The sequence below is a fragment of the Aptenodytes patagonicus genome, chromosome 5 (genome assembly GCF_965638725.1).
Source record: "Aptenodytes patagonicus chromosome 5, bAptPat1.pri.cur, whole genome shotgun sequence".
Classification (NCBI taxonomy): Eukaryota; Metazoa; Chordata; class Aves; order Sphenisciformes; family Spheniscidae; genus Aptenodytes; species Aptenodytes patagonicus.
Window position 1 is genome coordinate 53,163,476 of NC_134953.1, and position 142,749 is coordinate 53,306,224.

At 46.7% G+C, this 142,749-nt stretch overlaps 2 protein-coding genes across 2 annotated transcripts; both read left to right on the plus strand.

Moving 5' to 3' along the window:
- The first annotated feature begins 285 nt into the window (after nucleotides 1–285).
- CRIP1 (cysteine rich protein 1) lies at nucleotides 286–4,527 on the plus strand. Its single transcript, XM_076339833.1, has 5 exons — nucleotides 286–389; nucleotides 3,359–3,453; nucleotides 3,574–3,631; nucleotides 3,764–3,811; nucleotides 4,167–4,527. The coding sequence occupies exons 1-4, from the start codon at nucleotides 350–352 to the stop codon at nucleotides 3,802–3,804; spliced, it is 234 nt and encodes a 77-aa protein (XP_076195948.1). The 5' UTR covers nucleotides 286–349; the 3' UTR covers nucleotides 3,805–3,811; nucleotides 4,167–4,527.
- A 7,555-nt stretch (nucleotides 4,528–12,082) lies between these two features.
- On the plus strand, nucleotides 12,083–92,388 carry TEDC1 (tubulin epsilon and delta complex 1). The gene is made up of 9 exons (XM_076338037.1): nucleotides 12,083–12,131; nucleotides 13,407–13,690; nucleotides 14,683–14,761; nucleotides 21,702–21,904; nucleotides 35,827–35,997; nucleotides 42,901–42,999; nucleotides 65,206–65,292; nucleotides 68,250–68,462; nucleotides 91,140–92,388. Exons 1-9 carry the CDS (start codon nucleotides 12,083–12,085, stop codon nucleotides 91,497–91,499), a joined length of 1,545 nt encoding a protein of 514 aa, XP_076194152.1. The 3' UTR covers nucleotides 91,500–92,388.
- Nucleotides 92,389–142,749: the final 50,361 nt, after the last annotated feature.

Genomic DNA, 142,749 nt, shown 5'->3' on the forward strand with positions numbered 1-142,749 from the left:
GGGTGCAAGGGGTGTAGGGTGCAAGGGTGCAACTGGTGTAGGCTGCAGGATGCAAAGGGCACAGGGGTGCAAAAGGTAAAGGGGGTGCAAAAGATGAAAGGGGTGTGGTGTGCAGGTGGAGGGACTGCAGGAGCAAGGGGTGCAGGATGCAAGGGGGAGAGGGCCCCGCCCTGAGAGCCCCTGCAGGGCTGTGCCCCGGGCGGGTGCCTCCAGCTGCGGGCGGGGCCGCACATCTGGGCGGGGCGGGGTGGGGCGGGGCGGCCGGGCAGTGACTCCAGCGGGGCCGGCGCGGAGCGTCCCACAGCCGGTGCGAGTGGCGAGCCGAGCCGAGCCGAGCCGAGCCGAGAGCATGCCCAAGTGCCCCCGCTGCCAGAAGGAGGTCTACTTCGGTAAGGGCTTCCTGCTCCCTCCCCGGCCGCCTCCACCCCGCGGGGACCGCAGGGCTGTCGGGCTGCTTAAGCCGAGGTGTCCCGATGCTGCACCCCGCCGGGCTTCGAGTCCCCGGGCACCCCAGTGCTGCATACCCCGGTGCTGTGGGTCCCCGGGGCACCCTGGTGCTTGCAGGTCCCTGTGCACCCCAGCGCCGTGGGTTCTGGGTGCCCTGATGTTTTGCGCCCCAGCACTGCAAATTCTTGGGGTGCCCCAAAGTTGCACACCCCTGCTGCTGTGGGTCCCCGGGGTTCCCCGGGTGGGTGGCCCTGTAAATCCACCCAAGGAGAAGGTGCCTCACTGCACGGTGTAGGGTGCAGTGAGTACCCCCAGCCTGCAGACGGGGCTGCGGCACGGTGTGGGAGCTCAGCCCTGTTTCCTTCCCAGCATCGCCCGTGCCCTGTGCTGAGGCAGGCAGCTGGGCCAGCCCTGAAGACTGCTCAGTTTGGAGCCCAAAGGCCCGGCTGATGCAGCCCGCTGCTCTGAAAGCCTGGGCGGGCAAGCCAGCACCTTCCCAAGGGCAAATCCTGCCCTCAGGCACGTTCCTGGGTCAGTGGGTTGCCCACATGTTGTCCTGTGTGGTTTAGCACAGCGAGATGACAGCCCTGGGGCATTATTTTTAAGCCACTGTTGCAGGCTAGCTGTGAGCTTTGTTGGGCTTCTGTCTGCTGCTGGGCTTCAGGCAGATGTCCTCCCTCCAAACTGGGGCCCCAAAGCTCCAGGCTCCTGCCCCTTCTGGTGCTGTGGTCCCGCTGTCCTGCCTGAGGGTATCTGGGGCATTTGAGCCTCTCGCCCTCCTGGCAGCAACTGCTGGAACAGGCAGGCTCTGTCTGCCAGACCTCCCCTCTTTCCTGGTTTAGCTGAAGTTGAGGGGGTTTGTTGGGAGCAGCTTGTACGCACTCCCTGCTTTTTAATTTACTAGAGATGAGGGATCTGCAACCTGAGTGCTGTCCCTGACTTCTGCTCTCTCTGCCTTATTTCTGCTCTGCTTGTGCGTGTGCCCCATCGTCCACTTACGCTCTGCCAAAGAATTTGGAGGCTCAAACACAGGGGCTGCTCTCCCTGCCGAACAGCCGTGTCCGTTAGTGATGCCCACCCTGGTTGTTGTGCTGTGGCTGGCATGGGCGCTGCCTGGAGGGCTGCTGGGGACGTGGCTCCTGCGGTTGGGGAACATCTCTGCCTAAACTTGAACTCACCACTTGCAGCCAGGCTTTGAGGTTGGGTTTCAGCAGGGTACAGTTCATGGCTCCCTCCTGTGACCAAGGGTCCTGGGGCACCTCATTTACCCGCGTGGTTTGATGACAGGAGCTACCAAGGTGCTGGTGTCAGTGTCTGCTCTTCCCGTGTCCCTGTGGATCTGCTTTGATGCCAGTCCAGACAAGCTGGGTTTGCCATGCCTGTAGGTGCAGCCGCGGAGGTGCCAGGACGGGGCCGTTTGACCAAGGAGGGGTTTGGACCTGCGCTTATCAGGCTGCTCTTACGAAACCATCTCTATTGATGCAGAGGCTGAGGAGGGTTCAAAAGCTCCTGGAGGACTGAGCTCGCCGCCTGATTTCTGTGCCTGGAGATAAGGAATGCTGGCGGAGGCAGAGCGAGCCCTGCTCCGGGGCACCCCGGGGCTCTCGGAGCCTGGCGGTCCTGCTTGGGTGTGCCTTGGGCTGCTTTCGGACAAATCGTGTCTGTAGAGAAGGGGGCTGAGCGGGAGATGATGCCGAGAGGACTGGAGATGGGGTTTGCAGGGCCACCACCAGCTTTCCAGGGGAATCTTGCCTGCGTGGCTGAGAGCCGGGGGGGCCCCTCTGCTGTGAGCCTTGGCAGACCTCCTGCCTGAGTGTTGGTGCAAATGCTTGTGCGAGAGGTGGGGAGTCTGAGCTCTGTCCAGAAACCCTGTGATGGTGGGCCAGGCTCAGGCTCCTGGGGCTGCCAGAGGGAGGACACTGTGGGCCCCACTGGGCTGCGGGCACAGGAGGCTCTTTGTGCTGCTGGGGGATGGCAGCAGGGCTGCCTGGTGACATTTGGGCACTGCCCCCACTCCCACCTCTGCAGCTGCCGGCTTGCTCCTTGTGTAAGCTGTTGTGGGCATATTTGGACTCCAAAGAAGAGGTGCTTCAGGCTGCCAAGGGCCCCCCTGGGGCGTGCACTGCCAGCAGCGGCTCGGTCCCATTGCTCGACCTCCTTTTGCAGGCATGGGGAGAGTGCTCGAACCTCACTCTGATGGGGTTCCTGTGTAAAGCTCTGCTTTATCACTTAATAAATCCCCAGGAATGCAGCTGCCAATAGGACAAGCACATGCATCTGCAAAAAATACCCTCCTCCCCCACTGTGCCGCAATTAAAAGCCACCCTGTGTTCCCCGCTCTCTCCATAAACACATCCTGGCCCCAGCAAACAGCACATTATCCCTCCTGCAGCCGCCTGAGCCCCGGCCAAGCTCCAGCCCCGCTCTGGTTTGCCATGGTGTGTGCAAGATCGAAGCTGTGGCCAGAGCACCAGCGGCTGGAGGGGACTGGTTTGTGTCGGGGCAGGGCACGGCGATGGCTTTGCCTCCCCAGTCCTCTCCAGCATCCCCCCTTCGCCCCTGCCAACTCTAGTGATTGCTTGGGCTCCAGCTGGCCAGGGAGAAATTCATGCCCTTGATGGCTGATGTTGGAAGGTGGGAGGTTCCCAAATCTTGGGAAGATGGCTGGAAATTGGTCTGTCTGCATGGATGCGGTGGTATTCACCCTAGGCATGGCACTGTGGTTTTGGTCTGGGTGCCTGGATGTGCACAGCAATGTGTGTGCACAGCAAGCACTTGGGTTTGAAATATGGTTCTGGACAAAGAGACTTGAGAAAATGCCCAAAAATGTTCTCCGTAGGGTTGGTGGCAGGGAGGCCAACCTGCCAAAACTGATCAGTGCCTCAACTAACCCATCTCCTTTCCGTGGCAGCCGAGAAGGTGACTTCTCTGGGGAAGGACTGGCACCGGCCCTGCTTGAGATGTGAGAAGTGTAACAAGACCCTGACATCTGGAGGCCATGCAGAGGTGAGGTTTGCTGCCCAGGAGGTCCCTGTCCCCTGCAGCTAGGGGCTGCAGGAGGGGTGGGATGGGCAGAGATGGAGCTGAAGGGCGGTTGGGGTTGATGCTCTTTCTCTCTACCTGCAGCATGACGGCAAGCCGTACTGCAACCACCCCTGCTATGCTGCCTTGTTTGGGCCCAAAGGTAGAGTTGCTGTGGCTGGGGTTGTGGGAGGGAGGGGAAGGGGGCTCAGGGCTCCCATCTCTCGGCGAGGTGCATCCCTCGGTGCACTCGTCATCCCGCGGCAAGGCTGACCCTGCTCTGGCTCTCTTGCAGGGTTCGGCCGTGGAGGAGCTGAGAGCCACACGTTCAAGTAAACCGCAGGTTGGTGCCTCCCCTCGGAGCTCCCCTCCTGCCTCAGGCTGGGCGGGCTGGCTGGGGCTGTCCCCCCCCAGGCAAGCGGGGAAGGCAGGCTCGCCGCGGCATCTCTCCGGGCTGGCTGTGACTCCCAGCCTTTGCGCCGGTGCTTGGGAGCAACCTGCTGGGTGCCAGATCCTCCTCTCCGCCAGCCCCAAGCGACCGTCAGCACCCGCTTAGCTCCGGCAGCGGACACCAAAGGCTTTTGCTTTGGGGCCTGTCGGCAAAGTCGGGGTCTCTCCCAGAGCACCGTTGTCCCTGGGATTTCTCCACTCCCAGCCCAGCTTGACTTCATCCGCCCCTCTCTTCCATCCCTCTCCAGGTCTGACAGCCAGGGTTCCCAGCACAGCCTGAAGACAGCGCAAAAGCACCGTGGCAGACATGCATTTTTATTTTTAATTCACTCTGTACTAGACTAGCACGTTAAAAGCAATAAGTAACCAAGGCTGGTGCTGGTGTGGAGAGGGGCTCCGCTCCAGATGGAGTGCTGCCGGGGTGGGGGCGTTGGGACGCCCTGCCGGATAGGAAATTTGGCCGGTATTGCTGAAGGCCGCCTGGAGAGGAGACCGCACCCTTCCAGCCAAAACCCAGCCCTGCTTCTGGCACCCAGCTCTCGTGGCTGGGCCCACAGTTGTATTCTCAGTCTTTAATAAACCCAGACCAAAAGATGCTTCCCCCACGTAGCAGCTGTGCTCTCTGTAACTCGCTTGTGAAGTGCTTGCCACTTGCTTAAGGACTCCACGTGGCCTCTGGATCGAGCCTCACACCATGTGATGGCTCCATGTACTTTTGCTCCTGGTGTGCGCGGGCTCCTGTCCTTGGTTGCCCACCCCAGGGGCTGCCTGAGCCCTGGGGAGTCAGAGCAGCCCCCGGGTGCTGTGGACACTGGGGCTGAACACTCCCCAAGGGAAGGGGTGGTGGGTGTTGTGCCGGTGCTTGTCCAGGGTTGGGGTCTCCCTGCGCTTGGGGGGGAGGTCCTACCCCACCCATGGCCTCACTGGGTCTGTGTTGTGACATTTGCAGAAGTCTAGAGTGTGGTGGCTCCCACCGTGAGCCACCTCTTGCTGCCTGTGGCTGTCACGGGGTTAAAGCAGAGGCATGCAGTGCTGCTGGACAAGGGTCTGAGACTGCTGACCCACGATCCCTCTGGCACTCAACAGCCTCCTGGCCATGTCCCAGCCCCTGGCAGTGTCTGCGGGAAAGCCATGCCTGCGGGCGGCCCCCAGCTCTTCACTCCTGGATCTGAGATGGCACTTTGCAGCCCTCAGTTGGGGCAGGGAAGTGTCTTGCTGGGAGGTGGTTAACTGTCACATCAGGCAAACCTGGTGTTTGCTGCTTTTGCTCTGAGCAGCCATATGAAAAGGCCAAATAAGGCAGGAGGTTACCTGCAAGGCAGAGCCAGCCTCCCTGGGTAGGGAAGGCAAAGGTGCAGTATTACAAAGCGAGAGCTGGCTCACAAGTGCTTTGCTCTTTCGTATTTCAGCCTCTTTGCCCCGCTGGAAGAACAGCACTGACAGATGTAAAAGATATCGACTTGAGGGATATTTCTAAAATGGTTTCTTAACCGTGTATTTCCCTAACCTGAACCACCCCATTTACATATTCAGAGATACTTCACAACACACTGGGATATTTTTGTCTACGGTTTATGCATGCATTTCCTTAGAGACTGCTCTGCATCTTACTGTCACGCCGGCCTTACTGGGACTTGGCCAAAACCCTCAGGGGTTGGAGGTACATGTCTAATGTCAAAATCTTCGGTGTCAAAAGCAGCCCGATCTGATAAGCATCTTAAAACTTCCCGTGTGCTTGATGCCAAAAGGCTCTGCACCCACCAGGCATGCTTCAGTGGGACAAACTTGACCAGCTGGCGCTGCCTTGCCTCCCACCCAGTTAGCACAACAAACGCAGGCGTCTGTGTCAAAGGCAAACCCTGGCTATTGCTGTGCGGCCACCACCACGCCTCCCAGCCAGCCAGGCCTCATAGGGTCCCCTGCCCTCCTGCTCCCACCGCTGCTCTCGCCAGCAGCCTCCCGTGGGTGCCAGCACCCACGGCTCCCAGCCAGCGAGACACAGTCCTGCTCTCCTCCTCTGCTGGCACCCAGCCCTCCCCTGGGGCACTGGGGACGTGGCTTTCCTCTGCAAACCGGGCTTCAAAGCAAACTAGTGATATAATCTCAGCAGCCTTGAGCGTTCCAGTGAGATAGCGTTTACCCTTAGCATTAAAAATAACGGCAAACACAAGCCTTGTCATCCTCTGGGCTTGCATAAGTGTGTCCAGCTGGGAAAAGGACCCATGAATTGGGCTCTTGGTCTTTCCCAAGAATGCCCGGCACCAAAACTTTTCAGGAGCAGCTAATTCCAGGTGCAAGGGGCCAGGCTAGAAGGGACGAGCAGGGAACCAGCAAGAGATACAGAAAAGCAAGCGCTGCCTGGGGAGAGGCTGGGGTGATCCAGCCCTTCAGCTGAAAGCCCTTTCTGTGGGCAGTGGCCACAGCTGGGGCAGGAGGCAGTGTGTTGCCGTTTGCAGTGTGCTGCCTGGTGCTGCCGTTTGCTTCGGTCCCTGGCACTGATTTGCAGTGCAGGGGTGGTGGATGCGGATGGCTTTCCCTGCCCTGGGTGCATGGAGGGTTGTAGGAACTGTGCAAGGTCTCTGCAGCCTCAGGAAACCTGCAAAGAAGCTAAATCCGACCCTGCAGCTGCCTCCCTGGAGGGGGGGGCAAAAACTGGGGGTCCCTCCAGCAGGCTCTGGGAATAAGCCCTTGGGTATTGATTCCCAGTGCAAAAAGCTCCTTCAGGCTGTCCTATCTCTCTGCTAGCCCTGCAACAGGCACTCCCACTGAGATGGCGTTTAGCCCCAGGACTTGCTGTCAGGATACTCCCCTCCGAGTGCTATGCTTATACAAGTCACGCTCTCTGCTTGCTCCAGCCTTGATGCTGTGAGGTTGGGCAGTTCAGGAGCGGGTGACATCTGCAAGGAGCCTTGGTTAAAGAAAATACATGATAAATTGATTTTTTAAAACTCGCTTCAGTCTTTGGAGAGGAAGCAGAAACAGCTGTATCACATTTGGATAGGAAATCCGCGCCCAAGCCAGGCACTCCCCTCCAATGCACAGTGAGGCTCGGCAGCGGCCGGCACGCCGGGGAGGTGGGCTGTCAGCAGACACAACCTTTTCTCCATTGAACAGTAAATCTCCATGGTCTGGAACATGAGCTGCGCAGACAGGCAGCAGCGTGGCTTCCAGCACAGCTCGTCTGCAATGCTCTCGGCTCTGAGCCCCAGCGGGAGCTGGGGACGGGTGGGGACGGTCCCTTCCCTCCCAGTGTGGCGATGCCCTGGCTGTGCTGCTCCTGCAACAGGGGAGATGGTGAGAGCAGGATGCTCAGGGCAAATCCCAGCTTTCTGGGGGGAGCAGCCGAGGGATGCTGGCTCAGTGTGCCCTACCAGCTGCTCCCACCGCTTGAGGCAGAGAGGAGACCCTCAGGAGGTGGCTGGCAGTCCCCACGTCCTTCCTGGTCACCAGCCAGCAGCCACGGGGATATCGCTGCCATTGCAGGTGGGGTCAGGGCATGGCCCCAGCCCCGAGGTGTCTGTCTGAGACAGCAAAAGGCGTCAGATGATTTCCAGCATGGTGATGCCCAGCACGAAGGTCCCCTGCTTCAGTGACCTGAAACACCACCATTGCTGACTCTGGAGGAAGGGGCTGTGCTTCCTCTGCCATTATTTCATAAGCTTGGGCTGAGATCAGTGAAGTTTGTGGATTGCTGAGCCTTGGTTGCTATAAACACTTCGTCACTGTGACAAAAAAAACAAACATCACCTCTTCCTCTGACAGCTGGGTGCGGGCAAGCCCCAACGCTGTGGGTAGGGAAGCAGAAGAGGTTTTGGCAAAGGACAGGAAACAGGATGGGTTCAGAAACTAAACTGCTGCTGTTCCCCACCCCGCCTCTGCGGTTTTCCATACAGAAGAAAAAAGGAGAGTGGGGCAGAAAGGGGGCTGGGGGGTCCTTTAGCTGATCTATAAGAGATGGGGGTGTTGCTTCAGCCCTCGTTGGAGGCAGAGTGCAGGCAGGAGGGGCTGGTGTGGGTTGCCCGGCCCTGCATCTTCCTCCTAGTGCAGATGGGACAGACCTTAATCTGAAGCAGGGGACAGCTGGCAAGGGGGACGGCTTACGCTGGTAGCCTTACATCAGGGTGCTGCCCTCAGCATTGCTCCCTAGGGCTGTCCTTAGTGAAAGCAGCAGCCTGGGGGCAGGGCTGTGTCCTGCCAGCGTGGCCGCGGGAGTGGGCTGCAGCTCACGTCTGGGCTAATGCATGCTGGGGAGCCGGGGGGTCTGGTTCAGTGCTGCCCTGCTGAGATGCCAGCGGGGCCACTGAGCCTCCCCTGCTAGCTCTGATGGGGACACTGATGTGATACCTCCAGCACTTCCCTTGCGGTGATTGTCTCATCCATGCAGTCTCCAGCACCTCAGGGCCACGGCAGCCCTTGTGGCATCAGTGGAGCCAGGCACCTGCCGTGGGGCGAGCAGTTTGTTTCCCTGCCAGTGTGTTTCTGCAAATAAAGCTGTGTCCCCTTCAGGGACAGACAAGGTGGAGGCAGGGTCGGGGGAGTGTGGCATGGGGGCTGCGGCTGCAGGGGTTCCTGCTCTTTGCTGCACGGGGCTCATGGGGATGAAGCCGGTCTGTAACTAGGTGGTACCCACCACCGCTTCAGGTATTTTTAAGGCTGATTTGTGTTAAGTTCAAAAAGCTCTGATATCTTGTGGGAGAGCAGTCGAGAAAGTGTCTGCCCATCTCCTAACACCTCAGAAATCTGCCTTCTTATCTGGGCAATGGTAAGAGGGACCATGCAGCTGACGTTGGGCAGCAGGAGCTCTGCAAGCTCATGCAGCAAGGTGGGACTTCCCGGCCCAGCTCTGCAAAGCAGCGGGTTGTGGAAGCCCTGTCCCACTAGCGGAAACAGCTTTGCAGAGGTGGCAAAAAGGAGGTCAAACCTCATTCCTGATGAGGAACAACATCCCCAGCAAATACTGAAGCAGCTGAAGATACTGAAGGCAGAGGGGCTCTGGGTAAGGGAGACGGCCAGGGGTGTATTGAGAAGCGGACAAGACCATGAATCATGGTACTGGAGACTGAGGTCTAATCAGGGAGCAAGGAGAGGAGGGGACGGGCTATTGCACCATCACCCAGTCCCCGGTGCTGACGATCCAGTGTTAGAGAGGAGCTGAGTGCGAAGAGCCCTGGGGACGTTTGCCAGGTCCTGGGTGGCTTTCCCCAGCAAGGACCCTGAGAAGACAAGTTGGCATCAGGCACTAGGGCTGCTTTTTACTTTCATGGAACATCAACTTGGCTATTTAAGTAAAAATGAAACTCCTGAGAACAGAGAATTGTGAGATCTTAGATCTTTTTTTTCTAATCCTTTCCAATTCATTCATCATACTGAAAGTGCAGACCCTGCACCAGGGGGCCTGAAACGCCAACACCTACCGTAAGCATCCAACTGCCGGGAGCCGACCTTGAATTTTGGTGCTACAGCCCACACACAGGCCTGTTGCAGACTAATTCACTATGTCCAGGAAAACCTGCACTAGAATATTTGTGTAGCTGTTACCGTCCCTCCTGGGGACCCAGTGATCTGTAACTGTTACATGATGCGACTCAGCGTGCTAAATGTGTCCTGGCCATCCCAGCAATATCAGCATGTCTTGCACCCACCAGCGAGGACAGTACCAGGAGGCAGCTCATTGCTCTCTGGCAAGGAGATGCCTATTTGCGACCTGACGTGGCTGCTCTGAGCGTGCTGATGGCTGAACTACAACAGCAGAGATCCCAGGGTGGCCGGTCTGGAAGGCTCCATCATCTCCCCAGCCAGGGAGGGCTGCTCAGCTGATGGAGACATGAGCCCACAACGGACCATCAGCAGCAGATGCTGGGGCTGCTCCGTGCCCGGTGGGAGCTGTGATCCCTGGTCCTTCCCCAGGTGGTGCGGGGCCGGGCATCGCTGCAGGCCTGCCCCGCTACGCAGGCGCTCTACATTCACAGCCCCTGTGCTGCTCTGCTCCTTCCTGCCGGCATAATGTTCGCCCTGCTGGCAGGCCGTGCCTTTTCCTGCTCAGGTTAACCCAGCATCCTGGCGAGGGGAGAGAGTGTGGGTATAAAAGAGCCGGGAGGGTGTTGGGAAGGAGCTGGAAACGTTTGCAATAGGAAGCGGTGCAGCCTGCCATGATCTGCTCAGGGTGTGAAATGCTACGGCCTCCCTCGCACGGGCAGGGAGCGCAGCTGCGCTCTGCTCTGATGTCTGCTCAGCCGCCACTGCTGCTGTGGGGAGGAGAGAGGAGAGGAGCGAGAAGCTCCGGCTGCCCCAAGCTGGCGACGGAGCGTGGGAAGCACCGAGGCATGGCCTGGGGGCCTGGCCGGGACACAGGCTGGCTCCTGCCTGCGCCTTCATGGGGATAAAAGTATTAAAAAAAAAAAAAAAAAAAGAGCAAAGGGGTTGTTTTCCCCTCACACCTTCCCTTTGGCAGGGCTGGGCCGAGGTGACATCAGGAAGCCGTGCTGCTGCCGGAGTAAGCAGAGATCACCGTTATCACATACAATCTGCATGAGGCAATGGGACGTGGCCGTCATCTCTGGCAACGGCCGCCAACAGTGGGGCCGTCTGTGGTGGCGGGTTGCCATGGCGCGGGAGCAAACAGGCGCCCTTGGCCCTGGCTGAGTCACCTGGGGCGGAAATGACCCCAGCTGACACACTGTGCCGAAAACGGCCGGCTGCGCGGCTGCGTGGCATCACACGAGCCCTGGAAACCGAGAGAGGGCGAAGCCCAGTGACCTCTCCCCAGGAGGAGCATCCCCTGGCCTCTCAGTACATGCCTGGACCTTCCCTTCCCATTGTGGTCCCCACCGCTGCGTTTGCTGCTGAGGCAACCCACAGCTTGGCTCCTCCTGAAACTGCCTCGGTGCCTGGGCAGAGCTGGGGGGGCCGGAGGAGCAGCTGGGCAGGTAGAGCCGATGAGCCAGTTCTGTCCTGCTTCCCCCTGCCCTACCGAGGATCCTAGAGGCTTCCACCGGTCTCCTGTGACCTCACAGGTGCACACGGATCAGAGTGGTGTGCTGACATCAGCCAGTCATTGCTCGTTTGCATCTGTCAGTCCCGGCAGGACCAGGGCTTGGGCAGGGGAGGTGAGGGTGGCCTGGATGCAGCGGGGCAGGGGCTCTGCTGCCGGTGGGGTGGCATCACCATCCCTGCTGGGACAGCACGCTGGGGGCTGTCACACCGTCCACCTCCTTCGTCTGTCTACAGCACAAGGTCCATCTCTGCAGCAGGAAACCATCGCCTTCCCATTGGCTTCTCCCACCCTGGGAAAACCGCCCAGGCAGCCGGCAGAGCAGATAAGTGGGGCCTCGCGTGCCGGGACTGAGCCCCTGCTGCGCCGAGCCGTGCTGGAGAGGCTGGGATTTGCCGCCTGGCGTCCGACTCGCCCGTGGCCGGGTGCCAACCCTCCGCAGCGCCAGGCGTCTTGTGTCAGCTGCACCCATGGGGCTGTGTGCTGGGGGAGCCATGGGGCCGGGGACCAGGGGATGCTGGCCGGGAAGGCAGCCAGCCCAGCTCCGGGGTGCCGCGGGGCTGGGCCGGCCAGTGAGATGGAGAGGTGGCACGGGGGCTCTCAGCGTGCCGGGATGGCGTGCATCCCAGCTGCCGCTACTGTGCTGGGTGATGATGCTCGCTGGCCAGGGGACTGGTGTGTTGGCTAGGGGACAGAAGCCCAGAGGGGGGGTGATGGGCAGGACCACCCACCGGTGCGTGCACTGGGTGCTGCAGGAGAGCCCTCGTCTTGGCAGCAGTAAAGCAGGCAGCTGCCCTGGGGAGAAAAGGCCTAGACAGAGGAATGTGTGTGGGGACAGGGATGGCTTTGAGCAGGGTTTATGGAGTGGTCAAGAAAACACAGGAAATTGGCTCCAGCTGAAGGTCCTCCTGCCCAGAGACTGCAGCGGGGATGGGAAAATAGACAAGTGATGTGTCACGGAGGGGACCAGACAGCACTCGATAGCAGCAAGGTATGGAAAGCCAAGAAGGATGCCAAAGACAGCAGAGGATTATCCAGGTCCGATAAGCCTCTGGGCAATACAAAAGGACTTTATGGGCTGTTGGGAACCAAAGGCAAGGAACCTTATGGAGATGCCAAACCTGTTGGGAAGGAGAGCAAAGAAGTGGATAGAGATTGCTAAGCTAGAGCTGGATGAGGGATAAGGAAAATGCTTTCCAGGCCATTAGGAACGAAGGAGGATGTGAGACAACAGCTGCTAGAGAAGATATTTTAAAAATCCTTAAGCCTGGATAACTCACACCCAGGGGTCCTTTCAGGGCTGGCTGGAGCAGCAGCCAGGATTCGCAGGACTGGGCGAGCACTAATGCAGCACTCGGTGTTGGAAAGGACCATGCTCCCCAGCACAGGGGTGGGAGGCAGGAGAGGCAGCAACCAGAGGGAAAGAGTGCAAACGCAGTTCATGGTAGCAAGCAGGGAGTTGCTGAAGGTGTTGTTGGACAAATGCAATTTCTCTCCCCATTGTGAGCAGCCGTTTGGCTGCTAGAGGCCATTCCATAGCTGGAAGGAATTTCACGTGTTGTCTCATGGTGTTCAGATGTTGGGAAAAAAAAGGGAAAAGCATCGTGCTAGATCCATAGATAGTGTGTTAAATGGGTTATGAACTGGGTAATTGGCCAAGAAACCATCAGTGGGGGTTTTAAGCAGGCCTTATGTATAGGCACAGGCAGGATCCCCGCTGTGCTGGTGGCGCAGACCAGTGTCCCTGGCACGCACAGGCCCGCAGCGGGAATCCACCTCAGGGCCAGGTTTCAGCCATGTAAACCCCAGCCAAGAGGTGGACTTTTCATCTCGGTGGCTCAGGCTATCTCCCAAACGGCAGAACCATTTCTCTCCTGCCACCCCCCCAAGGATTAATCTCTGGGATTGCTTCAATTAAGAGCTTATACACCTGGGGACCCGAGCTGCCTGCATCACACCTCATTGAACTGAGAGGAAGGTGTGAAGCTGGGGACTGGAGTTGAGCCCCTGCTACCAAAACCACGCACTCTCCCACCGGCCGAGAAACGATTTCTTGGTCTGACAGCAGCAGAGTTGTATTTTCAGAAAAGCCGAAGCTGGGGTTTTGCGGAAACTCTTTCAGCCAGGAAGGGTGGGGGAAGCCTGCAGCCTCGCTCAGGGTTTTCGGCTGGGCGGGAGACGTGGCCGTGGCTCAGGGTGAGCCTGCCTTGCCTCTCATGGGCGGCAAGACGTGACCCGCACGTGTGCCGTCCCCTGGGCGCTTCCCAGACGGTTCACTTCCCAGGGGAGGCAAGAAGCGAGTTCTCTGCCCTAAGGCTTGAGCACAGGGAGAATAAATAATGGGAAGATCAGTGAGCTATAAGAAGCCAGGGAGAAAGGCCTGGGGAGGCCCCGCCGGGCGGCCCCGCGCAGCTCCGGCGCACCCCCCCTCGGGACGCGGCCCAGGCGTGCCGCCCCCGCGCGGGGCGGGGGTCGGCGCTGCAGTGCTCCCTCCCAGCGGCCAGGGGGCGCCGCAGCGGGCGGGCCCAGCGGAAGGGCGGGGCCGCCCCGCTGCACTGCGCATGCGCCCGCCGCGCGCCGGCAGAGGGCGGGAAGCGGGGGCGGAGCTCGATGTGGCGGCGGCGGCAGGAGCAGCAGCAGCAGCAGCAGCAGCAGCAGCAGCGGCGGCAGCGGGGCCGGGCGCTGCCGGGCGCTGTCGGGGCGCTGTGCCGGGCCCTGCCGCCCCGCGCCCGGCCTGCCCCCGACACCCTGCGCCGCGCCAGGTTCGACCGGCCGCAGGCGGTGAGCGCGGGCCGCCCCGGGACACCCTCCGCCGGCGGCCCCCGCTGTTGCCTAGTGACATCCGCCCCCCCCTCCGCGCCCTCCTGGGGCCACAGGGACAGGGACGGCCGCTCGGGGCGGGCCCCGGGTGGGGGGACGTCTCTGTGGGCGGGCAGGGATCCCCGTGCGGGGCCGGGCCCCGCCCCGCGTGGAGGGGGGGACGGGGACAGGGACGCCTGGGTGGGGAGACTTATGTGTGGGCCCCGGCCAGCACTGCGTTGTGTGATTCTCTGCAAACTCGCTGCTCTTGAAAGGGCTTAACTTAAAGCTCGATATTTCACCGTGGTCTGCAACACCTTTTCTAGTGTCACCTGAGGTTTGCTTCCCTTTACCGTACACCGGCTTGAGTCTCTCTGCTTCGGGGCTTTACAGAGCGATGCTTGCGAGGCGTCCATCTCGCACACAGGGTGCTCCACTTGCTCAGTTAGCTATTTTAAGCATTTTATGAGTGTTGACTGAAATTCCAGCTGTAAGAATCACTATTTCAGTTTGTCAGCATGCTGTCCTTGTGTGGCCAAGAAATGATTTCCAGTTCCAACTCACTGTGTGCTGCCTCTTGTTTGTGAGTTTTTAATACTATCACGGTCAGATCTTTTCAGCCTCTTCAGATGCTTGTTTGACTATGGGCGAGTTGTGCCATATGTGGTTATATCAGAGCAGACACTTTGGAAGCCGCACTCCTGTATGCCTGTGCCTCAAAGTAGAAGTGCTGGGTCTTGCTGTACAGCCAGCATTAGTAGCCCTTCTCTTTTTGAGTGCACCTTACTGTAGGTAGCGTTCATAAGACAGCTAATACATGAACCTGCCTGATTTGACGGTGTTGGCAGGAGGCAGGTGTGCTCTTCCGTGTAACAACTGATACTCAGGTATGGGTTTAATTGCCTAATTAAGGCTAAATATGTGGCAGATCTTTTGCCCACTGATCTCCCCCCACCCCTGTCTTTCTTTTGCAGAGCCTGGATTTCTGGAGGCTGCTCTACGCTCTTCTGAAACAAATCCACGGAGGCAAGTGGACCGAGTCTGATGCCATAGGTAATCTAGTCAGTCTGGCTGACTGTGTGATTTCCATCCGTACCAGGGAACTACTGGGATTGGTTTTGTAGCATCTTTTCTTGGACTCATTGCTCCCTGTCAGAAATGCTCCATTTTGAATACCTTAGTTTATGCCACCGACTCTTACTGTTGCATGACAGGTGTGCAGGCAGGTTTACTCCTCTTTGGCTTGCTTTGTCCGGGAAACTGGGATGTTTTTGTGTCTGCTAGGCGCTCTTGCTTCCCTTGGACATTTCACTGCAGGTAAATCTCTGCAATGATCTTATGCATTCTCAGCATCTACAGAGATAATCACAGAAATAGATTTAGTTTTCCTTTGATCCCTTCTTTCCCCATTCCACATATGATGTGTGATTCTGTGGTTAATTTTCTATCAAGTCCTATGTCAGGACCATGGATTATATGAACCATAAAGGCAGTGGTTTGGATTGAAGTTCTAGACAAAACAAAAAGTGAAGTGTGTGTGAATATTTTAGAGGGACCATGAATATCTCTATGTACAGGGCCACTACACCAGAGAGAAGCTGAATGCGGGTTGGCTTCTCACAAAGACAGAGCACTATTTACTACTTAAATGTATGTTATTCCAAGTATGATACTACTCCCCAGACTTCTCTCATGAAAGATGTCTATCTAGAGCCCTTTCATCTTTAGAGGAAGTTTTGAGAATGGGATTGTCTGTGATGGTCTCCTCAGACCGAAACCACTTAAAATCCATTTTTGCCCTTGAAAGCAAAAAAACCCACAAACCCTAAACAACATTGTTTAAGCCTCTGAAGAGCTGGGAATCTGATGGCTCTGTAAACAGAGTTAAAAAAGGCTAAGCATTGTGGACAATATCTCTCAAGGAGTGTGGAGCAAAACCAGCATAGTTTTTCTGGTAGCTCAGCAGGAAATCAGCATGGTTCTGCGTTACTCACAGGACTGCTATTTTTCATTCGGCTATTTTTGCTTTTCTACTCATCCACAATCTGCTGTGTATGGTAAATCAATTTATTGGCTGTCCCCTACAGCTTTGTGGAGGTGGTCCTGCACAAGTGCAGCCTCCTTGAGTCCTGGCTGCTCCCATACTAATGGCTTGTAGCATTTGGAGACAGGATTTCCATGTGTATGTGGCAGGCTGCTGGCTCTAGAGAGAGCAAACTCAGTCTCTTCTGGTAGATTGCAAGGTAGGAACGTGTGGTTCTGCTCAGAACTGCTGAGCTGATCTTTAAGAAACTTGTTTAGTCACAACTTGGTGATTAAAGCTGAAACTTAGGTTGGATAGCCGTACTGTTTTTCACGTTACGCTAATTACCTTTGCTTGGCCACATGACTGAGTTGTCTGCTGTGAACACAATCAATATTTTACTGCCTTTCTTCTCTGTCCCTGCTCTGGAGCACTTGTGGTCTTTCATGTATTTATTTCATGGAAATGAAGTAGAAGTCTTGGGCATAGGGGCTAAATAACTTTCTCAGGTTTGCACAAGATCCTGTAACACAACAAAGAATTGAAATGGATTCCTCTAATCCATGTCTAGGGCTTTAGTCCATGGATCAGGCATTCCTTTCTTTGCTGTTTTTGTACAACCTCTTAATTATCTTAGCTAAAACAAGGAAAGCAGCAGTTGCCAGATCCCAGAGGAAGGCTGTGAGCTACGAGGGTTACCGTGTGCACAGGCATAGGAACAGCTTTCTGGAAAAGAGAAGCTAGGGTCTTGTACCCTTTCTTTTTTTTAGGCTAAAAGTTTTTTGCAAAGGAAACACTGAGCTTTGGCCTGTAGTGTGCGTGTGTTGTTGGGATCGCAGTGGTTCTTCTCACTACTCTGTAGAGTGAGACCTGCATTTCAAGGACTGTGTTCCAGATGTTGGGCTGTTTGCAGTTGTGAGGTGCTAGAAGAAAGCAGTGCGTTGCAAGGACAGAATGCTCTTACAGATGTTGCCCATGGAAAAGGACAGATTCCTCTAGAAAATTTTTCCTTGATCTGGGAAGTCCGTTTTATCAAGTGACTTTCGAAGTTGCACCACAGTATGTATTTCTGTTTCGAGTTAGTAGTTTTCATTAGTCAATTTTTGATCTGATCTTGTCATATAGGTGAATTTCAGAGGAGATTAAGATTTGCTTTGAATAAAATGGCTACTAGTCATTCCCTTGTTATGGCTGTGATGTGATATTTTTTAGAAAAACTTTCTGCATCATGTTTTTAAATGGTTGATGTATTTTATTGCCTAGCTAGCAGAAAATAAAATATTTGAAATATCACATATAAAAAAAATCCACACAGTTTGATGTTTTAAAATGTAGGAACTATTGCGTTCTTGCAAAAAGAAGCCAGAAACCTCACTGAAGCCTGCCAGGCAGCGGTTATAAAATTCTGCAAATGGCTCTTTTGGTTTCTCATTTTGGAAGAATTTTTTCTTCACATAGTAAAAAACACTTACTGTAAACTTTGGTGGGAAGCCATTAATACGCTCCAGCCCCTTAAACATGTCAGAACAATGGGTCTCTCGACAGTGGAGTACGAGTCAAAGTAAGCTGTGTAATAGTACTCCAGGCATAACCTTACTGATGAAGCCATGATTAGTGGTTTTATGCTGCTCTTTCTTCACAGAGGCTGAGAGCTGATAGACCTGGTTAACAACCTAACAACCACACCAGGTAGCAGTGCAATATGCATTTAGATAGTTGGAGGAAATGTTTCTTTTCTGGAGTCACAATTCATTTTTTATAGTATGGGAAAGAGGTCTGGAGCTGCAGTATATCTTTGTTTGTTTGACAAATAAAGCAGAAAATGTTCTTCTGCAGCAGTAGTTTCCCATAATACCACTATCTATGCAGGTGTTTCTTGCCTGAGTGCATGAAGTAATGTATCTGTGTCTGTTCTTGTACTTGATTTATTCCTTTCCATCTTAGCCAGGCTAATGCATAACCCTTATTTGAATATTATGTTATAATTCACTGAAAATATTCTGCAGGATTCATAAAGTGGAAGAGCACAGCTTGAGTATAGTTTCAAGAGAGCTGAATCCTGAGGTTCATCCACAGCTTGGTCTTACTTGCTGAATGTACTTTCATAAATAATGTGCATGCAGAAGGGGATTAGTTGGAAGGACTGTGTGGGTCTTTCTATATAAATTGCCTAATTCTAATGAAATGCCGTAAGAAGATGTTGTCAAAGAGGAGGTGTTTGAGTGACTGGTGTTATCTGCTATCTGAGTGATGGTTTTTCCTCTCTCTTGGCCTCTACTGCCATTTATCTGAGCACTGTTTCCTTGTAAGCAGAGCACTGTAGAGATGAGGAAAACTAAGTGACTTGTCTGTGGTCATGGAAAGGCTCTTTGAGCCCCAGTTCCAGATGCATGCTTTGACTGCTCACCTGCAATTCCTGCCTCATACTCACTCCAATCGTACCCTCTCATGTGAGAGCGATGTGTTACAGAGGAAGAGATGAAATAGGGGGAGATAAAGGACCAGAGCAACACAGAAATTCAGGTGGTGAATTGCCTTGGTGGATCTGGTCCTGAGTGGTATATCAGAACAGGGAAACGGTGATAAAGGAAAAAAACACCTGGCTTGCTCTCTATTCCTTCTTTTTGATATGTGATTTCTTGGGGAGTTCCCTGAACTGCAGATGGCAGCATGTGATGCTTGTTTGCTTTGAAAAAGGAGGAAAGTATGTACTGATCTTCCTTCCTTTTGGAGTATTTCTGCCTTTACCTGTTATGGCAGTTCCTTTCTTGACAAATGCACAAGGAAAAGGAAAGGGCAACATGAAAACCTAGCTCATGTGAGAATGTTCAAGAGTGATCAAAATAAAATTTCTAGTATCTGAGTGCTCCCTCTGTGCATGAGGGATTGGAATGCATATCTACAGCAAGATTTTTAGCAAACCATAGGCATTTCTGGCACCCTAGCATCGTGAAGGGAAGCTGCTTGTTTTTACATTCATAGGTTCTGCAAAAAGAGCAAATGGAGTGATTTAGGTTTCCTTTTTGTGTCTGTAATGCAGAAACAAACTAGGTTTAAAACCAGTTGTCCAACTGTCATGTGTCTCTGCAGAAGCTCTGCTGCGCAAAACTCTAGTCCTGCAAAAAAGTAGTAACTCTGCACCATCGTGTCACCTGCTTAATCATGCTCCTGATCTTGTTTGTTCAGTCATGGTTAATGTCTTTGTCAGGAATTCATTTGTAGCTTTCACATGGCCAATCATGTATTCCTGCTCCTACTGCTGAAGATGTGTAGTAATCTGTGTAACAGTTTCAGCTGTGTATTTGGACTGAGGAGCACTCTGGAAGTAGGCATCTCCTTAGGGATCCGCACTCTCGTTTCCCTGAATCCTAAAGTTGGTCAAACAGTGCAAACAATATACCTTCCTCTGGTTTGTCAAGGTGCAAAGGGCTTGGTGGCTCTTTATGACTACGAGCTCCTTTCAGCCTCAGCAGAGCTGTACCAATGTACTGTTCCTACAGGGTTACTAGCATAGGTCAGCTTATAGCTCCTCCCTGTGTCTTGGCTTTGTATTACTTTTGGTGGATAAGACTCCCTTAGCATTTTGCAAATCAAGTTAAATCAACCACTCTTCACTGTGAGAGTCTCGTGTAATTAACAAATTCCTTTTGAGAGCAACAGGATTTTTTTCTTGTTTTTTGTTCTGAAGTTGGTCATTATGTGGTTTTTGAGCTTCAGCAGTCGATGCCAGACAAAGAAAGACTACGATATGTGTCAATGCTAAGGGATGATTTTACCACAAGTGGCAAGGAGCAGGCAAATCAGTATGTGATGTGATGAATTGGTATGTTAATTAAAGACAGCAGTGACAATCCCTGATCATGTGAGGTTTGTGCTTCCTGTTATTTTTGTGCATGTGTGTACCTTTTTTATGAAACCCGACGGAGATACTGAAGCATTACACTGGAAAAGGGCAGCAGCTTTCTTCCTTACTTTGTAAGAATGCCTAAACTGAGTCAAACTGAAGGTTCTTCTAGCTCCATTCAGCTGTGGCAGCTGTCAAAAGTGGATGCCCAGGGGAAAGGAAAGAGCAAATGTAGAAGGATGCTTTCAGGGGCGTATTCTTTCAGCCTCCAATAATTTACATCTCAGACTTCCCAAACCAGAGAGAATATCTTTGTATTTCATAAGCTTCCATGAACTCCTGTTCTGTAAATCCAGTTCCTCCTTAGTCTGTGTAGCTCTCAGTGTCCATAGTGTCCCATGACCAGAAATTGCAGAGCTTTGCTGTATGTGTGAAGAACACTTCTTTAACTTATTTTGACTCACATGCTTGCTAACTTTGGTGGCTCACAGTTCTTGTATGGAATAATGTGCAAACACATTATTCTCTATTCGCCCATTCCACAGCACTCGTGGTTTTAAAAGCGTTTTGTCATATCCATTCTCAGTCATCTTGGCCTACGTCGTCAGTTCTTACAATGAAGCTGTTCTGTACTTGTGATCGTACTTGTCCTTTCTCTTTGGTTTTTTCCAAGTGTTCCGTAGCCTTCTTGGGACTGAAGAAATAAAATAACACTCTGAATTTGAGATGTGGGGTCACAGTGGATATAGACAACAATATAATGTTGTTCCCTGTGTTCTGTTTAGTTTCCTTTCTAGGTTTCTCACATTCAATTTGCTTTTGATGCATGTGAGAACCAAGTGTGATATTGTCATGAAAAATCTTATCTAAGATTGTGTTCCTGAGTCCAGTGGTCAGCTCCAAGCCCATTGCTATGTCAGTAAAGTTAGGATTGTTTTTTCCCTTGTGTGCATCATTTTTTCTAAAAAATTTTTATCTGTCATTTTAAAGCTTGGGATCATTAGGTTCTGCAATCCTTCACGATCTGCCTTACTACTGAGTAATATCACATGAGCACCAAATTTTCTGTCACTATCACACTGTCTGTGTGTCATTTTGAGTTGGTTGAACAGCAACTGTTTAGCACAGAGCCCTCATGTGAAACCACCATTTGTTCCTACCCTCTGGTTCTTGTCTGCTAGGCACTTGTCATTGATTCAAGGGCCTTCCCTCTCCCTCCACCACAGTGGCTTAGTTTCTTTGTGCTAGTTGAATCCCACTGGGAAGTCTAAATGTCCTACGTTGGTTGAATCTTCCTTAATCGCTTGCTTGTTGTTGCCTTCGGAGAACTCCAGTAGCTTTTTGAGCAGGACTGCCTTTTACAACAACTGTTGGTTCTTCCCCGGTATGTATTTTTTACCATTGTGTCCCCTAACTATGTTCTTTATTATAGTTTTGGCTTAGTACAGAGCTGAGGCTTACTGGTCAGAACCTTTTTGCTGTGTTTTCTAATTTTCTCTGTGTTTCCCCAGTATTTTACAGTTCTGTAGTGCCTGTCTTGTAGCTGTCAGGTAACATTTGCTGGTGTGAAGGAATACGGATCAGAGCATTCCTGAGAATTAAATAGTCCATGTGGTCTGGTATGCAGTGTGGTGTGCTGCATTATCTCTGCCTGCTCACTGGTGCTCAGAGATTTGTAGCAGGCTGTGAAACTCCTGTCTCTAATTTCCAGTTTCATTCAGGAGTAAACTGACTCAGCGTGTTTACTAATTCATAGCATGCTTGGTGGCTCATAAAAAATGAATAGGTGAATTGGAGTCCTGTTATAGTGGGGATGGCTATTTACCTTTTTTGCCTTTGTTAATCTCCAAGAGGCCATTACTGGCCTTGATCTCAACTTTGAATTTCTTCTTTTCCCTTAGCAGTAGTTCCTGTAGATCAGAATGGGGCAGCATAAGGAGGGCTTTTACCCTTTACCTCCTGTCCTTTATCAGTTGTTGATAAAGACTGTAGTCTCCACTGTCCTCCACTAATCTTGGGCTCGATTAAAAATCTTGCTCTTAGAGGAGGCAGCAGTTTCTGGAACTGAATGGGTAAATGCATTGAGTAGTGCAGTGTGTTATTCTTAATTGTTTTCTTCTTTTCAGATAACCAAATTAGGTTTGTAAAATCAGCATTGTGGTACCATGGCTATGGCAGGCCAGAACTCTATCGGCTCCCCTCCGACGGCTCAGCGGGTAGTCGGGAGCTGCTGCTGGCATTTTCCTGGCTGCTGCACAGACTCAGCCTCTTGGAGCAGCTTTTGGCTCGGAACAGAGTAAAGACTGGGGATGAAACTTCTGTGTGCATGGTAAGCATGTTTGTGTCCTTCTACCTTATCTGTCCATAAGTAACGTTCTGTGACAGCAGCTGTGCTATCACTAGTGTGTAATGTGTGGTATCTTGGTACCTTTACAAATAAATGCCTTACTCCAGCTTTAAAAAAAACTTAAAGCGGCCAGCATCTGTAACCTGTTTTCTTTTCCTTCTCTAAACTTTGTGTGCAGGTGATCTGGGTTCTTTCTCTTTCTCAAACTCCCACCCCTGCCTGAATTCCCTGATTTTTGTTTCCAGTATAGGTGAGACCAGTGTGGAGGAGTGCAAGTAAGTGAATCCTAGAATAGTTGGGGTTGGAAGGCACCTTTAAACGTCATCTAGTCCACCCCCCTGCAATGAGCAGGGACATCTTCAACTAGATCAGGTTGCTCAGAGCCCCGTCCAACCTGACCTTGAATGTTCCCAGGCATGGGGCATCTACCACCTCTCTGAGCAACCTGTGCCAGTGCTTTACCACCCTCAGCGTAAAAAATTTCCTCCCTATATCTAGTCTGAATCTGCCCTCTTTTAGTTTAAAACCATTACCCCTTGTCCTGTCACTACAGGCCCTACTAAAAGGTTTGTCCCCATCTTTCTCATAAGCCCCCTTTAAGTATTGAAAGGCCGCAATAAGGTCTCCCCGGAGCCTTCTCTTCTCCAGGCTGAACAACCCCAACTCTCTCAGCCTGTCATCATAGGAGAGGTGTTCCATCCCCCTGATCATTTTTGTGACCCTCCTCTGGACCTGCTGCAACAGGTCCATGTCTTTCCTGTGCTGAGGGCTCCAGAGCTGGATGCAGTACTCCAGGTGGGGTCTCACCAGAGCAGAGTAGAGGGACGGAATCACCTCCCTCGACCTGCTGGCCACGCTTCTTTGGATGCAGCCCAGGATACGGTTGGCCTTCTGGGCTGCGAGCGCACATTGCTGGCTCATGTCCAGCTTTTCATCCACCAGTACCCCCAGGTCCTTCTTGGCAGGGCTGCTCTCAATCCCTTCATCCCCCAGCCTGTATTGATACTGGGGGTTGCCCTGACCCAGGTGCAGGACCTTGCACTTGGCCTTGTTAAACCTCATGAGGTTCACTCAGGCCCACTTCTCGAGCTTGTCCAGGTCCCTCTGGATGGCAATGTCTGGTCCCTCTGAATGTCTTTGATCTCTGTGCTTCTGAGTTTTGTGCTTCCAGACTGTAGCATGGGTGGTTCTACAGTGTAGGCAAACAGGTTAGCTGTGAATGCTGGGTATGTTGGCATTGGGTAGAGCAAGTAATCCTAAGGCAAATAGTACTTTTTAAAAACATCAGGATAACAAATGGCAGCTACTGCTCTTGGGGTAACAAATGGCCTTGTAGCCTCCTTAAGAGAACAGTGGGGTATATTGTTGTGTTTCCATCAAGAAAAAGATGTTAGCACATAGAAAGCCTGCTCTGAAATAAGGTAAGGATAGCTGTGTGTCTGCTTTAGCTGCAATATATACATGTGATAAAAAAAACCAACCCAAAAACCGAGGGGAAAAAACCCCACAAAACCACAGTAGTCTAATAATGTTCGGTAGTAGTGCTTTTAAAATCCATTCCTTGCATTTAAGACCGCACACACATGTTACTGTATAGGCAATTGCTCTGGAGCATAGAGTGAGAAGCTCAGGAGAGAAGATGATGTGTTTTCCATGTTTATATCTTGTTTGTTGCAAATAAAGTGTCCCTGCTCTTTAACACAACAGATAACATAGGCTGAATTTAAACTGATTAGTGCAGTGCGTTAGTGTGGCCAAGGCCTCTCTAGATGATTGTGAGTTTGTTCAGTCATCTGGGTCGGACATTAATTGTTGGTCAGTCTGGTTCAAAATGACAGGCTCACAGAATTGTTTCATATGTTGGCAAAGGACTTTGTAGGTCAGAAACCCTACCTGCTGATATCTTGTAATGTCTAAGACCTTGTGGTCTTCATGATCCCATATACGTGCTCCTCTAGACTGTAGGCTGCTGGGTTTTCTAGAATCTTTTTAGGGGTCAGCAAAGCAGGAAAGCGAGTTTGGAAAGCTACGATATAGATACGGTGTCTTCAGAAGGAGAACACTTGTACAAATGGAAAACAGTTCAAAGGGAAGAGTCACCTCTGTAACATTATTATTAACAGTATTTTGAGGAAACCGACCACTCGTGCTACACTACGATTGTTAGCTGCACAGAGGAGGGAGCATGAGAGGCCGTGCTTCGTGCACTGGGTGTGAGTGGTGGTGCCCTCCGGTGATGTGAAGGGTACCTTGAGACTTTAGGAAAAAACACACTTTTTACTTTAAACGTCTCTTATCTTTTTCTTGTTTTTCTTGTGTGGTAGCAGATTATTTTTTGTGTCCTTAATTTCTATTACAAAAGAGCGATGAGTGAAATGTAGCAGTGACATGAATTCAGGAAATGGGGCAGCGTCTATGTTATTTTCTCTGAAGGTCTTAAGTTTTGCATTTTCCAAAAAGTGATGAAAGAACTATGATAATACAACGTTATGTCTTATGGCCACACAGAGGCACACTGAGAAATTTATTGCTGTGCCTTTCACTGCAATTCTAACCTGCTCTACCTGTGTTTCTCGAAATGCATGGAATACATATTTCATGTTTTTATCCCATAGCTGTCTGAAACAGTGTTTGGAAAGGTTTACAGGTCTGGAAAATTTTTTCAAGAGGCCAGACAAAAATTTTGTAAACTGGGATTTGGAGTTAGCATGTGTATGCAAACTTCATTGTATTAATGGCAACATTTCTTGTATGGTGTTCATCTAGAAAGTTTTCATGCTCCAATAGGGGGAAAATGTTCATAGGGGAAAAATGATAGAACGTAGCAGAGAATGTGTAAATAGTGTGTTTTGTGATTCTGCATCACAAGAAAGTTAAACAGAATTGTGAGGGACAGGTCTGGTCTTTTATTTGATCAACGAGGCATTACAAAACGCATAAATTCAACCAGTAAGACCCAACCAAATGAAGATCTAGGAATGCACAGTTAAGAAGGTAATGGTGAGTGTGAAGGAGAAGGTAGGTGGGTCACACACCATTTTGATTAGTAAGTCAGTTCCTTGTAAACCACTCATGAAAGCCTGTTGTTTGTTGCATAGAAGTATGATAGTTTTGTTATTGTTATATATTGTTATTTGATAGCTGTTATTATTTTATGGGGTACCTTCCTGTGGCAAAGTCTACTCATCAGACAGCGTTCAACAATATAGCCCCTAAAATCATAGTAAGAAAGGAAGAAGGTGAGGTTGTCAGTTTGGTATCTGACATCCTGTGAGTTAAAGTGCAACTTGAACAATTGAAGTGCTGGAATTTTGACTCTGGGAATGTTAAATACCAGGCATTTGTGATACTTAAGCGAAGTGTTGGAAGATGTGTAACAAATTGTAAAGGCGTTGCTAAACATGCCAGAAATGTAGTCTCTGCAGTCATAACTCTCTTCCATTTAAGTAAATTGAAGGAAAAAGGTAAAACAAGAAAGAAAAAAAAAAAGCTTCACTAGAGAAAGAGCTGTCTCAAAAAAGAAGAAAAGGAAATGCTCTTTAAAACAACTGAAATTCTCAGCTGAGAAAGAGCTTGAAAAATCTTCTACCGCATGGACTCTTTTTTTTTTTAATTATTATAAACAATTGAAAATTTTTTCCTGAAATGAAAATGTTGCAACATAAAAAGCCATGAAATAATATTTGGTTGGGTGCATTGCTGAGATCTCTGCCAAAATCAGCAAAGCATGAAAGCCAGTACTTACTGGCAAAGCACATCAGTTGGTCTACTAGCGAGAATAAATGTGAAGAAAATCCTTACCCTTTGTCTTCATCTAAAAAAATGGAGTCTCAAGAACTGTAGGCATAGTTGTAGTTCAAACAGATACTCATGTGGTTTGCTTTTAAAGTTTTGACTGAAAAGTGGACAGGATCTGTTGTATGAAGAAGAGAGAATGCAGCTAATCCCTAAATTTAAGGGTGCAATCGTGTTCTGACTATTCTTTCAGCCCAAGTTTGAAACAAAGCCTACAGCCTGCTAAATTGCTGATAATATGCCAAATACCCAACATATCAAGAGCCAATTAAATTAATTCCTTTCATTTCATTTCAGACTGCCACTCTCTGGCCTTTTCTTCTTTGCAGTTCCTTAGCAACACGGTTTTCTTCCCCTGCAAATTGAACACTTCCATCAGCTCTAAAGGATTTCAGGCCGGTTATTTATAGAGGGACAAGGGTATCCATGATTGATAATCTCAAGATCCTGAGCTGGGGAAGGCTTACACAAGCTCACTTTTACACCTTCAGAATCAAATGTTAAGTGATTCCTAAAATTATAAACTAAACAGAGGTGAAAGCATGATGAAAGGGTTAAGGTGGTAGGAGGTAGTGCTTAATGTGGCTAATGTAATTAAAAAAATAATCTTGAGGTAGTTGTTGGTAAGGACAGGTATGGTTAGTAGCCTAGGATGGTTGTATGGGTTGACTGCTTTTGTGTGTTAGGTAAGAAAATCCTTCAGGGCACCTTGTCTCATGTAGCTTCCAGCTCATTTTTTTTGGAAGGGCAGTGCTGCAGTCTCTCCTGAGCCAGAGTACTGCGTGCCTGCTGCGGGATGCCTCAGTGAGCAGGACTGAAGGAACCACTGCCCTCTCTAGCCTTCCACCCACAGCTGTCTTCCAGTATGTGAAGTTTATAAACTGAGGGGGTTGACAATTAGAAGAGCTAACTGGAGCCCGTGTTGCTGCGCAGGAGGAACAGGAGAGGGAAGAGGGTTATCGATGGTGCATGTCAAACTCCAGTACCTGGCTGCTGTAGTGCAAGTCTGTTCCCTGAATTTACTGTGCTGATCTGTCAGCAGGTTGGTGACTCCAGAGGCAGTAAGTCAAAGTTCAAACCTTGCATTGGTCAATGCCTTAAAAAAAAAAAAAAAAAAAAAATCACTAATTCTATTAGATCTATAAAGACTTAAGTACAATCTGAATTGGAGGTTCACATAGATTTACTGAAGTGTCTACTTGGGAGTTCTCCTTTGTTATTGCCTTAAAGCACTAGGCAATTAATTGATGGACATTATCTTCAAAGACTTTTTACACCCCTTGTGGATTTCTATCTCAAATATGCACTGCCATGATGTCAGTCTTAACATCTTTTGTTGCTTTGGTGATCATTTACATGCGGATTATTCTCAAGTGCCATTCATTGATTCATATTTACACATGAAAATATTAGAGTACAAAACACATCTGAAAACTGGTAGGTGAAATGCTGTCCTTTACTGAACCTGTAAGGCAGACCTGGAGAGTTCTCATATTCTCTCTCTGAGAAGCAGATAATTGTTTGACGTAAACCTGCCTTTTTAGCACGTTCACTATTTGACTAAATTATTTTTTGCCTGGCTTTTTAAATTCCAGTGATATCACAGAATCATAGAATCACAGAATCATTGAGGTTCGAAAAGACCTCTAAGGTCATCGAGTCCAACCATTGACCCAACACCACCACCTACTAAACCATGTCCCTAAGTGCCTCATCTACTCGTCTTTTAAATAGCTCCAGGGATGGGGACTCAACCACTTCCCTGGGCAGCCTCTTCCAATGTTTAACCAATATCACCACAGCTTTCTCCAAATCTACGATGGTTTGTGCACGTAATGGCAGTACTCTGTGAGTATGTATTCCTTCTGTTTCCAGGGAGGAATACCGCCTGTACTGGTATTATTTCTACAGCTGAAATTAATCTATGTGTGCCCCATAATTTAATTATGTGTGGAGGCTGTTGAGTTTTTTAGATGGGGGTAGTGATGTTATCCCTCATTATCACCAGGATATGTTGTACAAACACTGGTTATTGGTTCCACTAATTCCCTCTGCCTGCCTCTTGCCCTCGGAGTGAAATTGGATGCCCCTCCGCTTTTGTGAATTTATAGTAACCAACAAATAAAGCTATTACGGCTATTATAGTTGGAATTCATGCGTGTGTCTCTAGCATGCCAAAGTGAACTCAGTTTAATTACTTTGGGTGGGGAAAAATGAAACTAAACATGCCTTCTGACTCTTGGGTTTGCAATTTGATTAATCTTTCTTTTGTCACGGTCTGGTTTGGCTCACTGGATATTTCCAATATAGTGTAAGGCTTATGCTTGGTCTAATCTTGTTGAAATGCCTTTCTCTTATAGAAATCTTGACCGTCACCGCTGTTCCATAAACCATGTTATTAGAGGAAAGTGTTAACGTAGCAGCCAAGCTTGATGTTCCCCCCAGCAGAAAACTAGGAAACCTTTGGCACTAGTGTCAGTAAATATAAATTTCCTGTTTTTTTTCCCCCCCTTCACCTATTCCAGTGGGGGTGGAGGAGGGAATTTTATTAACCTATTGATTCTGACTCAGAAGCATAATTACTTTTCAGATCTTTATGGGCTATATTAGTCTGTCAGCTTTCATTTTTTGATTTCCCTCCCTTATTCCCTCTGCTTACACTTCTATTCTCTTTGTCCTCCTGTCTTCGTAGTAACTCTCACCATTTATCTTTTTGCCCTTTTTTGCTGCTATTGTTGCCATATTCAGTAGCTGCTAGGGAACACTCTTTCAAAAGCCGTCCCTGAAACCTAAACAGAGGGCACAGGATCCCTAAAGTTTCTCCTGCAGAATTCCCCTCGCCTCATTTTTGCCAGCAAGCTGTGCTGCTTTGCTCGGGGCATCCTGGTGTGTTTGGCACGTGTGCTGCACCCCTTTCCACGCCACCTCTGCTGGCGTGGCACCAGGGCCAGAGCTTTGTGGTTTGCTGGGCTTCTGCATGGCTAACAAGTCTATTGTAGGACTCTGGTTGCACTGCCACCTGCCCTGCAAAGGCTTGTACCAGAAACTAAGGGAGAAAAACACTTGAATTTTGCTTTTCTGCCTTTTGTACTTTTTAAAGTCACTTCCTGAATAGGTAACTATTGAACCCTGAAGTGTTAATTTTTTATCTCCTTAGTTACTGATACTGCTTGTAGTCTTAAACATACTTTGTGGTCAGAGGTGATTAAATTAGGAATATGTTTTTGCCATACAAGAACTGGAGCATATGTCAGTTTGAACTCTTGAAATGCACTTTTTTGGTGTGTGTTAAAGCACAAGTTACAGGTGAAATTGTCTCCCTGTCGTTCTGCGTGTGCATATGTACATGCTATTCCTTCTGATCTTTTGTGGTTTTTTTTTAGTTCCATGCCTCAGACTTGTCATGGAACCTTTTTCCCAATGAAAAACAATTTCCTGTGGTGCACTGGAAAATGTATGGTTAGCAACATTTATTTTTGCCTGGCACAGAGAATACACTTTTAAGATTTTTTTTTTTTTTTTTTTTAGACAGCATGTCAAGGTAAAACGCTCTAAAAGAGGAATCTGAAATGATCAAAAAGGTTTATAATTTATTGAATTTGCTGTTTCTCTGGGTAATGTCTGAGTTTCAAATAAACGCAAAATTTCTTGAACCTGACATTACAGCTGATGCGTTCTGGATGGAGTTCTACCACCAAGCTCTGGAGACACTTGAGCTTTCACGTGAGGAGAGGAAGATGAGGACTGGCGTGCTAATAGGAAGGCTTAGCATGGTCATATTGGTACTCTGTACTTCACTGAAATGCTGTACAGAGCGCCTTCCTTGTCTGTTCGAGAAGCCAAGGGATTTTAAGACGTTTTAGTGCCTCTCCTGCCCTCCAGTGGTGGGGAGCAGCCGGTACCTTTGGTGTACCTATTTTTGCTCTATGGCCTTTTGATGTAAATGGCAACATTCTCTGCTTTTGCTGTCCTGCTTTTTAAGTGATTCGGGTTTAACTGTCATTGGAGGATCTTTTGAAATAAAGCACTTTTTCCTCAGGAGGACAAAAGGAACGTGCAAAGAAGGGCATGGCAAACTTTCTGTATAGGGCAGGGCTCTGCTTCTGGTCTCCTGGAGGGCAGTTACTGTTTCTTCTGCTGTTGGCCTCTTGCTCCGTATTTACTGCTGATGTAGCATGCTGCATCTTTCTCTCTTCACTGGTTACCCCCTGTCCAGCAGCTTGCCACAGTGGAGCAAAATGGATGTGGGCAAGCAGGGCTGCAGTTGCAGGCAGAGGAACTGCAGTGCAAGGCGTTATCTATATTGCATTTCCCGAGCCCTGCAAAATGCAGTGCTCTGAGTTAAGGTCTACCCTGCCACGTGTTTGTTTTAGTATATTTGGTTTCCATGTTTTGTCTGAATACATGATGCAGTCAGCTTTGGGATTTAAATGTTATTTTAAAAGTAAGTGGTACCCTCGACCTTGCAGCTCCAAAGATTTGGCAATGCCGCTATGCTCTGTTAAAGGCATAGTGCTTTTGCTCTATTGCAGAGCTCTTAAGTAACCTCCTGAATGAGTGAGGAGGGTTGGGATAAGGGAGTGACTTGCTCTAGTGCCTCAGGCCTGTGGTTACTGCCAGACAGGCTTGTTTGAACAAGGCAGGAACGGGTAGGAGCTGTGTTCACATTTTCTGTCTTCCCCCAGCACCTTCTCTTTTTCACTCTTTGCCACTCAGATACTAGCAGAGCTCTTGGGAGTGCTGTTATGAGTGGTGACTTTTACAAAAGGCATTGAAATTTAAAAGCTAAAAGGCCTTGTGGAAACACAGGTTTTGACTTTTTTTTTAATTGCTGAATACGCTATAAGCATAACTTGTACATTGTGAGCACTTATGTTTGTGGAAAACATATTCTTCTGTGCAAATATCTGGATATTTAATTGGTATGTGCATCATGTGGGAGTGGGTTCTTACACCATCTCTCTTTCCATGCATACATCTAATCTGGATCCTACCTTGTCTAGGAGGAAATCCAATTAGTGTTGTTGATGGTGCTGTTAATGAAAGTAGTGTTTGTCCCTTTCGCATTCATCTGTTCAAATTGTTCCTTTTCACATTTTCCCCTCCTGCAGATAGATGTATGGCTGTATTAATTAGGAAAGCATGTCTGATACTGTTGTTTCTGGCTATGGTGTTTAATTTTAAAAAAAATTACACTCCGTTTAAAGATCTGTAATTACACAGGTTAACATATGTTATGTCACATCAAAACCATTGTCTGAATTATGAGCGGTTCAGAACGAGCGCTCAGTAAAAGCTGCAGAAGCACTTTATTGGCTTGATTTATGTGATTGCTTTGCCTTTCCCGAGTCCTGCAGTGAGGGATCTAGATATGCTCCTTCCCACCTTTATGAAACCAGGCTGCGTGCTTAGTGTAGTTGAGTAGTACCTGAGAGTAAATAGTTTCTGTCTAGACCCAGATGAACCCAGGTGAAAGTGAGTAGTGGGGGGAGGCAAGCCTTAGTGGTTTTAACTGGCAGCTGCTTTATTTCACTGTGCTCAAGCTTTAATGTCAGGGAGTTGACTTAATGCATGTATCTATGGGTTAAACGTGTTATCTGTGTTCCGGTAGGGCCGCTTCTCCATGGGAGGGACAGCAGGCTGTTTGCTGGTTGTCCGAATATGGAAGCAGAGAGCTGATCCTTGCAGGGATTTGGAAGATGTCCGGGGAAAAGCCACAGCACGCCGGGGGTGAGCCGGGGTCCGTCCTTTACCGACAGGTGGCAGCTGGTAGTCAGGACAGAGCGTCGCTCGGGGAGCTAGCCCTGCCATAGCCTTGCTTTTACAGCAACGCAGGCAGCACAGGCCTTTTCATTTCCATGGTGTGCACAGGGCATAGTAAATTTATTAAGGTGAGAATTTGTAGGCATTAAGATAGCTATATGAATTGGAAAAGTACGGAAAGTGTAGAAGTGTGATGAAGTTGCACAACGACGGGTTTTCTTGGCAGTACTGCTTGTGGCATATTGTAAGATCTCCACTGAATCTGCAAGGAATTTTGCTTTAAAACAATTTTTGGAGTTTGTTTAATTCAAAGTGTATGAACAGAGCAAGGTCAACCACATACCAGGTCACTAAAATCCTCAAATGGAGCAAGTAGTGCAAAAAATGCTCCCTTCTCACATGTCTACAACACATTGATGCTTATGCTGTTCTTTGATAAACTATTTATATGATGAAGTACTTGCTTAATTTATCTCCATCCGCTGAACTTGCTTAATTTATCTCCATCCATAGAACTACTCTCTGATTTCCAATACCATGGAATTGCTTTGTATTTCAAACCAAAAAGAAAAGCTTTACTTCTGCTATAAAAGTTGAAGCTTCTTAATCTTTAATTTCTCTCTAAGCAAGCTGCATATAAGTTGTTTGCTCAGATGTATGGAATGTGAATGAAAATTGATATATCCCCATGTCTTTCTTTCACACCCTCCTTTCTCCCACCCCTTACTCTTTTCCTTTAAGTACTTTTATATCTGCTGGCTTTTTCAGTGTGTTTTGTGAATCTGTCTTGTCTGCTCAGAGCACTCGTGCCATGAGGACTGTGTTGGCTGTTTTTGCACTTGCTGCATTGTCTAACCATAAGTGCATTCACACGTTTTGAAGAATGATCTGGCATCTTTTTTTCATAACAATTGGACTTTAAATAGCCTGGGGAGAAATGTTTAGGGCAAAAGTCGTGTGGTGTTGGAGACTGAATTCTAGGCTACCTTGCAAAAATTTTAAATACATGCTCTTAGGACATAAACCGTGTTTAGCTCTGACTAAGCCAGAGATGTATTTATGAGCTTGGGGTAGGTTTTGTAGTTTGTGAGCTACCTTAGTTGGGATGGTGATGTCCTGGAATGTGTATTTATTATGGGGCTTAGCTGGCTATTTGCCTGGATCTTTTACCACAGGAGAGCTGGGTTTAAGTTCTGCCTAAGTGTGGGTAGAGTGGTAGTTCAGGAATTGGCTTGAAGAGAGTTCATGTAAATATATGCATGTCACCTTCATCAGGCTTGTGCTTGCTTTTCTGAGTCTTGCCAATAAATGGATATTGAAATCTTCTAACAGCAGTACCTTGAGCTTTTAGGACAGAAAAACTAGTCTGAGGTGACTTACAGTGGGAGTGGAATTGAGGGGCTTCATTCTAGCTTTTGCTTAAGTTACGCTATCACAGGTGCTCTGGTTGAGTCCACATCGTCCAGATTGACAAGACTAGCTCTGATATCGGCAGTGTAATGGGAAAAGACTCCGACACTACAATGAGGGTATCGATACGTGCCGATGTGGCTTTTGTACTGCAAGCCTGTGGCACCATTCTGTAGCTGGAGTCCATGCGCCTCCCTTCTCTGAAACAGAATCAAAGAGAAACATTAATTGCAGCAAACAGTTTACAAGCAAAAAGCTTTCCTGGTAAGTGGCTGTGAAATGATCTCTTCCAGAGCTGGTGTGGGGCATTCTAAGTGCGGGGAGGCCATTGAGGGCCCTGGGTAGTTGCCTTGGCTGCTCTCTTGATGAGTTTGACTAAATAATACCCACTTCTGTATCTCAGAAGTGAATGTAGGTGTGTACCTGTATTGCTGCATAGATTAGATAAATTCACAGTGATATTTGAAGCAAAGGCTCTAGCTTGGGCTGGTATTTTAGTGATTTTTCTCCCACTGGGAGAGCAGTAAATAGTCTTAGATTGTAAAGATGGGACTAGAAATTGAGGTCACAATATAATATGCAAGACTTTTTTTTACCTTGTTTACTTTATGCCAGGCTAAGTATTTCATAGCAAAAGTAAATTTTTTTGTGCAGTTTGTGAAATAAATAATAGAGAGATCCTGTTTAAAAAATGCATTGGCTGGCTTCCTTATTTTAATATTAATAAGGCAGGTTGCTACAATAAAATTAGCTCTGCATGGTGTTTGTCACTGTACTGCCAAACCAATCGAGTCTAATGCCATTCCTTCCTGAAATGAATCCCCAGGAGAGCAGTATTTGTGCCGTTCTGAAACCTCCAACCAAGGAAGTTGGAGTTGAACTGTAAATTATGGAAAATGCAGATTTTAATCTGGGAATCCCAAGTCTGTCTCTGGCCTTGTGGCTTTCTGGCTGCTTATGTGAAATGTTTTAATGTTGTTTACACATGTGTTTTCTCTGCTGTAGTGACTAATATCCAATTGCTTGACTCACCATGTTTATGGACAACTTGGTAACCATATCTGTACGGTTTCATAGTCCAAAAACCTCTCCAGGTGGGGGCAAGACAATCTGAACCATGAAGGTACTTAGCTAGGACTGCAGCGCCCTAGGACATAGTGTGTTTTGATTTAGGGGCAAGGGGCTGAAGGCATCTGAGGAAAAAGAGTGATACTGCTGTTGGCACAAAGGAGATACTGTCTTTTTTTTTTTTTAAAGATGAATCTGTGCCTTTAAAAGGAAAAGCCCTTTACCAACCCTGTGCCCCTGTGATTTATAGCATGCATTTATCTGAGCCACAAAGCAAAGGGAAAAAACCTGTAATCTTGATACATTTTATGTGACCAGAACAGCATTTTTGTGCTTTTAAATAATATGAACACTCATTGTATTAGAGGCCCTGTCAGCTGAGGTGATATTTAGGTTAAAACAAGCATTAGGGGGTTATTTGCTCATGGTTATAGATACACTTCTGCTGAAATCTGCATTTACGGCAAGATTAAACTCTCTTCATTTTACAGTTTGCATTTTTAGTTTAGGATCCAAATTGGAATTACATTCAAGCTTTGCCTGCCAACTGAATCTTTATAAGATTTTATTGAACATGGAAGTCTGTGAAGCCGGGAAGCACATATGTTTAAATACCATCAAGGTCTATGGGTCCAAATATCTGCTTAAGTGTTTTCTTGAAAACAGTCATGTTTCAAGTAGGCTTTTTAAATTTCCACTTTAGAGAAATGTCTTGAGAATCCAACAACTGGGATACACTTTTTTAGCTGGTGAACACCTGTTCTGAATAACCAGGCCTTTGCAGTTCTATGTTATTTCTACTTCCTATGATATGCTGTAGTAAAAAATTTGGAATTATGGATTGTTTATTGTATGTACTTTCTATAGACTGGATGAAGTTGACAGTTCAGCCTTACTTTAAGCGGTGTTACTGGCATCAGAAGTAAAACAACCCGTGTCTTCCTCCCTTTTTAATTTGCAATCTGCAGGAGTCTTAGCTGAAAACTGAGAGAGATCTGTTTGTAAATGTGAATGATCTCTTTGTGCAAGGGGCTGGGGGAGGTGGAATTCCCTCCATGTTCCTTGGGAAAGAGATACGACAGAAATGTTGTATGTTGCTTGCTTTATGCCATTAGCCAAGGAGAAATTTCATCCAGAAGATGAAGATGGTGGTTGGTTTTTTTTTTTTCTGCAGCAGAAGGAAAGTGGGACAAGATGAGCAAAAGGAAACTCTTAGCTTCTCCCTTCTTTCCAAATTACTCTAGAGAAAGGCAAATCAAGGCAAGACAGGTGGTGCAACTGTAGCTGGGAGTGCCTCTGTGGACTCCTCACCAATGTCAGCGGGATGACTGTTTCTTTTCCTCTATCCTGCAAGAAGGGAAATGCTCGATGGAGGAAAGAAAATAGCTGGGTAAGCACAGGCCCACAATTTTGTCCCTATATAAGGTGTTGATTTACAAAATGGGGTCACCGAATACAGCCTGCAGCATTTTCAGGAAGACACTGGAGGAGCTAAGTCTGTTTTTTATATTCTTTGACTTATTAGAATCTAGTCAAAATGTGATTTTTCCCATCTGGGTAAAGAACATGCTTGCTGTCTCAGGAACACTGTGTCTTCCTGGGTATGGAAAATGAAAGACAGGAGAGGAGACAGCTCACCACGTCATAGCTGAGAAGCTGATATTTATTCCAGACTTCAGTACTTGTTTAGGCTGTTCCCAGTCCTGTACTCTAAAAGATTACAATTTCTCTCTACTGCTGGAACTTACTTCCTTTTTTGGTGATTTTTTCCCTCTTTGGCCTATTTGCCTTGTATGTTCTTCACTACTGAATGATTTGAAAGTGTTGAAGCTAACTTAAAACATTTTGGTATTCTCTTCTGCTTTTAGTGTGAAGATGATCTGCCTAACAGCCAGAAAGGTACAACTGAAATAGCACCTGAATATGGGCTAGAAGACAGAGTAGATGTTCGATACCTTCAGTGGTTAAATGGGAGGCTGAGGTTCCAGTGGCGGAGTTTGCATGCTCAGCACCAAGAGCAATGCAAACTTTTGCACAAGGTAAATGATTCTTCTAACTCACTATGGCATTGTTTATTATTTAAAAGCCTTGTCAGCTAGTGCTAAATGTACAAATTATTCTTGTTTGCTAGCTCTGCATTTTCTGTAGGTAAGAGTGTATTACTCTAAATATAAATACCCCCACCTTTCCCCGGTGGGGCAGAACTGTGAGAAAATGAAGTATGTACAGTGTTCGTAAGGTTATAATTGTTGTATAAAAGTCTCTCTTGCAGGTTGGCACATTAGTCGCTTCTGCAACCATAGGCTGTCTCCATTTTTCTCAGAAAATACCTGGTAGAAGCAAGACAGAGCATTCTGGTCCCACAGACAAGAAACAGTGATTCAGAACTGTTCATCGGAAATGTGGATTCAAAATATTGAGCATGGATGTTGGAAGTAATAGCAGCAAAGTAAAATGCATTTTCCCTTTCTGAAGTACGAGGGAACATCTGAGCAGAACCCAAAATCTACCTGCTTTTAAATCAGGAATCAATAGTGGTCTCTACATTGCTAAGATTCCAGTTCTGTTCCCATTTATGAATAATGTTTATATGCCTGTCTGAAAATCACAGACATCTGGGAGCATCATGTCTGCTTAGGATGGAAATAGCCTGCAGTCCCAAAGTTGACAGTGATGGTGACTGCAGAGACAAATTTAAAAAAATAGTTCTAAAGACAGTCCTAAAAGTTATTCAGTAATGTTTTCTGTAGGCCCCGTTTCTCAATTCATACCTCTTCAGGTAACTTATATGGAGCCACTTTGGTGGTGTACCCAGAACCTTCACAGCAAACCTTTTTGAGACTAAGAACGGTTTTGAGAAATTTCTCCTCAAAGAGCAACATTTATCAGAAAGTTGTCAGAATCAGAACAAGAGGGTTTTGAATGAAGATGCCACCTTGGTTTTAATCTGTGTCTGACAGAGGAATGCTGAAAACTATAATGAGGTTACATTTTGTTCTTTCCATGAATTGATTGCTAGGGAAGATGTCTGATTGACAGCCCTAGGGAAAGATCAGATGCTGTGTGTGCAGCATCTAAAATAACCTTTTGCTTCTCATTGTCCACTGCGAATGTGCTTTCCTGATCTGGGAACGGAGATAGTAATTCACCGTAAGTGCAGGTGCAGTCCTTGGCTTTTGCACTGAGATTACAGTGATGCTACTGGGAGAGGTAGCTTAGTGATACAAAACTCAAATGAAATGATTGGCATCGTCTCCCCTTGATAAGCTACCTCTATTTAAGGTATGCTGATTTTTATAGTAGGTGAGGCAAATATCTCCGTAACTCATCATCAGTGCTCTGATTTATGTAGTACTTGGCAGTAACAAATCATTAGGCAGCTTCAGTACCTCAGCATGCAGTTAATGAGACCAAGGAAGAATTAAGAGCAGGTTGAACCTGGGGCCTCGAGTACAAACAGAGGTACTCTCAATGGTCCAGATCAGGCGCTGAAATGATGAAGATATGCGCTGATTGGGCAACATGCTAAACTTGTTGACAGGGGAGATGATGACCTCCTATGGGGATTGTACTTGGAAATAAACTTGGACTTTTTTCCCCCTGTGGCTATCCAATGAAAAATGTTTGCCCAAGTTAGGACTGTTACAGTCAGACAAATATAAGAGACAGGTTAGTTACGCTGCAGTTCCCTGGACCATGATTTCCAGAATCTGGAAGAATAAGCAGGAGGGAGAATGTTTCTCTGTTCGTCCAGTTTCCCAAAGCTGCCATTACTGCCTTCTCCAAGAGTCATCACTGGACTAAATTGAAAGCAATAAGCGATGCTGGTGATGATTCTTATGATCAGACTATGCTCTGCAGTGTATGTAGAGGGTTGCCATCACGGATGTATACATGGGAGGATAGATTGGAGCCCAGCTCCTCTATATGTGATCATACACTGATATTATGCGTGCTCAAATACGTATGTGCAACTGTGGGAGTTCTATTCAGAGCTGTAATTAAGTGCAGTGCTCTGATTTATATTTTAGTCTGAATTAAAAGCAGGAAAATTGAAAGGTAAAAGTGACTTTGGAAGGGACTTCATTACAGTGCCACATTAATGTTAATATTTACGGTAACACAAAATATAACATACTTATACAATTTAACAGCTGCATAAACAATAATTGATATTTCCTGACTCTTTGTAGAGAAATTTTGGCTGTGCTACTGCATTAATTTTAAAACTTTTAAACTAGTCTGCTATGTGTTAGAAGACTGAGCTGACCCAATGTGACCTCTATATGAGCTGCTGCTTTTCTCATATAAACCACAAACATGGTATGCAAAAGGCTAATGAGTGTTATGGTTTTTAATTATGCTGACAGATTTACAGAGGGCTTTCTCTACAAAATGATAATTACGGCTATTACTTGCTCTGTTTAATAACTTAACAGGTTATGTATCTCCAACTGTGGAACAGTTGAGATACATATTTACCGCTGATCACGAGCTATAATTTTTGCCAAGTAGTGGCGACACTTCCACAGATTTCATTCTGTGACTCACACAGGCTCTAAAATACCATATTCTCTGTTTGGGGCTTTCTGAGAAAAACACATCACGCTTGGAAAATGTGTTCTTATTCAGGAGATGACTGCTTTGCCACTCTGTATTTTTTTAAGTATGGATATTGCTACTGGAAGTAAGAATTGTACATAGCGAGAGGCTACCAAGATAGTCAAGGACTAGCTAAGTTGGGCATGACCTCCAAGAATAGGTTGAGGGAGTTGGGCTTGTTTGCTCTGGTGGAGAGGAGGCTGAGGGGGAGAGGTCACCTAATAGCTGTGTTCAGCTATTTGATGGTAGTTCAGTTACAAGGATGGTAGTTACAAAGATGGATCCACGGTCTTCTCAGCAGTACCAGAAGACAAAGGGGAAGGGGCCACTGATTATAGCTTGGAAGGTTCAGGCATATTAGAAAAAGCTTCTCTGGGATGACAGGCAGCATTGGAGCAGGTCACCAGAGATGCTGAATGGTCTCCATCCTTGGAGGTTTCCAAGACTCACATACACAAAGCCACAAACTGATGTTGGTGATAGTCCTTGTTAGAGCAGGAGGTAGGACTAAAGTCCTCCGAAGATCTTTTCTGTTTCTATGATTTTGTGAAAAAGTTCTGAATCGTTTGGGTGATCAGGGACATGTACTTTCAGGTTGGGATTGATGACTCATGTCTTAATGAAATAGTACTGTACTGCCTGAAGAAAGGGTAAGGGAACAGTAGGAGGGAAATATGAGGGGGAAACAGGCAAAAATAAATGGATGTTCTTTCTCTGAGGTACACAAATGATAACTGAAACTGATTGCTGGGGCCTCTATCTACTCTGTCCTGCCTGCAGCCACTTAAGGTCGGTGGTATGATGTTCTGTAGTAACCAGTGTGGGTTACTGAAGAGGGAAGCCTTTGTGGAGCTACAGCCGGTCATGTGTTGGGAATTGCTTGTTAGGGTCTGACTGGCTGTTCCTCTTTGCTAGTTCTTCTGATGAGCTGCTTTTCAGTGACTTCAGCTCCCAGAAGGCATGTTGAAGCTTACAGTCACACACATGTCCTGCTGTAGGAGGAAGGCTTCCTCAGGGAAATCTTAACCTCTCTGTTGCTGAGGAATTTTGCAGCCTGAGGCTATGAGCTGTTGAATAATGTTATAATGGCTTCTCAACGTGGACAGGTTGGCCTACTTTGAAAGTATAATATAGTGATACCATTATAATTCCCTCGAAATTCTGAGTGGTACATATTTACCTGATACACGTTCAAATATATGGAAGCGTGAAGGGTAAATTACCGTGTTAAGGCATGCCTCTTGATTCCTTCTATTCTGTTTCTTCCTCTTTCTGTCAAGTGCCAGAGGAATATCTATCTGCCTGGTTTTTGATCCCTCTTGAATTCATAGGGGAGAGCAGCTGTTTTTAGTTAGGCTTTAAATTACCACTTTGCCTTAAAAAAATGTCAATGAGGAGCCTTACATAGTTTCAGAAAAACAGGTAGGAACCTGTATAGTTTAAAACTGGAATTGTTTTTTGGGTCTGTTAAATGCATTGTGCCACAACCAGCATGTGAAAAGAAACAGCAGAACAAGTGAGTTTCTGCAAAACCGATGGATTTCCTGTGGGTATTTTCAGCTATCCTCCATCCACTAAAGACTAGGACAGAAATCACACCTGAAATAGGGGAAGGTTAGATCGGGTTCAGAGGTGAATTTTGTTAAGCAGGTGAACATCTTATTGTGAACTATGGATATAAGTTAGTAGGAATAAAATTATATTAAATGGAATTCTTGATGCTGGAAGAAGAGTTTAACATAACTGGCAGTATCACATCATGGTAAAATGGCAATAATGGTTGCAATATGCTTGGAAACTGTAAGAGCGAGAGTTGTATTCTGTCAGTAAGAATGCAGAGCAGCACTGGGAAATACTTCCTATGAACGGAGTGGTATCTTGTGCCTCCTCTAAGATAAACAATATAAAATAAGATGTATTACAATGGATTGGATTGGTCATATCTATGTATCTGATGTTGTAGTAAAAGAGTAAAGGGACAAGGACAAAGTCTTGATCTCTGAATAACAGAGGGCAGAGACTGGTGCTGGGTGATTACCTCATTGTCAGTAATTTATGAGTGAGCTAAACTGCAATTGTTAGATGCATCTGCATCTTGGCACGAAGAATCTACCATGTTACTCTGTAAATTACTACATTTGTGTCCTGGTTTCGGCTGGGATAGAGTTAATTTTCTTCCTAGTAGCTGGTACGGTGCTGTGGTTTGGATTTAGGATGAGAATAATGTTGATAACACACTGATGTTTTAGTTGTTGCTAAGTCGTGCTTGCACTAGTCAAGGACTTTTCAGCTTCTCATGCCCTGCCAGCGAGAAGCTGGGAGGGGGCAGAGCCAGGACAGCTGACCCAAACTGGCCAAAGGGCTATTCCATACCATACGACGTCATGCTCAGTATATAAACTGGGGGGAGTTGGCCGGGGGGCAATGACTTCTGCTTGGGAACTGGCTGGGCATTGGTCGGTGGGTGGTGAGCAATTGCATTGTGCATCACTTGCTTTGTATATTCTATTATTATTATTGTTGTTGTTGTTGTTGTTATTATTATTGTTATTATTTTCCCCTCCTTTTCTGTCCTATTAACCTGTCTTTATCTCAACCCACGAATTTCACTTTTTTTTCCCTGATTCTCTCCCCCATCCCACTGTGGGAGGGGAGTGAGCGAACGGCTGTGTGGTGTTTAGCTGACTGCCGGGTTAAACCACAACAATTGGTTAATTATATCTTTTTTTTGTCTTGAGAAATTTGGTTTGAAAATCTTTGTTTTTTTCCTAAAGTGAATTTGCCATTAGATCTCAATAGCACATTCTTTAATGCAGTAGAAGTTTTTCCTCTCGTGCAAGTGGGTGTGAACTATGAACAAGCCCCCTTTTCATCTCTTAAGTGAATAAGACAAGCTGATCTCCCTGCAGGGTGTCTAAGCTAAGTGTTTAGGAGTTGGTACTGGGAACTCCCCGAAGTGGTGCTCAGTGGGGGGCTGTGCCTGTACTCTCATGCAAAGGTTAGTATAAGGTTAAATCAGACCTGCCTCCACCTCAGTCCGTTCCAGTGCCACGCAGCAACAGCTACACGTGCTTTGTCTCTCACCCTCTCGTTTGCTTCTTTTACCTTGGTACTATTTCCCTCTTTAAGCCTTGTTTCATCTTCAGTATGTTGTGGTTATCAATAACAGATTGTCAAAATACAAATACTGGATTATTCCAGTATCCATCTAGTCTGGTCTCAGGGGAACACCTTATTCCCCTGTTGTTACAGCTTTAGAGTATTTGTTTTGGGCTGCTGCAACGTACTTTTGCGGAAGGGCTGAAATTCATCCCTGGTGCTGGAGGCCGAAAGGTTTGGCAGCCAGAGTTATGCAAGAATGCAGCAGGGAGAGGAGTGGCAAGTAGAAAGGAAGAACATTGTGTGGGGAGGTGCTCTTTTATTTTTAAACTCACGTAGCTCTGCACATGTGACAGATGGTTGTCACCAGAAGTGAGTTTTGGGAAAGGAACACTAAAATATTCTGAAGTTTCAGGGAAGGGTTGATAATTACCCAGTGCCTGTCAACTTTAAAATAGTTGTCAATACCCAAGTGTATGATAAAGTTCATATTAGAATAAAGGAAGAAAAGCAGGAAACATTCTCTGTCTTCTGGCAGAAATATTAATGAAATATGAGCGATTGTCTGACAAATGTGCACTGCTATCTTGTTTGGCAGCTGCAGTTATTACAGTAACAAAGGGATCAGCTCTGAATAGGAGGAATTGCTTTTTATTGTTCCCTTGACTAACTTGGGAAGCTTCTTCGTCAAGTAATTGATGATACCATCACCAGTGCAGCTGGGACAAGGTCCCAGTACATGAAAGCCAACAATATACAGCAGCGAAAGAGAAACTTACTGTAACTAGGTAGCATTTTCCGCTTTAAAGGAAGAAATCAAAAATTATTCCGAGGGTATCCTTTACCTCTGTTAAGACTTCTGCTATCTGTGTAAATGGTTTCTCCTTTCATGCTATGCGCAAGAGCGTGTGTAGTGTAAGGAAAAAGACTTTAAGATAGGATGAAAAGAGAAATCTTTCAGTTTTACTGTGGCGGCAGCAGTAGCAATTCCTGCATGTGGTTGTGGTAACGACACCAGATGGACCATTTTGTGAGGTGATTGTGGTGCATGAACATGTTTTAAAAAGGTCTGTTGTATTGGTGGTAGTAGTTACATTTGTACTCGTCCATTGGGAATGGGCTTGTAACCACTGGTTCACATCACCATTCTAATCCATGCAGCTGTTAGATGGTAGCTAATGATGTTATTAATGATCTGGTCCTTGTACTGACAAATATCTTTTAAATTTAATCTGTTTCAGATCCATTTATTCACTAGCGGCTCCCATATGGACCAGATCCTTGGACATTTTTCTGTCACAGAAACAGATCTTGTTAGACAACCGGAGAACTACAAGCAGGTAATGCTTCTTCTGTAATTCTTGAATGCTTAGTATGCTTTACACAAACATTGTTCAGCAGAAGGCTGCACTTCTTGAAACCTGTTTTTACCTTGGTTTCCAACAGAAATAAGGACTTGTATATTGAATTGTCAGTTTCCTCACTTACAACTTGTATTCACCACGTGGTTTCTTCCAGTTTGATAGAACATAGACACAAAGGTATTAGGCTAAGTTTTATAAAAAATGGTAGACAGGGAGTAGGGAGAGACCTCACTGAAAGTGCCACTGAAGAAAAGGCTTGTAGAATAAAACATTCTAGATCAGTTGGCTGACTGCTGTTGTATGCTACCAGTAACCTACACCTGGGCCAGCCAGGCAGAGTGTCTGCCTGTGACCTTGCCTGAGCGGGTTGTCAGTGAGAACATGGAGAGATCTGATTTATCTCTCCAGAAGAGCCAAAGCACGCCTGGTGCTAGCATTCATTAGTTCCAGAAGTTATACAAGGTGACTACCTTTTTGTATGGTGGTAAGGGGCTTTACTTTGAGAAATATTTTAGAAGCATGGAATGGTTGAGGTTGGAAGGGACCTCTGGTCCAACCCCCCTGCTCAAGCAGAGTCACCTAGAGCAGGCTGCTCATGACCATGTCCAGATGGCTTTTGAATATCTCCAAGGATGGAGACTCCACAGCTTCTCTGGGCGACCTGCTCCGTGCCCAGTCATCCTCACAGTAAAAAAGTGTTTCCTTATGTGTTCAGACAGAACCTCCTCGGACAAAATCATTTTTCCTAGTGTACTGTTTTACCCTTAAGTATACATTTCTGCTGCTCTCAAATACTCAATTATCATAGATGTTTCAATTTATTATTTGAAGTAGTACAATTCACTTGTTTTAATACAATATAATACATTTTATTTTTACAAATCAGTGTTTAAAAGTTCATTCTATGTGAAACTGAAACAAGATTGAAATTTTAAGCTCAGCCCTAACAAAATCAATATTTGGCAGATTTCTGCAGTCTGTCCAAATCTGTTTACTCAAAGAAGATATTTTCTGCTGCTACCTTAAGATCAGAAGAGGGCATTGTAAATACCGCGCACAAAGAAATTCAGAAAAGTAGATTTGAAGATGGGAGATAGTCTTATGTTCAAACCCCTAAAGTAAAGTGCACGTTAATCTTTCATTACTGAGCATTCCTTGGATGAATGGTTCACATCCAGCCTCTTGATAAGGTTCAGCTGTTTAGAACATTTTCCTGGAAAATTACTGTTTTTCTAGAGCAAATGGCTAAGTCAACTTGAGATTTCTTTTTCATTTCTGCTTCACAGTCCCCCTCCTACGGTTTGCTCAGCAGCTCAGAACACACAGCAGCACAGTCCTCTGAAGCCTATACTTTATAGTCATCCAGAGCTTAGCAAATGTCCAGAAAGGTCTGGTGGGCTGGTACTAGAAACTTCCAGGCTGTGTAGAAGGACTTTGCAACTACCTTTTTCCAAAGCCTTACCCTGAATATGTCAATGATCTATTACAGTAAAGCATAATGATACTCTAATAAACCCTGTTTGGTTTTGACTCCGCTGTTAATGAATCATTCCAGGAGTTTTCTTTCTTGTGCGCTGCTCCCTTTTCTGGATGTCTGCTTCAGGTGTGCTGTTCAGTGGAGGCTCAGGATAAAATGGAAAGGTTTTTGTATTTTAAACATTGTTGTTAGGTGAAGTGCTATAGTCAAGAAGGTTTAGTGGGCAGCTATGTTGCTTAGTTAAAATCTGTGGAGTCTTCATTCCACCTTAAACAGCAAATACATGAAACAAGGGACACCCCTTCAAAATAAGGGTGATCACTGAGAGGGACACAGGCAGGGTGGCAGAAGATGTTTTCTTCAAATAAACTATGAGTGGCCACAGTCTCCATCTCCAGTTTCTGGGCTCTAACAGGTGCAATCCCAGACGGGCTCCAGCTCCAGTGCACATGTGTTCGAAATGCTTTTCTTATGTCATTTACTGCTTGGACTGGTCCAAAATTGGAATTGTTTGTCAGCTGTGGAATTCTTAACCTCTTGAAGGTCTTGAACCTATTCAAGAAAAGGGGTTCCTCTAAGCTGCTCTCTTGTGCCTGATTCTAAAATAAACAGGAAAAATTGCAGGAAATCATCACAACACTTCAGTATACATATTTTCGAGAGACTTAAAATTCTTATCGTCATCATTTGAGCAACCTTTAGTAGTTTTTGTCTCCCCTTACCCTTATTTCCCAAAGGCAGCTTCCAGAAGTCATATGCTCAGTGTGTATGAACAGCCCGATATTAACAAGGTGTTATGGACTTGAAAAGGCAAGGTTGTTTTAAGTGTCAGTTTTCCAGATGGATATAATACTCGATATGCAAAGTGATGCTTCTTTGGAAAATGTAATAAAAAGCTTCTAATTTTCAAATATCTTGATAAGATTAAGTAAATTATGCATATTTGAATAGCTTGGTTTTCAAATATTGGTGCAGATGGCAGCACTTTGCCAAATGTTTTTTCCAAAAACTGTGAAATAATTTTTTCTCTTTAAGTAATGTGACATTTCTGTTAATGTTACCTTAAATAACAACCTGCTGCATGGATCAGTAAAAAGAGCAAGCATGTCAATATGTCTTACTGCAATGCATGCCTCTTGGTGGATGGTGTTATGAACTCCTCCTCATGTTAGGCTAGAAAATGCAAAGGATAGAAATGAAAAGTGGATCAAAGTGTCAAAAATTAGCTATCACAGAAAGGACATTGGGCTGTTTTTATTGAAGCCTAGTGTTCATTTTCATCAAAAATATCCTGTGAGATAAGTTGCTCTGACCTGTAATAAAACAAGAGATGTTTAGTCTGTCAGGAAAAGTGTGATAGGATACAGATAGCTGTGAAATTAAACTTCAGTTTATGAAATGGAAAAGTCGTGCTACTCCTTTTCTATAGAAGTTGCACATTAACTTGTTTAAAATGTTCTTCCCTTGGTTTTCTGACTATAAAACTCTTTTAGTGCTTTTATGTACAGGGATTTTACTGGACATTATTATTCTTTTATCATCATAAATGTCTTTGTCAGATTCATAGAGCTGGAAATTTTCCAAGTGTAATAGTTTTAATTATGTTTTTCTCTAGTGAGGCATGATCAAAATTCCAACTTCTGCAGTTTGACTTGGCTGTGCTTACATATGTGTGGCTGTGAATCGCAGGTCACTGCTGTGTTTAGTTCCTGTGCCGCCCACGGGTGTCAGTGAATGGGAGGTGACGTTATTTCAGCTGGTGTTCAATTTCCAGTTGAAGTACATGTACATACTCATGTTAGCTCTTGAGCTCTACAGGCATGTCCTTTCTTTCCCAAGATGCTGTCATGTCTTTTTGAGCACTCCCTAGTGCAGAGCGTTGCATGAGAAATATGCTGGTGGTCATTTTCTCAGCAGAAGCGCCTCAGTGGTGATGGTTATGGAGCCGTTTGCCATACTAGTGTGGCATACTCTAGCTGTGCTAGAGTGTGCAAATCGGGGACAATTACAGTGTGGCCGCGTGCAACGGCCTGTGTATTGCTAGGGAGCTTGGATGTTCATTGTGTCTTTTTAAAACCTCTTGCATGTATCACTTAGAGTGTGCTAGAACATAGTCTAGAGCATCTTGAATGTCTTGTGTTTTGGTACGTTTTCCAAGCTGTATCGGTACTGCTCGTTTTGAAACAGTTCCCCTAGTCAACTGGTGTGGGGCTGGGGGGCTGCTGTTATTTGCCAGCCTGAAATATCTCAGGGCAGAAATGGAGTTCTGGTCTCTGGCACTGCGGCTAAAATAGTTTGGAAGGCATGTAGAAGATGTGGCTGAGAGTAAGCATCATCTGCCTCAAACTTTCCAAGGCAGTGTGGTCTATCTCTGAGGATGCGGTCACATTCCTCTTGAGACTGTGAGGACAGTGGTTGTGACGTGCGACCAATTGAATAGTTTTTCATTGTTGTGAGCATAATATAATCCCATTCTTGTCTGTGAAGCCTATTTACCTTAATTCTACATTGCAGTGTCACCAGTTCTGATGTTTTACCTTGAGCTCAAAAAAATGTATGTTGCACTTAAGAGTTGTTAAATTAACTTTCTTATCAAATTGTTACCATATAGAGATCAATGAACTTTGAAGCAAAGCAGCGTAGTCCTTCGGTTTCTTCTGTCTCTTCATATACTGCTTTATATGTGGAATTCAGTCTTGCAGGTTTTGTGATTAGCATGGATTAAAAGCTGTAGTCAGAACTCAGGTCATTGGTACAATGCTGGCAGTGCTGGAGTGATCATTGAAGTTGTAACGAATAAAGATGACACTGTTAAATGCCAGTAGATCAATTTACCGAGTGTGACAGCAAATAAATAATACAGCTGTCTGCCAGATGGACACACAGAGAAATTCATAGAACTTGGGTGTGAATAGTTAATAATTTTGTTTCAGAATTTTATGAAAAATTTATACTTGTTGATCATTAACCCATTTTAAAGGGAATTTATTTGGCTTAAGGAGCAAAGGTCCTCGGTAGCAAGTAAATAGGAGCAAACAAATAGTCTGTCTGACTTTGCATACATAATGTATGGTCAATTCCATGCCCATAAAAAATTCAGGTGAGCTTCAGCTCTCCAGGCAGCAGGGATTGGGTGAGACAGGATAGGATGGTATTGGCATAGCATTGATCTGCTTTCTGGACTGTTCATGTATCAGGGAAGGAAGCCAATGTACAGTATGTGTATTGCTTCCTTCAGTCAGATGGGACTCCATAATTTCTTATTGGGACATTCAAGCGGTAACTGATCAAGTTGTAAGATAAGTTGATTGTGGACCCTAAATCTCGTGGCAGTTTCCATTTAAAATATCTGTCCCAGATGGCTGTTACAGATGGGTGACACAACAGGTTTATTCTCTGTGAGTAATAGCCCATGGTTTGAATTCATGTAAAGCACTAAAGAGCTTCTGTTCTTTTCAGAACAAGTAAATTCAGATTGGGAGCATTAGGAACTGATAGGCTTTGAATTTTCAAAAATGTTGAGTGTGCATTTACTAGTTACTTTGCATGAAATTTGAGTCTTCAGTTTGTGTCATGTGCATGCACATGTGGGTTTGTGCACTTCTTGCATAAAGTTGTCCTAATCTGCTGAAGCATTTTATCTGCATAGGCATATTAAACAGTAAGATCAACCAGTATATTCAGTGCACAAACACCACGTGAGAGTTTTTGGTCCATTTCCGTCCGAGTGACAGCACCACCTCCTGGAACATATGCGAAGGCAGAGCAGCAAAAGTGAAGTCTCTTATCTTACACAAGTTATTCAGCTGGTTACTGAATAATTGCTATGGTATTGCATTATCTCCAGAAATGGATCCTAAGTTGCTGACCGTCTTGGATGAAAATGGAGTAACTATGGCAGGATAATTCCAGCTGCTGTGTGCCAGGCTATATTTGGTGTCCTTGTGCTGGTTGTTTGGGACTTCATGGAATGTTCCTGGTTGTGACAGACGCTGCAGGCAGGCGCTAAATGAAAATAAACAGTTAAGACCCTGCTGCTAAGCTTGACACTGTGTGACTGTGTGACCTCAGGCAGCAACTGAGCACCACACAGCCACTTGCTCACTCTCCCCCTGCGCCGGTGGGAGGGCGGAGAGAATCGGAAGAGTGAAAGTGAGAAAACTTGTGGGTTTAGATAAGAACAGTTTAATTGAAATAAAATAAAATGGTAATAATAATAATAAAAGAATATACAAAGCAAGTGATGCACGATGCAATTGCTCACCACCTCCTGACCGATGCCCAGCCAGTCCCCGAGCAGCGGCCCCCCCGGCCAGCTTTCCCCCAGTTTATGTACTGAGCATGATGTCACATGGTATGGAATATTCCTTTGGGCAGTTTGGGTCAGCTGTCCTGGCTGTGCCCCCTCCCAGCTCCTTGTGCACCTCCAGCCTTCTCAGTCGGTAGAGCATGGGAAGCTGAAAAGTCCCTGACTAGTGTAAGCACTGCTCAGCAACAACTAAAACATCGGTGTGTCATCAACATTGTTCTCATCCTAAATCCAAAACACAGCGCTGTACCAGCTACTAGAAGAAAAATTAACTCTATCCCAGCCGAAACCAGGACAGTCACATTAGTGATTTGGCACAGACCTGTGCTAGTGTGTAGTATTTCTGTAATCAAGCCTGTTATGGTCTTGTATGACAGGGGTGAAGGATATGTAGCCTTATTTGCATTTCAAAGAGCCTGCTAGGGGATCATGTGATGTTTTATGATGTCCTTCCATCTGTTGTACAAGAAGCAGTTGAACCAACACATTTCTCACAGTGTAGGTACCAATGGAAAAAAAAATCACATTCATGCTATAGTCCGTGATGCTGCTGTGTAGAAGATTAATTCAGGAAGCGGAAGCTTGTACTGCATGCAAATTCCAGTAAAAGATTTGTTCTTTTCTGAAAAAATGACCTTGAGCTTCAAGGACAAGCTGCCTTCATTGGTATAAATTGTCATAGATTCATTATCTTCTGTGATGCTCTGGCAACTAATTCTGTTTGATCTGGCCCTCAGCTTTTTTTAGGTTCGTTGCTTCATTCCCTTGGTAAGAGCCGTAGTTCTGTCATTTCTATCATGGAACAGGATCAGTATTTCATGTTGTAAGTACCGTTCTAATTAAGGACAGCTTTGCCTATTTGTCATCATGTTTCAGTTTCTTGAAAGGAAAAAATACTTGAAATTTCTCAAGTGGACCCTGCATAAAAAATAATACAGCATAAAGTTCAAGAGTAATTGAATTGGGGCTTGTGAGTATTTGTGAAAATGTGGGGGTTTTTGTTTTGGGTTTTTTTCTGTGCATGTTCTCTCTGAAATCCTTCCTTGGCCAGTCTTGAGTCCACAGAAATCTTCATGGAGATTTATTTTATTAGGTGTTATGCCAGGCTCTGCGTGAGCTCTTCATAGAAAAATTGTAGCATGAACCAATTTTCAAGGTGGGGAGAGACCATGTTGCTGTGAATGAGATCGGAAAGGTGGACAAGAGTCTTCCCCAAAGGAATACAAAGGTCTGTGACACAGTTCTTGGAGTAATAGGGTAGAAGAGACAGCCAAGTCCCAAAGGATCTAAACACAATGAGATTTTAGACTTACTCTACACACTGCCAGAATAAACTTAGTTTGAATCAGTAGTGCCTCCTGATCATTTACTAAATCTGCTTACACGGCTTCAGATGACCAGAATTTTTGCATTCCGGCATTGTTGAATTTTCAGAACAACAAGTAAGCTGATAGATTCTGTAGCAAGAACAATTGTTTTTCTTTTCCTTTTACAGAATTTTTTTAAAGGTACAGGTTTTTCTAACCCAATGCATCAAAATTTTTACCTATTTTTAAGCAAGTTTGTTTTTCATTGATGATTGCTGCTGGGGTCATCTTAAATAAGTCTTTAATAATGAAACGAGAAGAAGTTCTAGAAATGCTGACCTTTAATAAATTTCAGGGTTCACCAATGAATTGTATGTTAGACCCATGGACACACATGTTTTCAAAAGGTCAATTATGACAAGTTTTTTGAATTTGCATAATTATGCTTGCCACAGCACTTTGAATAAAAATAGGAAATGCTTTGCCCTTTTAAAGTATTCAGGTTTTCCTCTCTTCCTGTCTTTAACTTGCTTTTACTAAACCATTCTAACATTATTCATTGAAGAACACAGGGAACACGGACTGACTGTGTTAGGAGCTGCAGGCTGGGAGCAGAAGCAGGGCTCTGGACAGGTAGAGGAAAGGGGCAGGCTGGACAGTGAAGAGCCTCTTTGCTCTGGCTCTTGTTCAGTGAAGTCAGGAGCTGGAGGAGACCCCTGGACAAGAGGCCTGCGTGAGGGCAGTGGGGAGGCAAGGTGGCTCTGATGTGGAAGAATTCAGACTATCTGGGTGAAAAGAGACTGAGTCAGGCACTGGAGAAAGGCTGTGGCAGGAGGCGCTGAATGTGGACAGAAAGGTCAAGACTGGAGAGGAGTTAGGACAGGGAGCTGTGAATGGGAAGATGAGTCTGTCTGGAGACTTGAATCACTGTCTTGCTCCTTGCGGGATTCCAGGAGATTTCTTACCTGCAGGAAAATGCCATCTCCCTCCAGCAATGGTCTTGTGGACAACCAGTAGTTCTGTGGACAACCTACTACTGCTGCTAGTTAGTCTGTTGACCCAAGAGTCTGATCCTGCAGATAAGAAATGGGTGTATCTGCTGCTGCAGGAGGAATTTTCAAAAGTATCTTTTTAAAAAAACAAATAAATTAATAGTCTAAATTGGAGTAAGCTGATGCAGTGTAACATTAGTAGTATTACTTTAAGTAAGTTTATTAGGATATTTTATCCTAGAATTATTGTATCATTCAGAGTGCAGAGTGTCTTGTTTCTGAGTCAGAGCTGTGGTGAAGAAAGTGGTTGATGAAGATGAAGAAGTAGCAGTAAGAGTGGGAGAATTGTTGGAAGAGGAAGGAAGCCTTAATAGCTGAGGCGGTGGAGCTTTGTCCTGGAGAGCTGTAATACTTCTCTGTCTTTGGGTTCTCAAGTTCCCTGCGGCAAGTTACTTAAACTAGACTTTCCATGGTGGGCTGCTGATGGGATGTTCACATTTTTTGTGTGCCCAGTTTGATGCTCAGAGATCTGATTCCTGGAAATGTTGAGTGTTCCTAGCTGCTACTGAACTTGGTGGGACCTCTGCTTGGAGCCCCTCAAGAGTTTCAGCAGTGCAGGCAGCATCATCTAGAAATGTCAGATTTAACTCCAGATGGTGTAGTAGGTCCTTGCAGCACACTGCTCTGCTGAAGTATTAGGCTGGATCCTAGAGTCAGGAGAGTGGTGTGTGTTAATGCAACCTAGGCCAGCTACCTGGTTTCTTCCACTAGAGCTGATCAGCTGAGGCAGCGTGCCATGGCTGTGTTGGCTCAGGAACTAACTCAATGAAAACTACCTAAAGCATCTCTGCAAGTTGTTGAGTGGCGCTGGGTAGACTTATCCATGAAGTGCTTTATAGTAATTCTTAAATTCTCTGAAAATCGGGTCTCAGAAATCTCAGTTAAGGCATCCAAAAGCAATGGAAGCGTTTTACTTTAATCTCTTTGCTTTCATTTCCCATTTGTAAAATGACAATAATACTATCGTCTCATCTCACATGGGTCATTAGGAAAGATAACTTGTTTATGTGGAAGATAAAAATTCTGTCTTCAGAATGGGATTTGAATGATGTATGGCAAATAAGTCCATGGCTTCCCTCTGAAGAATAGACAGAATGATAAGCAATTTAAAAGGAAAAGGAATAGCTTGTGGAGTGAGCACCAGCCATTCTGTGCCCTTGGTGAGACAGATTATGAAGGGAAGTATTTTGGTCACGTAATTCTAGACCTTATACACATGAGGTGGTCAAATTAGTGTTGTTTAGGCAGCTTGAGTTCTGGCACTTCTTAACTTCGAATGCTTCAGTTTCCAACCTTAGCAGTTATCTTGCTGGATTGTGCAAGTGTAAAACATACTGCCATGTACTCTGAACAACGCTGTCAGTCAAAGCCAATGTTTTTTTTTTTTTCCCCTGTTAAATTACCTAATGTTTTGTGTTGTTCTAGCCACAGTTACTTTAGACATTTTACGTGCGTGGTAGTCAGATTGGTGAGAACTAACATGGGAGCTGATGTATTAATATTGCAGAGGAGAGCAGATCTGATAACATTTTGAATTATATATGGGGCTCCAGCACCTAAATGCAGGAGGCCTGGAGGCTCACACAAGAAAGCTCGAGGGAGCTGAGTGATGCAGAGTACTCGATTTTTTTGATGGTGGTTGTTCAAATAAGAAAGAGTGGAGGCTGTAAGGATGAATTTAATATGAAGGTCACCCGCAGGTTCAAACAAAATATAGCCTCTGTGCTGCTGTGTGATGAACAGGGTCAGGAGTGCGGCAGTGATACTTGGCTGGTCTGAGCTGGCTTTCTGACCCTGTCCGAGAGTCCTGCCCTGTCCTAGACTACTGCTTTCCCCTTGGTGCCCTGATATCAGTAAGCTGAACAATGGAGCAAGAACTGGCTTTAAACCCCCATGGGTTATGTTGGTTGAAAGATTTATTTTTTCTCTCTAGTTATCTCTAGTTTGGTCTTTTGGTGGTGTAATGTCAGGAGCAGAGTGCCTGCCACGGTGCTGTGTACAGTGAAATCTGCTACACTGGGATGGGCAGAGTTTCAGAGCCTGCAGGGAGGATGAGCTGTACTGGGAAACCCACATTTTCCTTGTGTGTGAGGATGTTCAGCACAATACATCAAAGCCTTTTGGTCCTCTTAGTGGGACTGCCTAGATCACCTTTAAAATCCAGAATGCTTACTACTTATTGTTGTTTTTTTGGGAGAAGTCTCTATTGGTTTGAAGCTTGGTACGTCGAGGGTTATTGAAATTGGAAAAAGCTGTTGTATTTTGTTTCTTCTCGTTGTGGACATGGGAACCCCTCCTTACAATTACTGGAGCAGCAGTGAATACTGTCTTACAAATGGGTTGATTTGGTGGTTGTTATGCATTTCCTCTAGAGTAGGAGAGTGGCTACTGAGAAAACAATTTAAAAATGAAATCAAAAAACTCTCGGTGATTCAGATATCATTTTTCCTTCTCACATTTCATCGCAAGGAAAGAATAAACAGTAAGAAAGCAAAGAAACTGTCAGTGACAGCATATGCTGCCCACCCTGTGCTGCGTGGCAGGAACAAAGAATTTTATTCCTGCCTTTTTTTAATGATTCACTCTACAGAAGGAAGAGGTAGGCTGTCATGTCATTTTCCTTCCGAAATACTGTAGGCAATTGGTTTTCAGTTCATTTGCTGACATTTATCACATAAAACATGGTTTGCTATAGTAGTTATTAAAACCTGTTGGAAACGGTGGATCAGGTATTCATTTGCAAGAATGAGGCAGAGCAGATACAACCCTTGTCATCCGTGTAAAATCAGGAAGAATTACAGAGGTCAAATGGCTTCAAAGCTGCTTTTAGACAGTGTCTACTTGTAGCTGGGTTCCTGATACTTCTTAAGAAAGTGAAAGGCTCTGGCCAGCTGGGCACTGTAGAAGCAAGAGCATTCAAATTGTGCAAGATAATGTATATTGATATTTCTAAGGCAGATTCAAGTCAATTTTAGAAGGGATGACTTTAAAAAAAAGCTTGATATAAATTACTTGCCTTTGGATGCTTTGTGTGGTCTCCTGGTGGGGCAGACAGCGGACCAGTTGTCTTACATGAGGAATTCCTCTCCTAACTTCCCTGGTCATCCCTGTTGTGCTGCTACTGGAGGTTTTACCCCCCTCCAGAAACAGTGGGGCTTGGCTTCCAGATCCTGTCTGGAAGACGGACAAGGACTATCCAGAGCCAGGAAGCAGCTGGAGGTCAGGGTGGAAGTTTGGGGTTGGTGACAGAAGGGATGAATGGGTACCCATGGGAGGGTTAATTTAGGGAGGTTGGAGAGGCTAGAAACTCATGGAGTGACTATTCCTCATGCTGTAGAAAGAAAGAAAGAAGCCTCTGCAGGAGCTAAACTGCTTTAAATCTCGAAGAATGAATATGATCAAAACAATCTCCTCTGTTTCTCCTTCCCTGCAACTGTCTGCGGTGTCAGATGGTTTTCTGCTCATCTGATGCCTGCTGTTACCGGCTGGTTCAGTTCCACCTGCTCTGGGACAGGCACTTTCCGCCTCCGCAGTCCCCTCAGATCCTGGTGGTGGTTCCCTTTCAAAGCAGTGTAGAGTATCCCAGGCAGAGACGTAATTAAAGAGCTTTGAGAGAGGCAGACAGGGACAGAGAATTTGCCTGTGTTTATGTATCACTAAAGGAAAATCCTTATATCCTTGTAGCCAAGTTGGTTAGATAGGCTGGATAAGTGAGTGATAACGTGAGTGGAAAATTGTTTGAGCCACTGAACTCAAATTTGTGTGTGGTTGTTAGTGGCGTCCCTCTGGGATCAGCTTTTGGGCCAGTAGTTTAACATCTTATTCATGGCTTGAATGATGGGATGGAGCACACCACCAGCAAGTGTGCAGACAATACCAAATTGGGCATACCAGTGAATACACTGGAGGGCAGTGCTGCTGTTCAGGGGGACTGAGACGGGCTGGAGAAATGAGCTGAGAAGAGCCTCAGGAAGCTCAGTAAAGGCTAGTGCAAAGGCCTGCATCGGGGGTGGAATAACCCCTTGCAGTGGTACAGGCTGGGAGCTGACTGCTTAATAAGCAGCTTTGCAAAAAAGACCAGCCCCTGGGGGTCCAGGTGGACAGGAAGTTGCCCAAGAGCCAGTAGTGCACCCAGGCACCAAAGGCTGACTGCATCCCGCGCTGTGTTAGCAGGAGTGCAGCCAGCAGGGCGAAGGGAGGGATCCTGTCCCTCTGCCCAGCGCTCGTGAGACTAAGTGCTAGGTGTCTGGTTTGGGCTCCCCAGCACAAGGACAGTGGCATACAGGAGCAAGTCTAGTAAGGCCACTGAGGTGGTCAGGGCTGGAGCACGGACCAGGCTCTTCTCCGAGGTGCACTGGGACAGGAGAAGAGGCAACAGACACAAGTTGGAACACGAGACATTCTGCCCAGATATAAGGGGGAAAAAATTGCCATGAGGGTGGTTGAACTCTGGGAGCAGATCCTGGAGAAGGGGTGACATCTCCATTGTTGATGTTCAGGACTTGCTGGACAGAGCCCTGAGCACCTTGCTTTCAGCAGGAGGTTGGATTAGAGACCTCCAGAGGTCCCTTCCCACCTATGTGGTTTTGCTCGGCAGCTGACGGTGTTAGCATGAGACCAGCTTCTTCAGCTGACAAGCACTAGCTTGTCACCCAGCCATGAATCATTTAGTTGTTGAACTCTGTACCTGATTTCACTTTCCCAGTGCCCCTTCTTTGGAAGGATGCTTTATTTTTTTATTACTCCAAACAATTTTAGTGCTAAAATATTTCTTTAGATATTTTTTTAAGCAAGGTGGCCTCTGGCTGCAATTAGTGTCCCATTGGAAGAACTGGTAGCATTATATAGCAACACTAAAGCAAATCGTTCTACCTCATGGCATTATTACCTTGATCTGAAAATTTCCCCAGGCTGCAATTTGTCACTAATATTGCCTTCAGCTAAACTTATCCATACAAAAAAAAGAGGAGTTAATAGAGCTGCAGTTCTGGAGTTGCCATCACCATTTTTTTGGGATGAGTTATTACTTAGTACATTTTATTGACCAAGCATGTAGAGTTCTTGGTCCTTGAAAAACGATGCAGTGGTTCATCACGGACTCCATAAATTGTTGGACTATGTAGCAGCAATATCTTAGTCTCCTCCACCATAAGAAAGGAAGGTATCTCTGAAACACAGTAGATACGTACTGCAGTGAAGTAGGAACTGCACTATGTGGCTTGACTGATATGAACACTTGGTTGTGACAGAAGGACTGATAGGATGATATTGAGTTTCACTGCTACTTTTGTGCTTTTGCTTGTTTTATGCTGTACTTAACATAATTTGAATGCTGTGACAGTGACAATGACAGTGACATACGATAATATAATTCCACCTGAGACAATGCAGCTGGAATTAATAAGCTGGAGAGACAAGGCTGGGGTGCTTTGTCATCAGTTGGCATTGGATAATTTTTTTTTTTGGTGGAAGTGCTAACAAACCCAGTTGTGGGAGCAAGCTGCCCCAGCTCAGGTGATGCTTTGGGCCAGCACAGGGAGGCCAGGCAGGCTCTGTGGTCCCATACAGTGCTACGGAAAAGGTTGTATCAGCATCATATCTGGTGTCTGTAAGCTGAATGATGAAATTCCCATTTATCAGCTGGGTCAGCTGAGGCTGATGTGCAGGGGCATGTGTGGTGTGGGAGGTGTGTCTCATCTCCACATTCATATCAAAATACCCTCGTCATTCTGCCTCTTAGCCTTCCTTGGTAGGAGACTTCAGAGTGAGAGTTGGTTACTTGCTGCCATTCTTTGGTGATGGAGTTTGAAAGGGTCTCGTTGGTCCAGCCTAGTGGATCTTAACTGGAATATTGGGCCCTGAAGGAACAAATTAAATCTCAGGAAAAAAATGTTAAGGTGAGGAGCTTTAAAACTCATAACCCATCTCTTGAATTGTGCCTTGAAGCTAACAGCAGCCACTAGAGAGTGCAGAGCATCTTTGCTTGTGGAGTCTTTACTGTTGTTGTTTTCATCCAAAAGAGAAATCAGTTATCAGCTTCTAACAGAAAAGGGACTTCAGGCTTGTCACTCTTCTCTTGTGCCAAAATATGGCTATTGACGAAGGCTGATCCTGAAGCGCCCCAGAGCTATGATGATCTTGTGATCCCTTACTGGGACCTCTGTTGTCCTGCATCCACCGCTGTATCAAAGACACTTAACCCATCCAAAAAGTCAAGCAAAACAGGACCACTGCATTCTCCAGCCTCATGCTAGTTAAAGAAGCAAACTACAGTTAAATTCATATATTGCTCTGGCTTTGATCGCAACTGAACTGTTGCTGGAAAGCTGAACTGAACTCTGTTTTTTAGAGGTGAGAATGCAGCTCAGATTGGGAGGAGACTGGTAGAGCTTTTTTACAGCCTTGTAAAATTTAACTTTGTGTGCAGTTGGCCCGTAATGTTAACTCAGCTCTATTGGCAGGTATTTTTGTTTTTCTAAATAGCCAAGGAAATACAGTTATAAAATCAGCGTGTTACTCATGCTTTGCAAGTGGTTTCACATTTGTGGTTCTTTTTAAATATGTTTGTCGTTTAAAGGACTGTGTTAAGAGACTAGCAAGAGAAATGAATTGACATAAGGGAGACTGTAGCAGACTTTAAATTAGTAGTTTCTCTAGTCAATAATGCATATTTTAAAATGTGTGAAAATACCTGCGTGCATGATAGGCTATGATGGCTTGTCAAAGAAGAGCTAGGCTGGGAGAAACTGTATTCATATCAAGTTGGCAAGCTTAGACTAATCCGCATATCAAGTAACTTTTTAAACTCATTGTTTAACTAACATGAACATCTGTGATAATTCTGTGTGCTGTTGGGTCTCCAGTGGTGGAAGCCATTCTTCTTTATGTTTCTTTTTCTGTCTTTAGGCGAGAACTAAATTTTATTTAACATTTATATTTGTTACTGCTTTGAGGTTGGGTTTCTGTTGCCATGGATGCTGTACAAGCCAGTCCTAGTCATGATCTACATCTGGTGGTGCCCCGGGAGTGCAGGTGAAGCCATGCAGTGCTGTCCCTTGAAGCAGAACTGGGGAAGCTCTGGATGTCACTGCTCATCCAGTCCTAGGTTAAGGGCCACCTGGTCCTTACAGGCCAGCAGGCAAAGAAGGGAGCAGGGAGCTGGCAGGCACCTGTGGGAAGGTCTGCGCCAGCAAGGTGCTTCACTTGTGCCTCCGAGCCCCTGTTCTTGCAGGGAGCAGACAGGGAGGGAAAAGGAGGCTTGGGAGCCTTATGTGGCCTTTGGGACTGGCAGCCTGTGGTGTACTCAGTTGAGAATAGATGAACCCATACGGAAGAGCCCCCACACAAGTTTAAGACATCACTTGTGCACAACTTGTGCTACATAGCCCGTTATTTTGAAGAGAAAGTACTAAAGCTCAAGGGAAGAAAAAAAGCCAACCCTTTGGCTTAGTAGGTGTTTGCAATACAGGCTGATTTTTTAAAAACAAAAAAGCGTTTCTCTGGCTTTGTATAAGGGTAGTGTTTTTGTCTATTCACTGCCAAATGCAGGATAAGGACGTCAAGGACACAGTAGGTGGATATAATAAGCTGGTGGCAAGGATGGATGGGATGATAAAGGGGGGAGGGTAAAACCTAAAGGGTTAGTTCCCCTGCTGAAGTTAGTAGTCATAACACACACACACACACGCGCGAAAGGAAATGATCCTATGACTAGCACTTCTTCATGGTGTAGTAACATCCAGTGTGGAAACATATAGAAACCAGGATATTGGTACTGTTCAGAAGTGTAGCATCAATTCTGAGTTCAGATGAGTTTAAAAAGCAAATTAGAAATTGCTTGTTCCCGTTGATTTCTATGTGCGTTTTTGTGGTCTGTTAAAAATATAGGAAAATGGGCAAGTATATGAGGGAAAAAAAGAAAAAACTGAGTATGTATAATACTTTGTTTTGTGTACAGAAGCAGTCTGAATAGGAGATGAATAATGGTCTTTTTTTGACATCAGCTACATGGGGGTTCTGGTTGGCAGTACAATATGAACAGCTGTCAGGCAGTACTGTGATACAATTTGGTGCTTTCCTTTGAAATGCTCTGGCTGAGATTTCTCTACGGTAAATTGTGATTTTTGGTACCTACTGGATGTGCTTTAACTGAGCATATATTCAGCTAAAGGTGCTTAGTGCTGCCTTAAAATTTGGCTTTTCAGGTATGCCAAGTTAGGCATCCAAAATCAGTGGTACCTTTGGGGAAGAAAAATGCATGCCTCTTCCATTCTCATATATCTTGATCTTGGCTGTTAAAGTATAAAACTCGCACTTCAGTCTTGTTTTTCCATTCTCATACATCTTGATCTTGGCTGTTAAAGTGTAAAACTCACACTTCAGTCTTGTTTTTCCTGATCTTTTTTTCCCTGATTTAATATGTGCCATTTCCACAGGGAAAAATGCAAAGTGGTCCATTCATTGACCTCTTCCTCTGCAAATGAATGTCGTTGTTAGTACATCCCAGTTCATTGCCTATCAATGTGAAAGCTGTAGTACAATTTTTATGTGCCAAATGCCTCATTTTGTTTGCTTTAAACTCCATTTTCTTTCAGTTTCATTTTAAACAGCTGTTTTCTAAATCCCTCCACAAATAGCAATTATGTTTTATAATGATGATCTTTGTCACTTAAGTTTTTAACTAGTGGTTTGATTCCCTGCTCTCAGCAATGTGAAACTGAGATAGCTCAATTGAAGTTCGAGCTGCGGAGGAATAAAGCTGGTGTTGGCGAGTGGAAGTGTCACATATTTTGTTTTAGGTGTCGGAGGTTTTGCACACATCCAAGCATCTGGGATTACACTCCTCCACCCAAAGCTGCTGTGTTTTTATTTTATGTATTTTATATTCTGCAAAAGATCCAAGTCCTGTTTTTCCTTACAGTCTGCACCACAAAAAAACCCAACCACATTACAATTCCAAAAGAGATGATGCTCAGCAGACACAGAAATACCTGCTTCTGGAGTCACAGAGGGCCTTTCCCCATCCCTGCTAGTGTTTCGGTCAAGGTCCCTATGGGGTCCATAGCTGGCGGTGGGAGTAGTTCTCATCCACTTCTGCCATCCAGGAGACTTTCTGATCCACCTGCCTTGTAATGGTTGGGCTGCAGTGTTTCTCCTGCTCTCTCAACCCTCAGCGATATTTCACAGGCAGAGAAATTACTTGAGTAGATCTTTTTATTTGCCTTGTGGCTAGAGGCTGCTTATTGGGCTGTTGGTTTTTGCTTTTCAGCTGCTTTTACTTCGCACTACTCCAGCGTGACTTTCTAGTTTTCAGGCCTATTTATTTTTGCTTCAGCCTTCAAGGGATATATAGGAATGTCTTAAACCAGCTTTGCTTCTGAAGAAATCACAACGTGGAACTGAATCTTGGAGCACTGAGTGTGTCCACCTACAGTGTTTTTTTGTCCTAGCCTGAGACGTTTAATATATCAAGATTTTCTCTGTTTTTTGGTGAAAGGGTCTCAAAACTTAGCCCTGCTAAAGTGCAATTTGGGCAGTATGTGCCATTTTACACCGAATGTCATCCACCTAACAGCCTGCCTGCTGAGAGGCTCTCATTTGTCAAGGTTTGCTTGTTTTTTTGGTAAGGGAGTTTTGTATTGGTAGCAGAGATGAAGCTGTGCTGTAATTTGTTTATTTCATCTGATGCTTGGTTAGGTCTCTAAAGCCATAATCCCAGTTATGGTTTACTTCTGGTAATGTAAATTGTGTAACTTTTTCATGAGTGTTTACCCCTTTCTTTGCATTTTTTGGAAGGAACTTCTCCACTTATCTTCTCTCCTGCAGTTGTTAGATATTGAGAACTAGTATTCAGATTACCAAAATTCAAGTTGAATAAAGCCATTTCCTATTAAACAAATAAAAGTATGAAATAGTCTCTTGATACTTTCCCCATATAAGCTTTCATACTAAGCCAACTCTGTCCAACCCTGTCTCAAGCCTTGAGTCATACTTCAGAGATGTTGGCATTTGGAGTGAGGTTTGCAGTGATCTGGAGTCCAATGCAAGTTTTCTATCTACAGTCATACGTGAATAGGTGATGAATCAGCAGTATTTTGTCTCTGAGCCAAGAAACATAATTTATTGCTGAAAGACCGTTTTTTGTCTGTCTAACAATAAGATGATTTTCTGACTATTTAGGCAGAGCAATTTTTGATTAAAAATACTTTTGCCAGTGATATGGTAGTTGAATTATGATCTGTGGGCATCAGAGATTAAATACTTGTTGCAGGGAGCTCTCTGGAACTGAGCCTATGAAAAGGATCCATTATGCTGCAAAATATTAAATATTGATTTCTGTAACAGTCTGCAGGCATCAATGAATTTAGCAATATGCTAGTAAATAATACGAAAAAGATATAATATCTCAACAGAAAAAGTAATTACAAATATGTTTAATGATTTTGGTGTGAGTTAGATCTGTGGATACCAAAGAGGACTCAACTTTGGCCTCTTGTTGAGTATCCAGAACCACCTAGAAGGTAGCGTCACCTAGGACTTTTGCAGCTGAAGTTCCCAAAGTTTCCTGAGTTCCAGGAGCCGCATTGGATGCGGGATGTTTGGCTTTGGAGACCACAGCCGTGTGTCAGAGGAAGCACGAGGCTTGTTCTTTACAGAGTTTGCATTCTTCTGCATCACTCTGAGGTTTCCTGGCAGCCTGCTCTGAGACAGCTCAGTTAAGCACAGTTTAGCCTCTATAGCAAAGCTGTTGCTTGCGAGTCATGCACCGGTGATGGTTTCTTTACAATAGTTTGGAGAAGTTGTTACTGCAAAGTGTTTGCTCTCAGCATTCATTATGGAATTACTTCTCCACAGAGATTAGCAATTTGAATTTGTCATTACTTTTTCTTTCAGTGTAAGTATTTTAGAGCAATAACTTCCTCCAGAAGAGTGAAGGAAATGGATTTCATTGTCTTAATTTTGTGTGGAGGGAAAGACAATTTTCATATGTTATCCCTAAGCATCATTTAGATATCCACGTGAGGCACAGTTTTGACTTGCTGCTTCACTTTGTTCATGAGACAAAATTAATGCTCTTCTGCAGGTGTTAGTCTTCAAATTTCATTAGGAGGCATGACAACATCTGGGTCCTTAGGTCAATGAAAATGAGCAGGCAGCTTTAGTTGCAGCTTGCGAATTTGTCTTGCATTTTGAGAGGTTTATGCAGCAGCAGAAGTGGAACTGCTCATCGCATGTAAAAGCATCTCTTTGTGAACTGTTGTTGGTACTAAATGACTAAGAAAAGCTACTGTATTTGGGGAAAATGCAGAGGTACAATTTGGGCTTTGGTTTCCTCAATTGCAAATACAGCTGAAATACCAGCTGTGGCGTGACTGCAATGAGTGACCTAAGAAAATGTACGCCAGTGACCTCAAAGTCACAAAATGCATAGTTTAGTTAAAGAACAATAAATGCTCATGAGAAGCTTGAGTAAAGGATGAAGTTGGGGGAAAGAAGCTGGCTGATAACAGATAGCTGTTCATTTGCGAAGTGCATGTATGTTTGAGTGGAAGCCTGTCACCCCTGGGTCATGTGGAGACTGTCCTTGTGACCAAATTCATGGCATGCAGACATACAATCCATTGTCCTATCCCTGTCTTGAATGTTTATTTGTTTTTATGGTTTTTACTAATGTATCTCAAGGATATTTGTAGTACATTAGTTTTTATTGTGTTCTGCTTTATTCTCTGCGCTGCAGTAACATCAGTCTTGCAAGGCCCATATAAAGGATGGCAGAGGATATTGGCATCCAGGAACAGTGCCTTCAGTTCCTCAGGGCAGAAACTCATGTTGGCTATTGCAGGCTACCTAACGCTGTCACAGCGCGTTCCAGCTAGGCTGAAAACTGTTCTCCTAGGATAAGCGGTATAGTCATCCCGCTACTGATTTATGGCTGAAACAATCTAGCACACAGTTGCTGGCCTGGTATTTCCGAGGATGGTAATACCTTAGTGAAAGGTGAGGATGCCATAAGTAGATGAGTCAGATGAATGCTTTCAAATGAGCTGTTCAAGTTTTGCATAACTAATGGAGCAGTTAAAAAAAAAAAAAAAAAAAGCAACCAAAAAAACCCCAAAATGCTAAAGATCCTGAAAGGCTTGAGATTAGGAGACTGCTCAGAAGGCTTTGATTGTTGTTAAGGTCAGTTAACTCCAACAGATCATTTACAGGTTTGGTGAAGTTTCAGAACCATATCCTTTCAGTTGTGGTGTGAAAGCAAGTGGCATATGGCGCTTTTAACATTCAGGAGCTCCTCTAGTGAGACTAAAACTAAAGATGATGACTGTGTTTTTACTAAGATTTTTTTTTAAGGCTTAAAATGAAAAGCTCTCCATTCCAACCTTCAGTCCTCTTTAGCTGTCACAAGACATGTTCATACTGCAATCACACGCAGCTCATGACCACATTACAAAGCTACTTTAAAACCAAGTAACTTAGTTGTTGCCTGAATATTTAATCAACTTTTTGGCTGGGTTTTATTGCAAGCATCAGATCCCATAATGTAAGCCGTTTGTGCTGTAGATATACCTATGAAAAAAAGGAGAAAAGAAAAAAGGAGACAGAAACCCATTCTTCCACCTTTCATATACCAGCTGAGCTTGAAACTAGCAGAGTCATTAAGCGTAATGCTAAGTGTCAGTTGTGCGAACAAATGTGTAATAATTGTATTTTGGATCCAGTAGTGTTTTAGAACAAACTGCTCATAATTTCCAGCAGTTACTCTTGCAAAGTGCGTTCCTTTCTTTGATTTCTTTATCTTCAAGTTATATCTGCAGAATAAAATTGCGAAGTCAACTTATGCTTTGCAGTTACTTAAATTATATGTTATGTAGTAACTAACTAAACCCAACAAAGCTAGCAGAAGATAGTTGTCTATATAAGGTGAGTTTAACTGGTACTGATCTGGTCCTTATTCTCTTTGAAACCATATACTGTTTGTGTGTCATCTTAAAAAGTTGCCTTTGGCATCAGATTGGTGTTAAAATTGTTCATTTCAAATATATGGCCAGTACTGAAATTGTTAAAGCTGGTAAGCTCTGATTTATACCTGATTTGTTCATCTATCATTCTTTCCAAGAACTTTTGTTTTACTGATATATAAATATTTAGTCTTGGAATGTCTCTTTCTCCATATACGAGTGTGCATACATGTATGTTATGTATATATTTATGAAAAATGTATAATTCGTATAGCTAGAAGATAACCTCTCTCCTTCAGGTGATCTCAGGTAAAGGGAGGGATTCCTCATGCAGCGGATCAGACAATTTACAAAATACATAACATTGTTAGAGGGAGTTCTTCCATGCTATTTCGGAGCATCAGAGATCATCTCAGTTTGAGTGATCTGAATAAGGGATGAAAGGTTTTGGGGAAGGAGGCAGAGAGGACTGGAGATACTGGAGTTCTGAGTTTTCTACAGGTGTGGGAGCAGCATGGGAAGGAGATATGTTGGACTAGTGGAGGTACCTGTATATCGCAGTTGGGGTCATTACTATTGAATATGAGGAGACCCAGTCAAAGACCAACTGTGTAAGTTTTAGCTAAGAGAATGCTGTGTATGGCCTGGAAGAGAAGGTGTTTAGACCTTACAGCCTTGATAAATGTGAGTGAATGGGTAGATGAAAAAAATACTCTTGGAGAAACATAGCTTATTTTGGTAGTCAAGAAGCGTAGAAGATTTGAAGATGGACATGCATCGAGGCCTTAACATATCAGAATTATGGCTCTTTGATCCCTCAAAACAATATGGAAACTCACATTTATGTATGTAAAAGCTGAGGGTGTTTGTACATTTGGGGTGAGGAATAAATCAGTGATGCTGGGAAGTGTTTCACATCATGTTTCCCTAGCTGGTTTTGCAATGTTCTTGTAAAGTAACCTGCTGTTGTCCCATGTACCACTGACACTCTTTTTGTAATTTAGACCAAACACACATTTCATTTAGTTCACAAGTGACCAATGTTACCTGATTCTTTCCTTTGTTTCCTTTCCTTTAGCTGTTACAGCTTCTGGAGTCTGAAACCATGCAGCTAGAAGCCTTTCTGGAGTGGAAGCAACTGGAACCAGTTTATTGGCAGTGGATGGTAACGAATCAAACTAATTTCAAAGGGTGCAGCTTTCTTGACTCTAACAAATAGCTGACCACTTCCAAAGGCCCCTTCCCACAAGAATAAATGCTGCAAACCAGCTGTTCAACAGCACTTCAGAAGAAGGGGAAAAAAGCCTTTGGTAAAGCAAGGAGCGTTTTCTTCGTTCTCCTTCATCCCTCTGTTTTTCTTGAGCAAGAGTCACCCAGCTAAGCTGAGGAATTGCAGGGCAGAGTGGCAGAATTTCATACAGTTAACACAAATGAAAATGTCTGATCTTCATCTCTTTAATGTTTTTTAAACGTAGCAATCGTACATTTTGTTAAAATTAAATGGCTTTTCAGTAGAGGGCCTCTAAGTTTTATTGCAGACTTGAGAACAACTAAATTTGCAAGCAGCTGATACTGAAAACAACTTCATTTTTCCCAGCCAAATAATGTGTTGAAATTGCCGATTTCCCCTTGAACTGTGTTGAATGATCATAAGAAAATCAATAAGCCTTTCTCTGTGCATCTTACGATTTCTCAAGTGAGTGTAAACAGTACCATCCATCTCACTTCTCTCTACAACTTTTGCCCATTCACAGTTGCTGAAAGTAATTCTTTAGAGCACCACATTAGCTGTATGAGTTTACAAAATTTTGAGAATCAGTGAGCTGACTGTTAATTGCCCATATGCCTTGTTCTATGCTAAAAGCAAGGCAAAGGAGTGTAAAATTACCTCACCTGTCTTGAAGAGTACTTCCAGTGCAGAGCCATTCAAATTGCCATTAGTTATATAATGGTTTTTGCTTTACATGTCTACCACCTTATGGCTGCTTGGAAAGCATCAACACTAGCAGAAGCCTGGCTCCAAATAGGCAAAATGTAACTGCAAGTGTTACGGCATTTCAATGTATCCACCAAAACCTTTGCCTCTGACATGTTGAACAGTGTGAGGAGTATTGTGTTAGTGTGCTTCCTGGAGTTAAGTCCTAAATAAATACTTGCAAAAAACCTGACCAGCACATCTTTTTAAATTGTTCAACAGCCTGGATGGCGAATTTGCCTTTTTCTTTTGTTTTGCTGATGGTTGTTGTTCCTGTATGCTGTAGGATGTATGGGAGTGAGATGTACTTTGAGGATACAAGTAGTTTTCCCTGTCCGCTTCACCTGTGTCTTGCATTGCTGATCTGATGGATGGGATGATTCTTGCATAGCTCCTGCCAGGTCTTCCTGAGGGTTGTGGGCAGGAGCATGACAGAGCATGACATAACTACAGCAACTGGCGTGACTGCAGTAATGTTACTTTACAATTCTGTCATTTAATGAATTTCAAATTAAAAAAAAAACAACCGAACAACAAAAACCCAACAAAACCAGAAAAGCTTTGTTTTATTTCCATGCAGTTTGTTAGCTTGTCAGTGCCCAGAACATGTCTGCATTGTCATGAGCTGGGCTTTTGGTCAGCATGAGCTGCTGGCCTCAGCGCTGCTTTGTGCCAATCTGCAATGCTGATGCTCGCTGAGAAAGGAGGTTTTGTAGGGTGTCTTTTGCCATTCCTAGCTATCTTACAATGTTATTTCTTGTATGAGCTTAGAAGTCTCTTGCTGTGAATTAAGCCAGAGTTTTTAACCTACCTGCAGAGAAGAGAGAGAAGGGGGGGGGATATATTCCCATCCTCTTTATAGCAATCTTTTATATAAGTGAAGGCTGTTAGCATGTCACTGCCTTCCCAGACCCCGTTGCTAGGCTAAACAAAATTGGTTTTCTTAATGTCTCCTTGTAGGCCATTCCTTCAAACTTATGATGGTTGTTGCTGCTCTCATATGGGACTTTCCTTCCCATTTGTCTGTGTTTAACTTCAGGTGCCTCACCCGTACATCAGTGTTATGGTCAGCACTCTTCTATCATGGAGACTTTTGTGTTTATACTTTCTAAAATGGTACTTGACTTTAACAGTATGACACTGGTGACTCTTGGTTTTCTGACATCTCTTCCAGCAGTGTTGCTGCTGAGCCAGTAATTATGCATTTGGTTTTTCCTTGCCCATGTGTAGACCATGCTGCTCAACTGCTGAATTTCCTCTCACTGTTTTCAAATTACTTCTCCAATTTTTAAAGATAATTTTGAATGCAAATTATGCCCTTAAAAGAGATGATGACCTCTCCTATTTAATGTCTTCTTGATAACAATATGGAAATAAATATTTAATGCTCTTTCAGTGAGGAGGCCTGCGTCCTTTAGTTATGCCCTGCTACCCTGGCTTGAAAACTGTGTGTTTCTACATAATCTGTGCACCACGGTGTATAAATACATGCATTTCAAGGACTCTGAAGTTTTTTGGTATTTTTTTGAGTATTTCAAATAATGGTTGCTATCTCCAAAGGCAGTTGCAGAATTAATTATAGAACCAGCTAGGTGGTCATGGTCAAGCAGAGCTGACAGAGCTCCTGACCAGCCTGGAGCAGGGATCTCTTGGGGTTCCTCGCCTTGTAGAATTTTACATGGGCACAAGTGATCCCGTGGGTGTTACAACTTACCGTGCCACATAGCAGATGGGGCTCTCCTGAACAGTGTAAGCATGTATCTCCATCCTGGTCATCACTTTGTTACAAAAAGCCATGGAAGTGCATCCAACCTCAGAGTTTGAGGGGAAGGCGCATATCTAGAGCTTCTGCGGTACTGATGATCTCTGTCCAATGAGTGTTACTTTATGCTGTAGTGCAGTGGAGAGTAGCTCACAGTATGCAGTGCTTTCTAAAATAAGCTAGGTTAGCAATGTAAGTTTCCTGTTAACTTAGAAATATGTTATAATGAACTGAGGACGTTATCTCTTAAAATAACTCTGAAATTGTGGAGTAACTGTATACTGAGATGGCAGCAGTGAATTCCTAGTTATGAATTACCAGGACGATGTGTGGGGAAACCATTTTAGCTCCTGCTGAGAAGTAACTTTTATTGTTTTTCCTTTAGGAAACTGTGTTAGATAATATGGCTGAAGAGGGAAATATGAGCGAGTCCCAGGACGCTCATGTGGAGAAAAGCAGGCTGCCAAAGGAGACCTTGTGCTGCCCCTGGGCCGACAGTTTGACTGGGCAAATTGACAGATTATCCAGAGATCTAATGACTCTCCGTGACCAACTGCAAGAGCTTATAACTCACCGAAAGGCTGTGTGGTGTGAGAAGGTAAGGCTTTGGGTGGCAATCTTGATCATTAGCAACTTTTAAGATGCTGTATTTTTCAGCTGTCTTGCTACGGCCCATCCTAGGGCAGCCTCCCTGTTGCTGCTCTGTGTCAACCTTGCTGCAATCTCGATGTCAGATCTACTACAGTTACTTGTCTGTTTATGCCCACAGCATGCCAGGTGCTCTTTCAAACACAAAGTAGGCATCTGTCCCAGAGAGGCAGCATGCTGAAACAAAATAAGTGTTCTTTTGGAAAGGAAGGCATCAAAGGATAGAGGTTGCAGAGGAGAGGAGAGAAAGAGAAGAGAAGGAAATCATGGCAGCCCCCAGAGGGGACAGAGGCAGCAGGTTGAAAGCATCAGTAATGGTTACAGTGAGAAAAATAAAGATAGGTATTTGCAGGGAAAGGAAGGTGGGAGAGGCCAGAGCTTGTCATCTTTCACTGAGTTAGTAGTCTTTGAAATGTCTGATGGGGGAAGGAATAAGAAGGATTTGAAACCTGTGAAGTGAAAGAAGGTACTAAGCACAAGATTTGGTGGAAGAACAGACTGGCTGTGGGAGGCTGGCTGCGGAGGAAAGCAGGTGATACGAAGGAAGTGTACATGGTATTCACTGATATAGGGATGGGGAGACACTGGGAAGCACCTGGAGGGGGTGGTGGGGAATAAATAAAGGAGCTGTTAACGTAAATGTAGAAGGTGAATCTGAATATTAACATGCTGGCACAAGGAGAAGATAAGATGAAGATGCAGCCATAAAAACTAGTAATTTTTTTCAGTCATCAAGAGAAAAGAAGTATACCAGAGAATCTATGAAACCCGTGGATGGAGAAAAAGTGAAAGAAACACTTGCGGCAGATAGAGCAGTAACAAAAATGCTGTATAGCTATTCTATGTCTGTGTCAACTCAGGAGAGGGGTTTTTTTGCTTGTTTTTTTGGGGTTTTTTTTTGTTGGTTGGTTTTTTTTTAGATTGAAGTGTTGGTAGACAGGATTATAGATCAGCTGACAAAATGGAAAGTGGCATGTTGTCAGATCAAGAGGTATTTGCCCAAGAGTTCAAAAGGGTCTGGCATGGAAAAAGGGTGTGGAGAGCTGATCACTCTCTCTTCCACTATAAGGATAAGGAACTCGTTAGGATCAGTTGGATTGAGATGGGCACAAGGAGCTGCTACTTTACACGGAGTATGGAACTTCTTCCTACAGGACGCTGTGGATATAAGCAGTGTACATGGATTCGAAATCCGTTGGACACATTCCTGGAAGAAGAAATCCATCAAAGACAAATATACAGATATGAATTACAAGCTTAGAAAGTTGCAGGAGTACAAATCGTTGCCAACTGGGGGAATATTCTGAGGAATTATCTCCATATATTTGCCTTTGTCTTACAGTCTTCTCTAGGCACTTGCTGTCTGTCACTGTCAGTGATGGAGTACTGGATTAGGCAGGTCTCTAGCGTCATCAGATTTTGTTGATTTTATGGCAAAACAGATATGACTGTTGTAGGACAACTCAGACCTTGAATTCTAAAAATAAAACTTCCAATGCATGATTTCCAAAGCAAGATATGCTCTGACTCCTCTTATATATAACAATATATATGCTGTTAAATATTATAGAATCATAGAATCGTTTAGGTTGGAAAAGACCTTTAAGATCATCAAGTCCAACCATTAACCTAACACTGCCAAGTCCACCACTAAACCATGTCCCTAAGCACCGCATCTACACGTCTTTTAAATACCTCCAGGGATGGCGATTCCACCACTTCCCTGGGCAGCCTCTTCCAATGCTTGACAACCCTTTCGGTGAAGAAATTTTTCCTAATATCCCATCTAAACTTCCCCTGGTGTAACTTGAGCCATTTCCTCTTGTCCTATTGCTTGTTACTTGGGAGAAGAGACTGACCCCCACCTCACTACAACCTCCTTTCAGGTAGTTGTAGAGAGTGATAAGGTCTCCCCTGAGCCTCCTTTTCTCCAGGCTAAACAACCCCAGTTCCCTCAGCCGCTCCTCATAAGACTTGTGCTCCAGACCCTTCACCAGCTTCGTCGTTCTTCTCTGGACACGCTCCAGCACCTCAATGTCTGTCTTGTAGTGGGGGGCCCAAAACTTGAACACAGTATTCGAGGTGCGGCCTCACCAGTGCCGAGTACAGGGGGATGATCACTTCCCTACTCCTGCTGGCCACACTATTTCTGATACAGGTCAGGATGCCATTGGCCTTCTTGGCCACCTGGGCACACTGCCGGCTCATGTTCAGCCGGCTGTCGACCAACACCCCCAGGTCTTTTTCTGCTGGGCAGCTTTCCAGCCACTCTTCCCCAAGCCTGTAGCGTTGCATGGGGTTGTTGTGGCCGAAGTGCAGGACCCGGCACTTGTTGAATCTCATACAGTTGGCCTCGGCCCATCGACCCAGCCTGTCCAGGTCCCTCTGCAGAGCCTTCCTACCCTCGAGCAGATCAACACTCCTGCCCGACTTGGTGTCATCTGCAAACTTACTGAGGGAGCAGTAATCCCCTTGCCGAGATCATTGATAAAGATATTGAACAGAACTGGCCCCAGTACTGAGCCCTGGGGAACACCGCTCGTGACTGGCTGCCAACTGGATTTAACTCCATTCACCACAACTCTCTGGGCCCGGCCATCCAGCCAGTTTTTTACCCAGCAAAGAGTACGCCCGTCCAAGCCATGAGCAGCCAGTTTCTCCAGGAGAATGCTGTGGGAAATGGTGTGAAAGGCTTTACTAAAGTCTAGGTAGACAACATCCACAGCCTTTCCCTCATCCACTAGGCGGGTCACCTGGTCATAGAAGGAGATCAGGTTAGTCAAGCAGGATTTGCCTTTCATAAACCCATGCTGACTGGGCCTGATCACCTGGTTGTCCTGTACGTGCCGCATGATGGCACCTCAACATGAGCTGCTCCATAACCTTCCCCGGCACCGAGGTCAGGCTGACAGGCTTGTAGTTCCCCGAATCCTCCTTCCAGCCCTTCTTGTAGATGGGCGTCACATTTGCTAACCTCCAGTCAACTGGGACCTCCCCAGTTAGCCAGGACTGCTGATAAATGATTGAAAGTGGGTTGGTGAGCACTTCCACCAGCTCCCTCAGTACCCTTGGATGGATCCCATCCAGCCCCATAGACCTGTGCGTGTCTAAGTGGTGTAGCAGGTCGCTAACCAATTCCCCTTGGATTATGGGGGTTTCATTCTGCTCTCCGTTCCTGTCTTCCAGCTCAGGGGGCTGGGTACCCTGAGAACAACTGGTGTTACTATTAAAGACTGAGGCAAAGAGGGCATTAAGTACCTCAGCCTTTTCCTTGTCCTTTGTCACTATGTTTCCCCCCACATCCAATAAAGGATGGAGGTTCTCCTTAGCCCTCCTTTTGTTGCTAATGTATTTATAGAAACATTTTTTCTTGTCTTTTACGGCAGTAGCCAGATTAAGTTCTAGTTGGGCTTTGGCCCTTCTGATTTTCTCCCTGCATAACCTCACGACATCCTTGTAGTCCTCCTGAGTGGCCTGCCCCTTCTTCCAAAGGTCATAAACTCTCATTTTTTTCCTGTTTTTTATGTTAAATATTATATAATAACCATATGAAATTTTTTTAATGCTTAAATTTGGAAATGAAGTCCAAAAAGATTAACCGATGAATTCTTCATTGTACTTTGAAATATTCAAATGGGATTTGAATGACGGTTGATCAAGTTCCAGTGTTTCTGAGATTCAGTGAACGTCATATGAGTTTATGACTGTGGGAAACAAATGGAGTGCATCTTAGTGTATGGTTAAAAGGATGGTTTATCACAAGTGCCTTCTCTTCTACATGCCCTGGAACAGAATTGTTTTGTAATGCTACAAGACAGCATTTTTTGGAATGCTGGGGGTCAGATGACTCTCCATCAATCCTCTTTATAACAACCCTTCCTTTGAATAATGTCGCCAGTTATGTGATGTTTTCTGCCTGTAGTCTGTCTTTTTTCTCCACAGCCAGGATGCTTGCTGAATGCAGGCTTCTCTATCAATTGTATGTTTCTGCCCCCTTCAGTCTTTTCCCTGGAGAAATAAGCTTATCAAATCTTTCCTTCTATATTTTTTTTTTTTAGTCAAACAAAGAGAAGATATAGCAGTAGCTAAAGTGGTCATTATCTCTAACTTTGTATCTTGCGATACTGAGACATCTGGAAATTATCTTGGCTCTCACAGGCATGCCTGGCTGAGGGTCAGTACAGTTTATTATAGCTCTTGTTGCCCACTACCTTGTACTTCACAAAAAGCGTGATAATCCACAGAGTAATTATGTCTGTTGTTACCAGTAGGCCTCATGTCTGTGCCAGGCAACTGAGTAGAAACTGTTCTGAAGAAAAGAATTGAGGGCACATGATGAAACGTGATATACTGGCGAAGAGACAGCACAGTTTTTGCAGAGAGGAATCATGAATCTAAAATCTGTTGGTGCTCTTTGAAGGGACTAGTGAGCATGTGAGCAAGGGAGGTTGGATTGACGTCGTTTAATTGCATTTACAAATGACATTTGATTAAGTCCCTGAACAGATTCTCAACAAAAATAAATGCCCACGTGGCTGTCTTTCCTCTTACCCTTGAGCAAACAGCGGAGCAGGAAGCAGAGAGGAAGCGGCTGTGATCGGTTTGTGGAGGCGGTCACCAGTGGAGCCGCATGGGCCCGTGCTGCTCAGCGTGTGTATAACTGCTCTGGGAAAGGAGGTGGATAGCGAGGTGCCCAGGCTGAGATGAGACTAATCCCTGACAGCACATGTGAAGGACAACAGCAAAGGATTGTTGAGGGCCTTTGTACCGAGTAGTGAAGTGGTAAAACATCAAATAAAATTGGATGGAGATAAATCTAACAAAATGCATCTGAAGGGAGAATCATAATTTTACATGTGTTTTTTCTATCACGAGAATGAGCTCTTAGGGTTATAACGATAGTTCTGTGGCAATGTCAGTGGTCAAGAACAGCAAACCAAATCCTAAGAATTGTTAGGAAAGCAGAAGAGAGCAAAACTGAAAATACTGCTGGAATGCTGTGTGCAGTTCTGGTCCCAGCCCTAACTCAAAAAAAAGATGTGGTTGAGCTGAAAAGCACAGGGAGGGGAAGCAATGATGACCCCAGTTTTGAAAGTGTTTCTTTGCAAGAGAAATTTACTTAGGTTAGGGCTTCTTGCACTGGAAGAGGAGAGAATGAAGAGGGGTATTGCACTGGAAAAGGAGGAAACATTTTTTTACTGTTCTTCTGATGCTCCTTGGTTCTCACGATAGGTGAGAACCCAGGAATAACTGGACAAATTAATGAAGAAAAAAAATCATTGTTAAGCAGGAAATATGGAAAGTATTCTCTGGTCAGGAAAGTCCTACAGCCGCAAACTACTGGAGTTTAGGAAGTTGGATCCTCCAGTGAGGTATTGTTACATATTTGTCTAGTCCTAAACCTATTCCCTAGCTGTTTGCTATTGAAGACTATTGTGGCAGTGCTGGGTTAGATGGAGCTTTGATACAACAAGGTACGGTTGCTCTTTCTTTACATCCAGTTTTGAGCATCACAGTTCAGGAGAGAAATTGGGGAGAGTCCGGAAGAGAAAAATGAAAATCATTGTAAGTCTGGAACGTAAGGTCTCTGAAGGTCTTTATGTTAAAAATGGAAAGACTAAGGTGAGGTATATGATTCTTTGAATATGAAGAAGTTTTCTGTGGAGGAAAGATTCCCCTCCCCCCCCCCCCATGTCCTCAGTGAACGGGACAAGAATGCGTGTAAATCGCAACACAGAGATTCTAATTAGATACTAAGGAAAAAAATTCCTAATGCGCAGGGCACAGAAATGTTGGAGTAGGTTGTCTGGTGAGCTGTGAAGTCTCCGTTCCTGGACCCTGCACAAACCAGATTGTGCAAATACCTGTCAGGGATGGCTGAAGAGGAGTTGGACCTGCTCTAAGACTGTGGATTGGGCTTGAAAACTTGTTGAAGTCTCTTTCACTTATGCAAGCCTGTGAGTGATTGATTGACTGATTTTGGACTATGTAGAAGTATTTCAGGTGTGTTAAAGTCATTGCTATGCCATGATGTCTGGTTTGCACCATTAAACACAACTGCTTATTATTCAGGATGTGGTTTCAGGGGCGATATGTCTAATTGTTGCAGGTTTGATCATTTGCCCACTGTGATTCTGGTAGTTAAAACTACTGATCTTAAATGTTTTAAAATTAAGGAACTTATTTTCCTTATTTTCTGTTGTTTCTTTCTTTGTTTCCTTATTTTCTTTTGTTTTTTTTCTGTCTGCCCCCAGCACTTTCTTTGGATATGTGCTTGGAATGACCCTGAAACCATTTCCCCTTTCAGGGACATTCACTAGAAGACATCTGAATGTTGCCATGGGATTTGGGTGATTTGTGAAACCCTGATTAATATGACATTTTAACTGATACCCATCTCTAGGCAGCAATGTGTTCAGTATCTTGGAGGAGGAGAGGCGTATGACAGAGGTGTGATCTGAATACGGGGCTTTCTTATTGTTAGCTTTGTTCTTTTCCATGCAGTACTGGGCAAATAATCATCATTTCTTTGGTGACATTTTGGGGATTTGTAAACGATCAAAAAGTTGAGTGAAATGGTTAAGCTTTAAAAATGTTTCTCTTCTTAGAAACAAACTTAACTGTAAAAGATGAAATCTCCTAATTCCAGAAGAGAACTTGTTTGTTTACTTTTTCCTTTCTGAATATTTCATGTTATCTACTCCTCTATTTGAGAGAGGGATTTGATTTCAGTCTGTGTTAAACATTTGGCATCCACAAGCTGGAATGCAGAGTATTTGACTCCAAATGGTGATCGCTTCAGTTTTCATCACACAAATGCTCACACCATACTGAGCTTTTGTTGAAACTTGGGATATTGTATCTTGGGATCCTCTGTGTTCGCTAGCATTTAAAAGGAAGTCAGACTCCTTTGAGATGGCGATATGATGGGATGGAGCTTGCTCATGCATATGCCTTCGAAGCATGGCCCGGAAAGACTTAGAGCCATTAATCTGAGCTTGAACATGCTCCCTCCGCATGAGAGCCCTCTCCAGAAATACTGGTGGCTGTGCTTGCATGCTTGGCTCCCATTGTGCCTGAGTACTCAGAGTTGAGACTTAAGAGGTGGTAATCCCTGGCCTGTATCAGACTTCCTTAATGACGGTGGAAGAGCACACTGAAACCTGCATTTTGTCTTTGTTTCTGTATTTTTTCTCCTGATTGGTCAGCTCCCCTTCAATTCAGTAACCCCCAACCTTCCCAAACTGTTGCACCCGCAGCCTTGATAGGGATGGGAGGATGCAGGGCTGCCCATTTCGGAAGAGACACCCTTTGGATTCAGTGTGTTGGGGAGGGGCTGCACAGGAGAGGGATGTTTTGTTTTCTCTTGCTGGGGAGAGAGGAAGTGCAGGGGTGGTCAGCGGTGGCAGCAGGAATGACCTGGGACAACCCATCAAGTGGGGACGGTGAGGGCTGAAACGCAGAGAGGCTTTCGCTCCATCCCAAGAGTCCTGTGATTCACTCAAACTTTTTGCCACCGCCAGCTCATCACAGCACACTGCTGGAGACCTTGTAGATTCTAATAAAAAGCATTTTTTTTCTAAGGAACTTATATTTATAAAAGACTGAATGGTTTTTGATGTGCTTTGATTTAAGGCTTCACTATTTGAAGTAGGGAAGCAGCTTGAGAGGCTGATGCTGAAACATTGTCCTACATCCTTCTGGTTTTGCTTGGGGTTTTTTTGTTGTTTCTTCCAAGATTGAGTTGAGTTTTATCTACTCAAGCGAACACACTTCCAAAGTTTTTCTGTAAGCCTTGTAATGAATTGGAGGGGGGGATGAGGAGCTGTGGGTACCCTAGTAGCCACTGCCAGTGCTTGGTGGCTGTGCTGTGTGTGCGACTAACCTGCATGAAGAAAAAGGCATGTGTGGGTGAGGGAAATACAAAGCCTCATTATTTTCTCCACTGTGTGAATGGCGAGGGGCAACAGTGGGGATTGGACTGGCTCCTAGTGTGCTGCATTCCCTCCTCCACTGGTGCGGGGCCAGCTTGTCTTTCTGCTGCCTTAAACCCGGGACTTGTGGCAAAGGGGCAGCTGAGCTCTCACTGGAGAACTCTCTGAAGGCTTGTCAAAAGCTTTTTTTTTTTTAAAGCAAACTGTTCACATTGCATCTTTGCTATTTCTGTTGTTTATTCTAGTTCTCTGGGCTTTCTGCTAATATGAAGATGTTAGTGTAGCGGGCAGTTATTTATCCAGGCTGTCTGGGGGGCAGGAAGTGGAGGAGTGGTAGGGAATGGTTCAGTGCTGTTGTATTTCCTCAGTCAGCACATTCCCTTCCCCTGCCCCTTCCCCCGTCCCAGAGCATTTCTGTGTTCCACTTTGTATTTGCAAACCTCCATCTGGAGCACCGAGCAGCTGTCAGTGGAGCTTTTCTTGCAAAAAGAAATTGAAGAACTAGCAAGGCCACAAGAGCAGCTTTTGGAAATGCATGGTTGGCTGGGCCCAGATGCCTGGGGTAAGGGGGAGGAAACCGAGAGACATCAACAGAAACATCTGTCAAAGGGACCAGTGGAGAACATGGACAGGAGGATGGTGAAGATGACAAGGAGGGACAAGGCTAATGGCTTTTGTGTAGTTATTTAGTTAAATGCAGGATTAAATTTGCTGCTGATGGAATTGCCATGGTATTAGCAGATTTAGGTTATTAGAAAGCATGGCTCTGCTGTAAACAGTAGGAAGTAAAATCCTAATGTTTGTATTCACTTTTTGCTCATGTATTTTCTCGCATTGGTTTATTTGTCACTCATCTATATTCCTAGCAGGAGATCTGAGGCTGCTTGCTTCTGGTAAGCGCCCGTGGAGACTGTGGTGGAGATCCAAGTGATTGTTCTTGGAGGGCAGTGTGATCTCTCTTGTGTTGGAAGGAGGAAAGAAGCCATCTCCGTGCATCGGTTCTCCTCTTAACAGCAGGATCTAACATTTGTGTTAGACCTGAAGCTCCTAGTTAGCCTGGTTTAAGGCTGGCATGCATGTAGAAAGTTACTGCAGATAAGCAGAGCTGAGAGATTTTTGAAAGAATCTTGCTCACTTCTGAGAACTCTGTGCAGGTTGGTCAGACTTGAATAGTCAATGTTAAGCTTGCAGCATACAAAGAGATGAAAAAGATAAGTATTTATTCTTCATTTGCAGATGCAACTTGCTGTGCGGATTGCTGAATGAGTGCTGAACTGCGTGAGAGACAGAGACTATGTACCAGTTGCTAAATCAGCAAACCAATTTCAAACACACAAAAACTGTAACTGAAAATAAATTACCTAGCCTGACATTTTTCATGGGGCTTATATATTCTAAAAGACTCCAGCTCCTTAGGGAAGAGAGAAACATTAAAAACTTGAGTGCTGTCTTCTGTTTTGTGTGCAGAACTCTGGGGTTTGAAGTAAGCGTGGGTGAAAGTTTCTTGCTTCCCAAAAGATGCTGTTTTCCCTTCCTTTGCTGAAATGCAGAATGTTTGCTCAGGTGACACGATCAGTTAAAGTATAATCAATAACCAGTGTTAATATTTTACTTGCATTATTTGCCAAGATGTTGGATACCAACCAAGGCAATGAAACATGTAGTAAATGCAGCTGAAGAATTATACTCCAATAAATTTTAGATGAGCTTTATTTAACAATAAACTGTAAAAAAACCCATTCCAATGAGAGAACATGTTTTGTAGCCACTATAAATGTTTTAGTGCATTTTTAAGAAGTAAGTGTAGTACTTATGTTCTCACAGTTAAAACAAACAATAAAACATGGACGAAGACTAGGAACACCCATAGGGCTCAAATGCGCAAGATATATAAGATCGCAGGTCCCAGCACCACCTTTATCTTTTGAATGTGGAAAGCTTGGAGGCTGATGGGTGGAATTTGAGGTACCTGTGACCACAAGGTTGCTGGATTTTGAGACTCTCTTGCAAGTGGTGAGCCACTGCAACAAATGTTGTCTTCCACAAGGGCAGTATCTTGGGGACATAGCTAATTCTGGCTGAGAGAGGCCATATTAAACACCGTAGCCACTGGCTGTATTTTAGAGCAGCTCTATCTGAAACACTATTAATGTGTTTTACTGAACCTTTCAGAGTGGGTTTTGGGGACAGTAACTTCCAGGAGGTATCTGGCTTGCTTTACAGCTCCGAGCAGACTGTCAGGATGGGTTCCTCCTCTACCAGCAGGAGTTAGAAGCGTTGTGTACTTTGCAGTACTGCTTGGGTTTTAGGTGAGTTGATAGAGGTGCTTTTGGAAGGACTGTTTGCATTCGTGCATTCAAAGCTTAACTTTAAGTTTCCCTTTTTCTTAAAACCTTGGCCTTGTTCTCTCAGTCGTCTGCCCTGAAATCGAGGGTACTTGATCATAAGAGAAAAAAGTATGCAACTCATTTCTGTGTCTTTGTCCCTTGTGCTTGTAGAAGAATTGACATAAATCTGTAATTTCGTATTGTCACATCTCTTCTTCCCAGCCAGAAATGCATCTGAATAAAGCTTTAGTACACTTCTGAGCTCAGAACTCGCTACTTTTAACTCTTCATCTTATCGGCTCTCTCAAAACTGAGAGCTGTTTGATTTTTCCCTTTGCAGGCTAGCTGTAGGGCCTGGCCTTTGACTGCTGCAAGGGTCATGATGGGCATTCAAGCAGCTTCACATCCACCTACAGCTGCTACTCACCATCAAAACTGTGAGCTAATAAGAGAAACTGCTGAATGCATTTTAAGAGTAGTGGCTTTAGAAAATGTCTGCTTTTTCACTGAAACTCTGAAAATGTTTTATGTAGACAAATCTCCACCTGGGAGTTAAAGTTCATTTGCCTCATGCCATAGCTGTGGATAGGCTGGGTTGCTGGAGCGACCTTTGCTGCTCTGGATGCACTGCTCCTGCCTCCCCCAAAAGCAGAGAGAATAGCTGCAGGGCTGGGTGCTGGTGGAGGTTCTGCAGTGGTCATGCAAAGCCTCTGGAGGGGACAAGGGAGTATTTTCTAACTGAAACCCAAACTGGTTTGGGGGGTGAAGAAACTCCCTAGAAGTTGTGTTTGGTTTTTGTGTTGGTTTTTTTTCTCCCCTTGTAATTTTTGCATGAGACCGACCCTTTTCTGAAAATTTGTATGACTAGGTGGTAATACATTCCTTTCATCTGTGCATTTTAGCAGTGGTTTGTATAAACGTTCCTTTTTTTTGGCTGTATATACAGGGACTACATTGCTTGAATTAGTTTCACATCCTGTTCTCCCAAAGCAGGATAATACGGAGACGTGCCAGTCACAAGCAGCACTCTGATTCTAAAGTGGCTACTTCCATGTTGCACAGTGATAAAGCTCTGCTTAAAACAAAGTGGGGCCCTCCAAGCCTCTGCAAGTCACTTAGATCTGAGATGGTATCTCATATCATTAGTGTTTGCTGCCCAAGAGAAGTTTGGAAGAACAAATTGAAAAATAAGTAAGCAATTTATTATATGAAGCTCTACTTGTCTATCGCCTTCCTTTGTAATGTGTAGTTGTCAGGGTCTTTTTCAAAGTAGCACTGCAGCCTTTCTGCAAGTGTCTAAACTACTTACGCTGACATACTCTGGTTTTCATATCATATATTTTCAGTATGCCCATTACTACATGAATTTGTGTGATCTTCTAATTGAATTCAAGGATTTTGAAAAATCTAGAGATAAAACTGTAGTTAAAAAGAAATGCATTGTAAAGGCTGGGCTGTTAGAATGGAATTTTTTTTATTACTGTAAAATGCTGAAGACTTATAATTTGGAGAAGGAAATAGGTGTTTATCTCTTATTCCCTGTGGTGTGCATTCGGAATTGTGTGGTGTATGAGACTTTCACAGGTCTGAACCGTGTCTCATTGTAGTTGATGATAAAGAATCTGCAAGTTTGATGCTCCTGCCTGGAGCTGGCCCACCTTCCTGGGAGCAGTGGGACCGTACTGGGTGGCGGGTTTGCATATCTTCTTCGGAAGTAGCTGAAGAGGTTTAGATGAGCTCCCAGCTCCAGAGCACAGTGATTCTGCCCATCTTGTTGCATGCTCTTGCTGATGCTTCATGTCTGCTCTTTTTGTGCTGGCATTGCTGGCATCCTCTTTAGCTGAACAGAGGTGATGGAGAAATTGCTGGTTTCTTTGAAGACCACTTATTATTTTAAGATTTGTCCCTGGCTGGTTCTGCCCACAGAGTTGCTGCAATAGAATAATCACATTACATTTTTGACTCCCATCTATTTTTTTTTCTTTGAGTTCAGTTGTTCTCCTCAAAAGTTAACCACTGGAAAAGAAAATTACTCATGCCAAAAACTCAGGAACAGAGAGTTCAGAAAATATCCATACAACAGGAAACTTTTTTATAGCTTTGTGGAAGAGGGATGTATCTCATGAGGCTTTCAGCATAGCTGCCTTTGTTCTGGGCTGTTTGCCTCAGGTATGCCCTTTAGCAATCCAACTCAAAGGTTGTCCTTGAAGCAACTGCCTCTTTGTGCATCTCTTCAAGGGTAGGATCCAGTGCAGCTCCGTCACAGGAGGAGAGCTGGATGAAGCCCTTACTGTAAGCAAGTCTGTTCACACAGGCTCACTGCACAGCAGTCAGAGAGTTCAGTTGCTTTTAGGCCTAAGAGGATTAATTTCCCTTTTGCTTTGCCTGTGTGATAGATATTTGTAGGCTCAGCAAACAGGCAATGCTTTTATCAGGTGTGTGCTTTTGTGTTTTGTATTGATATTTGGAGGTATACTTTGCATTTTTCTGGTAAAGACCCTGAAAAAATCTTAATGTTCTTTTCCTATTTTCTTAATCCTATATCCTTTTCCTTTATCTTAAGCTAAACTGACTTTTCTGACTCCTATCAATGTCAATAGATACATGACTCTAAATACAGACCCATTTGATTATCTTAAAAAAAAAAAATCAACAAAAAAACCAAAGGGAAAAAAAAACCCAAACCAACAAAAGTATGTTATCCATTCAGACAAGATCAGGTCACTCCTCTTTATGAAATTCTCTCATTTAAATGTTTTAATTAACTTCTAACTTTCCATTACTGCGCTTCCTCACCATCTAAAAGCTTTCCATTGGAAAACAGCGTGGATGTCGTTCTGAAGGCTTTGCAGTATTCAGTGTATAATAAAAGGAAGCACAGAGCAGCAGTGCCCTGCCAGACCGTGGTAGCTGTTCTCATTGGGTGCAGCTATGTGCATTCCTGATACTGAAACTATACTTTTAGTTTCTCCTCAGAGGAATCCTCCCCCAGTTAAAAGATGGCCTTCTATTCCTAGATAAAATAGGTATTCTCTGTAGCTTCCCTGTCAATTTGTTTTGGAATGACAATAGGTGCGCCTGGGAGCAAGCATTTGAATAGTGAATGTCTTGCTTAAAATGCCTAAGATGGAGATGCATACATTCCTCTCTAATTGCAGGAAATTGCAAATCCGGGCAAAATTTGGAATGCAGCTGCTTGTATAATTACATCTTCTGTCAGTTGCTATAGCTCAGCTTTACAACCCTTTTAAAACGTCTTCATAGTTTACGGTACAAATAATGCCCCCATTAATGTTACTTTGGGATCACCCCTTTCATTTATTCGCCACCAATTCCAAAGGCCTAAGATTGTTCTTCTTGCTGCACTAATAATGAGTGTTAGAAATTAGTAACTATATTAAGGTGAAATTTTGCTTTAGCTGTTAGAATTATTGTTAAGCCAAAAGAAATTATTTGAGTTTCTTAACTGTTGCTGGGGTTTGGGTTTAGTAAGAAATACCCATGCATGTACCTAAAACCAGTCTGATCTGCCTACAGTATCAGGTTTTGGATACGTGCAAACCTTTCATTTCATGGCCTTATGAAATAGAAGGTAATGGGTCGTGGAAAAGTTGTTAGGTTATTGGCAACTACGTGTTGCTATCTGCTACTGGTTGTTAAATGACAGATAAGATATAGATCACAATTTAGAGCTTAATGAAATGTGTTGGCCCCACTTATACCACCATCACAATTGAAAAATGGTTGAAAAGTTGGAAAGGCTTAAAGGAGGGGTAATAAAGGAATTATTTGGTCTGTCTTTTTGAGAGGTGAGAAAAGTGTAATTTAACCAAGGCAAAGTTAGAGCTGGATCATGTTCTGCAAGTTCTTAGACAGAAGTGGAGTTTTGAGGGTATAAGACTTAGATGAAGGATGGTATAAGAAGACCCAGTGGCTGAGGCAGAACTCACTGAAGAGGGGCATATTTTTAACCATCAACTTATTTCACTGCTGAGATAACACAGTGATAGGGTAGTTTCTTGATCTGCTGGAGCCTGTGTTTAAAAAGCCAAAAGTGTATGTTTCTAGAAGAGACCCTGTAGCTTACCAAAATATAGTAGAACATTGCAGAAATTACTAGGTGGGATACTGTAGCCTGTGCTTTGTGGTAGGTTAGGCTAATCAAACAGTTTATTATGACTTTAAATCCATAAATGCATGAGCATTGGTATTAAATGGGCTATTTCAGAAGAACATCAAGTGTCTTTGTGTACAATCAAGGATCTCACAAGAAGAAAGAAACCTCATTTAGGCAGGACAGTGTGGGAAGTGTTCGGCTATTAAAATAGAAAATGATGGTTTCCAGTGTTTTTAACTGGTTACTCTTCAGTGTGTAGAAATTGCTGCAGAAAATTAAAAACCTTGAAAGCTTACAGCAAAGAAGCTTGATTCAATGAGACAGGTTTTATAGAGCTGCAGTACTAACTCTGTAACTTTCTTAGAGGTTTGAAATTACATTTGGGCAAGTTACCATAAGACATGAATTTAAAATTAGAGTGAGGGTTTTTTTATAGTAAAACACCTGCTTACTCAGTGTTGTAGTGTTTCCAGAACAGCTGATTGCAGATACTGCCTTTGCTTTAACTTGTGGTTTTTTTTGTATAAGCAGCAAATGCCTTTAGATGTTTTTGTGAAGGTTGGGGGTCTGATTATCTTGGAAGTCACTGTTCAGCAAATGTTTGAACTTCATAGGCTCTGCAGGGTCCTGTCCCCCCCCGCTCCATAATTTTTCCCAGAAAGTAGGAAATGCAGGATTTAATTTTCCATCACTTACGCATTCACAGCGTCCCTTGAAATGGTGCCTTTCTCTGCTTCTCTGAGGCTGAATGGGTTGCTGTCTATAGCTAAGGACGGAAAGCATTTGTTATACACTTAACTATGATTGTTCAAAAAAAAAAAAGCAAACATTTTTGTTAAAAGAAACTGGCCCCCTAGCCAAATTATTATTTGTTTATTGTTAAAGTGTAAAGCCCTCACCCTACTTATGCATGAAAAAGATTTTATTTTTATGCCTTTGGGGACACACAAGCACACAAAACACTTGTGTTGTTCATAACTGTTCTGTTCTGTACAGAAAACAGTGACAAACATGGAGAGCAACAGTGTTGACTTCTTGTTGTGGTTCAACCTCAGCTGGCAACTGAGCACCACACAGCTGCTCGCTCACTTCCCCCCCCCCCCAGTGGGATGGGGGAGAGAATCGGAAGAGTGAAAGTGAGAAAACTCGTGGGTTGAGATAAAAAGTTTAATAATTGAAATGAAATAAAATACTACTATTACTACTACTAGTAGTAATAATAAGAAGAATAATATACAAAGCAAGTGATGCACGATGCAATTGCTCACCACCTGCCGACTGATGCCCAGCCAGTCCCCGGGCAGCGGCCCCCCCGGCCAGCTTTCCCCAGTTTATGTACTGAGCATGACATCACATGGTATGGAATGTCCCTCTGGCCAGTTTGGGTCAACTGTCCTGGCTGTGCCCCCTCCCAGCTTCTTGTGCACCTCCAGCCTTCTCAGTCGGTAGAGCATGGGAAGCTGAAAAGTCCCTGACTAGTGTAAGCACTGCTCAGCAACAACTAAAACATTGGTGTGTTATCAACATTGTTCTCATCCTAAATCCAAAACACAGCACTGTACCAGCTACTAGGAAGAAAATTAACTCTATCCCAGTCAAAACCAGGACACTTGTTCAGTTCTTGCTATCTCTAATGATGTTTGAGACAAACTCTGCTTGGGCATCTTCTTTCACAGACAGACCATGGTGCATGTTTTTCAGCGCTGCTCTGTGTGCGGCAAGGTGCAGAATGCGTATTGTATAGCCAGGAAATTCTTGTATAGGAGCACAAAGAGGTTGTGGGTGGGAATTGTGGGATCCCTGTGACTATTTTTATTGTATTCCACTTTTAATTAATACTTAGAGATCTTTCTGCTATGGTTATAGCGGACTCTGCTCTTCCCCCTTCTATGTTACTGATACTTTTGCTTATTATTTCCTTTTGCTCCCTTTCCTTTTGTACTTGGTGCTGTTTTTTCAGTGCTGACAGGGAGGGCTTTCTTAAAAGTAGTCCGCAAATCCTTCTCTATCCTGTTTTCTGTATCCCAGACAGACTGCTTGGGATTGCAGTTCTGCAGGGTTTTTCTCGGGGGGTGGGAGAGGGTGGTGGTAGAATAAACACTAGATATAAACTGTAAGACAGCAAAATGTATAAATAATGATCACTTATAAAGTGTTATTCAGGCTTGTACTGATTAAAGACAAGTGTTTGCAAGGTTCAGCCCCTGGACTGATCTGGATTCCAGTCTGGAAACTGAAAACTCCTAAACTAGCCTTAATTTGCCACGCCTGGTTTCCAGCGCTCAGCTGTCAGGATTTCTGCATGGCACCCATGCCAGCAGTCTCTGAGCGATGCCAATATCTCCGTGCTTATCCCACTTTCATTTTTTACTTATAGATCTTTATCTATAATTGATGCTTGTCTGTTGAATAAGAGTCTGCTCAGTATACATGGAAACTGAGAGCTCTGGGTAGCTCCTCTAACCTGGGGAACGCCTCTCAGTGCTTGTGCTTGGGATATTGCAATAGGCTGGGGAGCTGTTCAGAGCCAGGCAGGTGAGTGCACTGGCTGGCCTGGCAGGTCTCTTCTATTTCTGCAGTCTGGCCCCTCATTAATCATATATTTCACTTCACCCTTTTCAACTCCCCAGGTACAGGGGGCCATCTTAGACGTGATAGCTTTAAAATAAACCTCGGAAATGAGCTTCCTTTAGGAATAAAAAATTCTGCAAGTCAAATGCTGTTTGGTGTTTTCAGAGGAATTAGACGAGTTTATGAAAGGTATTGGGTGATTATGTCCTGATAGCAAATGCAGTATGACTTGGTGGCTTGGATATTGCATCCGTTCATATTTCCTAATTTCCTTTCACTCCCCAACCCAAAAAGACAAGATCTGAGATTTTTCTGTTTGTTCCTTGTGACTCGGAGCACAAAGGAGCAGGCTGCACTGCGTTTTCCAGCAAAGGCAGGCATCGTGGTTTGTAGTATCTGTACAGAATGGCAAGAATAATTTGTATTTCATGCTGTATGGTTATGGGGTCTTCTCCCTGTTTATAAGAGAAATACAAGAGAGAATGCGTGGACAGATAGGACTGGAGGCAGAAAACGTGCCATTTCTAGGCTTGTGCAGTTTGTTTTTCTGAACAATATCATTATTATAGCCATTCTGCAAAACTCCGAGAATAATTTGAAGACATTGTGATTTAAAAATAATGACATGATTCTTGTCTTTATCATCCACTTCAAAAGGAGCTCCAATAATTTGGTTTGCTGCTCCTTCCTCGAAGCTGGCAACAACGCAATCACAAAATGGAAATGCTCCTATGCCTCCCCCCACTCTCTTCCTCAAAATAGGTGTTTGGACCTTTCATTGCTGCTGCATTTTAAACTTCATCTCTAACTAGTGGCCTCATTCAAGTATGTAACTGAGAGGCAGAGTGTTCACTTGCTTTCTGAGGTTTTCAGGTTGCCATGTGAAGTTTTAACAAGCTGAAATGTTGACTTCCAGCATTTGGAAGATTGTCACTTTTGTTAGGTCATTACTGGAAATTATTTAAATAATGTGATGTGGTTATCTAGATCTCTTAGCATCTCTTTGGGATGTCTTGCATGTTGGTAAAATTCTCTCCAAATAAGTTCACGCCCATCTTGCTTCTTAGCAGAAAAAGAACCATTTTGTGCATCATTTTTACCACACTTTTCATTAGCGAGCTGTTAAACTCTGACATGGATCAGCCTCTCAGGGCTGTTTCTGAGCCACACGGAATGAGACGCAAAGCTCTGGGAAGCTCATTACCACCAAGGTGCAAGCAAATGTGAGGGAGCTGAGGAAACCACAGCAGTAATTGTGAAGGGCTGGACGGTCTCCTCTTTGAGGAGAGATCAAATGAGCTAAACGTGTAGGTCATCTAAGCAGTTGATAGAAGTAGACCTCCACAAGATGGGCAACTGAAAGACTAGGACTGTCCACATAACAAATTAGCACACGTCCAGAGAAGGTGAATTTGGGTATTACTGTTCTGGCCTCAAAACAGTGGAACATGCAAAGAAACTGGAAGGCAGCTTATTTAAAATGTGTGACACATTACCTTTTCCATGGTTTGCCCACTGAACTCATTGCTACAAAATTTGTTGAAAGGCAGAAGATGCCCAGGACTGAAAATAGCTGAGATAGCTGTTTGGATGAAAAGGACAGCCTTACCTTAGGTTAGAAGAAATTTCAGAGAAGGTAGGGGTGAGGAAGTGCTGGGGAAGTTAACTATGTGTGTAGGTGTTTGCAGGCTTGAGGTCTCTCCTGTGCATCAGTGCTTAAGTTAATCCACCATGGTGGGGACTGAGCCAAGCTGCCTGCTCAGCCTGTTTTTTGGATGTGCCTCACCTCACTGCCCCTTTCCAACTCTGGACTAGGCCCACCCTGTTTTGGCTGAGCCTTTTTCCTCAATCAGACCTCAGCCTGAACATTTTTGGAAACGCAGCATCAATCATGGTGCTGTCCCTGGGGAGATGGGAAATCCTTTCCACACTTGATGGATGTCCTGCCTGGCTTAATTCCACCACGTCAGGAACTAGAGGCCACCTGTCTCTGCCCACCTGTCCTGGTTTCAGCTGGGAGTGTGAAACCTGGTGGGGTACATTGACCCTGGAGCGCGCAGAGGGACAGCACGCTTCCATGGGCTCAGTTACAGTGTCTGTGAGTGACTGCTCTGTTGTGCTGTTGTGAACAGCTAACCGGCTCAATACTTGCTGCAGAGCGGGATATGTGTCAGTTTGAAGATGCTGATTCCTCATCAGCTGATTCCCTCTGTTTGGCGTGGCTTTTCTCAAAATGCACCGGGTCCCTTTGGGATGAAGTTGGTGCTGTAGAAGTGAAAACTATTATTATCATGTTGTATTTATTCGGAGAGGATGTGCAGCAGTTGTCAGACAGCACTATGTACTTAATTGGGAATTCAACTTCCAGCTGGTAGATTGAGACTGAAAGGCAGAGCTGTGGGATAGAGACGGGCAGACACAAAATGCTGAGGCTCCTAATCTTTTATAATATGTTTGTTTAATACAAAGTGGTCTGCTGAGATTGTTTTGCAGTGGAGAATAATAATTGTGTGCTGACTAATGGGAGAGAGCAAGCTGTTAAAGAGCATCAATTAACCATACAGGAGGAGGTTATTGAGTATTTTCACAAGTGTTCAGGATGTGAAGAGTAAAGAATATTACTTGAAGGTAACCCTTAGAGAATTTTTAGCTATTGAAATCTACAAATTGCAACAAGAGTATTTGTGGACATACATATGGTTGCAGAGCTTACCAGGAAGAACAGTGCAAAAAAGAACTCAAGCTAGCTTTCCAACTCCAGATTGTGCTGATAAGAAATAAATAGTGCTTTGCTAACCTTGTTCTCTTATTTCATATCCATTATTTTGAAAATTTCCCCTGTTAAATTTATCTAATGTTGTCCCAGGGAATATTGGCTCTCTTTACAGAAGATAACATGTGCAGTGCCCTTCTGATACTTGGATGTCAGAATTTGTTGTACTTCTGGTTCCCTGACTGCCTAACTGAAAGGCTGTTGTCCTTGTCCTTACAGCTGCTCCTGCTTCAGTATAGTAATTCCTATTGCTGCTATTGCTATGAGTTAGAACTCAATGCACTTAGTACTGAGAGGAGCATGCTCTTCCATCATGTGCCTTGCACAATGGATAATAAAATTCTCCAATTTTGGACAGTGGAGAGTATTAAAACCTATGTTTCATTAGGAATCCTTTTATACAGACCTACTAGTATTCTGCCTGAGTTTAATGCAAAAAATAAATAACATTTTGTGGGCTCTGTTTGCTGAGTGATTTTGTTCTTTGTAAGTAACAGGAAATCTTTCCCATCCTGGATTCCAGTGTTAAATCCACTTTGTGCAAACATCGTTTTCCATTTATTCATTGGCAGTGGGGAGACCAGATAACATTGAATTTATTTTTTCGGTTTTGTTTCTTCTAAAGCGGTGTTAGAGAATTGGACCTCAGATATTCTTTTAGCAAACAGCAAGAGATGTCCTGGGATTCCTTGAGGATTATGATAAAGAGGGACCCTTGGTTCCTGGACAAGGGCAAAGATAGACTTCTCTCAGCTTCAACTCTCTATTCAAATGCCTTAATCAACAGAGGTCTCCTTTAACAGATGGTTCTGCATCGATAAAGCCTTTAACATGTTAGGAAAAATTCAGATAAATTTACTCCTTTTCTGATTTGATTGATTTTCTTAATCTTTTTCTGAGGGGGGGGGAATAACGCATCAGAAGACTATGGAGAGGATTAATTACTTGGCTGCAAAACTCATGAAGATATTCTGATGAAAGATGTGGAATAAGTGAGTGAAGCCCTGGTGAAGTTGGTGTCAGTGGGGAAATTTAACTGTGACTGCAGCCCTCGTGCCTGCAGCGTTTCGCACTGTTAAGAGAACATAGTCTGCTCCCCTGTATGTCACAAGCGTCTGAATTTGTTTCAGTAGTGAAACCCTCCCTGCTGATCTATGGAAAAAATCATTTTGTCTGCAGTTATGGCAGCTGGTTTGACCCTGAGCAGTTGTAGCTTGGGAGTGGCAAAGGCAGGGGGGGCTTTGCTACCTTAGGACTCTTGTCCTTGCAGCTGGTGCTGCTTTGAGCTCTGACCAATCTCTGGTGCTTCAGAGAGATGCCAAAACATCCCTGACTTTACAGGGAACTTGTCAAAGCCCAAATATGTGAGATACCAATATCTTAATGCAGATCTGCAGATTTAAAACCCCAAGGAGCTGTTCCGCTTCACCTGTGGCCAGGGAACGGACGGGTTGCAGAGCAGCTTCAAGGCTGGAAGGGGGTATTGTTAGCACTGAGCTTGACCTGAGCTGAGCTTTGGCCAAAGGATTCATCCCTGGAGCAGCAATGAAGCATTTCATGGTTCATTATCCTCACAGTAGGAAACAATGTGTTATTCTGAAGCTGAATATCTAACGTAAATTTTCATCCATTTGATGTTCTTATGGCTTTGTCAGCAAAGTCTGGTCTCTCACCACTTTCTTTTCCACTTTCTTTTAGGATCTAAAGCAAATTATGTATCTGTCTCCATGAATGGAATAGTTTGAGCTCTTGAAGTTTCATACTATAAGGCTTGTTTTGTGGGCTGTGAGTCATTAGGTGACCTGTCTTTGAATCCTACTCTGTTTCCCTGTGGTTTTTTTGAAGCATGAACTCCAGAGCTGCACACAAGTTCCAGGAGAGCTCTGGGACTTGTGCAGGTTGCAGAGGCAGCATCACTTTTCTGAAAGTTTGCTGCTTTTTGGCTGAGCTGATTTGGCAGCTTGTTGCCATAGCAGAAACAGAAAATGCCATTGGACCAAGAACTGTTTCCCTGAAGGCCTTCACGCAGGGTACCTCTTCTTATGGATGTTTCCCCACTGACAACTACATTTTGAGATGAGTCATTGAATTCATGTTTAATCCACTAGTAAAACTGGCAAGGCAATTACCATCTTGCAAGTTCTTCAAATCAAATTGTTAGAGAACATTAAATCAAACGCTTTGGAGAAATCCCAGTATATACAGTTGCTTTTATCATCCAGACTGTGATTCTGTCACAAGAAAAACTTTGTTTTATTGGGCCTATCTTCAGTGAAAGTGTGCTGCCTGGTATTCATTTTGGTCTTAGCCTCTACATTTTTGTCTCTGCTCCATTATTTTCCTTTTCTTATTTGTTACCCCATAATGAGAAGTGAGAATTAAGGGATTTCTAGCTTACAGTTGTCATCCCTACTTTTTAGCATTGCCAAGTACAGAAAGCGTTTGCAAACTGAATTAATACTGTTCGTCACGAGGCAATTAATCTGTTATGACAGCATGGTGGCTTAAAGCACAATGGTGATGAAGGCCGCTCTGCTGGGTCTCCCTTTTTGCTCCATGTGTTTTGCTCTGAAGTCAAACCACCCACTCCTCGGTAAGAGGGAAGCGTGCAGAGCCCTTGTGTATTAGTCATCAGTGGAGGGGCTGGTAGACTGTGAATCTGCAAACAAATTGCTACAGGCAGCTTTTTGGTCACTGAGGCTGCTACCTGATAGAAAGCATGTGTAGCGTAAGTCAGTTTTCACTGCCACGCACTTAGGTTTGCACTCACAGTTGGCTCTCTTCTCTTTGGTACATGCTAGTCCAAACGTGACATTTTATGTTGCTTCCTGATGGGAGGATTTTTTCACAGAAATCTACCATACTCTTTTTTTTCCCCTTTTTTTTTTCTTTCTTCTCTCTACAGGTGAAAACAAGAGAGGAAGAACTACAGAAGGAGTGGTTCTCTGTCACTGCTAGAAAGATACAGGAAAGTGTTGAACTAAAACTGCTAGATCTTGCATACCTTTGTGCGCCAAAAAAAAAAAAAAAGCATGGTTCGTGCAGACTGGTGTTCAGAAGCAAACATCCTGCCAGCAAAATGGGCTTCGGTAGGTCTGCATCCAAGGACCCTGTTTCAGCTGTCAGCGCTACAGACGTGATCAGAGAACTGCAGATGAGAGAGGCCAGCCTGGAGAGAGAGCTGAAGCAGCTGCAGGAAGAGTGCAGGCAGAGGCTAGATGAAATTGCAGAAGGCTTGGATGGAGTGATTTGTATCTCCCCTTGAAGAGATAAAGCTGGACTGAGAAGAGCAAAGGAATAGACTGACTTGATCAGAACATACTGTGCAGCTTGGCATGGGGGAGCGCGAGGTGAGGAACCAAATGTAATTTCTAATTTTTAAGCCTGGGAATCATAACTTGTTATGGCTTTGCGACTTGCACTGGGGCCATAACCTTGGTGGTTCTCCCTGCAGCCCCTTTATTGCTAACCTTGCTAATTAAATTCTGCAGCAGGCCTTGGTGGGAGCGTGTGTAAATCTCCCTTTTATCTTTTGGATTTCCAGTTCTTCTGCCAAGCACTGGGCTCTTTTACAGTGCTCAGCTGCTAGGCACGGCATACTTTGAGGCTGCGCATTGAAGTACTAATTGCATTCAATATTTTCCAGCAAATGGAAGAGTTCATTAGTCAGAAAAGTCCAGGTATTGGAGAACATGCGAAGTACCAAGGCTGAGAGAGATTGGAAATGTTCAAGAAAGTGTGCTGTTTTAATTCAGCTAGTTTGCATGTTTGTGGCAGCTATAATGCAGTCACCATAAGGAAAAACAAATGCCTAATAATAAATAAAGCAGCACACTGATTTCATTTACTGGTGTGATGCACTTGAAGTAATTGGGTTCTCAAAGAGAATGAGCTAGAAACCCATTCCACCGAGTTATGAGTCACAATAAGGTAACTTATGGATCTGCTATAGGAAATGTCTGTAAAATAGAAATATGACCTTAACTTCCAAGCTTGAGGAGTCTCCAAGCTCTGTCTCTGGAGGCTTCTTCCCCTGGAACATGCAAATGTTTTTCACTTGGCATTCATTTCCTACCCTTTTCTGTTTTGCTTTCACCAAGGAATATTTTTATATTCTAGTTGTACACTTTCAGGAATAAATAAATTTAAAAAGACCAGTTTGCTTTTCGTTTGTGAATTGCTATGAGCAATGGGCTTTCCTCAATCTGGATTTCTGTCTACTACCCCAGCTCAGTGGTGTTGCTGATTACCAGCTGCTTTTGGCTCACTCAGCAGCCAAACGTGAGGAACGTTTAAGGACCTCTTTCCAGGCATCAGTACGATTGCTGCTCTGCAGGGAGACCCTGTGCAGGTGGGAGTGGGTGGACAAGGCTCAGGTCTCCTGGTTTCTGCTGCACCAAGTAAACTTCAGATGCTTCCAGACCCTGCTCATCTGCACCACCTGTATTGGTTCTCATGCAGTTTTTGCAGAAGTGAGTGGCAATGCAAATGTCAGCAGAGAGCCACATGGGGAGGGCTGGTTTGCCCTGGTTTCACCCTGTTGAACACAGCATTGCCGGTAAGGCAGGAGTATGCAAGTTCAGTTCAATACGGGCCAAGTTTCAGACAGCCTTTCCTCTGCGTGGAGCCGGTGGCTTCTCCAAGGACCAAGCTTGAGCAAGGCTGGTGGGAAGTGCAATTCTCAGCCAGAGACCTCAACTCCACTCAGCCCTACGCAGATGGGACAGCCCCCCCGGTGTGGGGTGTTTGTGTGTGTTGACCGAGGCTGTCAGTCACAACCAGCGTGCCTGCTGTCAGCTCGCACTGGGGGTGACAAACATAGTCCTGGAGCAGAAAACCCCAGTGGGCTAGTGAGATCCATCTCTGGGGCAGGTGGCACCAGGCTGCTGCTCTTGAAAGAATAGCCCTGGCCTTAAAAAGTCAGTCCACATCGCTCTGCGTTTCAAACCATCTCAGTAAGTGCAGGGTACCAAGCACTGAACTGTTTCAAGCTGGTGCAACTTTGGGAGGGTGTCAGCTCCAGGGCTGCTGAAATTCAGCGCACAAGAGGACTTATTCGGACACAGGTTGCACAGAAAATTATTCATGAATGGGAAACAGTATATCCTAGAACTAACAAGAGTGGCACACCAGTCTCTCTCTCTCTCAGCATTTTATATCCTCCTTCAGCTTTTATACAATGGAATTTTCATACTGCATCGCATTTAGGTTTAAAACATTTCCCTCAAAAGATCCTTTATTCTCCTGGGATTTTGGGCAGAGAAGAGTGGGCAAATATTCTTGAGTGTGGCGAGAGCACTCAGATTCAAGTGCAGCTCTAGCTCATGCCTTGCTGTGGCTTATCGGGGTTGGCTTAATCCTGAGTGCTACGATGTATTATGCTGTGGTCCACTTAAACTGACACTAGTCACTCATGGGATGACTTACTTCTTAGTATCGAATATTTGTCACCCTGCAGCACTTAGTGCAGTGTGCTTCAGTGTTCATCCAAGGATCCTGTTTCAGTAGAGACCACAACTGGCAGCGCCTTTCCCCTGCTTGACCCTGAAGAATTAATTTTTCTCTCTGGTGAAATGTGAAAGTGATGGCCCTCAGTGTGTCTGTATATATACGTGTGTGTATGAAGTATAAAAGTGCTTACAGTGAATTGCAGACAGCTGCATTTACCGCACGGCACAAATCACTGTACTGAGGTGGCTGTACTATGAATGGGAAGCTGTCAGGAGAGCCAGCGGGTTGGAGCTGGAGCTCCTTGTCCTGGCGTGTACATCGAGAAGGGCTACAGCTGAAAGCAGCTTAAAAGAAGATCGCCTTTCCAGCCGCGGTGCTGTGCTGGTGTTGCGCACTTCAGACACCTCATGTGAAGACCACAGGCAAGTGTAGTTTTTATTTTCTGGCACCAATTTCCTACTGCCTTTTGTTTCGGGTACCAATTAGCAGTTTAAACCAGAGCAGATATTCTGCAGCCCCCATTGAAGGTGAGCAGGGCGTTTTGAGCTGGCAGTGTTTTTAAAACCAGTACCTCTTCTCAGCACCAGCACAGAGAGCACAAAGCAGGAGGTATTTTAAGGGCTTGATGCTCTCACACACCGAATTTTGGAAGGTGGTTTTCCTGTGAAGGCTGCCTTTCAAAAATCACAGCACCTCCACAGGGGATGGACACAAAGGGACTGGGCTGTGGTCATGCCTCAGTGACTGGTCACAGCTTTTGATTGCTTTTGAGGCATACTGATGCATCTGAAATACGGATGCTTTCTGGTCCTTGTGAGCTTGGCAAGACATCAGCTGTCTCTCCAGTACTGCTGGGAGATGCTGTATGATCAACACCACTTAAAAGCTTAAGAAAACTATCCCTGGATTAACACCAGCTGCAATGAGGGCAGGAGAATGAACTGGGGGACCGCAGTCACACTTAATGGGATATAATCTAGGAACAAATAGATGTTTGTCACCTCATACCATTACTGTGGCATTTGAAGTGTTTTCCTTTCCTTGTTTAGGCTGACTTCTCTCACCCACCGTCATAGCCCACTGGTTTTAAAGGCTGCAACGACCTTGTTGGTCACCAGGCTTGGGCCCATGTCAGCAGTCGAAGATGCTGTAGAAGGGGGAATGGCTGCTCTGGGAGATGCGTTGCAACCAGCAACCAAATGACTGGTTGGTCTCTGGCAGATGCTGCGACAGGCAGAAGATGACTCAAGCTGTACATTTTCATCTATGGGCTCAAGCATGCTCGGTAAATGTTAAGTATTACTTCACAGAAATTGGAGAGTGTTGTAAAGAACCCACTACAGACTGAAAAGCAAAGATACAAGCTGTTAAGCGGTTTGTCCTTTGCCATATCACCACACTGGTTGTACATTTCCTTGTGAAAGCAGGAATCTGCCCTAAAATTGTTGATGGAGTTGAACAGAGAAGGGTGGTTATCAGCTGGAGAAGCTGGCAGAGACTGAGTCACACGTTGTGTGCAACTGTTTGCTAAACTCAAGTGGTGGGGGAAGGCTGGTGGCGATGCTGCCCTAACATCTGGAATAGGCAGCAGGGTTTGTTCTGGGTTGTTTTTTTTAAGAGGCTACAAGAGCAGTTCTCCCTGTTGGTGCATCCTAAAGGGAGTTAGTTTGCTTTGGGTTTGGATCCATGGTTTCTAAGTGATCTCAGGAAGACAGGGGCATATTAGAGGTGATGGCACATGCTGGAAGAGCAGGAAACCAGGGTTAAATCAGCACCTGCCAGAGATGCTGCACACGGTTGCAGGGGATACCTGACAAGTGTCAGGCAGTAAAGAGCTGTTCCAGACATTCACTTGGTGATGGCTTACAGCAAAACCTGTCTGTAGGAAGCCCCCATAGCAGCTAACCCTCCTCGCGGGGCTAGGAGTGCATGGCCTTTTGCTTCATGCTCTGGTAATACTTCACTGAAGACAGGCTGAGTTACAGCTGCAGTGTTTAAGCCACACTCTCTCTGGTGATGGATTGCTTCCAAGCATAGCCTTAAGAGAAGCTTTTACAGGACTTCTGCATGTGTAGTTTCTGGTAGGCCAGCATGGAGGTGTTTATAGAAGAGCACAGTTTAACCAGTTTCTCTAATGTAACTGGTGCTTGCTTTCCAAACATCTTGCTAGGAAAATGGAATTGGCCATAAATACTTAATTGGCTGATTACTCTGCCTCGCACTGTGTAGCTAGAAATATTCCTCCCCAAATAACTGAGCATCAATCAGCTTGCAGTCAAAACAGGAGGTTTACTTTGCAAAAGGCAAGTGAGGCATCTGCAGTCATTGCTCCTGACAACATTGCGCCTGCTGGTAAATAAGGGCTGCAACCTATGTTTAAAAATAAGAGCTGCTGGGAGTAGTGCTTTCCAGCCTAGAGTGTTTTGGGTTCCCTATGGGATTCTTCCACCAGCTCCTGCAGGAGGATGAGCTGGTAGCAGTTGGTGTGAGTGTGTGTGGCAGCATGGTGCACGCTCAGTGGGAGTGAACACATGCCTGATGGTCGAGCTCCCTCCCCTCTGACCGTCAGCCACTTGGAGCGAGCGCCTCAGGTCTTTCACCCTCACTCTTCGCCTCCCGGAGCCATCAGCTTGTGTGAAGCAGTCTGCCGGTACTGCTGCTCCTCTACTGACAGCCCAAGCCCTCCTGGCCGGTGTCCTGTAGCCTCCAGGCTGGGAAGCTTCTCGTCTTCACAGCCCCTCTGTCCCAGCCCAGCGTCCTAGCCGCTGGGCCATGGCCAGAGTCCTCTCCCTATCCCGAAGGGGTTTTGTTCCCCAGCTGCTCTGAAATGGGTGACAAAGAAAACAGAGGTGTGCAGCCCACGGGGACTGTGCAAGCATCCAGTCTCGTGTAGCACAAGCTCCAGACCCGGGCTGGCAGTGCCTGTCCCATCCCCAGCTTCTGGGTCCGATGGGCTTTGTGCATACAAACAACTCTGCCAGTCTTGCACCATTATCCCCAGCGACAAGGCAGCCGTGCCCCACTAAGCCAAGGAGCTGTAGCAGTCAGGTACCTTCATTGTTAACTTGCCACCTTATTTCCCAGCATGAATCTTAGGGTCTGCATCCAGTCCTTCTGGTTTGCTTTCTTCTGCAGGGCTGGAGAGCCCTTTACTCACAAAGAAATACTCCTCGTGCAGGTCCATGTACACACCGAACATGAATAAAGGCAGTGCAAGCACTTTGCAAGCCTGTAAGCAAGCCAGGTTACCCAGAGTTTGACCTTTCCTTGCCTCTTGGGCTCTCCTTTATTTCACCCTTTTAAAGTGGGAGGCAGAGGGCTGACTCTCTTCAGTCCTGGAGGACCCCTGGCTAGATGGCTGTGCCTCGGGCAGCCCCCAGCAGCTGGGGAAAGCAACCCCCTGTGGCTCCCGGGGGCTGAAACAGGCAGCAGGGAGGGAGGGCAGAGGCACGGCCCCAACAGCCAGGCTTGTCTGGGTGGGCAGCCAGGCTGGGAGGGAGCAGTGCTCTCTTGGTGGCTCATGCTTTGATTTAGCATTAAGTACAGCTAAGAAATGTTTGAGTGTTAGCTTTCTAGCGTGGCTGACTGCCTCAAAGACAAGCAAACAAGGAATTCGCTAGGGTAGCTGTCAAAGCAGGCTCTCAGCCCCCACTAATGCTCTCCTTCTCCCACCTGACCTTATTAACACAGCCTGGTTGTTTTGCAAGACGCCTCCCTTGCCTTGCAGCAGCCCACGGCCGCTCTGGAGGAGCGGAGCTGTGAAACCTCTGGAAGGACTGAACAGCCCAGTGGAGCACGACCGGAGCGCCAGGAGGGAGCGGGATGCGGGGGCTGAGCTGGCACAGCAGGACCGTGCCTGCCCTTGGGCTTGTCTTGCAGGAGCCACCAAATGCCCTTTGTGTTACAAATACAAATCCAAGGTAAAAAGCTCCTATTTGCTGCTATTCCGACTGTTCAGCTGGCAAAATTTTCCCCAGCACTTGGGGGACAAGTAAAGGGTTTTGCTTAATCATGCCTGGCTTTTGTCTTTCACATGGCATTTGCAGCTTCCCTGGGCTGTCTGCTGACAGGCGCAGGGGCTGCGCTAACAGCCAGGTCCCAGGAGGATGCAGGGCATGAGGGGTCTGGCCATGGAAAGGGGGCAGGCAGATTTTTTCTCGGGATGCTTTTACATGAAGGCTCCCTGTTGAACTGGGTTGACCACAGAGCATAGCAGGGGAGCTGGTGGGTCCCCCAGCCCCCCGTTCTCCTGCCGCTGCAGCCGCCTTGCATCCCTTGCCGGGGAGGGATGAAAGGCAGGTAAAAGCCTGTGCGTTTTCTGTAAGCACAGAAATTTCTGCCTCTTGCACTGGCCCAACCCCATCACTCAACAGCATCAGGCCCCTGTAATGACTTGTCTTCTCCAGGTTGCACCGTTAATGCCGTAAAATCCCCACTCCTGCCGCGGGCTCAGCAGGGAGCTGGAGGAAGGCTTAGGCTGATGGTGAGCTCTGAAGCACAGTTCATCCCGTGTTTGGCACGAGACGGTTTGTGACTCCTGGAACAGGATTAGCCCCTGATCTGTGCTGGGAGGAGAGGGTCCTGGGTGGGGTGTGGGAAGAGCCTGGATGTGTGAGGTGTGGACGAGCCGCGAGCCTGGAGAAATTCACTTTGTGCGAATGCTTCACAGTCCTGAGACATGGTATTAATTCATTCTGGTGCTCTAAGTAAATGAGCTTTCTAATTAGCTTTTTTTAAAGGATTTTTTCTTGCTTATACTGATTAATATTAAAAATGCTAATACATATTTTATAATGCTAACCACCCACGAGGAGACCACACTATCACCCTTGATTAACGCCAGCTTAAATGGCGCTGACATAGCGTCTTCTCTCTTTACAAACCCCTTTTAAAAATGCAAGTACACTGTAAAGCCCACAGCCAAGGGTTGGGGCTGCCAGCGGGGCTGCTCACTGCCCAGGGCATGGGGTGGTGTACCGGCCAAGGCTGCGTGCCTTTCCCCCTGCCTGCTAGGTACCACCGCGGGGGACAGGGCAGCGCGGCCGGGCTGTGCCGTGCGCGGTGACATCCCCTATTAATCCCCAGCTCCCCGCAGTTTCAGGGCACACGTTCATTTCAGGCTCTTACAGGTTTTCATTTGTATTCTCCCTTTTTCATTGCCACCCTCTCGAGGCCAAGACCAGCAACAAAAGGCATCATAACAATAAAACTCAATTGCAAGTTATTTACTTGGCATCATTGCATCTGCCAAACAACGATATTAATTTTGTCTTTCAATGAAGGGAATATTCTGCTGATTAGCCACGGAGGCAGCATTTGTTCTAGAAAGCAGCCTTTAATAGGCCTTTATATCATGCTGTAATTCATATCACTAAGTCAAGAAGAGCTTTTCATTGACGCACTTGGGGTCTGCACCTCCCGGGTCCATTGCATGGCTGTGGCCGGGCAGGGGGATGGTGGCTCAGGGCACAGGACGGGCACAAACCGGCATTGCCACAGAAGGTCAGATGGCCACAATTTGGGCTGTAAGTGCTGTGGGGAAGGAGGGGGCTGCAGGATGGGATGGGAAGGACTGCAGCGGGGAGGGACGGCATCACCCCGAGCTGCTGTCCCTGCAAGAGTGCCACGGGGACGTGCCGATGTGGCCAGCCCAGCCGCAGGGGTGCACAGCTCTGCCCGCTCCCCTGGGAGCTGCAATGGGGATGGGAATGGGGTGGGTTCATGGGGCTCTGAAACTTCCCAGGGAGACAATTGCAGAGCCCAGGGAGCTGGAGAGCATGCTTTCTGCAAGAGCGTGCCTCTGCCCACCGGCCACGGCCACGCTCCAGCCTCTGCAGCTGGCAGGGATAGGAAAGGGAGTGATTTATGGTCTCACTGCTCAGTGGGGATTTTTCGCTTGCCTGTGTTTAATTTTGTTTGGAGATGATGGTGCATTTTAAAAAAAAGTCTCTCTCTCATACACTTGAAGAGAAAACCCGGGGCTGAAGTTTCCTGGTGCTGCTCTGGCAGTGCTTAGCACAGTCGTGCTCTGAATAGTTAATGCGGGGCACGCCAAGTTTGCACTGAGGAGCTGGTGGGGATATTCCCTCCCGTTTCAGCTATGGCTCAGCATTACTGTCTACCCTGCTGCTGCTCTCGAATGCAAACCCTGGCTAGACATGCACTTGGCCCTGGGGTACATCGCCAAGGGCAGCACTGGTGGGTCTGGAGCCCCCCCCAGCAGCTCCCTGCCACCCAGCTGCCCTCCCTGCCAGCAGTGCTGCACATTGCTCCCCTCTCTCGGCACCATTTTCCCAAGCACAGCAATGTGGCACTTGGCTTTGAGCTCTGTTCTTTTGATGGGGACCCTACAGAGTGCTGTGGTGCCTGTGGTGGAGCTGCCTTCGCGGGGATGTCCCCCAGGATTGCTCTGAAATGGCAGCCTGGGGGTCCCTTCGAGCACAGGTGGGAGCCAGCTTTCCTCTGCGGGAGGCAAATGCCCTGGGCAATGCTGAGGGAGCAGATGGGATTGAATTTCTAAGGGCAAAGATGCTTTTTAAAATACTTTTTTGCATCAATTGCTTAGAAATTGTTTGTCTCAAAAGAAATGGGTTAGAACAGAGGAAGAAACAGGGATTTTGCTGTTTTGGCTGCAGGGACTCCGTATGCTAATAAATTATCAAAGGGGCCTCCGTCCCCCTAAGAGCCCTGCTGTAAGAGATGCTCCATCTGCCGCTCATCCCCTCCATTGCCACCTTTGGGTGTGGGGACGGGGGCTCTCCCCATTTCCTCATCTCAAGGAGCAACCCCAGTGAGAAAAAGTGAGGACAATGTCACCAGGCTGTATCCTCTCTCCTTTCATATGTTGCTTGAGGATGGAAACCAAGGTGTGTGCTGCTGTCCTGGACTGAGGGCAACCTGTTGGAGTGGGTCCAGAAGAGGGCCATGAAAATGATCAAGGGGATGGAACCCCTCTCCTATGAAGAAAGGCTGAGAGAGTTGGGGTTGTTCAGCCTGGAGAAGAGAAGGCTCTGGGGAGACTTTATTGCAGCCTATCAGTACTTCAAGGGGGCTTATAAAAAAGATGGCGGCAAACTTTTTAGCAGGGCCTGTTGCGACAGGACAAGGGGGAATGGCTTAAAGGGGAGTAGATTTAGATGAGATATAAGGAAGAAATTTTTTACGCTGAGGGTGGTGAAACGCTGGCACAGGTTGCCCAGAGAGGTGGTGGGAGCCCCATCCCTGGAAATATTCAAGGTCAGGTTGGATGGGGCTCTGAGCAACCTGATCTAGTTGAAGATGTCCCTGCCCACAGCAGGGGGGTTGGACTAGATGACCTTTAAAGGTCCCTTCCAACCCAAACTATTCTATGATTCTATGATTCTATGATTCTATGATTCTATGATTCTATGATTCTATGATTCTATGATTCTATGATTCTATGATTCTATGATTCTATGATTCTATGATTCTATGATATGTTCTTGAGCAAGGTGAAGCCAGGCAGACCTGGGGGCTCTGCCAATGGGACTATGTGTCCAGGGGAGGATGGTACAGGGTGCTTGAGGGCTGCATCTACCTGCTTCATGTGCTACGAGCCCGACCCAGCGAGGACCGAGCTGCTGCCCAGTCCGACTGCAGCCAGCTCAACCCCTCTCCTGCCAGGGAGCAGCCAGCAGCAAACCTTTGGGGTGAGCTTGGGGAGGTTTCAGTGCCAGCGCATGGCCTGGAAGACTTGCTGGCACATGGGACTGCTCCCAAATAACCCTCAGACACCCAGGGAGAAGGTTACTTTCAGGTAGGAACTTGCTAAAGCTGTGATTGAAACATTTCAGCTTTGCTCAGTGGGAGCATTTCAGTGAGATGTAGGTATTTTCCCTAGCTATTCCTGGAGAACTGCCACAACCTAGTCCTTGAGATGAATATTATATTCACAAAATTATTATTTCATAAAATATTTATTTAATAGTATGAAGGTTTAATGCAGTTTCAAGTGTGTTTCTGTGCAGGAAGTCCACACATTCAGGAATGCTTATTTGATAACTTAAGACCTGCTCATCTGATAACTTAAGACCTTTCCCCATGCACAAAATCCCCACGGTTGTGTACAGTTCCCAGGCGGAGTCACGCATCATCATGTTCATTTGTTTTGAAGAGGTGATACAGAATCTGTACTGAAAATTAAGTGGTGTCAGCCTACCTGCCTAATGCATTGGTACAAGTTTAGCTTGCTGGTTTATCAGCCTCCTGAATGATCTGTATTTAATTCTGCATCCCGCCTCTCTGCTGACCTTTGAGACCATCTCATATGGCTACCAATCAAAGGAGGAAAGAAATTAGAAATTATTTCAGATGGGGCTGAGGTATTTAGTCATGTCAGTCTCCAAAATACTCAGTGGAGGGTCTTCTAGTTACCATCCCCAATATATGGACCAGTAATATGTAATCAAATAATGGAGTAGGCTGTTTTTCAGGGCTTTTTTTTTTAATTGGATATTGCTGCTGTCTGTGCATCCCTCCTGGTCTTATACTCTGCATGGCGACACACACACGAAGGGAAAATCCACGGCATCTCTGCCAGGGCTGCATGTCCCCAGCACCCTTTGGCTTTAGAAATAAACTAGTAAAGGAGTAAAAGGAAATTACGAGTCTAATGAAAAGGATTATTTTTCCACAGGACAGGCTGTGCGCGGTTGTCCCCGTTACACAGAGCATCTCTGAGCCTCACTAAGTGTCAAATGAAATGGGCTAATGAAATGGATTAGGATCTTAATAGCACATTTGATTAGTGAAGCTCTCACCGCCGGGCACTCTCTCATGTGTGTTAATGGGCGCTGTGGGGGATGGCTGCCTAAATGAGCCTATTAATGGGGAAGAGCTGATGGAGGCTCCCCACCACCGTCAGCTCTAGTGGAGCGCTTCGCCCGGGCTGCAGCCCGTGGGGAAACCAGTCCAGCGTGGGAAAGTGCACTTTCGTGTAGAAAAGAAAAAAAAAAAAAGGAGAAACAATAATTTTTTTATTTGTTAGTGAAAAAAATGACCGGTCTCTCCTTAACTTAAAGGACTTCATTCTGGGAGGGACTAACATTTTAAGTTGGATGGGGATTTATAAGTAGAGCCGCTGTGCTAAATGTATTCGTGGAGCCCTGTAAGCCCTGTACCACAATAATTCCTAAATACCGGTGCACTGCCCATCCTCCCCAGTGGCTGGACGTCACCGTCTCGGGCAGAGGGAGAAATGACACTGCGTTAGTGCTACCTTCTGCTGTAATTAATGCTTCCTAGAGTGACGCAAGGGTGAAATCAGTGTCTTTCACTAATTAACATGATTATGCACAGTCAGTGCCTGCCGCTGCTGTCCTCAAGGGCCTGGAGGGAGGATGCGATGGGTGGGGGCTGCGGGGAGGAAGGGACTGCTACTGCCCTGCCTGCAGGTTGGGCAATAGAGGGTTAAATATGTTCGAGGGATGTGAACGCCAGTGCGTTTCAGGCTGCATCTGGGGCGCCCGAATAATTCCTTAACATATTTTCATAATGTTTCTTATTTCAGTGTCAGGCAGTAAATAATACAGAGCTGTAAACAGCTAAGATGCTGTAGGGAGCCAGGAGTTATAAATTGCTGATGCAATAAGCTATCATGTTATCTTAAGGAAGCGATTTAAAATATGTACATGAACAAACAGAGCTGGCCTGGTTTTTTTTCAGATGGCTCCAGGATCCAGCAGATTACCGAGAAGAGGAGTCCGCAAGCAGTCAGCCCTGCACACGGCTGCTGTCTGCTGAGAGTAAGAGTTTCATCGTCCTGTCCCGTGAATTGCCTGACTGGGGCCCTTTTTATGGTATTTGTCATTTAAAAGCAAAATAGTTGAATAGCTAAGCCCCTGACTGCCTTTCACATCAGCTGTTGTGGCAAAGTGCCTTCTCCCCAGAGTTTTCCCTTGTTCTAAAGTCTGATGAAATCTCTGAAATTATGTACTGAGGGGATAATCAGCATCCCCCAGCCTGGACACTCGCTGTGTGGTAGGATGGCTCTGGGTACGATGCTCCTCCCTGCTGCGCCAACGGGGTGGAAGGTGCCCAGGTTGCCCTTAAAGGTTTTGGGCAAATTGCTAAATTTAACAAAGCTGGGGGGAAGTAAAGAAGCCTGGCTCTGTTTTTGCAGAGGCAGATGCCACCAGTCCATGGTCACCCTCCCTGGGTGTCCAGGCTCCCGTCCTGGCTGTGCAGCGTCTCCTCCTGCACACCATGCGGCAATGGTGCCACCAGCCTTGCTGTAGCAAGGTGCCAGTCAGAGCAGCCCTTGAGGCACTACCCAGGCAGCTTAAACAGGTACAAGACAGCTCTCAAGGAGCCTCAGAAAATTAGGATTCAAAGTGAAAGTGGGTTGGAGCCCAAACAGCCCCTCTGTGCACCACATCCGAGCCCGGATGAGGGTTCCCAGCTGTCCCCGTCCAGCCCTGCCTGGCATCCCTGCAGGTGAAGGACACATTTTGGCATCTGCCTGAGATGTTAGGTACAGATCTCTGGGGCCTGGGAATTGTTCCAGTAATTTGGCTCACCATTTGTAACACAATTAGTCATTGGAGTAATGTTAGCAGTGCCTGATGTCACCGCTGTTTCCATGGCAATGGGCAGATTCCCGAGGCAGGCAGGAGGAGTGTGCGCGTGTGTGTGCACGCGTGTGTGCGCACACATGGGGAGCTGTGGCATGGGGAGCGCAGGAGAGCCTGGAGGTTTCCAAGCCATTGCACCAGCAGTGCCGATGCTGCTGGTGCTGCAGCCCTTGCACCCTGGAGCTCCCCTTTGCACGGCTCTTCTGCAGCAAACCCCAGGGCGGCCCAGCTCGAGGCGGTGAGGAGGCGGCGTTCCCGCTCCATCGCCCGTGGTGCTGTCCCTGGAGAAGCTGCGAGTCCTTCTGCTAAGGAGCCCCGTGCTTGCTGGCCCGTACGCGGTGGCATAGGGCCATCCCAAAGCAGAAGGGTCCCGGACCCTTTCTGGCTGCTAAACATTGCATGGGAAAACTATGGCAGGAGAGGGAATAATCCCAGAGCAGTGGCACTGCGGCCAGCCCGCTGAAGGGGAGCGTCTCCCAGGTGTACATGCCTGCAGGAGGGACTCCCTGTGCTCTACAGTGGCAGCCTGAGAGCAGAGGGGAGTGATGAGCTGCTTATTAATGACAAATACCATTAGAAGTGACGTGAAATACAAGGTCAGGTGAGTTATGGCCTAACCTGTATCATATTTACAGTGTGCCAACTACGTAAGTATTTATTCTGCTTTTCACCCTAAGTGCTAGGTTAGCAGAGAAGCAACACCATGCTGTCTGGAGCTTGCGAGACTCCAGGCAACCCCTGGGTACCTGGAAACCTGCTGGGATGGGAGCAGAGCCAGGCTGAGCCTCAGGATGCAGAAACAACACAAAAAGCCCCGGTTAGGAGCCAAGAGTGAGCAAAGGAGCATGGCTGCATCCCTGCTTCGCAGAGAAGGTCTGCCTGGTCTCTCCTAAATTAACACCCTGGTGAAGCTGGAAGAGGCCCTCTGCCCAGTCTGGTCGGTTCCTGGTCCTGTGCTGCCAGCCTGCGTTATGGGTTTGGGACACCTATGAGAGCCTGTTCGCATCCCAGCAAGGTATGACGGGCAGGACGGCCCCTTTTCCACAGCCTGAGCATCGAGATCTAATTCATGTTGAGGGCAAGCTTAGTGAGCTGGTGAAGAGCGTCTGTCGGCGAGGTACAATGAAGGGAGGGAACATAATGCAATTGCTTCATTTGAAGCAATTAGAGCGGAGCAAAAACGTGTTTTTATAAACGGACTCAATATTGGTAAGTGATGCACGGCTGCTTTTTGTTAGTGCGGAGTCGAAAAGCAATTTTCCTGTGCATTAGGGGCAGTGCAGAGGTCTAACTTGTTTGTGGTGTGGGCCGCGGTGGGAATTTTTGGTCTGCATTGGAATGAGCTGCTCTGTTTCCTGGTGAATTTAGAAACAGGCTGTGGGCGGGGGGGCGCAGCGGGCAGCTCCCAGCAATTGCCAGGCTCTTGATGGCACTTGACGTGGCCTGGGTCACAGGAATCCTGCCTCGGCAGCATTTGTGCCATCGGGTTTTGGACCGTCCTGTCCTCCTGGGGCATCTTCTTGCCTGGAAACTGCTGCCAGGGAAGGATGCAAGGGGACACCAGTGCCCGCCGGGGTGCAGCATGGGATGCTGAGGGACGGTCACTGCACGTTACTTAAGTCACCTCTCGGGAGAAAGGTTGTAAAGAAAGCTGGAAGTTAATCCCATTAATCCGGCCTCCGGATCAAGGCTAGGAGAAGACAGTGTAATGTATTCAATCTGCAAATCAGGAGATAGCAGCAAGAACAAAACAGCATGAAAGCACTGCTGTTTCTTCTGGCACTTCAGAGGTGGGGCCAAGGAAATTGATACCCAGACAAGACCTTTTGCATTGCAAATATTAAGCGCAGGAGTCGGAGAGGTTTTAAGCTGTTGCCACAACAGCGCCTGATAGCCTGAGGTGTTTCTATACCCAGAGAGAAAATAATAATAATAATAGTAATAATAATAAAAAATAAAAGAGGAACAAGTTAATTAACACTCTAAAATGGACTGAAAGGCCAATCCGATCATTTGTGTGTGAAGTGCGGAGAAGGTTTGTACCCGGTAAGGGTGCAGACACATCCAGCTTGCCTGCAAAGCCATCACTGCCTCCTTCTGCCCACACCTCCCTAAAGCACGGCTGACACAGTGCCAGGTGCAGCAGTGTGAGCTGCACCCCTAAATCCATGCTGGGGGGAAGACGTGTGATGGAGACCCGGCCTTGGAGAGCTGCGGCTGCCGTGGCTGGCGGCTAGGTGGGCTTGTTTGGTGGGGCTGAGCCACGTGGTGGTGGCTGCCCTTTCACAAGCACATGCAGAGTTGTTTTTCAAGGGGCGTTTGTGTTAGCGGCTGATGGAGGGCTGGGGTAAGGAGCTCACTGTGCACAAATCGCCGGGCCATGGGCTTCTCCATGGTGAAAACAAGAGGCAAATTTCTGGAGAGCATCAGTAGCAAAGGAGGGAGGGGATCGCACAGCGAGATCATTAGCTAGAAAAGAAAATGGGAAGCAAAGTGCTTCCTTTTTTGGGGCCTTTTCTGTGCTGGTTGCAGGCTGTGGGTGCCCTGCGTGGGACAGCAGCTTTGGCCAACAGCGCCGGTGCCTCTGCGGCACGGCATGGTACAGCACAGTATGGCACAGCTTGGCTCGGCTCGCACCCAGCTGGGTGGCTGCACTGTGCCAGCCGAGTTCAGAGCTGTCAGGGACAGCGTCCCCGTCCCATCAGCTGGGTCCATGCCAGCTGAGTACAAAGGGACACGGAGCCGGGGCTGAACTCAGGGCAGCCCATGGACATCCTTGGGGCTGGTGGGCAGACCGGGGCATGGTGCAAGGCACGGGGGAGAGGCTTGATGTCTCTGCTCTGGGACAGCAGCATCTTGTGGTATATATCCAGTCTCCCTTGCTCACATCCCCGAGCGCCTATGCTGACAGCCCTGGTTTAAAAGTCACAGGCTGTGAGATTAATTGGGCTGTCAATTCTTTTTCCAGCAAATGAACTATCCAGAGAGTCTTTTCCAAGGTCCTATTTTCAGTGGGCAGAAATGTCATTTCAATATTTGGGGAGAAATATAGACGGGAACTTTGTGAAACAGAACTTATATTTTACTTGCTCTGTTTTAAAGCTGAAGATAATTGGAGCAAGTCTTAATGGCCAAGGGGCCGATGTGTTTGATTGATTTGAGATATTCCATAGCTGTAGGGTGACCTGAGCCCTAATCGATGCAAGAATTTTTCTGTGGGATGGGGGAAAGAGTGAGACCTCCTGCCTAGAAGAAGTGGGCTCTTTGGTGTCTAATATACTTTAAATTCAGGTCAAAACTTTTCTTGACTCTGGGGTGTAAATACACCAGCCAACCCTTCCTTAATGCTTGCTTTCATGAGCCTGCTGTTGTTCACCCCTGAAACACGCTTGCTGCTCACCCGGGACCTCAGAAGCACTTGGGGGTGAGTGGTCCAGTGGGGACACGTTGCCGGTGGGAGTCTGTGCTGAAACGGGGGCTCTGGCTCCCCTCCCTCCCCATCACCACCACAGCATCTTCCTGCCTTCATCAGTACTTGAGCCCAGCAGTCAGCATGGCTCATCACGTTCAGTCTGTTAATATCTAACCAGAAATTAAGCTTTATTAGCCTAAAAGCAGTTGCGTTTTCAACAGCCCACTAACCTTTTCCTCTTGAATCCTTGCTTATGTCTTAAAAATCCACTTTTGGTATAAGACTGTCAGATTTAATCCTTTTTAAATATCCTTTTCCCTGGTGAGGCAGCAAGATTTCCCAGGCAGCCCTGAAACTTGCAGATAAGATTTTACTGGAATAAGACATCCAGATGAAATGAAGTTTCTATTTAAAGCAGCCTTTTGCGGGGTATCCCACTTTGTCCATGTTTGTCTATAACTTTTAAGCATCTGTTTCCTCACAGGACAGCTCATTTAAACTTGGCTGGACAAAAATAAAAGCTCTTTCCGCTTTACAGCTGAGAGTCCTGAACCTTGGTTGTAAGGTGGTCTGGGAAGCCGGTGGGTCTCTGGCAGCCATCCATCCCCATGGAGAGGCTTCGTGCCCATCACACAGCTCCAAAGGGCTCTGCTGGGATCTCCTGGGCCTTTCCTTGCTGATGAAGATCACAAGGAGGCAGAAGGGACTTGCAGCGCAGTCGTACCAGCAGCCTCCGTTGGCGAATAAGCCCGTGCTGGTCACCATCATCTTCTTCCCCAGACGCACCAGGTGAGCCACACTGGTCCTACTTTTTTTAATCACCATGCAACGCATCCTGTTACTATTAAGGTCTGGAGCATGGGTTCATCCCGAGTTATAGGATTGATAATTGCTGTGATCATCTGTGAGCATCTTGGAGGGACTGCACACAGTGTGATGGGACAGCTTGGTCACAAGCACAAGAAGGGGAGCAGTTCGGTCAGGCTAGGCTGCTCTGCACTAATTAGAGAGAGCAGGGTGCCATACCCTTATGGGCTTTTGCCCCGCACCTGCGCACCCCTGTACACCCTGCAGAGTGGCTCCGGCCCCGCACTGGGGCCAGGACTCGGCTGCAGCAGCCGGGATGGGGCTGAGCCAGTGGGGTGGGGGGGCCTCCGTGTCCCACGTGGGCTGGGGTGATGGGGCCTTGACAGCAGAAAACCAGGCAGAGGCAGCAAGCCGCAAATGGCTCTCACAGTTGGTGGAACTGCGAGCTGAGGGGTTATTTTTCAAGGATGGATAGGTTTGCTTCGGTGTGGGGTTTTTATTTATTTTTTAAAATGAATTTTATGGCCAAATAAGTGTGTAACTACCTGCTTCTGGTTCACTAAAAATAGCTGTAAACACAATGCTAAACAAGCAGTGAGCAGGTACGTGAATGTATGCCTGTATTTCAGGGATGGCATCGCCATTTAGAGATACAAACCATGGTTAGATTAAAGGCTTAATGTCTGCAGTTAAACTTCCTGCAGGAATGATTTCCTTGCTGAGCTTTACCCAGCAGCAAACTCTGCGGAGCGAGCATTTCTATAGCAGTAAGGAGGTGCAGCACGAGCCCAGCCAGAGGTGGAACCTCTCACCTTTTGGCCAGATGACTGGATTAAACAGAGACCCTTTGCAACTGGTGGCAGGGTGCCATTGGGCAGCGCTCAGCTCAGCAAAAACCCACCCTGCTTCCAGCAGTGCTTAGGAAAACGACTCAATTAAAATGAGCACAGAGTTCAGCTCAGAAACGGGGATAAGTTGCCCAATAGCCACAGGGCAGGCAGCAGACAGCAAGCCTTGCCTCCCCAGCAGGCATTTGGTGTCACTGCTTTACAGGCACCACGCACCCTGTGCAGCCACCTAGCCAAGCTGTGGGGTGAGGAGGGTCCCACTGTCCCCCATGGGACCCACACCTACGTGCAGAGGGAGGGGCCGGTGGGCAGCATTGCAGGGCTGTGCCCTGCCTGCATTTCCCCAGGCATCGGACCATCAAAGGCACCTACATTTTGCAGCCTGCATTTTTGGGGTGAAGAACAGCCACTCCTGGGGCAATGGAGACCTCCCAGCAGTGGCTCCTTTAACGCAGCCTGTGCAGCAAGTGTTTTATCCCAATTAGTGCTCATCCCCAGGGGCACAAAGACAAGAAATAGTCTCTCCAGGACTACTAATGTGAGACACCAAGGTTTATTTAATAAATCACATGCACCCATAGAGACAAAACATGCTGGGGTGTTGCACAGGGAACTGCAGCAAGGCCCCACAGCACCCCATGCCCCTGCAAAACAAAGTCCTAGTGAGCAGGAGGTTGCTGTTTTACCTCCCATTTCAGCCCCCCTCAGCAGGTTGACGCTGCCGCGTTCAGTACGGGAAGTGTTTTGCCTTCAGACACGACGGCAGCCGAGGGATGCCCAACCTGGGGATTAAACCAGTCTCGGGTGTCCATGCCAGTCCTGGTACTTGCTCTTTCAGGATGCATCATCTTCATGCATAGAACAGCTCTGATGAGTTTGGGGACATTCATGATGCATTTGTGCTGTCACCTGGATTTGCCCTGTCCCAGGCCAAGGTTTGGCTCAGCCCATACCACGGTGCTCAGCCCCCCGGGTATGGCCACACGACCTGGGACCAGGGGATATGGGACATGTTTCTGTGGAGTAGCGAGACCTCGGCTCCAGTCACCTCTGCAGCACGAGGACGAGCCAAGAGGGTGCAAAAGCCAAGCAGCTGCGTTACCCACCCTCAGACTAAAGCCAACTCTCTATATTCAATGGGAAGACAAAAAAAAAAGAGGATTCGGCTAATCAGGCAAGAGCAAACCTCTTCTTGGCCTTGGTACTGGACCCCGTGGGTGCTGCGGGGCAGTTGCTGCAAATATCTTTGCTCAGCCACGTGGGTACGGGCATGTCCTGGGGAAGCAGGAGTGCTGGCGAGCCTCAGATTAACAAGCTGGTTTTGGGTAGAGGAACACAGCAAAGAAAGCAAAAGCCATATTTCTGCTCACCTTTAAAAACAGGGCTGCTGACAGTGAACTCGGCTGTAAAGCACTTTGCTGTCCAAGGATGAAAATTGCTAGATGAAAGCTTTGTATATTATTTTTGCTTCAAGTACAACTGTTATCATTTGAAGTGATCTTTAGTGCCTGCTTTTGACATCTTCTTTTCAACCTTGCAGACTTATTTTCATTGGCCTGAAGAGTAAATCTGGCCATTTCTGAGTCAAAACAATTTTCTGGTAGAAATTGCGGCAAGGTCAAAATTAAGGCTAATACAATATTGTTTGCAACTGTTATACGGAAATGGTGTTCAGATGAAAACAAACGTAACGAGGGCCCAAGAAAACAGCCAGGAAGTTACAGCACCAAACCGCTATATTTTTTCATTATACCAGAAGTGCTCCCTTTGAGATGGCCGTACATTTAGAAGTCTTTAAAAAGAGGAAGCAAGAACAAGTCAAAAAAAAGGATCAATAAAAACAAGGGAATGAAAAGCAGTGAGTCCGGGCTTGTATTTGGATTAATGTCCAGCTCGAGATAGTTACACCTTCATTGTTGTGGCACTGGCACGGTTCAGGAAAAGAAACGCTACTCAGTAACTCCCGGCTGCTCTCCTTGGGAACAAAATGGAAAGATTTAAACCAAAAGTAAAACCTGATCAAGTTGTTTTGGTCCAATGGCAGAGCAGGCAACCCAAGAGGTGACCCTGCTGCAATCAGGAGGTGATGTCCGCAGCCATGCCAGCAGCTGTCCAAATTGAGCTCCGGCTAGGCGGCAGATCTGCTTTTTGATGCTTAGCTGAACCTGAAAATCAGGGCAGAGGGTTTCTGTAGTGCTTTCTTCCAGAAAGCTTCCATGGGGGAAAGGGCAGTGAAATACTGAGCAGTCACTTACCAGAACAGTGGCGTCCCTCAGATGAGCAAAGCTGCCTGGAGAAGGGTGGGTGAGCAGTGATGCTCCTGAAACAGCCCATCCACAGCAGCTCCTGCCCCTCCAGGCAGGGGTGCTGCTGCTCAGCTGAACTGGCTGGCCTTTCCCCAAGGGGACATCATTGCCTACCGCACTCAGTGCCACCGGGTTGCGATAGAACTGAAAGCCTTCTTCACTTACCCTGGAAATGGAAGTTGAGCTCAGGTCCAGCAAGTCAATATCAAGGCCATACCTGGTGCCTAAAAGCCAGCACACCAAGGCTGGGGTGGTCTTCTCAGCTCTCAGCTGGACATGCTGCTCTTGATGCCTTCCCGCCCAGTCTGCGGGCACTGGGGAGCAGTGGGCTGCTCTCATTGCTACCACGTGTCCTCCCAGGAGATCAGCCCTGCAAAAGCCATGGGGAGCAGGGGGCAGGAGGCATCACCGTGGCTTGGGCACAGTCCCCATCCATCCCTGGATGGTGTCCGCAGCCCCACGGTTTCCATCCGTTTTCACACGCTCCAGCCAGGGGAAGGCGGCTCCGCTCTGGTTCAGCCACTAACCACGGGGCAGGAGTTGCCCAGGCAATGCTGCAGGCTCCGGAGAGACAGTGAGGTAGGTCAGCCAATTTTAAAATATGCCTCTTTAATGCAAATAGAAGAGACCATCCATCATCTTCAGCTGGTATAAACACATGGCCTCCTTCTTTCAATCACACCTGCCTGCCCCTTCCAAATTGCGAGCCTTTCCTGCCCACAGGAGGATCTGCTTTCTCTTTTCTAATTGTTTAAATTCTTCTCCTTGGAACAGTGACATCTATACCAACATCGAAAATTTTCTTATTGCTTTGCTTCTCATTCCAATTTCCTGTGCTTCTCATAGCATCTTCTTCACAGACACCTTTCCTTTCCTTGTTTTCCAACCATTGTTTTCTTATTTTTAACAGCTGTCAGGCTAAACTTCTAGCAAAATTGTTTCCTTCACTGTTTGTTAAACACTTCTTAAAGAGCTCTTTAACTTTCCCCTCACAATCATTTAATTATTGTTTTTTCCACCCAGCCAGTTTTGCTGGTAATTTCCCCTGATTTATGCTAGCCCTTTTGAAACACCTAGTAGCTGTATTACTGGCTGGGGCTGCTCTCTGTTTGCTTGCACAGACTATAATCAGACCGTGGTCACTAATCCCTAAGCAATTACCACTTTTTCAGTAATTAAATCATTGCAGCAATACAACATCCTCTTGCATCTAGCTTAACAGTTTCTATATCAGGAAATGTCCATCTGAACCCTTGGGAAACTTGCCTGACACTCACTGTGGTCACCCACATCCCCAGTGGAGGTTTCCCCACAGCATCACCATCTGGACCCCGCGGGAGGGAGGTTGCTGGGAGGAGGTGCTGATCTCTGCTTTAACTTGGCAGACCTTTTTTCTTCTTTCTTTTTAGTTGCAAAGAAAAAAATCCTAAATTGCCTGATGATGCCACGTGAATGAACGACCAAAAGGTTTTTAGTACAAGACCCTTCTCCCAGGGTGCCCCCAGCAGGTGTGCCTGAAAGCCTCAAGGACTATCTAATGCTGATTGCACCATCTTCATGGCATAAGCCAGTAACACAGCAGGGCAGGAAATATTTCCCAGCTGCTGTATAATTCTCCCACAACTATAAAACAAGCGGCCAGGCCCCATTTGCCCATTTACTCTAGATCAGCTGCAATCCCCAACACAAGCTCCTCCACTGATATTGCACAGAACGGCTGGTAAGTATTTTTGCTGCAAGATTGCAGGAAGAGTGATTTATAGCTCAGGGATTTAGTGACATCTTTTTCTTGTTAAATCATCTCTTTCTCACCCAAGGTGTAGGACTTGGTGTCTTTCTGACAAGAAAAAAAATTTGCTTTTTGTCTTTCTTTATTCCAATGGCATCTTACAAGGCTCTTTTTCCTGTTGCATCTTCAGTACAGACTTCTGCTGTGCTGAGCAGCCCAGGGGGACCCGCTCCTCGGAGCCAAGGGGGAAAGAAAGTCTGGTCCCTTCAGACTACTTTTCCCTGCCAACATGCTTAGCCCCCTTCAAGGCTGGGGATGAAGGACCCAGATTATCTTGGGTTTTTACAGCATTTCTTCTCCTTTCACAGTGGCTTCCCTGGCTGGATCCACCAGCTCATGTGGAAACACACAGCAGCATCAGGGCATGGCCGTGAGGGCTGGGGTTCACCTGAATCCCATCCACGGCACCTCGAGAGGTGAAGTAAAGCCTTGCTGTCCCAGCTCCGCTTTGGGCAAACCCCCAGGCAGAAGGAGCCCCAGTCCTGCTCCCTTTATAGCTGGAGATAGCCTTAGCTGGCCCTAGGGATGCTCCCCTGATGCATAACGAGCTGAGCCTGTCTCAGCCTCTGCAGCCCTTCCCTGTCCCTTCCCTGCAAAAAAAAGTTTGCACACAAAAGCAGGCTTTTTAGGAAAAAAAAAATTAATTAAAGTAAGTCTGTCTTTGCCTTTCTGTCCCAATTCCAAGCAATGTTTCATGCCAAGAATAATAATAAATCTGTATTTTTTTCCTGGGAAAGGCTTTCTGCCTTGCCCTGGTACCAGTCCCAGTCCAGCCAGTTTTAGCCCCAACCCTTTGCCATGGTGCTCCTTGTCCTGCCACCTATACATGCCCTACGGAGGTCTCACAGAGCCCGGCACATGGGACTGGCTTTGCAGCCCTACGAGGGTGTAGGGGCGTTACTGCCACCTCTCTCTGCAGTGTGATGGCCGGGAGGATTGCCACCATATTTCACACACGGCTCAGTCTGTATTTGCCGGGTTTTGCACTATATATTTTCATTACTGGAAAGAGCTGCGGGCTAAGGATACTTAAACTGTAATAAATACATAAATTGTTGCTGAAGACTCCCAAACACCATGATGGAGGCCTGGGGAAGACACAATCAGTGTAACTGAAGCCCTCGGAGAGGTCACTTTATTTCCATAGCCCTTAATTTTTTATGAAGAATGTTTCCTGATATGTGCCTGACAAAGATGCTCATATAGTGTTGCTAAGTGAGAATATGAGAAAAGGGAGGAAATGCGATTATGGTGCTGCAGAGAGCAACACGCTCTTCCACAGCACCACTGCTGATGCCCTCTGTGCCAAATGCATGTTGGAGCCGAAACGGGTGAGGGGCAGGCTGGCTGTGGGGAGTCGGAGCCCCCCTGTGCAAAAGATGCCGGCAGTGGGACCGCACCTTGTACACCCAACTTTGGGGACCCTAAGTCTTCCCTCGAGGCCTGCCAGGGCTGTAAGGAAGAAGGGGTGACCCACTGCATTGGGCAGGTGCCCCACGGGGGACGCCAGTGGGCAGTGGGTGCCCCCGGGGTGGCTGTGGGGAGGCTGCTAGGTGGCGGTGGGGAGGCAACCTGCCAGAGCCAGCTCCTGATGGCAGCATATGCTTGCCCAAATGGTCCCTTGAAATCTTCCAAACAACTAATTAGTACAACCTGGAACGTGTTTGTTGCTAATTTGTGAGCAGGGAGAGGGAAGGGAAGAGGAAAAGCAAGCGAGTGAGTGACAGCCCAGCCGGGGGATAAATGTGCACCCCAGCCTCATGGACAAACGCAGTGCTGTCCCACAGAGCCGAGTGACGGGACCTTTCATTTTGGTGGAGGGGAAAGCTGCTGGCAGAGGTTTGCACCTCTGGCAGGTGGGCAGGGAGCCCCTCCTCTGCCTGTGCCCTGAGGGGGGGGTGATGCTCCGGGGGTTCCCGTGCACCAAAGTGCCTGCCCAGTGCACACTGGCAGGCGCCGCGTGGGTCAGGGGAAAGCTTGTCCCTTGCAAATGCACAAGCTGCTTTTGCAGTGGTGGTTTATCTGCTGCATTAACTCTTTGCGACTACAAGTTATTTAGCTTTGAAATGGAGCTAGGCATCTGGGTGGAAGGGACTGACAGCTCAATTTTTCAGAAAGTTATTGTCTCTGATTAATTATATCACCCGCTTTGGTTGCAGACTTTTATCTGTGCTTGCTACTTGTTTTGCTCTAAATCTCTGACCAGGAGTTTTGACTCATGGGGTACCATATAATTTGGTTTGGTATATTCATTAGCACTTTCTGATATCACAGTAAAAACTTTTTGCACAAAAGTGGCTATTCATTTTCCTGCAGTAAGTGTAAAAGACAACCAATGTTACCCATAAAAAATAGCAGTTTATTTCAGCAGCAAGTGTCTCCATGGGAAGCAAAAGCATTATTGCCAGGCCAGCTGCCTGGCGTGGTTAGAAAGTATCCTCTTACAAGGAAAAAGCACCCTAGAGTGGGTACTGCTCTGTCCTTGTGCAGGGGGGCCAGCTGGCATAGGCTGTGAGAGCACCCTGGGGACCCGCCAGCCCCCGTCCTTGCGGACCCTAGCGGCCCGAGGCCGAGTGCTGCAGGAGCAGCAGCATGTCAGGATGCAGAAGCGCAGGAGCTGGGCTCTTCTCAAACCGGTGCGAAAGGACATATTTTGTTTGTTCTTCCTCTCCTCAGCCTGAATAAACACAATACGGTGTGTCTTCAGGCTCTTCTTCGCACTGTTTGTTGTCATCTCCCCTGCCATAACAAGCACTTTCCATTTTATCCCGGCTAATAAATGACAGACTCTATTACTGGGCTCATTGGGTTGATATTCTCCGGCTTGTGCTATTCAGAAGAGCAGAAGGGATGAGCCACGGACCCCCTGGCAAGGGGATGGATGAGTGCCTGGCGAGTGCAGTGCTGGCGTGGACCAATGCTGCGCTCCTCCTTAGGCAGCACCACGGATGCTGCCAGCGCGGGGTCCCGCCGGCTCCCAGGATGTGGGCAGCCTCTCTGCTCCCCAGCTGCAATTAGGCATTCAGAGAGGGTTCATATCGGAGGATGTAATTCCATTCCCACACATTCCCCGGAGAAATGAGAGTTAAACAATGAAAAGATTGATTTTCCAATGAATGCCAATTTGTTTTCTAACTGGAATATCAAATTATGGCGGGCTGGGAGGAGGGGAGTGTGCCATAGTGCAAGAGGAGACTTGTTTTAAATGGGCAAACAATTAATTCCCAGATTCATTACAACGATTGTAAGTGAGGGTACATGAAACAGTAAATGCATTTAATTTGGAGCTTAGCATTTCCCCTGATGAGATCAGGAGCTTCAATATGCTCTTGCCATTGGTGAAGCCTCCCTTCCCCTGCAAAATTTAATTACCTCTTCATTACTTCAGGAAATTGATGGGAGACTGACGTGAGGCTAGAAATTTCACATATCGCTCCCCAAATTGCCTCTCCCACCCTGCTCCAAGGGCTGTTGAAACAGGACTGGATGGGACTTTGCAGGTCCCTGGCTCATCTCCCTGTCTGCAGGGAGAAATATACCCTCGCTCCCCTGGGTATCCACGGCAGCTCTGTGGCGATGGAGACCCCGACCATGTCGGCTCCCAGGCTTGCCTTGATGTGGCAGCGGGCAGTCAGGGTACACAGGATGGGGGTCCCAGCAGTGACAGCAGCAGCTGGAGCACAGGACAAGACCCCTACACAGATGCTACCCTGCAAATGGGCACGGAGAGGGTGGTTGTGCCCATCACGGCGCTGCTCTCTGCTCCACTAGAGCAGCTCAGTGTCTTCTGATGCAGCTCCTGAGGACGCTGGCCACTTGCATCACTGCCTGGGAGAAGCTCTTCACAGCTTGTGGGCCTGGGAGAAATCAGCAGGATGGGTGTGCAATAAATAAATTCATTCAGGCAAACCCAAGTGACTTTCCAGGTAATTACCTAATGACTAGTTGAGAGGAGCACAGGAGATATAACACCACAGTTTCCAGGAGGGCCTCTCCTGAGTCCTTGCACATCCCAGGCGTGGCAAGCCGATCAGGTATGAACGCAGCAGGTTTGGACCTGGCTGATGAGACAGGCTCAGAGGGCAACGCTAAGCAGGGATGCTGGCATCATCGTGGCGCCAGCCACCCCCAGACACATAACCCCGCCAATGGCTGGTAAGGATCCAGCTGCCAGGGACCGCGCTCCAGCGGGGAGAGCCCAGGTCCTGCTCCCAGAGCAGGCAGTGCCCCAAGGGGACACACCAACCCCCTGGCACAAGTCAGCAGGGACTCGTTTCGTCCCAGCGAGGGTAAGGAGAGGAGGGTCCCTGCGCTGCGGTGCTGATTAATGGGTTTCAGGGGTGGGCAAGTGCACGCGGCTGCTGTGCCCTTCCTACAAAGCCCCGGCACTGCCTCCAGCGCTCTCGAGGTGCTTTCCCTGAAAAGTCAGAGCCAGACAGAGCTGTCAGCAGTGCCGATGTGATAACAGATTTTGTTGGCAGTGCTGGTAAACAAGTGCCTTGGAAACCTCAGCTGAAAATAGAGTTGTGGCTGTCTCCTGCTTTCCTAAGAGGAATGGAGCATCCCCCCCGCCCAGGCACTTTTTCTGAAAAGTCCCCAGATAGCTCAATCTGCTGGTGAAAAATGCAGCAGTGACGTGCTCTGCATGGGGCTGATGGCTTGAGGCCTCCCCCCAGGTCCTCCCGCAGTCCCCAGCAGGCACCGGTATGCAAGGCAGACCTCAGCCGAGCTTGAGATTACCTGCCCACATCTTTTAAGACAGATGATCCATTTTATGGGCTGCCATAAAAGCACAAGGAAACTCCCACAAATCAGGCAAAACTGCCATTTCCCCAGAATGATCCTTCCTTCTCTCAGCAGCAGAGACCTGTGCGGAGCCCATTAGCAGGGTTCCTCGGAGACCCTGGCGACGCTGGGGAAGCTGCCAAAGCACACAGCCCACCATGGGGAGCCGCCCAGAGAGGTCCCAGCGTGGCGGCTCTCCTGGCAAACACAGCTTCCCCCGGCCTGGGGAAGCATTGCGGACAGTCTCGCTGCTCTGCACGAGCACCCGGGCACCGTGAGACCCTTCGGACAAGGGGTTTGGTTTCCTATAAAGAGATCCTTGTCCTGCAGACTGACCCTCTGGCTTCCAGACTGCCCTCCTGTTAAAATATATTTTAGTTGCATGCAGTAAGAGAAAAAAGCACAGTGATTTGGGGGGGTTGGAAATTGCCCAGGGCTTGGGGAAAGGGGTTTTTTGAAATTATTTTGTTTTGCTGCAAAGTGAATGGTGAAATTGCAGACCCGCCCCTGAAATGCTTGCCCTGGCTCCCCCCAGCTTTGCTTTTATCTTCCAACCCCACAGGCATGTTGAAACCCTCAAATTTGGGACCAGCAAGATATGATTCAGCAAGAATATTACAGCACGTTTTAGGTGTGAAATTAATGGTGTGTAATTAGAATGGCAATAACAAGAAGTTATTTAATAATTCATTTCTTCTTATGAATTATTCGGTGTGTGCTTAACTTTGGGGCTGATGTGTTATTTAGCAGGGAACACCCCCATAGCCCTCTCAGGGCATCCTCCGGATGCTGCTTGAGCCGGACCCTGCTCCCCGTGAGCTCCCCGAGGGCCAGAGGGGCAGCACCGGGGAGCTCTGAGCTGGTTTTAGGGTTCCCCAATGCATCTCCAAATGCAAATCCTTTAAAACATGGAAAATCTCATTTCAGGCAACATTGCAACCGCAAGAGACTTCTGCTTCTGCGGAGGGAAGAGAGACCCGTCATCTGCATGCCTGTGTTTATGGTTTGAGCCTCCATTTGCTCTTGTTAACGCTAAGTTACTAAATTTACAAGCAATCTAGTAAATCAGCCTCGGCCCTTCACGGCAGCACAAGACGTTATCTGCAGGCTGGGTCATTCTCACAGAGGATCTGAGCTCAGGTCTCAGAATAAATGAGTTTTGGCTGTAGCCACGGAGCCATCTGTCCTGCCAAGCTCAAAAGCCAAGGGAAAAGTGGCCCTAGAGATTCACAGGCACCGCCTGCCAATGCCAGCCATCGCCCTGCCCACAGCCTAGGCATGCCTGTCTTCCCTTCCCTGTCCGAGGCTCTACCCCGTGCCAGAATTGCCTGGGCTTTCTAAGCCTCTCGGCCCTAGTCCTTTTGACACAGGCTTCCTGGTGAGATGCTGACACTAGCAGGACTGTCTCTGATTGCATTTCTTGCTGCAGTGTTTTGCCTGGCCTGGTTAGAAATCTGTGTCAAGGCTTATCTTCTCTGAAGCAGAGCAGCTTCTCCTGCGGGGCTTGAGCACACTGTTAAAATCATCACCAATTACCAACTCAGCAACACCAGACCTATTTCTATGGTACGGTCTGGCTGACCACATCTGCTCCCCGAACCGATTAGACAGTCCATTCAAAAGATTTTGCCTCCATCAGAAACCCCGAGCCCCAGGGTGCCGCAGGCCACAGGCAATTACTGCTTTGCACACCCAGCTCCTGTGTCCCTTGCCAGAGGCCACCGTGCCAGGCAGTGCAGGCAGGTGTCCCTCACCCCACGTGCTTTTTCCCATTTGCTCTGTGCACACAGTTTTTTTGTGCAGGCTGAACCTCAAATTCAGGCTCTTGGCACCTTGGGATGCTTCGAGCCACTGAGACATCGGAGGTAAGTCACTGACATGCATTGATGGCCGCCCGAGCACGGGTTTTACTCCATCGGCATCACCATCCTCATCACATTTCCTGCTTCACATCTAATTGCTGCTCATCTAGTTGGGGATCCATACCTTCTACTGAGCTTTTGGGGGACATTTATAATGCTTGCTGGCTCCTTCCCTCTCCTTCCTTCCTGGCCCTGGCTCCACGGTCATCTCTCATCTCTCCCTGCTGCTGTCCGTGGCAAGGGAAGGATGATGTGCCAGGGCTGCGTGCTACTTGCACATGCCTTAAGCCACTTGGTTGCCATGCGGCTCATCCTCAGTCAGCCCATGAAAACCACAGTGTCTCCAGCCCCATCCTTTAACCCAGCCCCTCCAGGACCTGGGCGCAGCTCCGCAGAGGTATTCTTGGTGGCTGGAGCAGTTTCCATCCTCACATCCCTCTCCCCCCTACATGCATTATCTGACTGCAACACTGTGCTTAAATCTGATGTACTGAGAACTGACTGCGGAGGTTTTGGGAGCTGCTCCCAGACACGTCCCTCCTGCAGGCACTCCTCATCCCTGGCCTTTACTGCCGCTGAAGTAGTGAGGGAGCGTGTCCATCACACTTGTACCTGCCTGAAGATCCAGCCTGGCAGAAGGAGCTCAACACTTCAATCACAAATAACTTTAAATTCATAGCTTTTTTTCCCCTGCGTGTGTGTTGTTGAGCAAAACCCCCACAGTTTTTCATTGCATAAGTCTGTGGACACAAAGCAATCAACACACTTCAGCCCTTGCCCTGCCTGGCTGGACCCTGTGGAGAAAATGAGTTTGGAGCATTGAAATGTTCTTCTGGCCCCCAGTGGGACGGCCAGCACAGCATGGCATATGTGTGCTGGAAATGCACAGCTATGAAGTCCCCATGATGTCCTGAGCAGCTTTCGTGTCTCACGCAGACGTGACTCACCCGCAAAGCACGCCAAAATCGGCTCAATCTGTTCCTGGGGTTCCCTTGTTCAGATGTCTCTCCATTTTCGGAGCTTTTGCAGGGATTGCAGGGGGACCATTCACCTCCTGGTCTTACAAAGTGAGATGTGTTGGACATTTGCACTAGGATACCATTATTTCTGACCAATGTATTTTCTTTTTCAGCCATGTTTTAATTACATTAATTTTCCTTTCATTTTGTCTTCTTTGGCTGATCAAGAATAACATTGAGAATCAAGCTAAACCCAAGAGAAAAAGGTCATTTGTAAAGAAATAATTTCTTTCTTTTCCCCTTCTTTCCCACTGGCAAGGAGTCAAACAACCACCCACAGGCTGGTTTCAGTTTGAATTTAACCAAGTGCCGGTGAAGTGCCTCCTCCTCACACTGAAGGACTGCTCTTGCCTCTCTGGCAGGCATCCATGCAATGATAAGCACGCTGCTGCCAAGGTGGGATGCTGCTTCTGGGTGAGGCACGTGCTCCCAGGTGGGCACCCTGGAGCTGCAGCAGCAAGCCTCAACTCTTGCCATAGTTTGCTCCATTATCTGATGCAATACTGACACATAGTACCTGGCAGTAATTCTCTAAATACCAACAGAAGCATTGATTTTCAATATTCAGAAGTACATCTCCTCTCGATCTTTCTCCGAGAGAGTGCAAAGGGCAATGCATCCTGTGAGAGCAAAGACAGCGGCTAAATCCACTCCAAGCGCAATTAGCTCTCCTCCTGTTAGCCCTTTCTCAGCACTCACTGCTGTGCCGTGCCTGTCCTGCCCCTCTATTTTATGCTCTGCCATCAATTTCTTTTTTTCAGGACTGCCTCCCAGCAGCATCCTTGCGAACTACTCTCCAGGCAGGTGTGGCTCCCTCAACAGTGTTACATTGCAATAAGCTTTTCTAAACTACTCAATGGAGAGAATTTTCTTTTCTTTTTTCCCCTGCCTCCTGAAAGCCTTTTCCTGCAGCATCCTGTTGTTCCCTTCCTCCTGAATTTACGTCTCAGTGATTGTAATAAATGACAATGGAAATATTGCTCTGTATTTCCAGGAACCAATCAAGCATGATTGTGTGGCAGCAAAAAGCCAGGGCAGCTGCTTGGAGGAGTAAATCCTGAGGAAGGACCGAGCCGTGCTGCCCAGAGCCAGCCGGTGCCCATGCCTGCCCCTGCACGGCCAGGAGAGCAGGGCAGACAGAGGGGGAACGCTAGCTCCCCTGGCCTCTGTCCTTCCCCCACTGGAGGGGACTGACTAAAACCAGCACTTTTAAGCAGTAGGTATTGAGAAAAAGGCTGCCTCTCATTTTACCCAGTTTTTAGCCATTTATTTGTTGGAGCTGGTTGCAGTCCAGGCTTGGCATACGTAGGAGAAGTCATCCCATGGAAAGCCTCCGAGTGGAGTTTGCAGCCAGGGAGCTGCTAATACCAGCACCAAGATGAAACGATTTCGCGAGTTATGTACATTGATGTCAATCATGTTTCCCTTTGGTGCTTCTCTCCCTGCAGGGAGGTGCAATAAATCACGTGCATTTTCTGAGTGCAATCCTGTGCTGCCTGGCCTTGGAGGCAGAAGACGAAGCCTGAGCATCATGTGGGTGGGAAAATGCAGGTACTCCTATGAACATCAAGGAAAACACTTATCTGCAGCTGGTGTAAACCAGCAAATCCAGCCACGCCTGATCCGACTCAAGGTCCCATACAGCCGACAAGAGGCTTTAAAATATCTTGGGGAAGAAGCAGTCATTCAACTTGCTGTGTCTAAATCTAGGATCATGTATTATGTATTTCTCACCAGAGTTTGCATGAGATCAATGAGATCGCATCCATCAACAGCCTGCTCTTTGATGAACGCCGCGGTGAAGCCTGAGCGCAATGGCAATGGCTGGCAGCAGGAGCGTGGGTTGGGGCAGGGCGCAACTTAAAGGCAGGAGGAGCAGAGGGAGAGGAGGAGGACCTACCCCAAAGCTCTGGGTGGTCACCGCTGCGAATTCATCGCAGCTTGGATGCGGTGATGCTTCCCTGGGTTAAGGCAAAAAGCTGCAGCCCTGCGACTTCTGAATTCTTCGCTCTTATTTATACAGTCTTCCCTACACACTCTTATTTATACACACTAATAAAAGCCAGGCAGTGACCCACTGCTTTATGAAAAATCCCATCATGCCCATTTTAACTGATTTAGGGCATGCTAAGTAATTTTCAGAAGATAGGCTTAGGAGTGTTTCACATCTCTCTTTTTGAGAAATACAGTACTTTCCCAGACCCCAGCAAATTGTCTTCCCTCCAGCTTCCTCTTTGCCACAGGGAATGAATTTCAGAGCTTTTTTCCAGCTCATTATTCTAAGCGTTTCCCGTTAGGTGTCTGATTAGCGTTTCACAGGCTGTGTTGTGCTATAATATCTGCTTCTGACGTGGGCTGCGGCAGCCAGAAGAGAAATCCATTGCATTTTAGATTGAGATAACAGTTTAATCTGATCTGCTCTTGGGAAAGAAAAATCTGCCAGGGAAAGTCCAGGTCCTCAAAGGCAGCTTACAATGCAGAGGCGCTGCTGGCTCCCATACCCATCCCTGCAGAGAGGTGACCTGTTCTCAAAAGAAAGCACTGGGTGGTATTTGGGCTGTCTTACTTGATGGCCATTTTTCAAGCTATCTTTAGGGCTGTGATAAGCTCCAGGAGCAGGCTCTGTGCCATGAAAGGAGAGAGAAATCGAAGCTTTCCCTGGCTTTGCTGAGGGCTTGCTGCTTAACATAGAGAAACCCCTGGGCGTTTGCAAACACTGCAGGAGGAGCAGCAGAAGCGGGTTGTCCTCGAGAGGAAAATCAGCCCGTGGTCTGGAAGACCACGCATCGAAACAGGGCAAGGGCCCCTGCCTGGCTGGAGGAAGGACTCTCCCCCCACACGCCACACCAACACCTCACTCTCTGCTTGTCTTCGGCGCTACACACCCATGACAGCTTTGAAACCTCGAAGTCAGATTTAATTTTAAGGTGAGGTTAGCCAAGAGCAGCAAAAAGATCTGTTCATGTTTGTAGTCAAAAGTTTTTAAGCCTATTTTTTCTTTTTTCCTACCGGCTACAGTTATATAGAAAAACAGAACAAAAAAAAGCAAGCAAAGTTTCTGATTAATCATTTCTTATGTTTGAAGAAGAAATGCTTTGGTTTTGAGTTCTTCTGAAAACAGAGTCCCCCCATGCTGGGCAAACAGAGTTTCCCAGCAACAAGGCAGGGAAAAATAAAGGGAATGGGAGGCGAGGGGGGAGAGGAGCAGAGCCTGTTTTCTCCCCGATGCCCTTGGCGGGCTCTGCCTGCAAAGGCAAGGGTGGGTGGCCTGAACTGCTGCGTCTCCTGGGCCACCAGCTGCTGTCTGGCTGGCCACTGTCCTCCTCACTGGCATGCCAACACTTCAGTTGGAGGCTGGTGTGCAACGAGCCCGCTCCTTGGCAAGGCGTGGGGACAGTCCCTGGCCATCCATGGATGCTCCTTGCTCCATGGGAGGGCACCTGCTCTGAGAGACCAGCACTGGGCATTGCTCAGACCCCCTAGAGCATCATTTGCTTGTTCCAGCCGACTTAGCAAGAGGTTTTACTTCTAGCTACACCCTGGCTCTTTAAAGAGTCATCGAAATCTGGCTTTAAAACACCGCATGATGGAACAGCTTGCCTGGAGTTGTGGTGGAGTGTCTGAGGGTCAATTACGCTCCCTGCATAAAAACATTCTGTCCTTAATCTTTTTTATGGCTTTGCCTGCTAGATTTAAGAGCCCTGTATATAAACAAGCCCTTAAATAAATAGACCTGGAAGTATAATCTCCTCACATAGATTCTTACAAAATTGTGTTCAAACCATCTCAATCTTTGGACAAACTAAATGGATTGAGACCATTAGGTTTCTCCCTGTATAGTGGCTTTTAGAGATGACCCTTCTCTGAGCTCCCCCGGTTTTCCTACATGTGCTTTTAGATGTGTAGGCAAGTCAGTAAGTGCCAATACCAGCCCATATCTCTGCTTTGCTTTTTCCTTTTTATTCGTCCAAGGATCTCATCAGTCCATTTGTGCACAGCATTAAACTCCTCATGAGCACTCATAATTCCTCTGTGTCCTGACAGTGTCTTCATCCACAACTGCACAGCACTTTGGAAGAATTACACCGTATTTGCTACCTGGCTGAACATCACAGTCCTCGATCATTAATAAAAGCCTGCATGATCAATGCCCCACTGAATCATGAGTGTGATATTTTTAGAGGGATAGTCCTCTAAGAGAGGTTTTGGGGCTAACCTTACCCAAGTACCAGCTGGAAGCTGTGAGTTTCTTATTCCTGACCAGGACAAAGTGCTGCTTCCACCCTTCAAGCGTTTTTCGTGTTAGAGAAGTTGTAACTGAGCCATGGTTGGAAGAGGGGTCGGGCACATCATTTATGATATAAGTAGAGTTCATTGTAACTCCAGCTGGCAACTTCATAAGCCAGACATAAGTCAGATTTCCATCTTGTGGCTGCTGGGAGCGCTATTTAAAGAGGAAGAGATTGCACTGGGAGCAAACAGCTGGAGGTGTACGAGCAAAACCCATGCGAGGCACTCTGCCAGTTCAGAAGGGGCAGGAGAAAGGGAGCACAGAGATTTGGGGATGGCGGGAAGCATTGCATTTTCTTCAGGTCTGTTCCTCGGAAAGCTTTACTCTGAATTTCTGTGTTGCATTCACCTGTCCTCTCAATAACCCCCCTATTTGGTAGTTGCAGACAGCAGTATCATCCTCCAAGCCTTCTCTTCTGAGCGGATCCAGTGCTCTTGGCCTTTCCTCGTCTGTTCTGTGCTCTGTCCACCTCAACGTCCCGGTGGCCTCTACTGGACTCACTCCAGTATATCCACATCCTTCTTGTGCATCCAGGGTAGAAACGGTTGGTTTGCTTCTCTCTGAGCCTTGCAGCCATGAGGCCAGGCCTGGTTTAGAGATGAAAGGCTTTCCTGAGAGCCTGCCTGTGACTGCTGTTCCTTAGATATTGTTGTGCCTCCTTGTGTTTGAGCCAAGCCTAAGGAGAGGAAAATCATTACAATGCACCAGTTCCTCCTCTCTTTTATAGTGAAGAAAAAATCGTGCTGGCAGGAGATCTGGAAGCAGTGTATCATGTACTTTTAGGCAGAGACATCAGCTAAGTCCTTCCCGTGATGAGAACAGCCGTAAGCATCCCAGGGCAGACAGCCAAACCAAGGACCTCCAGGCTCTGCAGAGCCAGGGTTTGCAGGGTCCCCACGGTACAACTGTGGTAGGGACAGGATAGCAGCAGTACTGAAACACAGGCTGCTAGGTCACCAACCTGTCAAGACCAGGATCCCTGGCCGGCCGCCCAGCTGCTATGGCTGGCTGTGCCAGGGAGCAATCTGGGTTAAACGCTCCAGAAACAGTCTTGGTGCAGAGCATGTAGCTTTGTTGTAAGTGGTCTTTGAGCAGGAACTGAAGCCACCGTGGCTCCTCTCCCCAGCTGCCCCATCCCAGGGTCTGTCCCCTGCATTTATTCTCTTGCTGGTCCCCCCACCCGTTTCTTTCTCCCTCTCCCTCCCCCTCCCAAAGGGCAGGTAACACCCTTGCCTTGTGTTTCCCTGGTTCCATTGCTCAGCCTCAGCCGCCTTCCTGGGACCCATCACTTGCAGAGCTCTCCTGGTCAGACGATCAAGTACTCACCAGTGCTGCCTGACACAGCATCTCATCTCTGACCACTTTCAGCATCTGTGCATCTCCTCCTCTTCCCAGCCTGCCTAATGGCCTGAAAGGAAAGGGAAATTATCTTTTCAGTCCCATGGAGCAGGCTAAGCATTTGTATGTAGGCCTATATGCAACTCAAAAGTCATTAGCCTAATTCATTAAGCCATTAACAATGCTAAAGCATGCAAAATACATTAAAAACCTCTTCTTAAGCGGTAAATTCATCCCGTGGCTTTTAGGGTCAGTGCAAATTGATATGCATGGCATTAGTGCCGTTGCAGGATTTAAGAGCTCTTGCAGACCGCTGGCCAGTGCTGCCCTCTCCTCCCCATAGCAAGACACAGGAACCTCCGACCTGCAAAGCTGCCAAAATTGCTCTGAACTTCTACAGCAATCTGCCCTACAAGGCATGCCTGGCCAAAGAGATTTATTTTTTCCTTTCTGCAGGTGACAGCAGTTAGGTGTAATTTATGGTACCAGGCCAGTGCATGGAAATGCCAGAAGCATCACCTGCAGCACAGATCCAGCTGAAGGTGTGCTGAGGGTCACAGAGCCCACACGCCTGCCTCGGACACGTGCTCAGCGAGCACCGCACTGCCGGAGGTTGTCTCTGATCCCCCGAGGGCAGGAGGTGGGCACAGGGGCTCAGGGCAGAGGCTGGGATGCCCAAGGCACAAAGAGCACCACACGGAGCAGGCGTGGGTGGGAGGTGGCTGTGGGATGCCCACGTTCCCTGGGAAGTGCCAGGCTTGGACTGGAGCCCAGCAGGTAGGAAGAAGTTTTCTGGAGGGCTACAGTTTTGGGGTAGTGCATGGGCTGCACACCTCTCCATCCATATTTGGTGGTGTTTCTTCTGGACAAAACCATTTGTCTTCTCCTGAGACATTGCTGCTGTCTCACTGGACTTGAGGTGGCAGTTTCCATTGGGTCCACGAGCTTTTCTGGAGAAAGCAGATTGCCATCTTCGACGAACTTGAAGGGCTGCCTTTGGCTTTTGAATTACTGCCCAGCTGAGCAGAGGCACTGAGCAAAACCCCACCTCCATCAGCCAAGAAAATCCAGCCACATCCTGCAGCTTTACTCTTGGTTTGAAGGCACAGAGGGAGGAGGAGGCAGCAGGTCTTTACATAGGTGAACTTTAAGGGTCCCTCTGAAGTCCTAAATAACTTGTGCTCTCCAACGCTTACTCTTCTACCCGATGTTTGAAGTTACATAGATCTGGCCACCTTAGTAAATAAATGGGTCTGTATCAAGGTAGCCATCTGACAAAAAAATTGAAGAATTCTCTTTTATGGGAATAATAAATATATCATGCCAAGCTTCCTTTGGTGTCCTCTGTCACAGGGACCTGTGACAGCCTCTCTGGTGAGATGCTGAGATATTGAGGTACCTCATCCCATTTTCTCACCTCCAGGATTTGAAAGGAACATCAAATGACAACTTTTTTTCTGCTTGAGAACTGCAAATTAGGATGTCTTCAGCATGTAGGGATGCAGCATGGGGCTGGCAGGGCTGCCACTGCCGAAGGATTCAGTTTTCACTGTTGCTGCCTTCCCCTTGTCCCAGGGCACTCCTTCTGAGCAAGCAATGGGAGGCAAGAGAAGAGTTTAGCCTGTGCCGCTTGTTCCACCCTCAGGTGATGCTGAGATCATTTCTGTAGCGGTGCACAGCACCCCTGGAAGTCATGACCCCCCATTTCAGGCAGAGCATCACCCCCTCCTGGAGGCTCAGCCTTTGTGCATGGGTGCTGGCCAGCCAGCATCAGCCAGCTCCAAACCCGGCCCCGGCTCACGAAGCAAGTGCGATCTCGATGAGGCCTCTGCAGCTTCTCTCAGCACGAGATAAAAGTGGTTTATTGCGCAGCACTAACAATGTGATTTGCTAACACATTACCCAGAGGTGGCACAATCTATACTGGTTAAAGGGTAATGTTAAAACTGTCACTTTGGCAGGAGGCATTTGAATGTGCTAAAGGGGTCATGCTGTTAAAACAAATATTCCCAACCTAAATTTATAACGTACTGTAAAGGGACAGATATCTGAATACTGCAGCATCCAGAGCATCTAGTCGGCAGCCGTGGCATCGCTCAGGTGCCAGTGCATGGCTGAGGCTCCTTTTGTGCAAACATAGAAATGCCCATGCAAAACAAGTGCACCAGCAAGGGACAGGGTGGTCGTTGCCACTTACTGCAACCCAAGGGGCAGGTTGGAGGGGTCTGACAGCAGCGAATGGCAGAAGCAGGAGTGGACTTTCACAGGGCTGCACTTGGCCAGAGCAGGTGGGAGGCAAGCAGGAGGGCAGGGACTGAGCTGCCCACAGGCAAGATGGAAAGCAGGGCTGCAGAGCCTTCCCCCAGGGCTGGAAATGCATGATTGGGACGTACACAGACTGCCTGCCCTCGACACCTTAGGATTAGGGAGCAGAAAGCTGTGCTTAGCTCCCAGAGTGCCTGTTACCCTGCTAGGTGCAGAGGAGCAAGCATCTGATTTTTCTCAGGCAGAAGCCCACGCAGGTGGCAGGCAGCTGCCCACTGCTCCTGGCCAGAGGACAGCTTGGTCACAGGGCAGGTTTACTGCTGATGCACCATCACCTGTCCCAAACTTTTTTTCCAGACACTTAATCTGTGACCCTTGTAGCAGTGGGGGCAGATTCTCATCACAATTTGGGGCTAAGCCACCTATGGAGGACACACCAAGGTGGCACCAGCCTGTAAGCTTGGCAGGACTGTGGGCCCCTCTGCCAGGCAAAGTAGCTGAAAGAGCAGAGGAAAAGCAACAGGCTATCCTCAGAGCTACCCCAAGCAGGACTTCACTGCTCAGGATGGGAAGGTGATGTTCCCTAGAGGTCCTCAGTGGTGGCCAAATGAGCCCATTTAGTTGCCAGTCAGCTGGGGTCTCTGACATGGCACCTCCACAAATGCAGGTGTCACCTACCCAACTGGGTTGATAAGCATGGCCATGGCTGAGGGAGCACGGGGGGTGAGGATATCATGGGTTTGGTGCTTGTCTTGCAAGGACATTGCAGCGGACGTGTGTGGTGGCAGGGGTGGGTTGTTTTGATGCGTTGCATGTTCCCACTGTAGCTGAGAGATGGTCTGAGAGACAGGGGATGCCTTTGCATCTTGAAAAAGGCCTGAAGGAGTCTCCCAGCAAAAGGGAGAGCTTCTTATCAACTCTGCCGGAAACACTTTGCAGGGAACTGTGCTTGCAGAAATGACCTGGTTTTCAACCAGACATGGGGAGGGGCTGTCAGTGTTCCCAAAATTTCCTTTTCTCCCTGAACTGTTCCACAGCATTATTCTTAGCTGGCCACTTCCATGGGAAATAAAACATTTGAACCAATGTCCAGACATCAGCACTGGCCTGTCCCGCAGTGCATCTCACCAGAAGGAGAGCAGAGACTAAGCCTGGAGCTTGTGTGAGCCGTGGTTCGCCCTCTCCTCCCAGCTGCGGGGAGCCCATGGCATGCGGAGATCTGAGCCTGCACGGGCTGTTTCATCCCTAATATGTCAGCTCAGCTCATCTGATGGGCAGCCCTCGCTGCCCATCTGTTCAAAAGAGCAGAGAGCTGTTGACCCTCGTGCTGCCTGCAAGAGCAATCCTGCCAACACCGTGACCAGAGCTTCGGCCAGTGGCGCTTGGTAATTGGGTGTGAACAATACAGCAAAAGGTGAATCCTGCCATTCCCATGGATTGGTAATGAGATCAAGGATCCCTCAAGGGTCCCTTGGTCTTCCTGCTTACACAGCCCCCCTGGCATCTGAGCCATGCTCTGCTATCCACTCCAGGGTCCTGCTTTGCTTAGATTAAAAAGAAAAAACAGGTGCCTCGTGTCCCAGCCGCTCTGGGGACAGCGGCTTTTGGGTGCAGGAGTGGTGTCTTCCTCTGCAGCCAAGGGGTTTGCCTAACTAGCTGCCCTGGGGATTACTGGGAACTTCTGATTTCCAGCTGCTTCAATCCCTGGACCCCAACAAGGTTTGTGCCTTCTCACCCTGGTGAAGGAGAAGCTTTGAGCGCTGGATGCCCCCTGCAACATCAAGGGACCTAGGGACATTCCCTGCAGTCTTCACAAGCTGCTACCAGATGGCACAGTGAATTTGCTCATCTCCAACTTCTTCCCCCCCTTCATTTTCCTGCATTACAGCTCTATTTGATCTTTTCTTCCTTGGATGTGCTGATAAGCATGTAACGAAAATGCATCCTGCGCTATGAGTAGGAGCACAGTGAAACGTACGCAGCAGTTTGTATCTTGCAGCAACTATTTCAGGCTCTCTGCAAATCCTAGCAGCTGCCTCCAATTCAATTACACATTTTCCATTCTAAAACCATTAGTTCCAAAGCAAGAAGCATTAGTTTTGCTAACACAGAAGGTCAGGGGATGGGGAAGAATTCACATCTTTGATGTAAGACCAAAAAAATATATCCAACGTTGCCATGAACTCCAAAGCTCTAAAATAACGCAGTAGCGAGCCAAGTGAATATACTGCCTTTTAATATAATATAAAGCAATCAACAGCAATAGAAAAGTATCTTAAAACTAGATATTGATTTCCTGTCCAATAAGATATATCTCAGCCATTTCCCAGCCTCACTGAAGTCACAGCCGTGGGGCTGGAGCCCCGTGCTCAGGCTGGCACAGGCAAGGAGAGCGTTGACCGTCAGCAAGACTCAGAGTCACCCTATCACCTTCCAGAGAGCTTAGATCAGAATAAAACAGGAAAAATGAGATGAGGTCTGTTTCAAAGGCATCAGAAGCAGAAGTCCCATACCAACAGCAACAGCCTGGAAACATTATTTTAAATTAAGAGCTATTGTCTAGCGCAGTCCCCAGCTGCTTTCTCATCTACAGTCCCCTTATCTCTCAGCCTGTAACAGAAGCATCGCCACACACCTGTCTGTCACAGAGTACTGGAAACGCTGCAAATATAATTCCTTTGGACAAATCTCCTTTGCATGCATACCTGTGCAAACCCCAGGCCTGCACACAGGTGGCTTGCTGCAGGGCAGCAGCCGAACTTGCACAGAGATGCTTGTGCAACTGGTGAACCCCATCAGCTGCATAGCAGAGTCTTAGGCAATGCATAGGGCATGACAGAGCGTGGCCATCCAAGAGCAAAACCAGCCCTGCTGCTATGCATAATTGTCCATGACAGGTGTATTTTCAATTAATTATGTAGTAACTTTTCAAAGCCATGCAGATGCTTATTACCCACCGTACCCTGTGAAGCTGAGGTCCACCGTTTAAGTGTCCACCACGTGGAAAGGAGTAAGGAGTAATCCCAATATACAGGGATTTATCCTGGTCTTCCAGACCTCACCAGCACAGATCCCTGGGCTGGCACTTGGAGTCACGCTGGCACATGCAGTAGGATGCTTTATTCAGAGAAGCTCAGAATTGCATCCCTGCCCAAGCAGGGCACAGCGCTGCTCCCGAACCATTTATTATCGTCATACCAGTACAAAAGAACTATTTATTTTGGTTGATATTTTGGGAAATCAGGAGAGGACTAATGGACCAGCAAAAAATGCAAAGGGACTCTTGTCTGCTGCCCATTGTATTCTTATTCCTGACCAAACCATCCCCTTCTGGCTGCTCAGGGTTCCTCTGGGCACGAGCAAGTCTATTAGTGAGCCCTGGAAACACCCAGGGCTGAACAGCAAGCGGAGAGCAGTTGGGCTGCTTTGATCACGCTCTGCTTTTCCTGGGATCTGCTACCAAGACCATTAACCAAGGGAAGAACTGGGATCCACTGTACTGCCCACCTGTCACTCCCACCCATGGAAATGCCTCCCATTGTTGCAGATTTGCAGGCAAACTGGCAGGGATTTTTCTCTGGGCAGAGGGAGACATAATTAGTTGGCATAATTAGCAGCATAAGGAAGGTCCTTGGTTTATCAGTCCATTGATCAGAAATGAATGTCTAGCAGATAATCTGTGGGTTACCAGCACACTGAAAATAGGAGGGGACTGACTTTTCCAACTTTGCCCTTTCTGGCATTTCAGCTGTTATACTGAGAGTCACTAAATACGGATAAAGATGAGCACTAGTTGGATAGTAGGACCTAGGTGCATAAAACCTAGGTTTTAGTAAAGCAGAACGTCATCAAGGTATCTCAGAAGAGCAGGGGACATTGGAGGGAAGGGTGATATTTTGCTTTTTTATTTTTTAATCTTACTTAGGAGTATTAAATCTTTGACTGGGGGTGATGTAGCATACTCAAAACACATTCCCTTGCACAGCTCTCAATTTGGTAGCAGACATTTATGTATACTCATGTAAGTCAACATGTAACAGCTAAATATAATCATCCCATTGCTATCATCTTGTTAACGAACAACATATGCTATTCTTGCCCTGTATGACATTGTTCTCTGAAACCCCCACGGCACTACACTGTCACTGCAGGTCACTGGTAAGACAACACAACAAGGAAAAAAAAAATCAGTGGAGGTTTTTCACAGGCTGGCCCTGCAGTAAGAGAAATGCAGAGCCCAGGCTGGGCTCCCTCGCACAGCAGAGACCATGATCTTGCACCACACCAGATGGCTTTCTGCTCCCTGAGCTGTACCAGCAAGTGCCCCGCTGGGACCTTGGCCAGACCTCAGCCTCTCTGCTAACGAGCAGCCCCAAGGGAGAACAGAGCTCTCCACCTCTCCCATGATCCTGGAGGCAAATTACTCGGGCTTCAGAAGCTGCCTGGGGAACTTTATTTTTAGAGGATCCTCTGAATTATGCATGAAACATAGGGAGAGAAGGTGGCATTTTATAGGAAATTGTAGCATGGGGCTGCATCAGCCCCTTCTTAACACGGGCACTGGGGATTCAATCAGGCACCTGCAGAGTGCAGGACCACTCCAGCAGGAGCTGGAAGGAAAGGTTTGCTGCAAGTACACCCTCTGAACCCATGCCAGCACCAAAGCCAGCTGCAAGCTCAGCTTAAAGCACAGAGGAGCTTAGAAGGGAGCTATAAAGGATCACTGGATTGGGACCCCAAGTGCTCAATGTCCCCCTTGCCCAGTGGCCAGCAGCCCCACGCAGCACAGAGGTAGTGCCAAGAAACATGGCACTACGATCCCACTCATCTGAGCATGATGCCTCCAGGCAGAAAACTGTGCCAAGGAGCAGCCTAACGAGGCATTGCTTGAAGCAGCACTGTGCAGGGAAGCCCAGCTCCATCCACCAGTGCTCACCTTGGCTCCCCTGGGACCCCGCTCAGTGAGGCACCTGCACAGCTGGATGGAGAGGTCAACTCCCAGCAGCTGTCAGAGATGGGTCCAGCTGCTGCCCACCTGCACACCCATCCAGCTGCAGGGTGTCTACAGTAATTGCCATGCAGGCTGCAGGGATGGGGCAGAGGTGGAGATACAGGGGGGAGACCACAGCTGGGAGGTGCTGCAAAGTTCTTTTCCATCTGCCACTTGCTCATCTGCTCTCCCAGGGAAATAACCAAACAAATGAGTTTGCTACAACAAGACAGAGGTAACTTTGGGGTGTTTTTTCCCCTCCCAGCTACACTATTTGGAAAAGTTCATCCCTGCTGGCTCGCTTTCCTTAATCCTCCTTTCCCTGCTTTTACAGAGGCAGAAAACCTCCCAGAGGTTTCCAAGAGGTGACTCCCAGATTCACAGACAGCGATCTGGGCTCTGGCAGCAGCTTTGGAGCAGCTGATCCAGCTCAGGGTAGACAGGAGCATCCACAGGGTAGCACTGACTCTTCCCAAGATGGCATCAAGCCCACAGGTTTTGCTCTCAGAGGAGAGCTTCATTTCAGAGCTTCAGGCAAACCCTTCCCATCTCCCCCAGCAGAGCTAAAGGTAAGGGCTCAGCCACGCTGCGACACCCAGCTCTGGGCAGGAGGAGTGAGGGGAGACAGTGGGAGAGGGGCCAGAGACAACCCACGCATCCAAGAGACTGGACAGGGATAGTGATGGAATAAGTAAACAGGTTGCTAGGAGACACCAAACTTGGGATCAATAATTCATGAGATCTCTGCAATGAAGTGAATAGTTTAGGGGTGTGGGAGGCAGGGGGAGAAGTGGGGAAAAGGCTTTAAAGCCTCCCACCCAGGCCATGACTTGGGGCAGGAAGCCTGGCCCACAAAGCCGGGATGGGGCTGGGGGTGCCCCCCAACCAAAACCAGCCACGCCTCCCAGCAGGAGGCCTGTCATCCCTGGTCCCCTGCCTGCACAGCATGCCAAAACAGCACCCAGCCTTGGATAGACAAAGAGAAAGACCTGGGGCTTATCCATGCGTGGAAAGAACATCCGAGACACCAGCTCAGCCTGGCCACCTCAGCATCAGTGGAGCCCAAACAAGGCTCAGGAAACATGGTCATCTGTTTACAGGCTGCTCACCACTTCAGACTCACCTAAATGATTGTGCATTTGGCAAAGTGTTTTTCCTTCCCCAAAATATTATGGTTTCTAAGTCATAATGTTAAATAGAAACAATTCTGAAAGGCTCCAGTGATCCGTTAGAAATGTTTTGTTTAGAAATCAAGCTAAATTTAAATGAGAACGGTAAGTACTGCAGAACAAAACCAAAGTGTTTTCTTTTGAGTTGAACTGAGTGCTTCATTCAACATGAAATAAGGATTTTTTAAAAAAAAAACTCTGGTCACTGAACCAGTAAGAAAAATCAATTTTTTCAGAATGCTGCTCGAAATACATCTCTGCAAATGAGTTTAGGGAGGTAACTTGCCTGATAATGAGTACACATGCATGTTTGGATGCTTCCCTGAATACAGTTCAAGGCTTTACCCAGCCTGACATCCAGTTTTCCCCCAGTCTGTGCAAGTAACCCCAATCACAGAGGTTCATGTCAGCTTCCCGGAAGCTGACAGTTCGGAAGTCACACAGCCCACTGGAGCATCCTCCAGCTTCTTTCCCCTGGGAAAGCAAAGATGTCCTTGGGGGTCTCAGCACTACATGCAGAAGCATGGAGGGAGCCATCCAAAGCTAGGAAGGTAAAAAAATCTCACACCCCCCCCCCTTAAGAAAGCCCGACACATTGAATCTGCTGGGAAGATCTCCAATAGCTCCGTAAAACCCGGTATTCATTAGCATTCAAGAGAAAGAGCGTTGTTTGGAACTGTCTCAGCTCCTCACAAGCGAGAAACACAATTGGAAGAAAACAACCAGAGTTTGATTTGCTCTGAAATGAAATGGACTTTGGACGGGGACTGGTTCCAAAATTGCCTGGTACTACCCATGCAGTAAAAGCTGAATAAGTGAGCTGTTCACCAAGCAACGAAGAGAGGTTTGTTCCCCCCACCCCCCCTCCTCCCCCAGATATATCACTTTGCCGCTAGCAAAGACTTTGTGAGCAAGGAGGGTCAAATGTCGTTTCCAAACCCAGTTACATCCTACTGTCAGGCTTGGGAGTCCTCCTGACAGCAAGGCTTTCTGCATCCCACAGCTCGGTGGTGGGGGTGCTGGGCACCCTGTGGGAAGTGCTCTGGGAAATGGCTGAAATGGAGAGAAATGAATTACTCAGAGCCTGGCAAACATGCCAACAACCTGAGGGGGTTTCAGTAACAGAGAAGCCAATTCTACTCTAGCTGCAATATTATATCCCTTCACTATGGGCTTTATAAAGTGCTGGGCCCTGAAGAGCTGACCTTTTCCTCTGCACATATTTTTGGGGATAGAACTGTAAGAAGCTCCTTGCAGGAGACTGAGTGTAAATTAAACAAAATAAGTACTGATGTGCTTTTGGATCCAAGAAGACTGGGAAATGCTGTGGCAATAACTCCAATGTGCACAGCTGACGGGAGGGAGAGGGCTCGACACGAGGAGCAGACCACATATCCAACTCCTCTAGCCTCTCCATCCACCGCTGCTGCCACAGGGACTTGTGAGCACCACTGAGCTGTCAGAGGCCTTCAAAACAGGGAAATAGATCAGCTCACAATTTCTAAAAGGACAAAACTCAGCTGATCTCAACATCCCTTTCTTGCACACACTGTGCAGTTGTAAGACATAGTCACATTACAATGATCTACAGGATCTTTTGCTGGAGCCTTGCCACATCCTGGCTGGGTTCCCAGAGGAGCTTGCACACCCTGCAGAGGCAAAAGCTTTAATGCTCTGTGGCCACATTTCCCTCTCTACCCATTAGACCCCATATTCCTCCTCCCCAGATGCATTCATTGCCGTGCTGCAAGTAGACATCCCGTTCTGGTGCTGCATCTTGTGCTGCCAAAGCAGTGATTCGCAGCACATTCAATGGCAAGCAGTGGTGGTTTTACTTTCACAACAATAATTACTCCACAAGGCACTTGTCAGTTATTGTGCTCTGTGGTAATCAAAACCTCCACTTTGAAAATACAGGGCGTATTCTCCTCTGTTTCTGCTCTGCTCTGTGTGGGAAGATCACTCATTCATGGCTCTGTCTTGCAGCCAAGTCATGACAGATGGGTGGGTTGGAGTGAAATTCAGGACTTGGTGACTCATGAAATTGCTCCGGCAGCTCAGGGGTTTCACCCTCCCTCCCAGCACTCAAAACTGTGGCCTGGCTGCTGCTCCCTGTGCAGCATCCCATCTCACCAGGAGGTGTGGTTGTCCCTCTTGCACCTTCTGGGCCAGGCACCCTGCTGCATCATGCCCCTACAGCATCTCCTGAGCAGGGCTGGGGGCGAGCACATCCATCTCGTCCCGACAGTAAGGAATGGAAAGACATCGCTGGTGATTCATCCCCATTAAGGGAACACAAGCAATCCTCACCTGTCTAACTTCGCAGCTGGCTTCATTAACTCCCAGCTCCCTCCATCACTGGATCGATCATACAATAAAGCTGCACATCAGCACTTGGCACTCTCCTGGTCTTGACCCCAGCAAGCTCCCACGCAGATGGCCTAACAGGGCTGGCTGAGCTCAGCCACTCAAGCCAAGCCCTGGAGACCCTTCTCTCAGCTTGGGGGAGGTCTGGAGGGCCTGACACAGCGTGCTGTGATGGTCTGTGTGCCATCTGATAGACATGTTCAGAAAAGGATTTTGGTGATAAATTCCAGCATTGGACAGGCAGCCACCACTGCAGCTTGCAAGTGGCAGGTCCTGGGATCTGCTGCCAGAGCTGGAAGGAAACTCTGCACCATACCATCAGGCAGTGACACAAACCCAAGGGTCTGCATGTAGCCATATGCTGTGGTCATGTCAGCACAGGCTGAGACCACGCTCCATCCCCAGGACCATGCAGGCAGCATGCATGACTGTGGCCCAGCATGTACACCTCTGCCTGCTCCAGCTCCCTGCAGCCCTGGAGATGTTTGTATGAGCTGAGTATTTCCAACAAGGCATGTATCCCATGGATCCAACTTTTCCAGCCTCTGATCTTGGGGCTGGGAGTTTTAAAAACCCAACTTTCCTGAAAGCCATGGCTGCTGCTTATGGCCTGCCTCAGTGCCCTTTGAGTGTTTGCTAGCAGGATGGTGACAGAAGGTATTTCCTGATCAGCTAAATCTTCAGGCACTTTGGCTGAGAGAAAGGTGCATGCAAAAGGTCAAGTTCATTTTTTTTCATGCTGGAAAATTGCTCTGCAGGGCATGCCACCTGGACCTGGTGCACCAAGGGCTGCGGCAGGCACGTACCCTGGGAACCGACACAATGCACGACCTGGGTTACAAGTTGCAGCCTGAGAAGTGGTTTGCCTGAAGGGCAGAGACTGCTGGGGCAGGGGTAGCACCGAGAGCAGAGCACAGCACGATGGAGCAGGCGAAGGTGACACACATCTCAGCTGTGGGAGCACATAGCAGCCCCCTGCACCATGACCAAGGGATGCAACGCTTTCTCCTGTCTCTCCAGGATGGACCCACAGGCAGGGATGGGAGGCTGTCCCTGAGAGGGGGACACAGCATGAGGAAGCCCAATGAACCAGGGCAGCCATCTGACACAGCGCCAGGGGAGAACCATTGAGTACAGCAGCGACGTCTCTGCCATGATAGCTAATGCATAATACTGCGGTTGTCTGGCTACAGGTGCCTGAATCTAATTAGGTATTTCAGCACAACGATCATTTTAATTAAGTAAAGCCAACTGCCTCTGCTGGATGCACTAGTATCCAAAATTCCCAGGCAAGTTTCCATTGCGTCTCCCCCACCCTGCAGTTTATTTCCTCTGCTTTGTAAACAGTTAGTTTGAACAAAAAGCCACTTTTTCCCAGGTATGACACAACAAAACCAGGCCTCAAAAACAGACACAAGGCTCCCGAGACAGCAGGGATGGGGTATGAAATGCACATCAGGGGCTGTGCATGCTGCAGGGTGCATGCAGGGCTTTGGTCAAGACTGGACCCCCCATCCCACTGACCAGAGGATGAGAACACAAGGGCAATCTTTAACCAACAGTTTCAGCCATGGTGGATTTCCAGCTATAAAGAGGCTGTCAGGAGCCTAAACCAGACCACATCTTTATGTGACAGCAAGAAGCAGCAGGAGTTAGAAGCATGAAACACAGACCAAGAACACAATTCCCTCCTCCTTTACAGTTGATGAAGAAAAATCAGATAAAATGCCAAAGCAACAGCTTTAAGGACTCAGGACAGTCCAATTGCATTAGGGGCTAAGCCCTTCTAACTTATGTGATACATCTTATTTAACATATGTACTTTTACTGCATACAGAGGCCCCCTCCATCATTAGACAGCAGACTGCAAGGGACCCCAGGAGCTGCGCTGTGTTTTGGGAGGACTAGCAGAATTTGCTGGCTGTCCCACACAGCCCTTCTCCAGGAGCCTCCCCGCCTCTAGGCTCACCCTAACAGAGCTCCAAGAAACTTCATCCCTTGGTTTCTCCCTCCCAGGGAGAGGGGCTGCCCCAGCAGGTACTCACCATTTCTAGATATCAGTGTCCTGGTTTCGGCAGGGATAGAGTTAATTTCCTTCCTAGTAGCTGGTACAGTGCTGTGTTTTGGATTTAGGATGAGAACAATGTTGATAACACACCAATGTTTTAGTTGTGGCTAGGTAGTGTTTACACTAGTCAAGGACTTTTCATCTTCCCATGCTCTACTGACTGAGAAGGCTGGGGGTGCACAAGAAGCTGGGAGGGGGCACAGCCAGGACAGCTGACCCAAACTGGCCAAAGGGATATTCCATACCATGTGACGTCATGCTCAGTATATAAAGCTGGGGGAAGAAGAAGGAAGGGGGGGACGTTCGGAGTGATGGCGTTTGTCTTCCCAAGTAACTGTTACGCGTGATGGAGCCCTGCTTTCCTGGAGATGGCTGAACACCTGCCTGCCCATGGGAAGTAGTGAATGAATTCCTGGTTTTGCTTTGCTTGCGTGTGCGGCTTTTGCTTTACCTATTAAACTGTCTTTATCTCAACCCACGAGTTTTCTCACTTTTACCCTTCCAATTCTCTCCCCCATCCCACTGGGGGGAGTGAGCGAGCGGCTGTGTGGTGTTAGTTGCCAGCTGAGGTTAAACCACAACACATAGGAAGAAGGAAAACACCATCTCCTCCCCCTACATCATCCCAGACCTGGTGTGAGGACCTTGCAGCAGCTTCCAATTCTTCCTGAGAGCCTGTACCACATCCCCAACCCTGCTCCCACCCCCAAAACCTTTCTATGAGCCTGGAGCTGCCTTTTACCCCCCAGCAGCCCTGCCCCGGGCTGATTCCCATCACCCGGGCTGGCCCTGGGAAGCTTCCTACCCACCACTTCCCAGTGCCACCTAGGTGTGCTCTGCAGCGGTGGTCCAGCCTCAGGAGTGGGGCAGGCTCACGGCAGGGAGGACAGCCTGCATGGGCAGGACCTACCTTCATCTCCATCGTTCCCAACCATGGGAAGCCTCTGGGGAGGTTTGGGAGAAGTTTGGATCTGACCACCCCAACCTGGCTGGCCAAGTGTCTGCCAGCCTCCTGCCCTTGCTGCTTTGCAGGCGATTTCCCAGGCAGGAGGCATTTTTGCCCCTAAAGGGTTGTGCCGAATGGCTCCTCCTGCAAACCCCCATCTCCCTGTGCAAGAGCGTTGGCAGCTCCTGGAACTCAAATCTGTCAGCTTCTGGAGAAATAAATGGTCCACAACTAACAGTTTCTTCAAGAAATCAAATAAAACAACAATATATGGGAAGACCACATGCTTAAAAGGAAATCATTGGGGCTGCTTAATTTGTGAATGCAACCCTACTTAACTTTTTTTAATTACTCCCATAAAGCCAGCAGTTTCAAGCACACACGCAATATTGTGAGCAGATTCAAATGTAATTAGCTGTGTTCATGTTAATTAGATTCATTGTGTATTTGATGCTCAGCTCTTCCTTCAAGTTTTATCTTGGAGCATGTGTTCATAATTAACGCAAATTTAGTGTGTAGTTAAGGCCAGTTCTGGAGGAAAGGCTCTGCTCTTGCTTTCCCCATGGATAGTCCCTTGCATTCGTTGCCTGGGGTCCGTAAGGGATGTGGAGAGCTGGTTTTGCAGGAACATGGCAGAGTGATGGCTCTTTTAAGCCTCAGAGAGGTATGATTTGGGGGTCCAGAGAGACCCAAAATGCGTGAAGAAAATGTGAAGCTTAATGAGTCAAGCCAGAGCAGCCCAATAACAATAACCCCAGGGGCAAAGGCTGAGTGCCAATAAAAAGTTTCATCAGATAGTTGGGGGTTTCTGACTACAAACCTCACATACACTTCCCAATAAACATGTCCCAACCAGTTCTCACCAGTAACACCCGTGAGGGTCCTATGCTGGAGCTGCACGTACCCATGAAGAGGGAGAAATGAGCCCCGGGGGATGAAGGGCGATGAGGGACGTGGGCAGGAGCCAACGCAAGGAGAGTGCCGGTGAGGAGCCATCCGACCACGGCCGGGGGAACCAGAGCAAGAGCACTCAGCACTGCCAGGAGCCGAGCACCCATGCAAGTTGGACCCAAGGCTGCCCTACGGCAGGGCAGGGGGTCAGCGCACTCCCCAGGGCTGGCTCTGCCAGGGATGGCGATGTCTGTGGAAGGAGGCAATGCAAACTGTCTTTCCTCTGCAAAAGCAGGTGATCACTGGGTTTGGGGCTCAAAGTTGGGTCGAGGTCCCTTGTACTCGGTCTCCAGTGGGCTGAGATACACGGCCAGGCAGAGGTGCCATGCTGGGGACGTGACGTCTGAATGAGCTCAGAGAACGACATTGCTTTTGGGAAGAATGTCATCTGTATAAAGCCTGCTCAGTTCTATTTTAAACAAGCTCTTTTTTCCTTACCTTGATTTCACTAGCTAAATATTTGCTCTTACAGGACACTGGTAATTAGATTAATGTGTATTTCTTGCTTATCTGAGAGCAGGTTTGGAAGGCACAGAGGTTCCTACAGCATGCGTGCCTGAGACCTCTGTGAAGCAGCAGCATTTCCCCAGGGCTGGCTGGGAGAGGCTGTGGAGGGGATGGAGGGGATGGAGGGGCAGCACTGGTGGTCAGGGAAGGCAGAGGTGAAGCTCCCAGCATCACGTTCCCAGCCAGGGGTTCCCGTGCATTGCTGTCCAGCGCCGGGGGGAACCTTCCGCCAAATGTCTTGGAGGAGAATTTGGAAAGTCGGATTTGCCTCCTCCCCGCCAAAAAAAGAGAAAAAAATGGTGAAGTGTTCAGTTGCAAAAAAACACCCCATATGTAATATTTCCTTTTTCTTTTTTAATTTGAAGCAACAGAATTATTAGTTGTGTCCAAAAGAAAATGTAAAGACTAGTGACAAACCAGTCACATCTGAAACCCTCTCTCATTTGAGATTCAAGGAAATGGTTTCTTGCACAATGGCAAATGACATTATTAATTTTTTTGGTATTTCTGAGCCACCAAAAACTCTGAAGGAGTGCGATTTTGTGTTGACGCTGACACAAAATAACCACAACACGTCCTTCTTACTATCCAAAATAGTCAGTGCAGCAAAAGAGCAGAGATTTATTGACTTGTCCAGCTCTGCACGCAGAAAAAACAGGGCGGTGCTGAGGCAGAGCCTGGCCCTGGGTACCACCTCTGGGCAGGGGCAAAGCACCTCTCTTAAAAGCAGTTTTTAAGAACAGCTTTATACA

Bases quoted from the DNA above. Each gene is read 5' to 3' on its own strand.
- TEDC1 (XM_076338037.1), top strand. From the start codon at position 12,083: ATGAGGGATAAGGAAAATGCTTTCCAGGCCATTAGGAACGAAGGAGGA. The intron at 12,132-13,406 runs GTGAGACAACAG...GCTCCCTCCCAG, and splicing joins CATTAGGAACGAAGGAGGAT to CGGCCAGGGGGCGCCGCAGC. The intron at 43,000-65,205 runs GTAATGCTTCTT...CCTTTCCTTTAG, and splicing joins AACCGGAGAACTACAAGCAG to CTGTTACAGCTTCTGGAGTC.
- CRIP1 (XM_076339833.1), top strand. From the start codon at position 350: ATGCCCAAGTGCCCCCGCTGCCAGAAGGAGGTCTACTTCG. The intron at 3,454-3,573 runs GTGAGGTTTGCT...CTCTACCTGCAG, and splicing joins CATCTGGAGGCCATGCAGAG to CATGACGGCAAGCCGTACTG. The intron at 3,632-3,763 runs GTAGAGTTGCTG...GCTCTCTTGCAG, and splicing joins TGCCTTGTTTGGGCCCAAAG to GGTTCGGCCGTGGAGGAGCT.